The sequence below is a fragment of the Microchirus variegatus genome, assembly GCF_963457635.1.
Source record: "Microchirus variegatus genome assembly, chromosome: 14".
In the NCBI taxonomy this organism is placed as follows: domain Eukaryota; kingdom Metazoa; phylum Chordata; class Actinopteri; order Pleuronectiformes; family Soleidae; genus Microchirus; species Microchirus variegatus.
The window spans coordinates 22,489-166,667 of NC_139815.1; the positions used below are offsets into that span (position 1 = coordinate 22,489).

General features: G+C 40.2%; 6 protein-coding genes across 9 annotated transcripts in view; 2 read left to right on the forward strand and 4 right to left on the reverse strand.

Annotated features, from left to right (window-relative positions):
- The first annotated feature begins 14,568 nt into the window (after positions 1-14,568).
- On the forward strand, positions 14,569-27,205 carry cmtm3 (CKLF-like MARVEL transmembrane domain containing 3). The gene is made up of 5 exons (XM_083901116.1): positions 14,569-14,717; positions 21,376-21,531; positions 26,452-26,547; positions 26,658-26,775; positions 27,052-27,205. The coding sequence occupies exons 1-5, from the start codon at positions 14,601-14,603 to the stop codon at positions 27,078-27,080; spliced, it is 516 nt and encodes a 171-aa protein (XP_083757242.1). The 5' UTR covers positions 14,569-14,600; the 3' UTR covers positions 27,081-27,205.
- A 5,822-nt stretch (positions 27,206-33,027) lies between these two features.
- On the reverse strand, positions 33,028-57,074 carry cmtm4 (CKLF-like MARVEL transmembrane domain containing 4). Of its 3 annotated transcripts, none has more exons than XM_083900848.1 (5): positions 56,681-57,074; positions 44,262-44,438; positions 34,056-34,154; positions 33,700-33,912; positions 33,028-33,614 (listed from the first exon to the last, which is right to left on the reverse strand). In XM_083900848.1, the coding sequence occupies exons 1-4, from the start codon at positions 56,864-56,866 to the stop codon at positions 33,748-33,750; spliced, it is 627 nt and encodes a 208-aa protein (XP_083756974.1). In that variant the 5' UTR covers positions 56,867-57,074; the 3' UTR covers positions 33,028-33,614; positions 33,700-33,747. The 3 variants fall into 3 exon arrangements, with proteins under 3 accessions (XP_083756974.1, XP_083756973.1, XP_083756972.1); XM_083900847.1 differs by having other exon boundaries at positions 33,028-33,622; XM_083900846.1 differs by having other exon boundaries at positions 33,028-33,912.
- A 1,427-nt stretch (positions 57,075-58,501) lies between these two features.
- Positions 58,502-74,502, reverse strand: dync1li2 (dynein, cytoplasmic 1, light intermediate chain 2). 2 transcript variants are annotated; one of them, XM_083900799.1, is made up of 13 exons: positions 74,394-74,502; positions 73,557-73,630; positions 72,707-72,823; positions 72,378-72,608; positions 68,609-68,772; positions 65,938-66,031; positions 65,667-65,802; positions 65,410-65,521; positions 65,220-65,279; positions 64,424-64,468; positions 64,170-64,287; positions 62,791-62,919; positions 58,502-61,683 (listed from the first exon to the last, which is right to left on the reverse strand). In XM_083900799.1, exons 1-13 carry the CDS (start codon positions 74,477-74,479, stop codon positions 61,667-61,669), a joined length of 1,383 nt encoding a protein of 460 aa, XP_083756925.1. In that variant the 5' UTR covers positions 74,480-74,502; the 3' UTR covers positions 58,502-61,666. The 2 variants fall into 2 exon arrangements, with proteins under 2 accessions (XP_083756925.1, XP_083756924.1); XM_083900798.1 differs by having other exon boundaries at positions 58,502-61,688.
- A 4,058-nt stretch (positions 74,503-78,560) lies between these two features.
- LOC310936625 (uncharacterized protein) lies at positions 78,561-84,108 on the forward strand. The gene is made up of 2 exons (XM_083900708.1): positions 78,561-78,682; positions 81,469-84,108. Exon 2 carries the CDS (start codon positions 81,477-81,479, stop codon positions 83,598-83,600), a length of 2,124 nt encoding a protein of 707 aa, XP_083756834.1. The 5' UTR covers positions 78,561-78,682; positions 81,469-81,476; the 3' UTR covers positions 83,601-84,108.
- A 41,399-nt stretch (positions 84,109-125,507) lies between these two features.
- On the reverse strand, positions 125,508-137,323 carry nae1 (nedd8 activating enzyme E1 subunit 1). Its single transcript, XM_083900710.1, has 20 exons — positions 137,214-137,323; positions 136,582-136,685; positions 136,432-136,492; positions 136,297-136,327; positions 134,680-134,751; positions 134,398-134,477; positions 134,060-134,169; positions 133,651-133,760; positions 133,500-133,562; positions 133,362-133,422; positions 133,190-133,281; positions 132,785-132,844; positions 132,499-132,632; positions 132,158-132,233; positions 129,212-129,251; positions 128,297-128,383; positions 127,757-127,849; positions 127,452-127,566; positions 125,949-125,998; positions 125,508-125,836 (listed from the first exon to the last, which is right to left on the reverse strand). The coding sequence occupies exons 1-20, from the start codon at positions 137,261-137,263 to the stop codon at positions 125,727-125,729; spliced, it is 1,599 nt and encodes a 532-aa protein (XP_083756836.1). The 5' UTR covers positions 137,264-137,323; the 3' UTR covers positions 125,508-125,726.
- A 5,096-nt stretch (positions 137,324-142,419) lies between these two features.
- Positions 142,420-144,179, reverse strand: part of nhsb (Nance-Horan syndrome b (congenital cataracts and dental anomalies)) — a gene marked incomplete at both ends in the record, with an annotated part of 68,500 nt that continues 66,740 nt past the window's right edge. Inside the window, one exon of the mRNA XM_083900707.1 lies at positions 142,420-143,053. Coding sequence (XP_083756833.1) covers positions 142,420-143,053 — 634 coding nt within the window. The remainder of the gene's footprint in view (positions 143,054-144,179) is intronic.

Sequence of the window (144,179 nt, forward strand, 5' to 3'; positions counted from 1 at the left end):
AAGTAGTTCACCTTTTTATGCACAGCAGGAAAAACCTCACACCAAAATACAAACACTATACAGCGCAGTGGTATTTTTCCCCACTTTGTCCCATACCAGCGCCCTCTTGTGTTTAAAACTTTAAATACCACACATTTGACACTCAAACCAAAGCCCCTCAGTACGCCATGTAATCAAACACCAAAAGTAAGCAACCTTAAACCAAAATACCTTTGAGATGATAAATCCCATTGAGCAAAACGGCTTAAAGTTGTTTTTTTCTAAACCTTGTTTGTACAAACACCAAAAATAACCAAAGTACACCACACATATCAAACCTGTTTGAATGTTATCAAAACCATTTCATTCAGCTTTCAGCCATTTTAAGTTGGTTTACCCAGAGAAAAACCCAGAAAGTAAAAACACACCATTGACACCTTTTGTCTTGAAGACCAAAACCTGAGAGCTTTTAGATTTGATGAAACCACTTTGTAGTTGGAACCTTTTGATGCACAACAGTAAAAACCTCACACCAAACCAAAAAGACACAAACCTTTATATACAGCACAGTGCTAAGTCAAACACCACAGTTAAAAAAAACCTTTCAACTCTGGCAAAACCTTGTTTTCAACACCGCACATTTGACACTCACAGGACACCATACCACATGTTTTATGAAAGATGTTCAGAGTAAAAACCTTTGTAAACCTCGTTTGTACAAACACAAAAACAAAACCAAAGAACACAAATCAATGGACCCAAACCTGTTTGACTTGAGGGGCCCCTCTACACACACCTTTGAAATCCTTTCATTGTTTTTAAACCACACCAAACATTTCATTTCAAAAATGAAACAAACGTGAACCCTGAGTCTGTTTATATATCAAAAAACAACCTGTGTTTGAACCGTATTCAGTGCTTTGTGACTATATTCACATATACACACACACGTATATACACACACACACACACACACGTATGTAACATACATACATATAGAGACAGAGAGTATTATATCTATATATAGAGATTTTTGTACACTTACAAATAACCTAGAAACTGAGCTTTCTGTTGTACTTACAGCAGAAACCCAAATCCAATCCAGTCCCGTCCGTCCATGGAATCCGTTCCGGGTTTTGCAGCAAAGAGCAATAAGCCTGTTCTGGTAAACGGACGATAAGAATGAGAGCAGGAAATAAGCTGAAAAAAGAGCAAATGTGATATGATACCACAGCACACTGTAAAAATGTTTTTAAAAACCAAACATCAGTGAGCTAATGCTAACCTGAGCCTGTTTAGAGCAGTGTTTCCTGACCCCGGTCCTCAGGGAACTCTGTCATCCATGTTTTACATGTTGTCCTGCTCCAACACCTGATTCAGATCAACAGCTCGTTATCAGGCTTCTGCAGAGCTTCATGACCAGCTGAATTTACATGTTTTTACAACATGAAAAAAGTGCAAAACAACAATCTCTGTAGAGTCAAATTCTAAAATGTCACATAACTGGAGATTAGCACTTTAATAAGAGAAGAGAAAGAGCAGAGCAAACACTTCACTCACCATGTGCTGCCTCCTAGCTAGCGTTAGCTGCAGCAGGTGTGAGGGCTGCAAACATCAAAGGTTTTTCATTAATTGATCTCTAAATTAAGAACATTGTTACCAAATTGTTAATTATATTTAAACAAGCCAGTATCAACAGGCTAACTGAAAATGCTAACAAACTAAAAGCTAGTGAGCTAACATACAAATGCTAACATGCTAACTAATGCGAACTAACCATAGGCTGACATAAATGCTAATATACAACACAAAAAGTTAATGGGCTAATATACAAAAAGCTAATGGACTGACATACAATTCTAAAATACAAACAAAATGCTAATGGCTAACATACAAAAAACTACTGGGCTAAGATGCTAACAAACAAAAAGCTAATGGGCTAACACAAATGCTAACATGTGACAGTCAGGACTCAAAGTCAAGATCAAACAAACCTCCAAACTGGTGAACTGCTCCAGACTGAGTGAACTGAGTGGAGGCAATCACAGTAACATGCAGCAGGTGAGTTAGAGGGAAACCAGGGAAAGGGGTTTCTCTGGCCAACCTGCAGGGGCAAAGACAAGCTGACACACCCACCCACTGACAGACACACCCACAGAAAGACACACCCACTCATGCAGCCATTTAACAGGAGGGGAGGGGGCAAGCACCAACATGACTTTTAAATGCATTTAAATCTTTTATTTCATGTATAAATTCAGTGCACATCTGCTTTTTACTGCGTTCACTGACCACTGCTGTTATTTATGGTTGCCGTTCCCACTGGTGGACAAAATTAACATTACATATAATCTAACATTTACAGACAATTTGAGATTAAGTTCTTCCTATTTGATAAAGAAGTCTGTGACTATGTGAATTACAAGAAACACACTAATGATTCATATTGAACACTGCCCTCCTGTGGGCTAACCATGACATATCATGGTGACTTTCATCCACTTCTACTACAGTATTTAAACTGTGCTGCGTTGAACTACATTCACTGGAGAATGACAGAGTATTTAAAGTCCACTAAAGTCTTATCACTTATGGTGCTGGTAAAGAATTAAATGATAAAACTTGAATTATTACACAAATATGTATCACAAACTTTTTGACACTGTTTTACCATCTTTTGTCAAATGTTTCACAGTCAAAATGTGATTTATTTTAGACAAAATACACTGTTTTCTTCACTTTTAACTTTTCACAAAGCATTATGGGTAATGGATTGGTTCACATGGTGGAACAGCTTCCTGGTGAACCAATGTGTTTTTACAAGGAGGGTCACATTTGATTTATGGCTGCTGAATTATTCAGACTGCCCTCTGGTGGACAAACGTGTCATTACAAGAAAGGTTAAATGTGATTTATGGCTGTTAAATTCTTCAGACTGCCCTCTGGTGGCAAAGTTTGACATTACATTTAAGGTGAAACATGACTTGTGATCTGAAAGTATTTAAACAGCCCACTAGTGGAAAAGTATTAAATTGCATGAAAAATATATTTATGATTAATGTTAAACACTGCCATCCTCTGGGCAAACCATGACATATCATGGTGACTTTCATCCAATTCTGCTATAGTATTTAAACTGTGCTGTGTTCAACTATATTCACTGGAGAATGACAGAGTATTTAACGTCCACTAAAGTCTTATCACTTATGGTGCTGATAAAGAATTAAATGATAAAACTTGAATTATTACACAAATATGTATCACAAACTTTTTGACACTGTTTTACCATCTTTTGTCAAATGTTTCACAGTCAAAATGTGATTTATTTTAGACAAAATACACTGTTTTCTTCACTTTTAACTTTTCACAAAGCATTATGGGTAATGGATTGGTTCACATGGTGGAACAGCTTCCTGGTGAACCAATGTGTTTTTACAAGGAGGGTCACATTTGATTTATGGCTGCTGAATTATTCAGACTGCCCTCTGGTGGACAAACGTGTCATTACATGAAAGGTTAAATGTGATTTATGGCTGTTAAATTCTTCAGACTGCCCTCTAGTGGACAAGTTTGACATTACAAGTAAGGTCAAATCTGATTTATGGCTGCTGGATTGGTCAGACTGCCCACTAGTAGACAAAGGTGTCATTATATGTAAGGTCAAATCTGACTTTTGGCTACTGGATTGGTCAGACTGCCCTCTGTTGGACAAAGGTGTTATTACATGTAAGGTCAAATCTGATTTATGGTAGCTAAATTCTTCAGACTGCCCTCTAGTGGACAAAGGTGTAATTACATGTAAAGTCAAATCTGATTTATGGATACTTAATAATTTCAACTGCCCTCTGGTGGACAAGTTTGACATAACAAGTAAGGTCAAATCTGATTTATGGCTGCTGGATTGGTCAGACTGCCCTCTAGTGGACAAAGGTGTTATTACATGTGAGGTCAAATCTGATTTATGGATACTTAATTATTTAAACTGCCCTCTGGTGGACAAGTTTGACATAACAAGTAAGGTCAAATCTGATTTATGGCAGCTGGATTGGTCAGACTGCCCTCTGGTGGACAAAGGTGTTATTACATGTAAGCTCAAATTTGATGTATGGATATTTAATTATTTCAACTACCCTCTAGTGGACAAGTTTGACATTACATGTAAGGTCAAATCTGATTTATGGCTGCTAAATTCTTCAGACTGCCCTCAAGTGGACAAAGGTGTAATTACATGTCAGGTCAAATCTGACTTTTGGCTACTGGATTGTTAGACTGCCCTCTGGTGGACAAAGGTGTTATTACATGTGAGGTCAAATCTGATTCATGGCTGCTGGATTCTTCAGACTGCCCTCTAGTGGACAAACATGTCATTACATGTAACGTCAAATCTGATTTAGTGCTGCTAAATTCTTCAGACTGCCCTCTAGTGGACAAAGGTGTTATAACATGTAAGGTCAAATCTGATTTATGGATACTTAATTATTTCAACTGCCCTCTAGTGGACAAGTTTGACATTACAAGTAAGGTCAAATCTGATTTATGGCTGCTGGATTGGTCAGACTGCCCTCTGGTGGACAAAGGTGTTATTACATGTAAGGTCAAATCTGATTTATGGCTGCTAAATTCTTCAGACCGCCCTCTAGTGGACAAAGGTGTTTTTACATGTGAGGTAAAATCTGATTTATGGATACTTCATTATTTCAACGGCCCTCTGGTGGACAAGTTTGACATAACAAGTAAAGTCAAATCTGATTTATGGCTGCTGGATTGGTCAGACTGCCCTCTGGTGGACAAATGTGTTATTACATGTAAGGTCAACTCTGATTTATGGCTGCTGGGTTCTTCAAACTGCCCTCTAGTGGACCAACATGTCATTACATGTAAGCTCAAATTTGATGTATGGATATTTAATTATTTCAACTACCCTCTAGTGGACAAAGGTGTAATTACATGTAAGGTCAAATCTGACTTTTGGCTACTGGATTGGTTAGACTGCCCTCTGGTGGACTATGGTGTTATTACATGTGAGGTCAAATCTGATTCATGGCTGCTGGATTCTTCAGACTGCCCTCTAGTGGACAAACATGTCATTACATGTAACATCAAATCTGATTTAGTGCTGCTAAATTCTTCAGACTGCCCTCTAGTGGACAAAGGTGTTATAACGTGAGGTCAAATCTGATTTATGGATACTTAATTATTTCAACTGCCCTCGAGTGGACAAGTTTGACATTACAAGTAAGGTCAAATCTGATTTATGGCTGCAGGATTGGTCAGACTGCCCTCTGGTGGACAAAGGTGTTATTACATGTAAGGTCAAATCTGATTTATGGCTGCTAAATTCTTCAGACCGCCCTCTAGTGTACAAAGGTGTTTTTACATGTGAGGTAAAATTTGATTTATGCATACTTCATTATTTCAACTGCCCTCTGGTGGACAAGTTTGACATAACAAGTAAAGTCAAATCTGATTTATGGCTGCTGGATTGGTCAGACTGCCCTCTGGTGGACAAATGTGTTATTACACGTAAGGTCAAATCTGATTTATGGCTGCTGGGTTCTTCAAACTGCCCTCTAGTGGACAAACATGTCATTACATGTAAGCTGAAATTTGAAGTATGGATATTTAATTAGTTCAACTGCCCTCTAGTGGACAAGTTTGACATTACAAATAAGATCAAATCTGATTTATAGCTGTTGGATTCCTCAACTGCCCTCTGGTGGACAAACACATCATTACATGTTATGTCAAATCTGATTTATAGCTGTTTCATTATTTCAACTACCCCCTAGTGGCAAAGTTTGACATTACATTTAAGTTGAAACATGACTTGTGATCTGAAAGTATTTAAACAGCCCACTAGTGGAAAAGTATTGAATTGCATGAAAAATATATTTATAATTAATGTTGAACACTGCCCTCCTGTGGGCAAACCATGACATGACATGATGAATTTCATCCAGTGCTGCTACAGTATTCACACTGTACTGTGTTAAACAACATTGACTGGAGAATGACAGAGTATTTAACGTCCACTAAAGACTTATCACTTATGGTGCTGGTAAAGAATTAAATGATAAAACTTGAATTATTACACAAATATGTATCACAAACTTTTTGGCACTGTTTTACCATCTTTTGTCAAATGTTTCACAGTCAAAATGTGATTTATTTTAGACAAAATACACTGTTTTCTTCACTTTTAACTTTTCACAAAGCATTATGGGTAATGGATTGGTTCACATGGTGGAACAGCTTCCTGGTGAACCAATGTGTTTTTACAAGGAGGGTCACATTTGATTTATGGCTGCTGAATTATTCAGACTGCCCTCTGGTGGACAAACGTGTCATTACATGAAAGGTTAAATGTGATTTATGGCTGTTAAATTCTTCAGACTGCCCTCTAGTGGACAAGTTTGACATTACAAGTAAGGTCAAATCTGATTTATGGCTGCTGGATTGGTCAGACTGCCCACTAGTGGACAAAGGTGTCATTATATGTAAGGTCAAATCTGATTTATGGTTGCTAAATTCTTCAGACTGCCCTCTAGTGGACAAAGGTGTAATTACATGTAAAGTCAAATCTGATTTATGGATACTTAATTATTTCAACTGCCCTCTGGTGGACAAGTTTGACATAACAAGTAAGGTCAAATCTGATTTATGGCAGCTGGATTGGTCAGACTGCCCTCTGTTGGACAAAGGTGTTATTACATGTAAGGTCAAATCTGATTTATGGTTGCTAAATTCTTCAGACTGCCCTCTAGTGGACAAAGGTGTAATTACATGTAAAGTCAAATCTGATTTATGGATACTTAATTATTTCAACTGCCCTCTGGTGGACAAGTTTGACAAAACAAGTAAGGTCAAATCTGATTTATGGCTGCTGGATTGGTCAGACTGCCCTCTAGTGGACAAAGGTGTTATTACATGTGAGGTCAAATCTGATTTATGGATACTTAATTATTTAAACTGCCCTCTGGTGGACAAGTTTGACATAACAAGTAAGGTCAAATCTGATTTATGGCAGCTGGATTGGTCAGACTGCCCTCTGGTGGACAAAGGTGTTATTACATGTCAGGTCAAATCTGATTTATGGCTGCTGGGTTCTTCAAACTGCCCTCTAGTGGACAAACATGTCATTACATGTAAGCTCAAATTTGATGTATGGATATTTAATTATTTCAACTACCCTCTAGTGGACAAGTTTGACATTACATGTAAGGTCAAATCTGATTTATGGCTGCTAAATTCTTCAGACTGCCCTCAAGTGGACAAAGGTGTAATTACATGTCAGGTCAAATCTGACTTTTGGCTACTGGATTGGTTAGACTGCCCTCTGGTGGACAAAGGTGTTATTACATGTGAGGTCAAATCTGATTCATGGCTGCTGGATTCTTCAGACTGCCCTCTAGTGGACAAACATGTCATTACATGTAACGTCAAATCTGATTTAGTGCTGCTAAATTCTTCAGACTGCCCTCTAGTGGACAAAGGTGTTATAACATGTAAGGTCAAATCTGATTTATGGATACTTAATTATTTCAACTGCCCTCTAGTGGACAAGTTTGACATTACAAGTAAGGTCAAATCTGATTTATGGCTGCTGGATTGGTCAGACTGCCCTCTGGTGGACAAAGGTGTTATAACATGTAAGGTCAAATCTGATTTATGGCTGCTAAATTCTTCAGACCGCCCTCTAGTGGACAAAGGTGTTTTTACATGTGAGGTAAAATCTGATTTATGGATACTTCATTATTTCAACGGCCCTCTGGTGGACAAGTTTGACATAACAAGTAAGGTCAAATCTGATTTATGGCTGCTGGATTGGTCAGACTGCCCTCTGGTGGACAAATGTGTTATTACATGTAAGGTCAACTCTGATTTATGGATACTTAATTATTTCAACTGCCCTCTGGTGGACAAGTTTGACAAAACAAGTAAGGTCAAATCTGATTTATGGCTGCTGGATTGGTCAGACTGCCCTCTAGTGGACAAAGGTGTTATTACATGTGAGGTCAAATCTGATTTATGGATACTTAATTATTTAAACTGCCCTCTGGTGGACAAGTTTGACATAACAAGTAAGGTCAAATCTGATTTATGGCAGCTGGATTGGTCAGACTGCCCTCTGGTGGACAAAGGTGTTATTACATGTCAGGTCAAATCTGATTTATGGCTGCTGGGTTCTTCAAACTGCCCTCTAGTGGACAAACATGTCATTACATGTAAGCTCAAATTTGATGTATGGATATTTAATTATTTCAACTACCCTCTAGTGGACAAGTTTGACATTACATGTAAGGTCAAATCTGATTTATGGCTGCTAAATTCTTCAGACTGCCCTCAAGTGGACAAAGGTGTAATTACATGTCAGGTCAAATCTGACTTTTGGCTACTGGATTGGTTAGACTGCCCTCTGGTGGACAAAGGTGTTATTACATGTGAGGTCAAATCTGATTCATGGCTGCTGGATTCTTCAGACTGCCCTCTAGTGGACAAACATGTCATTACATGTAACGTCAAATCTGATTTAGTGCTGCTAAATTCTTCAGACTGCCCTCTAGTGGACAAAGGTGTTATAACATGTAAGGTCAAATCTGATTTATGGATACTTAATTATTTCAACTGCCCTCTAGTGGACAAGTTTGACATTACAAGTAAGGTCAAATCTGATTTATGGCTGCTGGATTGGTCAGACTGCCCTCTGGTGGACAAAGGTGTTATTACATGTAAGGTCAAATCTGATTTATGGCTGCTAAATTCTTCAGACCGCCCTCTAGTGGACAAAGGTGTTTTTACATGTGAGGTAAAATCTGATTTATGGATACTTCATTATTTCAACGGCCCTCTGGTGGACAAGTTTGACATAACAAGTAAGGTCAAATCTGATTTATGGCTGCTGGATTGGTCAGACTGCCCTCTGGTGGACAAATGTGTTATTACATGTAAGGTCAACTCTGATTTATGGCTGCTGGGTTCTTCAAACTGCCCTCTAGTGGACCAACATGTCATTACATGTAAGCTCAAATTTGATGTATGGATATTTAATTATTTCAACTACCCTCTAGTGGACAAAGGTGTAATTACATGTAAGGTCAAATCTGACTTTTGGCTACTGGATTGGTTAGACTGCCCTCTGGTGGACTATGGTGTTATTACATGTGAGGTCAAATCTGATTCATGGCTGCTGGATTCTTCAGACTGCCCTCTAGTGGACAAACATGTCATTACATGTAACATCAAATCTGATTTAGTGCTGCTAAATTCTTCAGACTGCCCTCTAGTGGACAAAGGTGTTATAACGTGAGGTCAAATCTGATTTATGGATACTTAATTATTTCAACTGCCCTCGAGTGGACAAGTTTGACATTACAAGTAAGGTCAAATCTGATTTATGGCTGCAGGATTGGTCAGACTGCCCTCTGGTGGACAAAGGTGTTATTACATGTAAGGTCAAATCTGATTTATGGCTGCTAAATTCTTCAGACCGCCCTCTAGTGTACAAAGGTGTTTTTACATGTGAGGTAAAATCTGATTTATGGATACTTCATTATTTCAACTGCCCTCTGGTGGACAAGTTTGACATAACAAGTAAAGTCAAATCTGATTTATGGCTGCTGGATTGGTCAGACTGCCCTCTGGTGGACAAATGTGTTATTACATGTAAGGTCAAATCTGATTTATGGCTGCTGGGTTCTTCAAACTGCCCTCTAGTGGACAAACATTTCATTACATGTAAGCTGAAATTTGATGTATGGATATTTAATTAGTTCAACTGCCCTCTAGTGGACAAGTTTGACATTACAAATAAGATCAAATCTGATTTATAGCTGTTGGATTCCTCAACTGCCCTCTGGTGGACAAACACATCATTACATGTTATGTCAAATCTGATTTATAGCTGTTTCATTATTTCAACTACCCCCTAGTGGCAAAGTTTGACATTACATTTAAGGTGAAACATGACTTGTGATCTGAAAGTATTTAAACAGCCCACTAGTGGAAAAGTATTGAATTGCATGAAAAATATATTTATAATTAATGTTGAACACTGCCCTCCTGTGGGCAAACCATGACATGACATGGTGAATTTCATCCAGTGCTGCTACAGTATTTACACTGTACTGTGTTAAACAACATTGACTGGAGAATGACAGAGTATTTAACGTCCACTAAAGTCTTATCACTTATGGTGCTGGTAAAGAATTAAATGATAAAACTTGAATTATTACACAAATATGTATCACAAACTTTTTGACACTGTTTTACCATCTTTTGTCAAATGTTTCACAGTCAAAATGTGATTTATTTTAGACAAAATACACTGTTTTCTTCACTTTTAACTTTTCACAAAGCATTATGGGTAATGGATTGGTTCACATGGTGGAACAGCTTCCTGGTGAACCAATGTGTTTTTACAAGGAGGGTCACATTTGATTTATGGCTGCTGAATTATTCAGACTGCCCTCTGGTGGACAAACGTGTCATTACATGAAAGGTTAAATGTGATTTATGGCTGTTAAATTCTTCAGACTGCCCTCTGGTGGATAAACGTGTCATTACATGTAAGTTTAAATCTGATTATTGGCTGAGAAATTATTCAAACTGCCCTCTAGTGGACAAACGTGTCATTAGAAGTAAGGTCAAATCAGGTTTATTGCTGCTTGATTCTTCAGACTTGCCCTCCGGTGGACAAAGGTGTTACTACATGTAAGGTGAAATTTGATTTATGGATGCTAAATTATTTAGACTCCCCTCCAGTGGACAAACATGTTACTACAAGTAAGGTCAAATTTGATTTATGGATGGTTAATTATTTAGACTGCCCTCTGGTGGGTGAACATGTAATTACATGTAAGGTTTAATCTGATTATTGGCTGAGAAATTATTCAACCTGCCCTCTAGTGGACAAACGTGTCATTAGAAGTAAGGTCAAATCAGGTTTATCGCTGCTGGATTCTTCAGACTGCCCTCCGGTGGACAAAAGTGTTATTACATGTAAAGTCAAATTTGATTTATGGATGGTAAATTATTTAGACTGCCCTCTAGTGGACAAACGTGTCATTAGAAGTAAGGTCAAATCAGGTTTATTGCTGCTGGATTCTTCTGACTGCCCTCCGGTGGACAAACGTGTTTTAACATGTAAGGTCAAATTTGATTCATGGATGGTGAATTATTTAGACTACCCTCCAGTGGACAAACATGTTCCTACATGTAAGGTCAAATCAGGTTTATCACTGCTTGATACTTCAGACTGCCCTCCGGTGGACAAAAGTGTTATTACATGTAAGGTCAAATTTGATTTATGGATGGTAAATTATTTAGACTGCCCTCTGGTGGATGAACATATAATTACATTTAAGGTTTAATCTGATTATTGGCTGAGAAATTATTCAAACTTCCCTCTAGTGGACAAGTAAGGTCAAATCTGATCTATTGATGTTGGGTTGTTTAGACTGCCCTCCGGTGGACAAAAGTCTTATTACACAAAAAATATAATTCACATATACACAATAATGTAGACTGCCCCCACTGGACAAGTATATCTGTGTCTTTGTCTGATCACACTTTTAGCTGTTTAAGATGGAGAGTTTATGCTTTTGTAAAGTCGTTTCTTGTTAGCCCTTAACCCTAACTCTTACCGAGTGTCTAAACCTAATATGAATCATTTTTACCCTAAAGCCAGGTCTTAACACTGAAAACCTCACAAAGATATAAAATACACACACACACGTACACACACGTACACACGTACACACGCACACACGCACACACGCACACACGCACACACGCACACACACACACACACACACACACACACACACACACACACACACACACACACACACACACACACACACACACACACACACACACACACGGAGACTTCCCCCAACCGCTTCCCCCGACATCCTCTAACCCCAACACTCAAATAAGGCTTTAACCTAAACCTTCACCTTAATTTCGACTTTAATTCAAATAATTTTCTCCCTGGAAAATGACCTATTGTCCCCCGACAGGAAGTCAGGCTCCTACAATGTAAGACATAAATATCCACAATTACTGCACATGTTGTCATGTGATTTAGTTATTAGGAGTGAAAGTACAATGATAACAATATATAATAATAATAGTAATAATAACGATAATACATGCAATGGCAGTGAGTAAACACTGCTAAATATTACCAAAATATGATAGTAATTAAAATAAATTAATATTATAGGCATTTACGTACATACACATACAAACATTAAATATGTTTATACATATTCTGCGTGTGTATATATTTACAGCATATGCATACACACATAGCAGTTGCTATGATTGTAAATTGACTCATCATCATTATATTCATTGTTCTTATGACTCCTATGATTATTATTGTTATTATTAGTAGTATTATTACCATAAATGTTATTAATGTTGCTCAGTGACACACACACACATTCTTGTACAGCAGGGGTCTCAAACTCGCGACCCGCGTCCACATGCGGCCACCCAGTCGATGTCCTGTGGCCTTACACTTATTTCTTTTTTATTTGTATAATATTATTATAATAATAATAGTTAGCATTAGCATGCATTAGGTTGGATTTATCACATTAATGTTCTTTACATATATATATATATATATATATATATAGTAAAATCTGTAACTCATAAACAGCCATGTTGTGACAGAAAGTGAAGAGCAGCCAAAATGTCCTCACTTCCTGTGTTTTTTTGGTCTTCACAAAGATACATGTCAAGATACATGTACACACAAACCCACAAAGACAGACACACAAAGACAGACACACACGCACACAAAGGATTGTATTACAGTCGTCTGCCTCTAATCTACGTCTAAAGTAGCCAGCAGCAGCAGCAGCAGCAGCAGCAGCAGCAGCAGCAGCAGCAGTTGTACTTGAACCTGCTGCTGAAGCCAAACATCTTCATTGTGAATCTGTCGTCTTGTGTTTGGTAACGAGCTGAGACTTTCACTTCCATCACCGATGTTCTGCTTTTGTATTTGTGTTTCAGTAAAGTTATTTTAGATGCATATCACTTTCCCGCAACACTTTTTTTTTTTTAAAGTTGTGGCAGCATTTGTAAAACATAATGTTTTTCAGATTAATTTTATTAAATGATGTAATTTAATGAATTTAATGTGAAAGCAATGTTTCAATGACTGTGTGAAGAGAATGTGACTCGAGTTTATTTTAGCATTAGCCACATATAAACACTTGTCTTTCTTTCTGCAGGTTTAAAAGGTCTCTGAATAATAAGAATAATGTTTTATAGATTCCTTTTTAATGAGAATAAATAAAAACATAAATATAGAAAAATAACACATTTCCTTTGCCTTGTGGTAGTGCAGCGACCTGTGGCTCCATGGCTGCAGGAGCCAGGACTTCTGTCTTCTTTTTGCTGTTTTCCAGTGGAGGGGTCATCTGCAGCAAGTCGCCCCTCTTTCAGCCACATCTCCCTGGGTAGGGAAGGAGAAAATTGAGAGAGAATATTCACATCAATGAGAATATGGTTCATGGAGACATTGTGACGCTTGAATTCATGGAATTCCTTGAGTATAACTATTGGAGCGGTTGCTGCCTGAATAGCGCCTTGAGTCTTGTGTATGTTGAGAAGTTTGTCATCTCCACACAGGACGTCCTCATCTTTATCACATTAGTTTGGCCAGTTTGACGGATTTAGAGCGGCTGCAGCAGAAATTATCCCATTGAAGTGAACATAGAGGGCGTGGCCAAAAGTGACGCGTGAGCTCCAAAATAGTTTTGGATTTCTGAGCCCTTGTCATATTTCTACTGCCCTCACAGCCCACGCAAAGTAACTAAGTAACTTTTACTTAAAGTACATTTCAAATGAACTACTTTTACTTCTGCTTGAGTAATATTTCATCAAAGTATTGGTACTTTTACTTGAGTACAATATTTTAGTACTTTTTCCACCTCTGTTGTTACGCTAGTGTGAGCGCTGGGCAGTGAAAGTCCATTCACGATTGTTTTTGTTGTTTACGTTACAGACTTAACTTTGCAGCATTTTATTTGATGTATTTTATTTACATGGTCTATAAAGCAGGGATACATAAAAAAAACCACATGCTGCAACACCATGGCTGCAGGAGCCACATCAAGATCTGTATGACGTAGAAATGACAGTAATACATTAATATGATTTAATTCACACCTTTTGTTCCCTCAGATGCTTAAAGGAGTGTTTGTTGATTGTGTGAAATGTTATTATTATATTGTACTTTATCTGCTTTACTGTTAAAAAAGTGCCTCAGTCATGTTGTTATTTTTGGCGCTAAACAGATAAAACTTGATGGTGTAAGTTGGGCCGTGATCGCATTTCACATCTGGACAAAGCAGCAGCAGATGTTGCGCTTTCTTGTGCTGCGTTTCCGCGCTGTCATTGTTTCCGTTTCCACCCACGAGAAAGAAGACGCCTCACGCCTCCACACACACACACACACACACACACACACTGTGGAACAGAGGAAGCCTGTATCTACTTTTCCTCTATTGTTTTATTTTATTTTTATTTTTTTTGTTGCCTTAAATCCGTGACGTGCAGTTTGGAGTCTCTGGAGCGATTTGAGGAGCTCGTCCGGTTGAAGAATGGGGGACATCGAGGCTCCCAGGTCTCAGCCGAGCCACACCGCCACACTGCTCTCTGTTCTCCCGAGCAAAGAGTTCGCTACGTCCAGGAAAGGAATGCTACTTATTTCTGAAGTGGTAAGAAATGAGCAGAGAGACTCTCTCCTCTCTCCTCTCTCCTCTCTCCTCTCTCCTCTCTCCTCATGTTCGTCTCTCAAACTGCAGAAACTCTCTCTGTTTGTGTCTGTGCGCACAGGGCGCGCTGCGTTCTGGACGCATTGATTTAAAAGTTTTTGCACAAGCGATTGCAGCTTCATGATGATGATGATGATGATGATGATGATGACCATGTGTTGCATTACTTCACATCCACTAACTGTTACTGTGAGTGTTACACAGCTGAATGTAGGTCAGGCACCGTCACAGGGTTTTCATTAGTGAAGAAGGGAGGAGCGGTGATGTTTCACAGCATCATGACATGAGGTCAACCCGTGAAATCTGCCAGTGAGCTAAAGTGTTATATGTTAGATTATCCGCAGTATCTCAGCAATATCAGTGCTGAAATAACACAAAAAGGACTTCCTGAGTGGTTTTATAGTAGATTTAAGAAAGGGTGTAAACGTCTAAAATGTTTCTTTAAAAAAAAAAAGATGAATTATGAAGTATTTTTGTTATGTTTGCCAACCTTTTTGCCTCAAACTTAACTTTATGTGATCTCTCAGTGTTGTCTCTCTCTCTCTCTCTCTCTCTCTATCTGTGTGTGCGTGTGTGTATGTGTGTGTGTGAACAATCAAAACAACAAAAGAAAGAACATGGAACTTTACTTTACTTTTCTTTGATGACTGTGCTATCGGATTTTCACCAAACCAGGAAGTGGAAGTTTGTGTATGGCCTGTGATGGGAGGAGGAGGAGGAGGAGGAGGAGGAGGAGGACTGACCATGTCAGCCGTAACCTTAGTGTCATGTGACATAGTCATCACATCCTCCCTAAGATGTAGCCTGGAGCTCAGTCGTCACCACTCTCCCTCTCTCCTGCTCTCTCTCTAACTTCCATTCATTTGGACAGCATTAAATCATTATCCCTAACTTAGACCATAACCTGTTAATCCCTAGTTCTGCCTCATTAGGACCAGGTTTTTCCCAGAAAATGTCCAAAAGAGACAACAAATACAAGTGTACACACACTCACAGCCTTTTTTTTACTGCTTCTTTACCAGCAACAGCCTTTGGCTAAAATTCCTCAGAAAGTGTATTGACCTCAGCTGACAGTGTGAAACACAACCATCTCCGTTTATACTCGACTTTAAGGATCCCAGTTGTAACGAGCAAGAGACTGAAGAGGCTCTGGGTCACGAGGACGACGATCGTCACCAAATACTCACAGACTCTTGTTCAAACTGTAGCTCACAGATTCACAGACGAGCCACGAATGGCAGTGGCCGAAACGGCTCCTGGTACAAACTTTAATTACAGTTGTCCACACTATTATTTATGTCATTTAAAATAAATATCTGTTTTTGATATTAATACATTAATTTTGCATCATAAATAATATTATTAAGTATACGTGTGATACCATGATGCAATATTGTCAACAGTTGGTTCCCCCCCCCCCACTTTTTCTCCTACTTAGGCTGGCCCCCTCTTGACCACAGTAGATGCATTGGCCCCCAGTTCATTTGAGTTTGAGAGCCCTTTGATTTAGAGAAATGTGGCCTCTAAAACTCGACTGCAGATTTTCTTCTTCTTTCTTCTTATGGCACAAATAGCACAGACAAACAGATAACATTGACTTTGAAAACATATTAAATATGTTTATTCAATATTCGTTGACAATTAATACTACATTTTAGTATTAATTGTCAATGAATAATCATGAATTAAAAATAGACTGTGACTACACGACCATGGCCACCACTGGAAAGCCTTATATTGTGTTTGCACAGAACCCTCATCATCAAAATGTGAATAAAACCAAATGAGAAATCATATTTTCCTAATTTAAAATGTTTTTTTTCCTCTCAGAACACAGAATATTTCAATAAATTTGGTAAACGAGATCATTTTAACAGCCCAGGCTTAGGTTTTCAGTTTGAGAAGAATAGAACATTATTATTATACTTTTTGCGATTATACCACTGACCTTATACATTAGCTTCTGCTGGAAGGGTCATTTTAAAGGCCATACTGTAGCTGGGGTTCATTATTATTAGTCTTAGTTCATGTTGCTGTAGTTGTAGTAGTGGTGTAAATAAAATAAATCAGTTAAATTTGTTGTTTGGCTAATCTCATTTTAGTTTGCTAGATCTGAACATGGTTAGGGTTAGATGCACGATGTAAGGTCAGGTCAGTCACCTTGGATTTAAAACTGCAGTATGTAACTTCAGTGGAAGCCTACTGCTTTTTCCTAAACAGAGGTAACAGGCATTTCTTGTCACCATCAACCCAAGCATTATTGCACTCTCTGTTGTGGAAGCATCTGCAGAGAAGAAACCAAGAGACGATGTGACGACTTCAGGCTCTAAAGTTTAACAGTGAAAATCAAACAAGACGACAGTTTCTTCTCTGCAGAGTTTCCAAGAGTGGAGTCTGGAGCATGGACGCTGGCAAGTACGTGATGTGGAGAATCTCAACGCTGATCGGGCTGTCAGCTCGTTAGCTTGTTAGCTCGTTAGCTCATCAGTTTGTTAGCTTGTCAGTTTGATAGCTTGTCAGTTCGTTAGCTCGTCAGTTTATTAGTTCGTCAGTTCGTTAGCTCGCCAGATCAGTTTTTCTCAAAAGTTGTAAACATTTGAACTTGAGCGTCAGATAAATCGCACGATAAATTTGCGTCGCAGCATTAGCATCAACTAAAATTGGACTTTCAACATACACGACTGATCAAAAGTTTGGGGTAAAAGGAAAAACACCTTTTTTCAATGAATATAACATTAAATGAATCATAAATACACTCTATACATTGTGGTAAACAACTATTCTAGCTGCAAACGTCTGGTTTTTAATGGACAATATGTACATAGGTGTATAGAGGCACATTTACAGTGTTCTAATGGTACATTGTGTTTGCTAATGGTGTTAAAAGGCTATTGGATGATTAGAAAACCATTGAAAACTCTTGTGCAATGTTGTTGGCACAGCTGAAAACAGTTTGGCTGGTTCTTTGACCAAAGGGCAAAATTATTATTTTGAATAAAAATCATTATTTCTAATCTTGTCAATGTCTTGACTATATTTTCTTTTCATTTTGAAACTCTTTTGATGAATAAAAGTGTGACTTTTAGTGGAAAACACCACCAAAAATTGTGTAGGTGACCCCAAACTTTTGAACGGTAGTGTACATGTAAACACAGAGTATTTCAAATGTACACAGTACAGCTGAACTGTCTTTGATAGAGAGCTGCAGTCTGTGTTGTATCACACGGACTGAACTCTTAGAGCTGTTGAGGCTCATGATACCTCACAATATCAGTGAGTACACACACACACACACACACATCCTGCTGAGTGTGCATTATCCCAGTGTGTTACACCACTGTGTTCCTCTCATTACAGTCAGCAATAAGTTCCATGAGGAATGTGCTTGTTTTTGTCGTTTTTTTCCCCTCTCTCTAATGTTAATGAAGGCCACATGGGGGCAGCAGTAAACGTGTGTGAAGTGTGCCTCCTCTTCCTTACATGGTGTGGACACAAAGACTAAAGAAGCACCAACACAATTCTTAGCTCACTGTGTAATCTTGTGTTTGTGGCCTCTGAGGGTTTTTTTCACTGTAAAAGTCCCTCATGTGCAAGTTTGTCTGTTTTCAAATGCCCACACGTGTGACTCATCACAAACCTGATCTTTTCCATGTGATTCTGCTCACAAAAATACAGCGTATCATTACGTCATCGGGGGTATAATCAATAACACGGATGCTGCAGCCTCTCCCACAATATACAATATTAAATAAACTTGTCTTTTTACTCTAGCCGTCAACTAGCTCCTTTTTATTCCACGCTGTGTTGTGGTTTATTTTTATTTGCTTTTTAGAATTTATTTTCCTTTTAAGAAAGCACTTGAATCACCTGGGGTTGCAATCATTGTATGAACGGTGCTACACAAATAAAGTTTATTATTATTATTAGTAGTAGTAGTATTAGTAGTAGTAGTAGTAGTAGTAGTAGTAGTAGTAGTAGTAGTAGTAGTAGTAGTAGTTATGGAAGCCCATTTCTGCCAGTGGGTTAGGGTGGGTTAGGGTAACCCATTTTGAGATAATATCTCAAGATAGTATCTCATTATTTTGAGATACTAAGTCAATATATTGAGATACTTAGTCATTATTTTGAGATACTAAGTCAATATATTGAGATACTAAGTCATTATTTAGAGATACTAAGCCAATATATTGAGATACTAAGTCAATATAATGAGATACTAAGTCATTATTTTGAGATACTAAGTCAATATAATGAGATACTAAGTCATTATTTTGAGATACTAAGTCAATATATTGAGATACTAAGTCAATATATTGAGATACTAAGTCAATATATTGAGATACTAAGTCATTATTTTGAGATAATATCTCAAGATAGTATCTCATTATTTTGAGATACTAAGTCAATATATTGAGATACTTAGTCATTATTTTGAGATACTAAGTCAATATATTGAGATACTAAGTCATTATTTAGAGATACTAAGTCAATATAATGAGATACTAAGTCATTATTTTGAGATACTAAGTCAATATAATGAGATACTAAGTCATTATTTTGAGATACTAAGTCAATATATTGAGATACTATCTTATTATTTTGAGATAGTGGGATCTTTTATTTTTTTTACACTGGCGGAAATGGACTTCCATAAGTAGTAGTAGTAGTATTACAAATAATAAAATATACAGTTTCTAGTGTCTGGATTTTTAATTTTTTTATTGTTAAACAAGAACATCTATTGGTTTAAGTGTTTGAAAAGTTATATGTTCACTGATTTAGGGAAAGTAACAGCATCAAAACGGCAAACTTTAAGTTTAAATCATTGTCGTTAAAATGTTAAGGATAATCTAAATTGGCAGAAACGTGTAAGATGAGATGAGTTTTTAGTTACTTTAATATGGAATGAATATTTGAATGAACATAACTAATATGATCTGGTTTCTTTAATTTACTGAAAATGCTCATAATTTAGTGCTTAATGATTTACTAACACAGTCACACAAGCCTCATATGGATGTTTTGCCTCAAATTTGCGTCCATTAAGACGTTTAAAACCACAATTGATTTCTTTCTTCAAGAGTTCAAACTCTTTTTCTCCCCAATTTCCACTGATGTTTTTGTCCACATTGCCCGAGCACTCATTTCATGTCATAAGGAAACTATTTTAAGGGAAACTGAAGATTCCTTTACTGTCTTTTTTGTCTCTTTATGTTTGTACTTATATAATTTAAAAATACAGTAAAGGAATCTTCAGTTTTGTATTTTACAGAAAATAAGTCAGCAAAATATTTCATGATTAAGTGAAAATGCCACTTTTTACCCTCAGGGTTTGTGTTTGTGTGGTTTGACTCAGACACTGAGACAAAGACAAGATGGCCGAGTCTGTCTGAGATTACAGCGCCTTCCTTAGGTTGCTATAACATGCTATACTCAATTTGTAAAAAAAAAAAAATTCAAATTTTGTATGACATAGTATAGTATGACGTTTTTGTCAAATTTTGGACCAAACATTTTGAAAAAATCAAATAAATCGAAAAGGTTTTCCAGCCCTTTTTGCTCTGGGGCTCTACCTGCAGACATTTTATGGTACTGCACCCAGTTTTTTATAGATGTAATTCATGAAGTAGATCTTTGTAATTGTGTTGATTTATAAAGTGGAAAGTGGGTCCTCACTTTGTCAGCACTTTTACCCGGTCCTCAGTATGCAGCAAGTACAAGAATATATGTGTGTGTGTGTGTGTGTGTGTGTGTGTGTGTGTGTGTGTGTGTGTGTGTGTGTGTGTGTGTGTGTGTGTGTGTGTGTGTGTCCAATCTCGTCTGACAGAAACTTTCCAAACACAAGTGAAAGCAGAGTCTCACTTTACGTTCATGATTGCAGCTTCGTGTTCGGGTGTTTTTTTTTTTTTTAACCACAGCTATGTTGCTGTTGCTGTGTGAAACATAATACAGTGAATAAATGTCAAAAAAAAAAATACTGCGTTTGTGGATAATCAGTGTATTTAAACAGATTTTTCTGTGTATCAGCCTGAGGCCGTAATCCACAGTAGATTACAGGTTTAGAACAGTGTAAATAAATCTCAGAGCAAGAGAAATAAATGTTTAGATGTTTACTGAATTAATCGTCGAATATTTTGATGATTCTGATTATTTCAGCTTCTTAAATTGTGAATATCTTCTTCATTTCTTTGCTCCACATAAAGAGAACATTTAAAGTTAATAATTTTTAGCCTTTTCTGACATTTTATGGACCAAACGATCACTCGATTAATCAAGAAAATAATCGACCGATTAATGGATTATGACAATAATCGTTAGTTGCAGATCTAGATGCAAGATACTGGACTCTTTGCTGATATTCCATATGCCGATATAGCAGGGATTCTTGGGCTGATAACTGACAAGTGATACCTGTTCATTCTACTGGTTTAATCATGAGTCATATTCAGAGATATTAAATCCTGTATCTTCCGATATGGATATTGTGCTGTAGATATTGTGTTTCCCTAAAATACACATTCAAGTTTCCTCTTCGTTGTCTCCAGTCATAAAAATGGAAACACTGTGGTTCTTTTGTCTTAAAATCTTTTTTGTTTTTTAGGCTCTGTCCTTCATTTCGTTCGTGTGCTTCGCCGCCTCCACGGCAGCCGCCTTCGTCACCATCCCACTGGTGGAGTTCCTGTCTGCTCTCTTCTTGTTGTTCGCCTACTCCACCAAGTTCTACGAAAGGTTTAAAAGCTTCTTCTGGCCTCTTATGGTAAGATAGACTTTCAGTCTTTGCTGTATATATATGTATGTATGTATATATATATATATATATATATATATATATATATATATATATATATATATATACACATATACACATACACACACAAAAAATTCTAATGTTAAATTTAGTATGTCGTCGAAAAAGTAAAAAAAAATAGTTCAAAAATCAAGGTCCTTGAAAATCTTTTCAAAAACTTTCAAGGACCTTGAAACTTAGTGTAGTTTCTCTGATTTTGCATTTGAGCCACAGTTGTAGAATTGACAGCTGCCACTTGAGTTGCAAAACTACTTCCTTTTCCTTTGATTCGAGCCTGTGAGACTTTGTTTCCAACGTTATGATTTGGTGATGAAATTGCTGCGTCCTGAATGTTTCCAAAAAGTGGATTAGAAACAATAGACACTTGTCTCTCAATGAATTCCACATCAGTTTGCATTAGGTCAGTGCGTTGATTTGATTCCTGTGTACATGGTGGGTTCCTGTGTGTGATGCACATGACACGGTTCCTGAAATCCTTGAGGCATAGTTGAGTTTGGATTCAGAACATAAGACCTTTGTTCACCATGTACAAAATGATCCTTGGGTCGTGTACCCATTGATACATCAGCTTTACTCCCTCCTAGAGGTGAATGATGAGACTGATGGTTTGAATACCTGAGCTGTGCCTCCATTGGCATTGCAGCTTTACTTCCTCCTAGTGGTGAATGATGAAACTGATGCTTTAAAGTTTGTGGAACAAATTCTATGGCTGAGGGTCTGAGAAATGATTTAAGTTTCGATCTTTTCAGATACGAATTCATTCCATCTGAATGGGCTCTTGAGCTCCGACCATCAGATCCTCTGTCCTTCAGCACAGCAACCTTTGCAGTATTAGCAGCGATTTTACTTTGCAGTTCCAGAAGCTCCTTTTTCCTTCTGATTTGCTCCTCCTGAGCTTCCAGTTCATGTTTTTCTTTGAGGCCAGCTGCCATTGCAAGAAGAGCAGCCCTTTCAGCCTCTGCCTTTAAACATGCAGAGGAAGTTGAAGACTGGTGGCTAGAGCGGCCAGTTGATGAGCACGTTTTACGACCAACAATAGAAACGCTGTCACCAGCAGCAATATCATCATTGACCACAGAACCAGCAGCATTGTCATTAAGCACATTTGTTACAGCAGCAGCATCATTGTCATTTTCATCATCATCATCATCATCATCATCATCATCATCATCATCATCATCTTGCTCCTTTTTATCAAGCAACCACTCTTCAATTTTGTGCATTATTTCTTTATTGCTTTGCATTCGGGTTTCATACCATTCTTCTTGCTTTAACATTTCATCCTCAGGTAATATTGATTTCAATGATTGATGCAACTCTTTGGTTTCCACACACAGCTTTAAGAACACTTCACACTTTGTTTGCACCTCAGACACATTTTCCTGTGCAGTCATTAGTTCCTGAACTTTCTTTGATCATTTATGGAGTTTCTTTATTCTGAGATTCCTTTCCTTTTGTTGTGATATTATTTTTGCTTCCAGTGCTTTCACAGTGAGTTTGGTTGATCTTTTATCACATTCACTTTCCATTTCACCTTGATTGACAGTTACAGCCACTTCATTCATTTTGACTGATTTAAAGGTCAGAGGCTTTATTTTGAATTGTAGCAGGATTTACCTATATCCCATTTGTGCGAAGGCCATTCTCTTCCACACGGCTTAACAATTCTTAATCAGTCCTACCGTGATTCTTCAGCGTTGTGGCTCAGCCTTTCTTTGTTTGCCTCCACTTGATTGGAATCAGCTGGCATGAAGTATGGTGGACTGCAGCAAGAAGCTCAGTTTTTCAACAAAATGTAGTGGCATTCTTGCTACCAAAAGGCCACTTGAGGGAATTTGAAGCCATTTCCAACGCGTGATGGTGTACAACAATGATGTCCTCCATTGGCTTGAGTTTGACACTGTTATTAGCTTGCAAATCTTTTAAAGTCAATTACAAAAGCTGGATCCCACAAGACTTAAAACCAGACTTGTGTATAAAAGACTAAAAATACTAATACTGTGACACAAAACAATTAAATTGCTGCACACACAGACACGGTTGAAAAACTGTGTGGCTTTCCTGATCCTAATTCCCTCCACCTCCTCAGCTGTGTCTCCCCTATCTAACTTTTGTGTGACTAATTACGCAACCCATGCTCACAGGTGTGCAAGTAACCCATAACAACCAGTGCTTCACCACTGACACACACACATTCACTCACACAAGCACACAGATCCAAATTGGCCACAACACATAGTATGACATTTTTAGAAAATAATTAAAAAATTAGTATGTCGTGCAAAAACAAAAACAAAAATCCAACATTTTCAAGGTCCTTGAAAAAATTTGCTAAAACTTTCAAGGTTCTTGAAACTTCAAAATTTAGTATCAAAACATTGTCTAAAATGAAAAAAATGTGTATGTCATGCAAAAAGATAGATAACCCTAACACTTTTTAATTTGGTATTTATTTACTTTTACTTTTTTTGGAAAAGTAAAAAAAAGTCCAAATTTAGTTTCCACCATCCCACTGGTGGAGTTCCTGTCTGCTCTCTTCTTGTTGTTCGTCTACTCCACCAAGTTCTACGAAAGGTTTAAAAGCTTCTTCTGGCCTCTTATGGTAAGATAGACTTTCAGTCTTTACACAAACACTACAAAACTTTCAAGGTCCTTGCTTACTTAATACTTTAAATTTTATTTTAAAACATTTTCAAAAAGTAAAAAAAATATATACTTTTTTGTAAAAGTAAAAAAAAAAATCAAAATTTAGTTTGTCGTCCTAAAAGGTTGAAAATAATAAAAAAAAATATCAAACTCTTTCAAGGTCCTTGAAAAAAATTCAAAAACTTTCAAGGTCCTTGAAACTTCAAAATTTAGTATGACAATTTAAAAAAATAATTAAAAATATGATATGTCTTGCAAAAACTAAAAAACAATCCAAAACGTTCAAGGTCCTTGACATTTTTTTCAAAAACTTTCAAGTTCCTTGAAAAAAAATTCAAAAATGTTCAAGTTCCTTAAAAAACTTTTAAGGTTCTTGAAACTTTCATTGAAAATTTAGTGTTAAAAAATTGTCTAAAATGAAAAAAATGAGTATGTCGTCCCTCTTCTGGCCTCTAATGGTGAGATACACTTTCAGTCTTTGCTGTTTATGTATACACACAAACACACACATGGTGAACATGGAAGTCTCAAAAGACACAGAAGTGTAACCAGTAGGGGGCGTCACACACTCTGTATTGTGTTGAGCAAAAAGAGGCCAAGGACACGCCACAAACTGTGTCTCCGTTTAATCTCTAAGAGAAAGTGCAACAAAAAAAGATAAGAACAAGGTAAATGATGGAAAAATGAGTTTACACGTGACAAGAAAACATCATAAAATGCATAATTAGTGAAGCTACAGCACAAAACACAAGGGATGAAGAAGTCACGTAGTTCCTCTTCCCTGGAGCATCGCAGCAGAGAGGGAAGAGATAACACGGGAGGACACACCCGTATACACAGGAGCAGCCACAAAAACAGACCCTAGGGAAACAAACCAACGAAAACTTAAAGTTCCACATGTCTGTGACGTCAAATACAAGTCAGCAAAAATAATAATTACATGTATAATACATGTGTCAACTTGATGGTGTTTGTTGCACCTTTGGCTAAATATTAAGGACGTGACTTGGTGGTTCCTGCATCTGCTTACAGTTTAGCAAAAGATCACAGTTTGTCCTGATAGCATCAACATCATTTCCAGAAAAAATAAACAGGTTTTAAACTCAAAGGTCTCAAACTTGTGGCTCGTACAACAGAATTCAAAAACACCAAGAAAGAGTTTTGACGCAGCTCAGTAAAAATAGCATGTCTGAGGTTGTGAGTTCAAATCCTACGATGAGATGAAGTTTTTTTAGTTCAAGATTTAATGTAAACAGTCAAAAGCTCAAAGGAAACACCTGAAGAACTGTTGGCAGCTCATTGGACAAGAACAGTGCTGTAAAGTTCTGATGTCATGGGTTCCATTCTTTCAACTTACAGTTCATCTAAAGTGAAGACTGAAAGGAGACGAAAAGTCCCACCATCACCAGGAATGGGTGGCGTCTGCAAGGTGATAGGTTCAATTCCACTTTTCGTCTCCTTTCAATCTTCATTTCGGATGTTGAAATTAAAATGTCTTGTTCTTTATAAGAATTGGTAAACTGAGACCTTTTTGTCACATTTTGGACGACATACTAAACTATGACTTTTTTGGACAACATACTAAATTTTGAAATTTTTGACAAATTTTGGACGACATACTAACCTATGACTTTTCTGTCAAATTTTGGACCAAAAAAATGTTTTTTAAAAAATGGACACATTTTGGACGACATAGTTTAGTATGGCGTTTTTGGCAAATTTTGGACAACATACTAAGCTATGACTATTCTGTCAAATTTTGGACAAAAAATGTTAAAAACAATTTTTTTGTCAAATCTTGGACGTCTTACTTAACTATGACTTTTTTGGACAATATACAAAATGTTGACATTTTTGTCAAATTTTGGACGACATAGTATAGTATGAAGTTTTTCTCAAATGTTGGACCAAAAAGAGTTTTTGTTTTGTTTGGTTTTTGTGTTTCTGACAGACCCAGACAGACACACACATATACGTAGACACATACCCTCCAGTGGGATTTGAACCCACAACGTTGTGAGTAGGGATGCAACGTCTTTGTCCACTGGATTTACATTCTTCATTTTGGACGTTGGATTAAAAATGTCTTGTTCTTGTCAAATTCATTATTATAAAATAACATATAATAATATATAATTGCACAGTGTCCTTTTATAGAAACGCATCGAGATGATGATAAAGTCAGATTTTCCTCTGAATCATTTGTGTTTCTCTTTCTCACAGGATTTCATGAGATGTGTCACTGCCTCCATCACCTTCTTCATCATCTCCATAATCGCGGTGTCCAAATATGTGGACGAGCCTTCTAAGGCTGCGGCGGTACCTAAAATATATACATACATATATATATGTAGTCAACATCATCATCATTGTAACTCTAATCCTACACTTTTGTTTCTCGTGTCATGTGACGTTCTCTCTTCCCTCAGGTGTTTGGATTCATCGCCACCATTGTGTTCGCTCTAGACTTTTACCTCATCTTTAATGAACTGGCTGATTTCCTCAAGCAAAGAGACGACCCACAGGATGAGCCGTCAAGACAGCAAGGTGAACGCTCATATGAGTCACAGTCACCAAATACATATACACATAACCATAGTTGACCATGATGAGAAATGAATGTGCTTACACTGCCGTTCAAAAGTTTGGGCTCACCTATACAATTTTTTTTGTGTTTTTCCGTTAAAAGTCACCAATGGCGGCCCGCAGAAACATTTCCGGAGGCCCGCAATGAATTACAGTTGATAGTTTTAATCTAGGAGCTACTAAGCTTGTTGAATGTTTATTGGACATTACTGGATACAGGTCACTTTTCTTTTCCAGATGATTCTTCAGACTCTGACTCAGACTGAGCCGTGGACGGATCGTCACCAGCCGACACGTCCCATCTTACACAAAGTGAACCTTTTGCTTTCGAAGCTGCTGTTTTTCTACCACTTTTCATCACACAGCAACGTTACATTAATACTGTCCACTGTGGGCAAACACGTTCAGGTCACACTGACTGTATTTAAAGCAACACTATGTAACTTTTTGCTGGATCTGCTGCATGTCATTGGAGCAAACAGACCTGAGTTCATCGTTACTCTCAAGCTTGCGAGGCCTCATTGCTAAGTCATCGCTAAGTTACACACTTTTTACAGGCAGTACTTATAATGTATTATTATGTTAGCAGACCTTTTAAATACATGTTAGTCCGACTGAAATTGTTGTGCATCAAAATTCTCAAAGTTAAACAAACGCCCCAGGAGTCGTAGCAGTTCCCGCCCCGAGCTGAGACACTGGTGACAAACAACAGTGACAAAAAACATTTATGTTTTATGTTCTATTGGCTTAAAGAACCGGAAATTTCAAAGTTCATGGATGGTAGGAAGACTTGTCATGGCACTCAACATGCTAACAGATATACTAGCTGCATGCTAGCCCCAGAATCAACCTAATGCTAACAAGCTAAAAACAAATAAAGGCAACTGACATACAATAAATCAGTGTGTCTACCCACTCAAGAACCGTACATCATTAACATTATTTTAAAGCTGTTATTTTAAGAGGAACATCTTGCATAGTGTTGCTTTAATTTGCTGCATTTTTCTGCTGGAGCCAAAATATGTTTTAACAGTGAGGAACTTGGATGTTTTCTTCTGCTGAACGTCCAAGGATTGAAATCTTTCACACATGAGAACAGGAGTTTAAAGCCATGTGACAAATATGCCTATTTTTATTTGTCTCTTTTTATTCTCATAGTCATTGTCTTAAGATGACTTTTTTTTTTACAGAGCTGTAAAACTATTGTGACCAAACCACAAAATCAATTGTGAAAGAAATCAGGGCCATGCACAACGTAGCCAATCAAATCAGTAACAAAAAAAGATGATTAGTTACAACTTCATTTGATGCACATTATTTAAAATGTACGCTTGCAAATCTTATCTGAAATTTTGGGAAAATTCAGCTAATTTTTGTGGCGGGGACCCAAAAAAAATCTCCTGCAATATAAATGCTATTGTCAACCTGGTAACTTAAAGGTTCAGTATGTAACATGTTAGAGGGTTTACATCTCATAAGTTTGACATTTTGAAGCTGAAGCTTCCTGTAATGAAGAAGAACAACATCCTTTGTGTATACCATGATACCCTGATGACCAGTGTCACCATCAGAGGTCCCTTATTCTCACACACTGGACCTTTAATTATCATTAAGCTGTGAAATTGTCTGTATCTCCGCGTGAGATCATTTGTAAATCTGACATAAAGACTAACAATGAACGACGCACTGTGACCTTCATTACAGACATAAGTGAAGACTAAATGAATAAATGTTGAGGATAAACACTCGTCAAGTTAAGATGTGTGACCAGGAAACATATGCTCATGTGGCAGTTTATTAGGTACAGTGTGCTCAAACTAGGACACAAATCTGATTGATTGATGATTTTGGCAACTGCATTGTATTTGTATAGTCGTCAAAATGACAGAAAACTCTATAAAGCAATATTACTGAGCCCTTTAAGTCTTAATCTTGTGAACACAATAGTTATTTTTATATCTGTGAGGATCTAAAGAGAGTGAATTTAATGTAAGGTTGATTGTAAGTGAGCACTCAAGGAAATTATCTTTATAACTTTTTTAAAAAGTCCACTTTCCAGGACTTTTGGGCTCCGTACAATAACAGCACATAGTCCAAAATCAATAAAACTCCACATTATCAGAGATCGAGATCTGATTTACTGCAGTTCTATTAATATAGTAGTTATTACACACACACACACACACAGTGTGTAATCATCATTTAAACATTGAAAGTATTACGATAAATGAATAATTATGTACAGAATCATTGTAGGTTGGCTGGTTACAACCTCTGTCCATCCATCTTACATGTGTGTGTGTGTGTGTGTGTTTCCTTATTAGGGCTGTCACTTTTTATTCCAAATTCCAAATATTATTTGGAAACACGGATGTTGGAATTGTAATTATGGGCTCAAAATCTAAAAACTGTACATCTCGTGGTTCATAAATATCTGTACTCATGTTATAATCCGAGGGTAATATTAATCTTGTGTTTCAGGCAAATAAGATGAGAAATTTATGTTAAAAGCTGCCGGAGCTTCCTCCTGTTGTCAGGGATTCCTGTTCAGAGAGATGTTTGTAAAAAGCGACAGCCCTATTGCGACTTTAAATTAGAAATTTGGGCGGACAGATTTCCCATAAAGTACGTGGGTTACGAGTACAAAGCAAGTTTTTCTGGGTCATTTCATTTTGAAATCATCAGTGTTTTTGGTTGAAAGCTTTGTGAAATATTACTCTTTTTTTTTTCAAACCAATTGAGTTAATCAAAAAGTGTGAGCGCATCGCTGTCTGTCTGCTGTGTGAATTAATGTCTCCAGTATTATAACTATTTTTGTTGGGTAAAATAATAAATATGTGAATCATTGTGTGTAATGAAAACCACGTTCTTGCTCGTTTCGGGGTCAGAAACGCCACAGCGACTGTAAATGTTTAAAAAAAAGAGTGAGTGAAAACTGGCCTCATTTTCATGTGGGATTTCAACTGCTGTGAGAAATTTACACAACAAAGTCACAATAAATACCATCATCATCATCATCATCATCATCATCACCGTGCCTTCAATTAGGCAGTTTTGTTAAAGTACCTTAAATAAAACAGCATTTGTATTAAATGGTAACAATATGGAAAAGGTGTGTATTAATAAATGGGGATTTAAACTGAAAAATGTTGCCAGATCAAAATATGTTTTTTTAGTAATGTTAAGGGATGTTTTTTACTGCAAAATAGATACAAATTTCACATCTTAAAGAGCATTTAAAGGTCCAGTATGTAACATTTAGAATCCTCTGTTTGTTACAATCTGCAGTCTCACCACTAGGTGTCACTAATTTTTACAGACCGGACCATTAATCTGTTTTATTCACAACATATTTCCAACACATTTGCTGTGCTTTTAAGTACGACAGTCAATATGAAATCATTGTGGTTGAATTATGATTTTCCACTGTTTTGTTTGTTATTAATTAAACACGTGTGCGGAAAAAAAGAGCAATTTTTCAAATTTCCAAATCACTTTATTCAGATTTTCAATATAAACCAACGTGAAGCCAAGTGAGGTTTTAAATACAAAAAAAACTAAATCAACCGAGCACTGACCACTCCGTGCTGTAGCACACATCATTGTTGGAATCATTTACAACGACAGCACACGCGATTCAAAGGAACGTCAAGAAGAAGAAGAAGAAGAAGAAGAAGAAGAAGAAGATGATCACCACTCATCTATAATTTCACCCTCACCGTCTACACTTTCCCTGGATCACAAGAACAAACCTCTACTTTCTTTCTTTCTTTCTTTCTCATAAATACACATTTTTTTTCCAACAATGTTCTGTTGCACGTGGAGAAAACAAATCTGTGGCATAAAAGCTTTAAAAGCAAAAAGGTTATATTCTCACTGTACACGTGCGTCAAGATTGTTATAGCATCAAGTTCATCCAAGTGGCAGATATAAATATACATGTGATTGTCTTTTCAGTCACTGAGCGACACACACAGCACTGGAACGCTTTATATATATATATATATATATATATATATACATGTGTATATATATATATACATATATATATGTGTGTGTATATATAGATATATCTATGTTTCTGCTGTTTAACAGTTGATGTCATGATGTCACCTCAGCACAGTCACTAGTCCAGTCACAGACACAGAATGCATTTCAGATAAAAAACAGGAGGTGGAGCCATTGAGTCGATTTTGGAATCTGCTCAATGTAAACAAAACAAAACAACAACAAAAACCATATAAGTGTTGATTCATCACATGAGCACAATGTAAATAACATTTAATTACACTTTTATTCTTTCAACCTAAAAACAACAACAACAACTGGAATGTGGGATTTTTATTTTAAAGGTGCGGTACGTAAAATTTAGGTTCAATAATTTGCAAACAAATTAGGAGGAATTCTGAGGATCTGCCACAGATCCTCAGAAGATGGATGGATGATACATGAATTACTTTTTAAAATAAGTGTACAATCACCTAGAGCTGAAACAATTACTTGATTAATGGAATATCAATCAATGAATTTGTGAACAAGTCTACAAACTATTTTGATAATTGATTAATGGGTTTGAAGCTTTTTTGTCATGATTAAAACAAGATTTCTGATTGTTTTAGCTTCTTAAATGTGAATATTTTCTTCATTTCTTTGCTCCACATAACAAAGAAATCATCAAAAGTGAATCATTGCAGCTCTATTTCTGCAAAACACGAGGAAGGTGAGGATGAGCTGAGGGTTAATCAGCTGCAACGTGCGATATGCGACAGTAGAAGTCGCTAAATTTCACACACTGCACCTTTAAATATATTTTCTGTTACTTCTGTTGTCTCGAGTTAGCCGCAAACTTTAGAACACCTGCAAAAGTGGAATGACAGAGTGTATAATACATGAAATGTGTGCAAACACACAGATATTACAGTTAAATAGTTACATGTGTGCTAAATGTACCATTACTTCAATCCCGCCGTCTCTGACTTCACCTGAATTTACTTCTTTTTCCTTTAATTTAATTTCCATTGAAAACATCATTCTCCATAATCACCGATCTAGTATCACTGAAGACATGAAGAAGGCGTCATACAGTTGTTCAGGCTGAGGCGCCCTGTGAGATCATGTATATCATTGTTAAGATAGTAGAGAAGGAGTGTGTCGATACTACGGACGTCTGATACAATACACAGGTTCAGTATCGATCCGATATGAGTCGAAAATCAGGATTATCAGATATGATTCAACAACAAAATAAACACACACATAACTGCTTTGATAAGCACAGACTGTAAATAAAAAGCATAGAAGCATGTTTTACATGTAGGCTGTGATGAGTCACTCCTGAGGTGCAGTACAGACTGAGAGCTTCCATCTCATGAGTGTTTCCTCATTTGTTTTCCAAAATGAGTCTCGTTTAACTAATAACTTCTCATTTACCTTCAAAAGCGTGTGATAAATATTATTCTATAACCTCCTCCTCCAAGTTCACAGTGTTGACTTCACACAAATATCCCTAAAATGTAGTATTTTTGATTGGTCACAAACAAGCTGTTAATAATACTAAAAAAAAAGAAAAAGAACCTTTGGTCTCATTAAAAACACATGTTATCAGGTTGTGTTGTAATTTATGTTGTACTTCCTGTATTTATAGCAGTCAATGACCCTGTTCTGTTGCTGATCTTAAAGGGACAGTTAAGTTTTTTTCAAGTGTGTCTGTATATGATATTTGACAAATTACTAACACCATTGGCGTCATATCACCACATTTCTTAACCTTTTCCAATAGGAAATAAAAAGTCTGTAAAGCGATCGCTCTGCACCAAAGTCCATAGGAAAAAAAAGGAGACAGGAGCTGTTGGTTCTGCTTCTGCCTCATTTTGTTAACTTTGTGTGAATTGGAACAAAGATTTCAAACACCGACGTCAGACGATAACATATTGTTACTTGTTACATTGTTATTGTAACAGTGGATCATCAAACTGTTGATTTTCTCTATGGAGTTTGGTGTGATGAGCAGTTTACAATCTCTTGTTTCCTGCTGGACGAGAAGACGGTGAGTTAGAGTGGTGAACATTAGTCTGCAGATCAGGTCAGCGTTGATTAGAGCTGAAACTGAATTCATCGTCAGTTATTTTGATAATCGATTCATCAGTTTGAAGATTTTTTCATGATTAAAACAAGATTTCTGCTTGTTTCAGCTTCTTAAATGTGAACATTGTCTTTGTTTCTTTGCAAAGAAATCATTAAAACTGAATCATTTTGGTTTGTGGACAAACAAGACATTCGAGAACATCGTCATTTCCAGGTTTGACGAACACTGATCAATGTTTCTTTTAACATTTTCTGACATTTTATGGACCAATCGATTAATGGATTCTTAAAATAATTGTTAGTTGCAGCTCTAGTGTTGATAAGACGTCAGTACCTCATACAAACACACCTCATGGTTTCTCATAGGGCACGAGAGGTCACGTTAAAGGCATGTGTAGAATAATAATTGGACTAAAATCTCAGCCTTGGTCACAGATAGAAGCAGAAGATAAAGGTGCATCCATGTTCCTGCTGGTTTGTTTCCGACTATACGACCATAGACTTGATAAAGAGCAGCGTGATAGAAGCCAACTGTACAAAAGCCTGATCCTCTGATTCTACTTTGCTGCATTCACAGTGAAACACAAAAACATCCACGGCCTCATCAGAGCAGCAGCTGATGCACGTGTCGGGGGGGAAAAGTCAACCTCTGCTGCTGGCTCTTTGTGGAAGAGTCATCCTGGTGTGTAAAGGATGAAGAGTTTACCAGAGCTCACCTGTGAGGCTATGAAATGAAAGATTTAGTCAGTGACTGAACAGCCAGAGTGGAGCGATGAGAAAGTCAAAAGTGTGTGGCGAGACCTGCGACGGCAGAGTTGTAGTGGTAGAGTCCGTCTCTGAAGTCTTTTCTCACGCCAGCTCAGGTCGCGCCTCCATTTCTCCACGAGACGCAGTGCGAGCTCTCATGTAGTCGTTGCTCTGCGGCGCTCGCTGAGAGCCGTTGCCCAGGCGCCATTTCCGCACGGCCAGGAAGGTGTTTACTGCGTACACAGCCGTCACCAGGAAGCCAAAGATCTGTGCACACAGGTGACGTACACAGGAAGACGTTTATATAAAGAGGCTAAAATAGGGATTCAAAAAATGCACGTCTCTTAGAAATTCCTCGATCGACTATAATATAAGGAAGAAAAACAAAGTGCTTGGATTTGACGACTCACCACTGCTGCTATTTCAGCTCCAGTGTTGTGGTTCATGCAGGCCAACACCAGAGATGACAGGACAAAAAAGAAAGTGCTGGCAGCCGTGTTGATCAGGTCCTACAGGAAGAAGACACACAGCGTTTATTATTATGTTCCACATCTGTAGCAGCAGAGGAGAAGAGTTTCAGTCCTAAAAACACAACATTCTGGCTTCTATTTAAGTCAGTTTATAATAAGGCTTCTTACTTAATCATTTACTTAAAGAATTGGCAACTATTTTTATAATCGACTGGAGGAGGAGGAGACTGTGTTGTAGTTGGGGCAAGTTACTTCTCAGTAAAGGGTTAGAACTATTAAAATAGACTTCCTGTTGAATTAACAGAAATGGCAAATTCTGTTTTTAAAACTAAACTTAAAATATGAGACTAAAATGAACCAAACTTGCAATCAAGAATAACTAACCTACCATATCTTTGTGCTGCTTCTTGATAAGACTATTGGAGATAGTACAGTAATTGTGTTATTATAGCATTCTAACACCTGTATTGTATTAATGTATTATTGTATGTATTGTTGACTCGTGGTACTCTGGTAGATCTGAGACGACGTTTTAGGGTTGAATTGGAAATGTTGATAAACTGTCCCTTTTTAAATAAATAAACTACAAATAAATAATACAATAATAATAATAATCCATCAAGTGTTATTACAATAATTATAACACGTTTTAAGATTTTCTCGCTTCTTATATGTGAATATTTTCAAGTTTACTTGCATCATTTAAACTGAAAAACACAGATCAATATTTCCCAACATTTTCTGGACCAAACCAATCTACTAATCCATTAATCAATTATGAAAGTAATCATTATTTGCAGCCCTTGTTCTCTGTTCACTCGGGTGTTTTCAGTGTTTGATGCAACAGAAAACTACAATTTAATCCTTTTAAACCTGCTTTTATTTTTTCCTCCAAACTGTCGAGCTGCAGGAAATTTGCTCACATTATCACAGAGTAAAAGAACGAGAATCATAAGATGTATAATATGTATAAGAAGTGTCATCACTTTTCATTTTATTATTATTATTATTTTTACAACACAGTTATTTCTTTGTCCAAAAACTGCTCATAATCAGTGCACAAATTCTTATTTGTTGCGAGTTATCGTTGACTCTAAATTCATGTTGTTTCCAGAGATGCAAGAAGGAGATTTTCCACAAAAACATTCAGATGCATGTAAGGTCAAAATGACCTTGTTTCACAGAATGTAGATAAAAATACTTTATTGATCCCAACGGGATATTAAGAAAATTTGCCCTTGAGCAGAGAGAGAGAGTCTGAGGCTCCAGTGAGGATTGACCTCACGACCGCTGCTTTACAAGAGCAGCGCTCTTATCACTGAGCTACAGAGCGCTTAATCTGAACACATCTATCTATATCAAACTGACAAGACATTCATGCATGAAAAACAAAAGCACATTAGCATCTCCTGGAGTTTATCAAGAAAATAGAGTTTATCAAAAACAAACACTGTGCCCTAAAGATTTTGTACAACCTTGAGGTTAACAGTTAACACTGGGATTAAAGTAAATTACCCCTATTTCAAATTAAAAATCATAAATAATCCAGATCAAAATGACAAGACACAAGGGACGAGACAAGATGGAGGCAGATGATCTTACTCTGGGTGATCAATAAAGGAAAGACAAAGAATCAAGATCAAAATAATTGTGATTTTGGCTGTAACTGAGAAGTGGTGCATCTACTATCACAAGGTGGCAGCAGCAGCAAGCATTTAGCCCTCATGAAATTTACCAGGGTCATTGAATGCACCTCATTGGCTGCTACTGTTAGCGTAACACGAGTAGCTCTCGTGCCCTGGAGTTTAGACTCCAGAAAACTCTCCATTTGTTTGCATAAACGTTCTATTAGAATTCAAAAAATCTCTATTAGAGTGCAACAACTATTATCAATAAGACTGCAAAACTCTGTTAGAGAGCAAAAACTATCAATCAGAGTGCAAAAACTTTCAATTATAGTGCAAAAACTATCAGAGTGTAAACACTTTCTATTATCGTACAAAAACTATCAATCAGAGTGCAAAAACTTTCTATTATCGTGCAAAAACTATCAGAGTGCAAACACTTTTTATTATAGTGAAAAACTATCAATCAGAGTGCTAAAACGTTTTATTATCGTGCAAAAACTACCAGTGTAAACACTTTCTATTATAGTGCAAAAACTATCAATCAGAGTGCCAAAACGTTCTATTATTGTGCAAAAACTATTATCAATAAGACTGCAAAACTCTGTTAGAGAGCGAAAACTATCAATCAGAGTGCAAAAACTTTTTATTAAAGTGCAAAAACTATCAATCAGAGTGCAAAAACGTTCTATTATTGTGCAAAAACTATTATCAATAAGACTGCAAAACTCTGTTAGAGAGCAAAAACTATCAATCAGAGTGCAAAAACTTTCAATTATAGTGCAAAAACTATCAATCAGAGTGCAAAAACTTTCAATTATAGTGCAAAAACTATTATCAATAAGACTGCAAAACTCTGTTAGAGAGCGAAAACGATCAATCAGAGTGCAAAAACTTTTTATTAAAGTGCAAAAACTATCAATCAGAGTGCAAAAACGTTCTATTATCATGCAAAAACTATTATCAATAAGACCGCAAAACTCTGTTAGAGAGCAAAAACGATCAATCAGAGTGCAAAAACTTTCTATTAGTTTGCATAAACTTTCTCTCAAAGCAAAACTGAGAATGAGACGGTAAAACAGAGGTATCTTGGATATGAAAACACTCTCACTGATCTGTTTACACAGAGAAAGAATGAAATACTTATCTTCAGTATTTGACTCAGCTTTTCCATTGGTTAGGAAAGGGTTAACAATGAAGTGAATGTCTGGGGCACGGCCCTCGTGATCGGATACGTGATCGTGATCATGGCAGACATGGGTCCCTTATTATGACACACGAGGCTCAAACACACACACACAGTGACAATATAACAGATCCTGTGGTTTAAACATTAACACATTACTACGGAACCATGACACCACATGGTCAATGTACACCTGCGTCATCATCCTCTCACCTTCAGGTGAAATCATCCATCACACTCTCACTCGCTCAACAGGCTCATTCAGTCATTCTTATGTACACGTGACACCACCTGCTGACACACACACACACACACACACACACACACACACACACACACACACACACACACACACACACACACACACACACAGACTGGTTGAACAGGTTAAACTGAATATTCACAACACTCTTCTGTCTGTCTGTCTGTCACATGCTTCTCATGAGCAGAAAGGTTTTCTTTCACATTCCCTCTTAGAGCTCCAGTCACTTCAGGTCTCTTTTTCTTGACTTTCCCACACATACCATGTTTTAACCAGGTCAGCACAAACATAAATTGCACACACGTACACTGGAACAAACCACTGTCTCTCTTGACGATTCTCTCTCTCCGTCTCTGGTGAACGACAGAGCTCTGAATAAAACTGGTCTTGCTATATGTAAGAAGACATGTAAGAAATAGCCATGATGTCATCATAGATTAAGGAAAATTGGCTTCACTGATTTAAAAAAAAAAGAAAAAGAAAAGTGCATCCAGGATGTAAAAAAAAAAAGAAGAATGTTGACTTGTGGGTAGCAAAGCCTTTTTATGTTTTGGTTTGGTGTTCTGGTCTGTTGCATCAATAACACAGCTGGTAACACTTGCCAGTACACAGCAGCTGCAACTCTGGGTCAGAAACGCTGAACGTTACCAAACCTAAAAAGCCCCAGGACCCCTGAAAAAAAGTCTCCACCAGAAGAGGAAAAGCGAGGGTCTGCAGTGGAGCAGCGTCAACAGGGAAGCAAAATGTCTCTCTCTGCCACATTATCAGAGGATATATCATGTTTTTTTGAAGGCCATTATTGTCACCATTGTCTCCTGTCATCAAGCAATAATTATTTAATGCCGCTCTAAAGCACACACTTTACCACTTGATGACAAATTAATCAAATCAGTTTAATGTTCAACATAAAAATAAAGCAGAAAGTTGTGTATTTGTATTTTGTGTACAAGCATGAACACATTAAAATTTAACATTAAACCATTATAAATAAATTAAAATCAATACTATATATATATTTTGATAATAAAAAAGATGAGTTATGCAGCCACATCCACTGAATCTTCAGACTTTACTGTACTGTATTTAAAAGGACAAAAGCTCCATGGATCTATGCACTTGTAATGTATTGTTTTTGACAGTAAACATTAGTTTCCTTTAATATCCAATAAAGACAATCAAAGGTGCATATCAATTATATCAATGGACACAATATTAAAGGAAACAACAGTCATTTATCGTCTTAAAACTTTAGCTTAAAAATATAGAAAGAGAGAAACAAATGTCATTGATATAAACAAAAACCTCAACTAACATAGAAAATAATACTATTACTATTACCGTTTTTCCAAAAACTTAAGTTCAAACAAATATATAAAGACTCATAATTTGTTAGCAAATAAAGCAAGTTACGGCTTGAAGCTGATACTCTTAGGGATTTATTAACAATGAAACTTTTACCCAAGGACAGTAGTTTGTGGTTTCTGTTACTTAGCAACTATAGTAACATTTTTCCTAGAAACATTTCTGCAGACGATTCCGTGTCAATGTGTTATTTGGTCATAACGGTCTACAGTGTATCACATGGCTGATTGTGGAGCTGCCGATGTGTGCACCTCCTATTTGGCATTTAATGAAATGTGTTTGAAATACACATCATTGAGGTGAAGTGCAACCAGATATAACTTGAGCATCACTAGCTCATCCCAAATACTCTACAAAATAAAATAGACAAGGAGTGCATATCTATTTTACAGCACCTGGGTCAGGGTGAGCACCATTACTTCATATCAAATACAAAATAAAACCGGGGGATGCCGGGGGGTTCCACTCGTTGGAACGTACTGTACTTGGTACAAGAGTTCTGGACCAGCAGCAACTACTTTATTTTGGTTTTCATTTCTTGCTTATGCACAGAAAGAGGAAGCTTGTTCTGCACTTCCTGTTGCTAGCATCCAAACAGTATTTCTGTGTGCTGCTCTAGATTGTTTTGCTCTCAAGAATAGACTACTAATCCTCATAGGGCTGCATCTATGGAAACCCTGGAGGATGCAGCACAACAACTATGAAGCCTATGCCCAGGACAGTTGTAGTGACTCACACGGGGGTCAGAAGGCTTCATGTGGCTCTACGTCTCTGTCTGACTCTTTTTGAAACACAAACAAAGGACGGTCATCGAGTATTTCAGGTCCTTTTATGTGCTTGGTTGATTCGTTTCATCTGTCAAACCCAAGAGGACTTTTATTGGATTCCAATAAGTATGTTCAGTAAATACAGGATGAGTAAAGTGGTTCCCAGTCTGAGCTGTTGATAGATTGATGTCAATGGCTAATAATAACCACAAGCCTCAGCTGTGTGTGAGCAGATTCAGAAAGAGAGATGTGGGCCATCACCAGCAGAATAAATGGACTCAAGCAGAATAAGAATGGATTCACGTACGCACAGACACAAACAGTACGAGAACATCCTTCTGTGTTAAAGCCTTGCCTTTTTTCTTGCTGTAATGGAATAGGGATGGCACAATACCACTATTTCATGTCTGACATATAGTATTTTTAGATTTTATCTGACTTTTTTTTATCTGTCCTGTTTATCTCTACATTTCTCTATATCCAAACCAGTGATATTGACCGGTATCTCGGTATCTGAGTATCGTATCGACTCATACCTACAATATCAGCGTACACACTGGTCCAAAACAGATGCTATTGTAGAGAATGTACACCTTTATTAGTTAGTAGTTAGGGATGAGTCAATTACACGATATTGTGAGAACAAGTGTCTTGATCCTGTTGTTGATAGGCGATACATAGTCCACGATACCAACAGTATCGCGATACAAAAATTCTGTGATAATCAATATATTGCAATGATATAGCCATACATCACGATGTCTGTGGAAATGAAGAAAACAAAGCGTCCGTGAAAAGTTAAAAGCACAGGATTCTAACAAAGTGCATAAAGTCTATGTATTCAACGTGGATGGAGCATCGCTTAACGTAGCTTTAGCGCTGTAAACTCCCTCTTTTGCAGCCAGGTTTTCATTTGAGCAGCGTCTCCACAAGGAGACATCATGAAGCGACGCCTGGTTAGTGATTCTGGCAGGTACTGTTTACTTTAGAGTGCCTTCATTTGTTAATAACATTTTGATATTTGCCCTGGCGGATCGAGCAAATTTTCTCGATGAATCGTTTGGTCCATAAAATGTCAGAAAATGTTAAAAAATGTTGATCAGTGTTTGTCAAATCTGGAAATGATGATGTTCTTGAATGTATTGTTTTGTCCACAAACCAAAATGATTCAGTTTTAATGATTTCTTTGTTATGTGGAGCAAAGAAAATTAAGAAATTTAAGAAGCTAAAACAATCAGAAATCTTGTTTTAATAATGAAAAAAAGCTTCAAACCAATTACTGATTATCAAAATAGTTGATGATTAATTTAGTAATCCAGGGTTTCCAGTGTATTATAAGCCTGGCAGCCCGCCAGGGTTTGTGTTGCTTGTTTATTTATTTAAAATGCATTATTTGCCATTAGCTGCCTTTTTCCATTACTATGTTAGAATGTACAGTTTATACAGAGGCTATAAGAATGTGCATTATAGTGTCTTGTATCCTTATTTTCAGCACAAACTATAGGCAATCTGATGAAAAAATGTATATATTTTCACCAACTATATAATCACACCTGAGCAAAAAGTACTCAATCTGTAGAAAATCGGATTGAATTTGTGAAATGTTGAAATACGTCACAGATCCATGCCACGTGAGCACTAAGGGTTAATATTATCTCATCAGTGTCAGTGAGCCAATAAGCATGCAGCATAACGATTGAACAGGAAGTTATGACAAGAGGGTGGTTTTCAAAAGGAGTAGCTTTTCTGGTATTAACACCAACACCTTACAAAACAAAATGTAAGTTAACATGATGTTAAGTTAAGTTGTTTGATGATAATGTTGATTGTGAGTAGGACGATAGTCCTGACTGGGGCCTCTGTCTGACTATTGCAGTTTGCGTGTTGTCCCATTTTTGCCCCAGAGCCTCCTGAGCGTAGCCAACAGCTCTTTGGCTGTGGTTAATCAGAGCAGTCTGTCCTCGTCTGTCTGTCCTCTCTGTTGTGGAAAACAAGCTCACTCGTTCAAATTAAACCCTAAAGTTGAACTAAATCACTGAAACCAAGCAGCTTAACAGCAGTGGGAGTTGGGGGGGGGGGGGGGGGTCAGGACCTGTGTTTCCCCTTCAGCGCCTGCCAAAGTCATCATAGATGATGAAGTGGAGCAGATGGAATCTCATAGCACATAGCTGTGCAATCACAACCTCCTTTTGAGACTGCATTATAAAACAGCTCGGTACAACAGTACAGTAGGTGGGAATAGAGGGAGACAGCAGAGGGCGCTAACAGCTGGTTAACACTGGTTGAAGTGCTTACTCATGCCGACATTCCCTGGAGGCCCCAGTTTGACGAGAGCAGCTTTGAACTTGACATAAACAGCATGAGGTAGAGCCTCCACTGTGGAGAGCAACCACTCTTCAGTGCGATACTACAGTTTAGGCCCGAGGAACAAATATGTCAACAAGCTTTTTCTTTTGTCGTCTTGAAAAAGTTATTCGTAAACACGGCGTTGGTTCAGTAAAATGTCTCAAAACACAAAACCCTGTTGATGTTTTACAACATGCACAATCACAGAAACAGAGACACGATGCAGAAAAGCCAAGGAGGAGGAAAGGAAATGTAAACTTAACGTGAAGCAAATGGACCAAACAATCTCCAAACACAAGAGGAGCGGAACAGTAACGAGCGAGATACACAACATCGTTTTCCCAAAACTTTCCAAAAAAAAACAGCATTTCAGGGCTCCAATACAATATGAAGCTTTTGCAGATTCACCTAGACTCGTTTTAACGTGGACAGCCTAAATCTCAATTTATACTTCTGCGTAAAGTGCTCTGCGTAGGTTACGCAGAGTCCTCTGCGTCGACGGAGAGTCCGTCGAAGAGCCTCTGCGTCGTCTCAGACTTCACGAAATATTTTTTAAGTGTCCATCACTCCGTCAAGGGACAACGGAGACGGCAAGAGCTGTGATTGGTCCTCAGGACAGGCCGATGAAGCTGCTCTGTGCCGGCTCACATTGAGCACCGAGCGTCCACAGAGGCGGAGCTGATCACCGCCGATAACGTCGCTGCCAAACTATAAATACGTCATATCTTAACACACACAGCACATGTTTAGACTCTAAATGGACAATTTCTCGCCTCAAATGATCTTAAAACTGCGTTCCGTGACACAGAAAAGTGACAAACGGCCACTGTTTCAACAACAACAGTCTTTCTCCCTCTTTCTCTCTCGGACGCCATTGCTCACTGTAGCCAGAAGCACAACAACCTTGCGCAGCGACCCCTACTGATCGGGCGGGAAATTGCAGCACGTATCCGTCACCACGGTCGGATAACGCATTATGCAGTCGGAGAAGTATAATGTGGCCTTTACAATCATGAACATGAGAACAGTTTTGTGTCATAAAAACTGAATTTGTATACAACAAATACAACATTCTTTTTCTTTTATACCAAATGTGAATATACTAATCTTCGGCCGCTTGGTGTTGCTGGAAACTACCGTCAACTTGAGCTTAAAGGTTCTTAAGACTCTTCTTGATCACAGGTATCTGGTATAGTAAGTTGTAGAAGAGAACATCTATGACACAGTTCATTTAAAATGCTCTCTCCATGTTTGAGCTGGAATACTGCACCAGTAATCTGATCTATGGTTGTGTTTGAACATTGTGGCTCAACATCTTCTGGGTTACTGTATGATCCATACTGTGAAGCTGTGCGGCTCCTGGAAATACAGTGGAAAACCATTTTTTCCACTTCTCAAAATACCAGTCGCTGTGTGTAATCACAACCAGTGTCTACTGGAGAACACCCACAAGCTAATTCGCTTCCAGCTGAAAATGCATTATCCTGGTGGTGAAGCTGACACTTTATGTTCAAACTCACACTGGGCCTCAAGAACATTTTTTTGTAATCTGCTCCAAAATTGTTTGTTAATTATTTATTTTGCGTACAAAAAAACATGCTGCGTCCAATACAGCAAATGTGAGCGTCTGTGGAGAGCAAATTAGCATAATGCCTCAGTATTATTATGGGAGGCTTCACTTCCTGCCCCATACCAGGAAGTGTTCATTCATGAAATTAAATATCCAGACTACAGACACACGAATTAACACTTCTGCTTTAGATGAACAACTGTTCTCTGAGTCAGATCAGGAAGATAAAGAGGAAGTGTTTTTGATATGAAAACAGTTTCAAAACAATGTCTCGCCTTACTGTGGCAAAGGGGAAGAGTCTGTCACTGAGATGGAGGAAAAACAGTTTAGCATTGTCAGATATTTCCATTACATTAGATGACGAGTGCATCGCTGTCGTATCGCTGTCGTATCACTGTCCAGTTACTCTCATATACTTCATGTCAAACTGAACCAACTGTAAAATAAGAGCTTGTGCAGTTCACTAAACACATACTATAGATGGTGCTGGGCACGTTAACGGCAGGGATCTCCGAGTGCTTTCAGTAATGTTGTTTTGTTTTTTTTGCTAAATGTACTTGCAGATACTTGAGGCTTAAACACTGAGCAAACACTCTAGATCAGTGATAGCTGTCAGAATACAGAGCTATTTAACACAGATATGAATAAGGTCGTTTACTTCCTGCACTGAACTGGGCTCAAAATTCAAAAGCTAATAGTTATAATTCTAAATTCTACGTAAATTCCAAAATCTACTTACAGTCCTAAAATATACTTTTAACTACAGTTATTGAAACTTATGACTAAAATTCAGTTTTGCAGTGTCGTGTGAATTCAAAAGACTTCAACAGTAATGTGGTCACTAACACCACTAAATACCACTTCCTGATGTTGGGGTCTTCAGTGTTGCAAGTTTGAAAGCCCTAAAAATCTAGAAGATACTTTTACAACTACGTCCTGTTTTTCCAAGAACTTCACAAGTCAAGGTAGGAAGCCGTCAAATCTCTAACGTGTGTGTTCTTGTCTCACGCGTTCGTCCCTGTACGTACCGTGAGGCTCCAGTTGACGTGGGGGACCTTGGTGTGCAGGTTGAGAGTGAAGATCAGGAGGAGGACTCCCGTCACCACGAAGGCACTGCAGCTGACAAACTCGAAGAAGTAGACTCCGCCGCAAGGAGAGCACATCATGATGGTCTCTATGCAGATGAACGCGATGAGTGACAGGACCTGAGGGGAGAGGGAAGAAGATCATTGAGGTATAGATGAAGTGACGGTCCAAAGAATGGACCAGATAGAGACTATATACAGGGAGCCAATCTCATGAGTCTCAGAACCAGTTTAAACACAGAAGGGAGTCATTTAGCATTTTGTATTAAAGGTGAAGTAAGTAGTTTATAGTGCCATCTAGAGGAGAGGCTGACATTTACAACAACAAACTGCTCCTCTGCTCACCCCCTCCCTTCCCTGAGCGCTACGGTATCCTCAGCTGGTCAAATGTCGTCCTCGTCGTCTTTCTCCGTGTCAGCAGATGAGGTTCGTGAGGTGAGGGAGAGGGCGGAGCTACCACGGCCGTAGCAGACGAAGTGGAGAGAGAGGAGGCGGGACTTCAGCTACAAGTAAAGAGACGCTTGTTTTGTTCTCTCGCGTTTGTCCTTACAGGCTCCTGTAGAAACATGGCGTCTCTCTGCTAACAGTGACTATGCAACCGCGGCCCGTGACCATGTTATTTTACATGACTTTTTGAAACACTACGAAAAATGAAACAAAAACTATTATACAGTGACTAGACAATGCAGGAGCACATAATATGTATAAAAAAGTGGATTTTGGGTTATATAAACCCATAAATACTACACAGTGTCCCTTTAAAAGTTCATACATTGCATAATGTTAGATTTGAATTGAAAGATGAAAGAATAAATTACAAGGTCAAAAAAAGTCATGGCCAAATTTCCTATGCTTTTTAGGGATGGGGCCGATCCGATCCAGTATCGGTATCGGGTTCCGATACAGACGTAATTGACGGATCGGAAATCTGTACAGATGGATCGGAAATTACCGATCCATCTGTGTGTGCGTGTCTGCTGAAATGTCTCCACAAGTGATTCACTGAATGCTCTGTTAGCTGGCTGCAAAAAGTGGAATGGCTTTCCTGAACTGAGGCGTGTCTCGATGAGACAGGAGTAATGATGCACGACTCCGTTCAGGAAATCCATTCCACAGTTTACAGCCAGCTAGCAGGCGAGCATGATTGACCAGTAGTTAACCAGGAAGTTCAGCTCCGCAACCAGCAGCCGAGCCAACGTAATCCCAGCCGTCACCGTTGTAAACACCTGCTCGCTGAGGAGAACAGTTCTGACAGCGGCATAAAAACAATGAAAATCACACTCCTCCAAGCCAGGGTTCACGTTAGCCGGTATATATGCCGTTTATGGCTGTTGTCACGTGAATTTAGCTGGCGAAAAAAAATATCCCCAGCCAAAATGTCCGGTGAAATCAATGATTAACACGGAGACGCTATTTATTTATTTAAAACGGCGGCATCGCGTTGTGTTTGGAGATTGAACATTCACGGCTCGTCTGTGACTCCGTTTATGTGTGCGCTGCTTTGAGTGTCGCCAGGGGTCTGTAAAGTCGCTGTAAACGTTGTAAAAGTGGTACATATCACGCTTGGCTGTATAAAGGAGTTTATTAAAGCCTTATAATCAAAATGATGACAAAAACAATGATAATAATATTAAAGCAAACAGAGCATCCATATCGGAATAGTATCGGAGTATCTGCAGCTATCTAAAGTCAGATATCGGGATCGGATCGGAAGTGAAAAAAGGTGGATCGGTGCATCCCTAATGCTTTTAACTTTTTTAACTCTTTGTCTGACTATGTACTTGGGCTTTAAAGCGCCATTCAATGTGTCTTTTCTTTGTTTCGCTCTCTATTCACGTCTTTGGTTGCATAAAATGTAAAAAATGTTCATGCAAACAGCAGAAGTTTGTCCTTTCTCTCTCTTTGCATTTGCAAACATTTTCTGAAGGTTCTTCTAACTCCTCTTCTTCTTCTTCTCTTCTAATTTCCAGCAGGATGTACACTGAGAAGTGTAATGATGCCCTGCACAGTTCAAAGTTCTTAATCACAGTTTGTTAAAGTACTTTACCACAGCTCGCAGGTTCAATGTCCCACCCGGACGTTCCTTGAAATCTAATATTCAGAGGCGTGAAGACACACAAAAACAAAGTGTGTGTCATCATAGTCTGTGTGTTAAAATATTATGCTGACAATGCACAATAGTGTATTTGTTAGTTTTCTGTGATACACTGCAATACTAACAACATTTAAAACAGTAAAAGGTGACTTAATGCTTCTAACACGCTGCATAAACAGGTGCTACTTCATTATCACCTCCACCTCCTCTCACTGATTCAAGTCGCTTTAATGACTTGAAATGTTGTTAAATGTTTGTGATAATAGAGAGAAATCAAGGTCACAGACGTTAACTGCATCGACAGAAACCATAAGAGAGCACATTTGTTCCATAACCCTCAATACTATTATTGTGTGATATAAATGCTGCGTGAAGGAGTCCTGGAGCTGGAGTAAGAGCTGTAAACCACTACGTTCGTGTCTTTGAATGAGTTCAATATAACCTTCATTCATTTAAGATGGAAGAGGCACAGTTTCAAAATGTCTACCTTGTATTTACAGGCAGGACAAGAAACACAAAAGCTTTGTTTCCACGAAGTGGAATGGTTCGGTTCGGTTCAGTACAGTATGCTTTTTATTTGGAAAAAAGTACCAAAATAACCTGCCCATACTGTTCCATTTTGGAAACCCTTCCCTTGAGGGTATCGGAGTGAAATGGTACGGTAAAGTCAGGGTGGAGATAGACCGACTCCATCCAAGTTGATTAGGCCACAATAAAACATCGGAGAAGAGGCCATTTGAAAGAGGACCACGAGGAAGAAGACGAAGACGCCAACAAACAGCCATTGTCTGTTTTATCGTGTTCAATGTTGTCGTTCATTGCCATTAAAGCGAGATGACGTCACACTATTGGTGAATTCCAATTCCTTGCTTAACCCTCAATCTTAATCCTCAATCTCAAAAATTCCCTCTGGTACAAGTTCTGTCCCGATTCTCAGAAAAATTAAGTTGAGGGTCAAGTTTAAGGGCTGTATCTCCCTCAATATTGAGATTTTCCGAGACCACCCTTGGGAGCAAGGGCTACCCAGAATGCATTGCGTGTTTTCACATAAGAAAGATGGCGTCGAAAGCAGAGTACGCTACAAATGAAGTATTTTCTTTGTTAATAGAGATATAAAAATGATCTTAGTTTAGGCCCATATTATGGATTACTGACGTCATTGTTGCCTAACATTTATTTTTATTTGACCATCTTTTGTCAATAGTCGGCCGGTGTGGTTTACTTTTCAATAAGTCGTGGTGTGTGGTAACTGTCAGCTGAATATTTGTATGAGTATCATCTTATAACTAACTGACAACCTAATAACTTGACTGACAAACGCATCAGAATAAATAATCCTGACGTAAATGTCTTCTTCTTCTTCTTCTTTTTTGGAGTTGACAGACTGGACGCAGCTTTCGCGTTATTCTGCCCCCTACAGTCTGAAGACGTATCTGCATTTAAGGGGTGTCCCATTTCTAAGTGACAAAATAACCCTCAACACTTGGTTTTGAGGCCAGTTAAGATTAAGGGTTGAGCTTGAGGGTTAAGATAGGAATTGGAATTGGTCCTATGGAGCTTGGACATCGGGTACAGTTCACACCCGGCCTACTAAAGATACTATTCTCAGTCAAACAGAGCTTTACCATTCCAAACTGTACTGTACCAAACCATTTCATGATGGAAACACAGTAGCAGACCATCTTTGGACAGGAAATGACAACTGTTGCCAATTAAGCTAATAATTGACAAATTAGTGTCCAACTATTTAAATAATCCATGAATCTACATGTTCCCTTCCCGAGACATTCGAGGTTTTGGGAAACGCCGATTTGAGAAAAGGATTGTTTGTTAAACCCAACATGAATATTCAGCTGATCTTAATCCAAATCCAGTCCAGTTGTATCTCATTTCTCTTGAGCAGCAGCTCAATAAGCAACTATATTTATCCTCAAAAGTACAGTGTTGTTTTATGTTGTTCTATGTCTGTGGAGAACTCTGATTGTCTCTTCTTCCTGCCTGAGGCAGCCTAAAGCTAACATATCTGCTGTGTGATCCAACAAAGTAATCAGATTGCCTGTGATAGGCTACAGCAAAGACATGACAAAGAAACAAATCCACTCCGTCTGACCATTGCTAAGACGAAAGCTTGGGTTTATGCAGCTGTTGCTGCCTCATTTGTTAAATATATAGCTGTTGGATGGAGAGCAGTCCATCTGTGCCTGTAACACAGCCAGAGCGGTTACACCCTAAACAATAGTAGAGGCTGATTGGGCTAATCAATGATGTCATGGCTCTTGAAGACAGAATATTGCTCTCTACCCCAAGTCCCTTTGTAGCAGGTGTCAGGGGAGGAGGCTGCGAAAAAAACATACGGCACTGCATTGAATAATGCTGCAATTAATGATTTCATGCTAACCTTCAACCAGACACAACATGCTTTCCCACGAATGCATAAGGACATGCACAAGGACATGCACTTCCACGTGAATAAGCATTCTTATCTTTGGGATTATGTCCATTATTAGTAGGGATGGCAGGATACCACTTTGTTGTGTCAACAGCAAATGTGTACTCGCCATTTCAAGAGATAAAGACACACAACTGTAACAAATAATAATAAAGAAGATAAACAGCCCTCAACATGACTCAGCTAAAACACTGTTGCTGATTTTTATTGATATTTATTGGATTGTAGGGGTGCGCCAAGAAATCGATTCACATAAGAATCACAATTATCATTGTTTACGATTGAGAATCGATATAAAATGTCCCATTTTAAATAAATAAATAGTAGTGCTGAGATGGCTGTGGGCAGCTGTCCAGGCACCGTTTACCAGTTAGCTCTGTTAGCGGCGTTAGCTCCTTTAGCCTTGTTAACATGCCTTCAGTCGAAATGGAGCGGTCTGTTTAATAAACGAAAAAGAGCAGCACAAAATAACCAGCGTGCCTGTGTACTGCGTATGTGCGCCTCTGTTTTTAAAGTTTAGCGTTACTTATTAACGTAAATTAATGCTAATTTTAGCGTAAAACATGACGTCACGCTCGACTTTTTCCAGTCAGATATTCAATCCAGTGATTTTTTTTTACCAGCTCAGTATTGTATCGGCTCATCCCTAATGACTTCCTCTCGGACTCAGTTACTCTCCTTATAGACCATCTGTTGCGTACAGACAATATAGGGTGACCTAACTGCAGAGACTAGACACCACAATGCGCTGCTCCACCCGTAGTTTGGGACTTCAAGAATAAAGAAATGACCAAAAGTGCTGAACATGCTTCAGCAGCAGCAGCCCACAGCATCTATGTGATGGAAAATGTGGCCAGAATTTCAGGTTATATTTCACCCCAGAGGGAATGAACAGGCAACAGCAACGGCATCCATGTCTCCCCACACACACTCATGTATGGACAACAGTCTTGTTGTCTTTGTGTCTCCCCACAAGCTCTGAATAAGTAATGTTCCAACCAGCGGAGGACGGAGCACACAGTGTCCCTCGGAGCAGGAAGTGCTCGCCGACATTCAGGAGCGTCTGGTAACTTCATTACAGAACAAAAAGCAGCTCATCATAATATTTTAACCACAACATGCTCTTACAGCAGCTCTTCCATGAGTGCACAGGCTGTTTTTGTGTTTGCTACGACCAAAATCTGTCATGGCAGCTTTTGTCTTTCAAATATATAATAAGGCTAATGACAGGCCTGAGAAATATATCAACATATCTGACTGGAAGTTCATTATGACTTCACTTCCAGTTTCAGTTTCACAATGTTATGGATAGTTTCAATGGGGAATTCTTAAGAACAATTCGTTAAAATGGTTTTGTTGATAGACATCGTGAGTAGGATTATCTTAATCCTGACTGAGCCAGTGTCTGACAGATGCAGCTTGTGTGCAGTCACATCAGAAGCTGCACTTCATGTCTTACTTCATGTCCACTGCTCACTCCCTCTGCTCGTTGAGCTGTAGCAGCGTCATGTCAACGTTTCTGCAATAAACATCAAACTGACCCGAATTCAACGCCGTCGTTTTGTGTAGGTACCAGCTGGATTTTTGCAGAGAAACAGAGGCGTAGAAATCCATGATCGTAAAACGTTTCACCCTCACAATAGCAGACTCCGTCTCGCCCGACTCCTAATGGCCGTCTTTCACACCTTGACTCAGGTGAAACTAGCCATCTGAAACTAGGTCAGAGTTGTTGGTTTAACTTAACAACTCTCTTGATAGGTTTCCAGTCGGCAGAGGGTAAATACCTGGATTTTTCCACCACTTATGCCGTGTTTCCACTGAGTGGAACAGTTCGTTTTTGGTACAGTATGGTACCTATTTTTTTGCGTTTCCATTAGCAATAGTACCAAAATAACTAGCACCAACCGTTCCATTCTTTGGCACCCTTCCCTTGGGGCACCAGAGCAAAATGGTTCCCCGTAGACTGGTGTTTGCTCGACGCCCGCAGATTGACGGTTCGTTGAGACAAACAGCCACAAACCGAGCAGGAATAAAGAGCTGCTGGATGTCCTCCTTTGTTGTCTGTTGTGTCAGGTTTGTTGTCATTGCATCGGTACAACTAGAGCGGAAACAATTAATCAATGAATCGATTATTAATCGTTTACTAAATTAATCTGCAATCATCGTATTTTCATAATTGATAATGAGTTTGAAGCATTTTTCATGATTAAAACAAGATTTCTGATTTTCTTCATTTCTTTGCTCCACATAAAGAAATCATTAAAACTGAATCATTTTAGTTTGCGGACAAGACATTCAAGAACAACGTAATTTCCAGGTTTGACAGACACTGATCGACGTTTTTGAACATTTTCTGACATTTAATGGACCAAACGACTCATCGATGAATCGAGAAAATAATCACCAGATTAATCGATAACCAAGTAAAGGTACTGTTCTCAGTCGTAAGGCAAGCCTGATTGTTGTTAACAATGGAGGTGTAGGACTTGTTGGGAAACCAGATCGCTTGATTGATGTTTTGTCAGGACCTAATGTATCAAATTCCTCACAGTGTAAAGCAGCATGAGGCGAAGGTCATTGTTGACCCAGGCACAGCAAGGAAAAACACAAACGCAAACCCACAGCCAGGGCGGACACACCTCTTGACAAAGCTCACATCCTACAGGAGGTTCTTGTTTGCCGAGTACAGGGTCAAACACCAACCTGTGCCTTCACTCATCCATGGAATGACAAACTGACTGCGTTTCCGTTCTCTGATGTCTCGACCATTCTGTTACAGTCGGACACACAAGAACCCTCGCATGCACAGACGAAAAACAAAGCTGTACTCGGTCAAAAAACCGAAAGGGGGGTCAATGAAAATGTTGTGACCTAATAAATTACCTCCCGAGTACAAACAGGGTCTGGGTGTGGAGATAATATTGAAAACACTTCCTCGTTGAGTTGTAAGGAAGTACGGACAAAGGAGAGGTAGGTGAGGCATTTATGTCGCCTTTACATGTAGCTGTATTTCATACAATAGATGATTGGATCATTTAAGAAGCATGTGCTGGACTGAACCAGTCTGTTCTGCATGGTCTCCACCTCCGTGCAACTGATTTGTGTGCACAGATGATTTATCAAGAACACATGACTCCTGCCCTTTCAGCCACAATAATGAACAACTCAGTGTTGTTGGTTATTCCTGTTTTCTTGTGATTCATAATGGCTTGTGACTCTTTTTTTTTAAACACTTTCTTCTTGTCATTTTTGCCATTTCAGCCGAGCAGTTGAAATACATTTCAAGCTGGAATTCAATGAATGTTGAAATGTGTGACATGTAAGAAAACTCTATGCATACCAAAGCCAATCGAGAAAATCCAGGAGTTGTTAATCCACTGCTGCCTCCATTGTTAAGTTCAAATGTGATTTTTTTTTTTGTGACTTTCAAGTTTGAAATCCTTTGGTCAAATGAGCCGAGCAGATCCTGTGTCTCTGCAAAATAAACACTAAATTGTTTGCCTATGGACTTCAATGTGGGACAGTAAGGGGTTTACAAACTTCAAATTTCCTCATGGGAAAGGCTGTCAAAAGGTGTGATGAAGCAGCAAACATAGATTAAACCAGTGATTTTTCTGAGATTTTGTGAGCTTCCTGTCAAGTGGCTATAGCCCCTTTTCCACTAGCGCAGCACGCTAATCCCTGCTGGCAGCCATGTAACTGGTGCTCAGGTCCCAAGTCGGTCAACGGAAATGACAAAAGCACATTTGATAATGTACATTTGATAATGTGTCCGTGACTCATCCAACCACAATTCATAAACTTAACAATCCCAATAAAACGATAACAAGCCAAGCTCCTCCTTAGCATGGAGGGATGTCCACGATATTGGATTTATCTAATATATCAGGATTGCTCGGGGCCGATTGCAGATACTGATAAAGACGTTTTCCTTGCACGCAGCTGCAGAGGGCATTTAGTCTCTTGTGTTGTGAAATCAAAATGATAATTTTGCATACTCGTATAGCAGTAAATGCAGATATAAATTATTGAATGAACAATATAAACTAGCATGAAAAATAATTGTTGGAGAGAGCAGAATTCAAGAGGGTACCAACCCATTCAGTCTACCGTATTAGTTATTAGTCATATCTGGCGTGTTTAAAGCCAATCTTTGTCGATACCGATGTTGTGCCGATAACATTGTGCATCGCTGATATTTACAGATTGAGATTCGCTTAATTCTAAAAAAAAAGTTCAACATTAAAATCTCAGCTGACACAGAGAGAAACGACTCGAGAGCCAGACGAGCGTGTTATAGTTATAGACACTAAATGTAAACAGGAATGACTTTCATTAGTCCTGTCCTTGTGCAGACTGTAAGTGTGAGATACCACTTGCTCAAACCGGAAAGTCGGAATAAAAGCTGCACCGACCATTTAAGTACATAGAAAAGGTAAACATTAGATTTGAAACAGTCGATAGGAAATGTTTTCCATTTTGTACATATCGGTGTTGTGTTTTTTAAATTTTTTTAAATAAACCTCCAAGTACAGAAATAAGTTCACACACACACATATAGACCATCATTGTTCTACAAAGTGTGCCTGTAAATTTGCATGATACTACAATCAGCATGTGATCGAGTGTGTTATTCCAGCATTTGCATTCAATTTGCATCAGTGCCTGAGTGATATTGTGTGCAGGTTTCATTTAGCATGTTCTGTGTGTGTGTGTGTGTGTGTGTGTGTGTGTGTGTGTGTGTGTGTGTGTGTGTGTGTGTGTGTGTGTGTGTGGGTGTGTGGGTGTGTGGGTGTGTGTGTGTGTGTGTGTGTGTGTGTGTGTGTGCAGATAAAACAATGCTGAACAAGTAGATTGGTAAAGCCTGAAAACAAGCACACATGAATATGGATGTTGTCAGTTATTACATACTCCTATATTACTCCCACACCAGTGACAGATGGCCTTCTCAAGATAACTTCCCACATACACTGACCGAGGTAAACATGACAGGTATGTGTTCACAGACTAAAGGCCACATTATACTTCTCAGACTGCGTATGCGTTATCCGTCTGCGTCACCACGGAGACGCCTCGAGCATTTATACTTCTGCGTCGTGGTGACGGACACTCGCTGCAATTTCCCGCCCGATCAGTAGGGATCGCTGCGCAAGGTTGTTGTGCTTCTGGCTACAGTGAGCAATGGCGTCCGAGAAAGAAAGAGAGAGAAAGACTGTTGTTGTTGAAAAAGTGGCCGTTTCTCACTTTTCTGTGTCACGGAACGCAGTTTTAAGATAATTTGAGGCGAGAAATTGGCCATTTAGAGTCTAAACATGTGCTGTGTGTGTTAAGATATGACGTATTTATAGTTCGGCAGCGGCGTTATCGGCGGGGATCAGCTCCGCCTCTGTCAGGACGCCCGGAGCGCACTGAGAGCCGGCACAGAGCAGCTTAGCTCGGCCTGTCCTGAGGACCAATCACAGCTCTTGCCGTCTCCGTAGTCCCTTGACGGAGTGATGGACACTTAAAAAATATTCCGTGCACCCGGAGACGACGCAGAGGCTCTTCGACAGGTTCTGCGTCGACGCAGAGGACTCTGCGTAGCTACGCAGAGCACTTTACGCAGGAGTATAAATTGGGCTTAACTGCTCGTCTCACAGAGAAACTCAGCAAAAAATATTCCTCAAAATGTAAGCATAAGAGAAGAGGACAAATACATCTGTACTTTTCTGTAAGTTCCATTGTGTGACCGACAAATGTTGTTGGAGGTAATTGCTGGTTTCCTCGACTAAATCCCTGAGCTTTGACTGTTGTGGACTCACTCCTTGGAGTGTTTGAGTGTGCAGGGCCTGTGTCTGACTATTTTGGCAGCAGAAGAAGAGAAATGGCTGTGGCTTGATAGATATTTCCTCCTCTGTTGAATCGTCAGAGCTTTTGGGAGCGCTCGCTTTGGCTTTATTGTTGCCTCTTCTCCCAGTTCAGACATCTGGTTTAGGTGCAGTGGTTCCACATAAACCCTGACAAGAAAAAACTGTGCCCTTTTTTTGTCCAAAAGTACTGACGTTTGCTAGAAGTCTAAAGATATTCTTCAAAATAATATTGGTAAATTGTGCATGGCTGATCTGAGAACAGTAGTTCTTGGATCTATAGTCACATGTGATTAAAACTGTCATAAATATTGCCTGTCACGCCACAATTATCAGAGGTACAAGAACGATGGAGCTTTTTATTAGTTAGGTCACCCTCTCTGAAACAACCTTTTTGAGGAAAAGTATTTGGCAATACTGCTTTAAAACCCCTTAAATCCCATTTTTACAAGAGTGCTTTTGCGGATTATGTGTCTGAATTTTATCTTTCTTCGTTTTTATTGGTGTTTTGGCATCTGTATCTATAGCTTTTCTGTCTTTGCAAGAAGTATCTATGCCTTTCAGTGAACTCAATCAGTTAAAGGTGCCATATGTAAGAATGTGGCCAAAAATGGTTACTACATTCAAATTCAAAATACCGAGGTCTTTTAGGTTACTTTTTCTGACGTAAATGGAAACCCGTGGTTTCTCTGCAGCTGAGACTCTACAATGATGCAACGATTGGTAGACGGCGGTAGGTGGCGCCACATGTCAAAACATGATTTCAAAACATAAACATGATTTGCAGTCTGTAAAATATTTTTTTAAAGCAAATATTTTGTCTGTACTGTTGTTGTTGGTGAGTTCAGTTTGTTATATGAACATTATTCCTGAGTCTCTGTGACATATTAGGAGGATTTTATCATTTATTACATAATGCACCTTTAATATTATCTGACCTTTTGTCAATATCCCCATATATTGGGAATAATAATAATATTTTGTATGCTCATGTCACAGCTGATGCAGATACATTTTCTTCCATGTAAAACAAATAAACAAAGGTTGGTGAGGGTTAGCATAAAAGTCAAGTAGGTATCAGACTATTCAGTCTATAAAAAACAATATCACACTGATTATATCAGCATCCCTAAAAATGAGCACCTTGAAACTTGATGATGAGCCGACTGTTAATGGCATCACTGTGGATAAAGCAGGATCTTTTCTGTTATCGTGTACTTTTTCATGTCATGTTCACTTCAGGGACACAAGTAAGAGAAAGGATCCTGTAATAGTTCATCTACTAACACATTGGTTCTCAAAGTGCAGCCCGGGGGCCAATGGCGGCCCGCAGAAACATTTCTGTCGGCCCGCAGTGAATAACAGTTGATAGTTTTAATCCAGGAGCTACTAAGCTTGTTAAATGTTTATTGGACATTACTGGATACAGACCAATAAGTGTAAACAAAAATACTGGGTATTTACCTGGTTTCTATATGGTGAATTTTAGTGTATTATTGTGTTATAAGCTGGTAATAAGCAGGTAGCTACAGCCCCCAATTACTAGCTATTTACCCAGTAAATATATGGTAACAGAAATGTGTTACTTGGTATTAACCTGTAATTAGAAGGTAAGAACAATGGCCAAAATACTGGGTAATTACCCAGTAAATTATAAAGCGTTATTACATTAACGCTTAAATTACTTTATATTAACGCTTATATTACTTAACGCTAAACTGTAGAACTGCAATCTGGTCATTAAAATGATTACAAATGGGATTTATTTCTGTAGTTTTTCCTTTGGCGACCCTCAGTCAATGTTGGGTTCCTAAATTGGCCTCAGGTATCAACACTTTGAGAACCACTGATCTAACAGCTTGGTGGCTGATGATGATGATGATGATGCGTCATCATCATCTTAAGTCACTTCAATGGTTGCCGCACATGTGTGAACATGACAGTAAACGCGTGCTCGCGGTCAAACACTCACCACTTCAACCACCTTCAGGATCCCAAAGTGAGACTTGAGATACTCCACGTCGCACCTTATCCCGCCGAACACGTTCCGCGAGTGCACGGGCTCGGTGGTGGGCTGGTATGGGCTGTTGGCCCCGGAGATCATGGACGTGTTGGAGGCCTCGCCGTCAAAGCCCTCGGTCTCCTCGCTGGACCTCATGATGATGATGGTTTCAGGGGTGAGAAGCTGTTACGACATACACAGCCTTTTACGCGGCTCCGCGCTCACGAAGCGCCCGGTTAATGTGTCAGAGATCACACTTTGTCCCATGGAAGTCTGGAAGCGGATGAAGAAGAACACAAACCGGACTGTCCACTTTTCATCGCCGCCCCGCGGGGGGAAACAGCCGCGGCGGTTTGTCCCTGTTTTCAGACGTTCAGCCGCAGGAAAATCCGCTTCGTATCCGTGTTAGCGCCACCCTGCGGTGTTCCCTCCTGCCGCCCTCACTTCCTACTATGTTAGGCGGGTCACTTGTTTCCGTGTCCCCGTGTGTCACTTTTTCGCAACGGTGTGCGGTTCTTCGTTAGTTCAGCGGTGCGGAAAAACAAACGCCCACCGAGCTGCGTGTGACCGAGAAACACGAAGCCATTGTGGGTTAGAAGAGCCGAGAGAGTGCGTTTGTGTTCGCTATTGTGGAGTCAATGAGGCTGAAGCTGCTGCTGCTGCTGCTGCTGCTGTTACTGCTGCTCTTCTGCTGCTGCTGTTACTGCTGCTGCTGCTCTCGCCATGGATGCGAGACACGGTCTTGTCTCCGCCCCTCTGAAAACAGCACATTCTTGTGAAGGTATCAAGTGTCCCCAAAGAGCTAAACGAAACCAACAGGAACCACGACGACGACGACAGCGTCGACCTTTGCCTCCTGCTCCTCAGACGGCTCTCGCTTCTTCTCAGGGGCGCTGCGAAGAAATGTGGAGCCAATAATTGGGGGGGGGGGGGGGTTGCGAGCTACACACCCACCTCCAACCAGGGTTATTATAGTTGACAAAAACTAAAAACTAAAACTGTGTTATACATAATTTAGTTAACTGAAATCAAAATAAAAACGACAAAATGAAAAAATGAAAAAAGAGCAATACATAAAAACTACCATGAACAAAGCAAAACTAACTGAATTGCAGATAAATTCAGCTGTCTATAGTGCGTAATCATGTGCTAATAAAGTAGACTGAGATATCAGACACAAGTGAGTGTGATTTATAATGAGGATAAGACTAATTGTGAGTGATTTAACTACACTTCCTGCACCTTATCGCCCTCATATGGTTTGTAGTGGTAATAAAAGGTTGCCATGGTGATGGCAGAGGGTCGGAATAACGTGATACCTGATTGTCACATCCAAACACGTTTTAGTTTCAGTTGTTTAATCTAGAAAAAAAATCTAGATTTTTAAAATGTGCAAAATGCCTCAGCCAGTGTGTGTAGGTATTACTAATGTTGTGGGGACCTACATCCGTTTACACAGTCACATAATGGGCATTTTAAGGTGTTTTATGGTTAGGGTTAGGGAAAATCAGCTATTTTATTTTACATCACGAAACAGAAGAGATGTTGACCCACAGATCATTAAATCATTAAGTTCTAGAATGTGATCTTTTGACTTTGCGGTTTGAAATCCTCTGTTCACACTGATTTACGTATATAAACGTATGCAATGAGGCAGTAAACCAGCAGCTCCCCTTTCCCCCCAAGAGCTAAAAATTATAATTTTGCCCAAGGCATTTGGTGCGGGAGATTGAGCTATCTGGAAAAATAATTTTTAAAAAATAGTCAAAACACCAAACATAGTTTGGATTCTTGGTTTTATTGAAGCCAGGGGGGTCTGATAAACATGTTCCTTATCTTTGTCAGCGTAAGAAGCTAGAATCCACATGGCAGCTTAGAGGCTACAGAGTTGTGTTAAAACGATACAATCAAACCTCCAAATTAGTTCAAGGACACACAAACGCAGCCAGCCATGTGTTTACAATATACAACCGTATCCTGAATACAAAAAAAGTACTGGAAGCAGAAGCTCGTAGTGTCGAATAGTGGTCGAAGGCAATTTAGTAAAGGACGCGAGGAGTATAAAAGTTACATGTGATCATTATTCAACGTTTGAAACGACATCCAATCGTCATGAAGAGCAAGTGCAACTTTGAAACAGAGCACTCATTTAAGTGTAGTCGTAATATAACGTTTCCTCAGGAGAAATCAGTACTTTAAGTAGTTTTGACATTTCAAAATTCAATTGTTTACAGGCAAAACCATCAAAAACAACTCCACGTCGGGTGGAAACAAACAAAGGGGGATGTTTCATGGACAAAAACCCTGTGGATATGTATTTGGTTTATCTACGTCAAGATGCTGCCCCCCCACAAAAACAAAAACAAAACAATACAATAATTCCTAAAGAATTGATATTAGACGTACAATATCTGAATAATTATTCCATAATTAACCACAAGGGGGCCCACTTGACAACGCAAATGCAGATAAACAATGCAGCTTTACGGTTGGGATCAACTTCTTCGGGTTGTTGCTAATCTAGAAAAAGAGACAAATATGCATCCTGTATCTTGAACTGTAGCAACAAGGAATTGATACAAGTGTCCCTGAAAAAGTGCTTCATTGAACATGTGGAGGAGCTGCTGCTCCGGCTGTTCTGAAAAATGTGCTTCATCCATTTTCGGCAACAGATCCTCGGGTGCTTTTTTTTCACCCGGTCGCAAAAACAATAATAAAACAAGAGCTTCAGTTTTGATCAAAAGTAAATCCATAACAGTTGTCGAATCAAAGTAGACGCAGACATGAATACGTGAGTATTGTTTTGGTGTCATTCCCTTACAGAATCTCAATTATCGTGTATATTTTTGCCATAAATCACCAGATGTGGTCGAGTACGGCATTTTCATGGAGGGGTTTTTCAAAGAAAACGGTCTGAAATGTAGGAATGAAAGAGCTCCATGCAAGATTTGTACAAAACAAAATGGCCACCAGTTAATCTCATGGATGACTAACAATAACAATAAAAAGAAAATAATCAGGTTTCTAATATGCATCTTTGGTTCTAGTCCCAATTCGCTCCAGTTGTGCCATTTTTGTTATTTTAAATAAATAACAGACGGCTGCGATCGTCCATTAAATCCATGTGAAGTACAGATGTACAGTATCCATAGGGTTAAGTGGGGCCTTGCATACAGACCCAACAATGATAATGTACACACTTTCAATAAGATCATGATGCCATGTGACCATAAATATTATTACAGATTGTTTGATGCGGTTAAAGTATATCGTTTTTACTTTAAAACAAAAAAAGAAGAAGTGACATAAGACAATTGTAAGCAACCCTTTAAAGACACAAATGAATTCGGAGCGTTTCTGTGAAGGCAGGGCGCCTCGTGTGCCGCTAACTGTGAGCTGTACATTAAAGGCAAAGATCGTCGTTCGAAACAAACGAAAATATAAATCTAAATCTGTTTTTTGGGAACACGAGGGAACGTTTCTACCAAATAGAAACTGGGAATGTTTTTGTTTTTTTTAACCAACATGCAAAGTACAGTGTGAATAAAACATGGAGCAGAGTGCCGTCAAACACTGAACACAAGATATCATTTGATCAAACCACAGTAAGTCATTGTATAAGTTTTTTTTGGCTGCAAAGCAAAATGGTTTCTACCACAGCAATTGTTCATCCGTGGGGAAAGAGAAGGGGAAGGTGGGGGGGGGGGGGGGGGGGCACCACAGCTCCATCATGTGGTTTTCTTCTTAATATCAGCAGCCTGTACAGTTTATATGAAGGCATTCAAACTATTGCTCTATTGAGTTCTATCAACTAGGCAACAGAAGTGTCGTTTCTGGAGGTGACCACAGGCTTGTTGTACATTACCAAAAATGTAAAATGCAATAAATTATTTGGATGACAACACAAAATGGACGAAAACCTTTAGAAAGCGGTGTCGGTGCTACAGTGCCTTTTCCTCTGATCCCCCCGTAGACGAGCACCTCTACTATGACACAAACCGCTAACTGTGCGAGGCACTTAGGCGTATATAGTAGGAAAGATGCTGCCCAACCCCCGCAAATATTATACACATCTGTAGTTAAAGAAGAGATTCTGTCTCAGCCTCTAAACCACTTTAATTTAGTCAAAGAAACCCCCTTTTTTTCCTGAATTAGGACAGAATTTCACTCTATACAAAATCAAAAGTTGACCTGAATACATTTGTGTTTGTTTTTATATTTACAGAATCCTTCAAGGTGATGTTGTCATATTAGTGACGTCTGTGACATTTTAAGGTTCTGGATCCGATGAGTGGTGGTCAAAATAAAATGAAGGAGGAGCTTTTGTATAAATATCAGTATCATAGCCATCTTTCTTTCCGTCTTTACATACTACACATGTTTGCAAGTTTTATTAAGTACTTATTTTCAATTAATATATATTTGTAGTTTAAATAACTTTCCAAATCACAAGTGAATTCCTTCCATCAGACAGGCTGAACCAGAGGCTACAGGTCCAGTGTATTTCCCTCTCTTTTAACCCATGAGAAGAGCAGGTTTTTGGGGTTCCTACAGCCCAGCAGGTCAGACTGGCTGCCAGGGAGTGTGCACACATTGCCTCAAAAAAAAACAACATTTAGAGTGGTCAGAGAGGAGGGGAAATGAAGCCAAGCCTTCAGCACTTATCTTAACACCACTCTCTCTCATCAGAAGCATCTAAAAACGCTGTGTGCTGCTCACTGATCTAGACATTGGGAATTTGGTCAATTCTTTTTTTTCAAGCTGATGTGTACATGTATTTTTCCAGAGTATTAATGCAGTCTTTTTTTCTTTATCTTTTTTTTTCAAAATTTGTGTTTGCTTCACGCTTCGTTCTCTGTCGGCGGCGGCTGCTGCTGCTGCGGCGGCGGCGGTACGTTGTTAGCTGAAACCACGGGGTCCTGTTTGCGAGTCATCCTGTCCAACTCTGCCTGGACATCAGTCAAACCCGGCTTCTGCCCTTGGGAAAAACAGGAGACAAAAAAGGCCAAAAAGTAATCTCCTGTAGCTTCTGTGTGCACTTACAAATTGCAAGTATTGTGGATTGATGCGGGGGGGGAGGTTTGGATGGAAGGAGATGCAGGGGTCGGTCCCATGCTGGAGTTTCATGGCTCGCCACCAAAGTGAACACACATGCAAAAGTCATCATCAGACAAAAAGGGATCACATGCATTACTCTTTCAGCTCACAGAGCTCTGGAAACAAAAAGTGCATGTCAGTGTTTCCTTTAACAGCGTTTCACTGGGAACATTCAGCAGTAACTTTGTTACATTTACCTGATATAACAAAGTCAATGCTGGAGCTAAAACAAAAAAACAAATGCACATGCACAAAACAGCTGGAGTTACCGGAATAAAACATTAGTTGAGCAAGTGAGATGTGACGACGTGACATGGAGTGAGCCGTATTAGTTTGATGAGGTTTGGTGCATACAGGCCTGTCACAGAGGTGCAGTCAGAGAGAACAACCTTGGTTTTCAGGCTGCAGAGATAAAACTCCAGACAGGGAAACGACAACAAGACCCTGTTTCTAACTCCTCTTGTTGTCATTATAGCAGAGCAGATTATTGCATTTTTGGAAAGAAGCACCGAAATTTGACTGATTGTACCTCTGGGGTCAATCTTTTCAAAATCCCATCAGCTACGTCAATTTAAAAACCGTCTTTTACGTCAGAATTTAATTTCCTGGGCTGATTTCAGTAATTTTGGTGTCACATGAGAACATGGCAGAAAGAGATATAAAAAGGATTTCTGATTTATAAATAAAAATTTTCACCAAATTTTCATTCGACATCAAAATCACTGAAATCGGCCCAGGAAATGAAATTGTGATGGAAAAGATCATTTGAAAAGGTGCCATTTTGAAATTTACTTGGCTAATGGGATTTTTCAAAAGAATGACCCAAGAGGAACATTCAGTCAAGTTTAGGTGCTTCTTTCCAGTTGTGAAAGATCTTTTTGCTGATCTGCTCTACCATGAGCGCTGCTATGAAACTGCTAAACTGTGAAGAAGAAGGAGACGGTTATTGCCAAGATTAGAGGGCGAGCATCTTTTTTTTTTACCTGTTTTCTTGGCAGACCCTTGCACTCCAGCTCCAACCGCTCCGCTCCCTGGACTTCCCGGGGACCCGGTCTTTTTACTCAACAGACTGTTGAAGAAGTTAGCCAGCACTCCCTCATTGGCAGCCCCCGCTGCAGGACAAACAGAGAAACTGCCCGTGTTAGTGGAAAAGAAAAGGCCTCCACTACTGCCTTTAGGCGCACATTCACTGTGGCACTGTTTCAATGTTGCTTATGCAACATTTATTTCAAACCAGCGTTGCGTTCATTTTTTTTTTATATGCCAAGACCTTGAATTAATAATACAAGAGCTGGGCTGGGTTAGTGGAGAAAATGGTAACTCGTGCTTCCCAATCCGTTCTTTCACAATTAACAAAAACACATTTATTAAACTTAGCAATGAATCCATCTTAAAACTTGGGTGAACGGCCAAAATACGCAAGAAAATCTTGACACATTCTTCACTATAGTAATACACACACTTTTCCCCCCAATCATCCATAAATGATCCATGATAAATAGATCATGACTATGTAGGACCAACTCAATGAACCTCTTTTGGAACCATCAACGACAGAAGAATGGAGAGGAGTGGCCAACAGGGGGAAAAAGGGGGGTTATCACTTATTGTGAAATCCCCTGAAGTTTCCCAGACCCTCATTCAGGACAAACATATACACTACCGTTCAAAAGTTTGGGGTCACTTAGAAATGTCCTTATTTTTGAAGGAAAAGCACTTTTTTCAATGAATATAACATTAAATGAATCATAAATACACTCTATACATTGTTAATGTGGTAAACGACTATTCTAGCTGCAAACGTCTGGTTTTTAATGGAATATGTACATAGGTGTATAGAGGCACATTTCCACTGTTCTAATGGTACATTGTGTTTGCTAATCACGTTAGAAGACTATTGGATGATGAGAAAACCCTTGAAAACTCTTGTGCAATGATGTTAGCACAGCTGAAAACAGTTTTGCTGGTTATTTGCGAAAGGAAAAAATTATTATTTTGAATAAAAATCATTATTTCTAATCTTGTCAATGTCTTGAATATTTTCTATTCATTTTGCAACTCTTTTGATGAATAAAAGTGTGACTTTTAATGGAAAACAAAAAAATCATTTAATAGGTGAGCCAAATCTTTTGAACGGTAGTGTATTCCAACAGAATTTCATAATTATCTGTTCATTAATCATTCAAGAACAGCCAGCACAGAAGGTGTGCTGTGAATTATTCGAGTTGTTGCCACTCGGGGGCAGTATTGCAGCACTTTCCTTAGTCTACGCAACAGTGGTTAAATCAAATATGACTGGAAACGATTGTTTCGGGCTCTGTAACAATCTACATAGTGCACAAGAGTGTAAATATTCTTCTACCTTTCATGTTAGGGTCAGGCTTTTTGACAGCAGCCATTGGCGAGCCGCTGCTCACCGTCTGTTGTCCAGGACGAACAGAAGGCCTGGGAGACGCCGAGGACGGTCGTCCTGGAGATTCCTGCAAACACAGAAGCACAAGAAGACTGTGACCACAAACACACGGCATAGTTTTTGTGTACAGTGGAAAAATTGATACAGTTCAGAGAAAACAGTAATAAATCTATGGATTACCAACTATATATTAAGACACTTACTGTTGCCCCTCTTGTTGGCGTGGCTGGCTGCTTTGCTAATAAAGACTGGAAAGAACAAAAGTTATTCAGCACAACATCAGATTTCTATGCAAACAACAAATCCTGAAATAAAACTTTAAGACAAATTTGTTTGGCCTTTTTTTTTTTTTTATGACATACAGTATATTTTTAATGAATTAGGGATATTGCCTTTAAATATCACAGACTAAAGCATTGGTTCTCAAAGTGCGGCCCGGGGGCCAATGGCGGCCCGCAGAAACATTTCTGGCAGCCCGCAGTGAATTACAGTTGATAGTTTTAATCCAGGAGCTACTAAGCTTGTTAAATGTTTATTGGACATTATTGGATACAGACCAATAAGTGTAAACAAAAATACTGGGTATTTACCTGGTTTCTATATGGTGAATTTTAGTGTATTATTGTGTTATAAGCTGGTAATAAGCAGGTAGCTACAGCCCCCAATTACTAGCTATTTACCCAGTAAATATATGGTAACATAAATGTGTTACTTGGTATTAACCTGTAATTAGAAGGTAAGAACAATGGCCAAAATACTGGGTAATTACCCAGTAAATTATAAAGCGTTATTATATTAACGCTTATATTACTTAACGCTAAACTGTAGAACTGCAATCTGGTCATTTAAATGATTACAAAAGGGATTTATTTCTGTTTTTTTTCCTTTGGCGGCCCTCAGTCCAATGTTGGGTTCCTAAATAGGCCTCAGGTATTAAAACTTTGAGAACCCCTGGACTAAAGAAACAAAACATGAAATATGCGGGACAGACAGACGTACCTGCTGCTTCATCAGGAATACCTGCTCATCCTCTGCATTTATTTCTTTCTCGTGAACCAGCTGGAGAGAAAGAGCAAAAGCAGTGAGCCAAGAATGTGAGGTGTAAATGGTAACAATCTCAGAAAGACTCATTGATGCATCAAAGCTCAGTCCACACACTTGGATTTTGTTTTTCTTTGCATTGTTATACCTTCCGAACTGGAGGCTTTGTGATAAAATCTTCAAAAGGATCTTCAGGTCTGACCGTTGTGAGGTTTTCATGCAAAATCCCAATTTTCTTCTCGTTATCCCATCCAGATGGACTGAAATACAGAAACAAACCATTTTTTTTTTTTTTTTTTTTTTAAAGTACATGTAGATAATTACACACTACATGAATTAAGCAGTGTTTCCTCAAGTATAAAATCAATTTTGACAGTAAACAAAATAATCTCTTGCTTGACATACATGAAAACTGCATCCTTCTCCACCACTAAGGCAGGTGTGGTGAACTGGAAGTCATAAATCTTATGTACTATATATTTGTAAAGCAGATCCAGGTTCTTCTCTTCTTTGACTGAAGTATAGAGCAGGCCAGCTCCATCTGTTACCATCAGTTAAGGCAGAAATAATCAGGCACTGATGAAGGTGCAAAAAGCTGATAATGCAGGGAAACTCACCCGTAAAATAATCTATGAAAGTACACACGTACTTAAGCTATAATGCATTGAAAGGATACACTGTAAGCAAAATCGTCTGATGTTGGACTGGATGAAATCAAAGTGCTCCTCTCTGTAGTCATGCTCCTTCTCTAGCACGCCGACTGCATCACACTGGAGAATTACACATTTAAAAAGGGGAGAGAAATGTATTTTAATGACAGAAATTAAAATGTCAGTATTCACAAATGAACAAGTGAATGATTCTGTTGTGTCGCAATAAACACAAAACAATAGATTTTACTCCCAATTAGAGAGGTCATCTTGAAGCATCTCGTTGATACTCTGATCCATGAATACTAAAAAATACTAGTTTTTAATACATTATACGTGGTTGTTCCTGGGGTGTGCCAAAAAGAAAATCGATTCTCATTTACGACAATTCGGAATTGATACAAAATCAATTTTGACAGCAAACAAAATAATATCTCGCTTGACATACATGAAAACAAACATGAAAAAATGTCCCAGAATCTTTTTTTTTTTTATAAAGAGTAGTGCTGGGCACTTTAACACATGGCGTGTTTCCACGACGACTGACCGGAAAAAGGTGTGTGACATCACGTTTACATGTGCTGCGGCATCGGAGTCCAAGCACTGTTTACCAGTTAGCTGCGTTAGCTCCTTTAGCACGCCTACAGTTGATCTGGGGCGGTCTGTTTATGAAACAAAAAGAGCAGTGTGTGCGCCTCTGTTTTTAAAGTTTAGCGTTACTTTAGAGACTCATTTCAACAAGAGGGAGTCACGTTAACATGACGTCACATGTGACATTTTCTGGTCAGTCATCAAGGAAACGTGTCATGCGTAAACGTTGACGCAGTTAGCGTGCCCAGCACTAATAAGTAACAAAAATACAGAGGCACTTTTATTATTGTTACTTATGCAGTATGTGAAATCAAATCGTTTTGCATCGAATCGTAGCCCCAAAAATCGGAATTGAATCGAATCGTGAGATAGTAAAAGATTCCCACTCCTAGTAGTTCCCATTATTCCTATTGTGCCATGATGCCACTCATATACAGCATTCACATCCTAAGATTTGGGTCCAGACATTCTCCGGAGTTTGAATCAGAATCACAATCAGAATACTTTTATTATCGTGGAGGAAATTGTTTTCTTTTGTACTAATATACTAATACTAATGACAAATACAGGACATTGTCTGGGTGAAAAGTGTTCACAACAACAGCAGGGGGATCTCTGGAAGTTCAGTAAGTGGGTGGCATCTGGCTAAAGCATATAGGAGACTGGACACTCGCCCATTCACTCTCTTTGGATTCTCCTCACATGAGCTCACTTAGACATTATATGAGGGAATGTTACCAACATGTGCCTCAAACCATCTCATTCAGACACATTTGGCATGTTCAAACCAGGACCACAAACACATGGACCATTTTATAGTCACAGCAAGGCTGCACTGACGTTTGCCTGAAAGACTACGAAGCACATAATAAAATGTTAGCTTTTTATTTGCAGATAACTGGATCAGCCTCACTCAGCATAACATTAATGTAAGAGCAAAGGTTAGCATAAAAGAATGTGGAGTGGGCAGACACTGTATATGGTGAGAGTACAAACATACGAACCAAGGAGGGCTATTCAGCAACTAGAGATGTACTGCAAGTCTCTGTTCTCCTCAAGTATAACAGTATAGTATATAATAGTTTCGGAACACAAATATAAAAAAAATAATTACTAGTACTGAAAATAACTATTAACGCGAGCGGTTCTGAACAGGTTCGAGCCGATAGTGACCTCACCAAGTTTGAAGGTGATCGCTCAAAAAATGTAGGACTAGATAGATTTTGTAGAATTGGTACAAATTCCCCAAAAAACGCCTCCGTTTTCACAGGACACTTGTCATCGACTTTTATTTACAGCACAACCTAATGAACATGTGTACCAAGTTTCGTTCATGTACGTTAAACCCGACAGGAGATGACCTACTAGCACTTTTTTGCGTCACTCTTTAGCGTCACTCACTTCCAATTTTCCACGCTTTTCACCGAACCTTTACGTAATACGCAAATTTTCACCAGGATTGATGCGGTCGCAAAAATCTTCGAGTTTTGGGGTATGTTCAGGCCCTCAAACGTGATTCATTTGGCGAAAAAAATAAAAAGAATAATAATAATAACAATTCCTTGCATTTCAAGAGGGTTCTTGCACAGTCGTGCTCAAACCCTAATAAATGACGAAATGCTGAGATTTTATATTCAGTGTATCAGGGTTAGCATATAAAAAAAAGTCTTGGTGACTTTGACCATCAAATTCAATCAACATTTGTTCCAGATGTTATTAAATGTCTTGTAATGGTTAGTGACACATCACATTCATAAGAATGGGACAGACATGAGGTCACAGTGAGCACAAAAACAGTTCATTCTTCAGTTCAAGTGAATAATTTTAGAACATTTGAACAAACTGCCAAAGAGATTTCATGTTAATGTGAATTTACTATGTGCCCATGGATGTAAACCCAGAGGACACGTTCAAGAAAGCAATTCGTAGGTAGCTGTTGATATAATAATTATATTAATGAAAACAAAACAGTCAAAGTCGCATCTGCAATTATGATCGCTTTGTGAAAAGGATAAGAAGTTGTCACAGAAAGTCACAGAAACAACCTTAAAACACAACCACTTGCAATACATAAAACAACCTTCAGCATATGCAGGAATTACTGACCTTTGTGCAAACTATTATCACTGGAATGCCCAGATTGTATGTGAGTGTGTTGTCCCCGAGTGGCAGCACAACAGCCTCGTCTTCCCCTGCTGTTGGAGCCCGTCGCTGTGGAGAGGACGAGACGGCGTCCTCTGGTTCTGTGTACTCCTGGAACGCTTTCACCACTAGTGGAAGAAAAAACCCCACAAAACACAAAGTCAGACCAGTAAGCCGCTTGGCCGAAGTTTTTAAGCATTGTGTGAAAATCAATTATTTAGATGTTATGATTGATGAAATTAACGATAGCGAGTGCTGTTTGAAGTTTTCACCCAGGTCTGCCTTTCCCACGGATGCCAATCAAAGCTGTGGCTGATAAAAACCTGGGAGTGAACGCCAATATAAACACATTTCCACTGATAAAAATACATTAAACAAATGATTTGACCAGTGGGAATAGTGCATTAGTGACAGTACAACTGATAAAAAAAACATTTTTTGTGAATATATTGATGGGAGCGCCAATCATGCATCTGCACCCGTGTAGAGAGATGCAGATCTGCACCTACGCCTGGTATCAAATAAAAATACTATTTTTGTCCAACTGGTTTGCACATTTGAATTTTTCTTTTCCATTTCAGCCATGCCTCAATAGGGCGTGATAGAGTAACACACAAACACACTTGCAGCAAAAAACAACAATACCTTTGAAGGTGTATTTGATAAAGCTATAGAGCTACTTTAGAGAACTTTGAACACATTTTCCCCCTCCTACAAGTCAAAAAGATAAATATACGACATCCTGCACTTTTATTTTGTTCTGCCAAAGCTTTCCAAGACTTTTATGAAGCTGTGGTGGAGGATGGTGGTGGTGATGAGGGGGTTATAGGCAGGAAGCTTTGGCCTACTTCCTCAGGAGCTTCAGGAATGCAAGAGGGGGACAGCTCACAAAAGCAGATAGACTTGCCGTTTAGAGACAAATCCTTTACTTTTAGACATAAGATTTAGTCATATAGGCGGAGAGGTGGTGTTACACACAGCTCAAAGTGGAGGCATGAATATGTAGAGTTTAAAATACTGATTCTACATCGACCAAAACTGAATATTGTGTGAGCATCTCTGGACTTTTGCCCAATGTCAGCTGGGATTGTTGGCTGCAGTGACCCTGGACCCTCATGTGAGAGGATAAAGCTGTAGATAATGACAATGGACAGATGAATTAAATAGGACATCTGAATTACAAAGATCTTAATAACTGCTTAAAATGCAACTTAATTCTTTCCAGTACAGAGACTTTAAGTCTTGGTGGGTCATGACATAGCACACGCCGTTGAGATAAGTTGAAAACACAGAAAAAATGTACTATGTTTACTCATATTTGTAGACTTCCATTAAAAATGTGTTGAGAAAAAATAGTTTTTTGTAAAGTGAATTATACTAAAAGGCATTGATTCCCAAACCAGGGTAAAGAAAACATGACTTGCAAAAAGCCTGATTTATTTAAAAGAATATATGGTGATGGTGGTGTGCTGGTGTTGCTCATTGAACATGCTGGTAATCTTAAATGGATCTTTTTGGTGAGAAATAATTGACTTGGAGAGATTTTATGTGGCGACTGCTGTGTGTAGAGACAGACCCAACTTTACAAGTGCACATGAGTAGGGGGGTACATGGCTGGATGTCAAATATCTGAAGGGGTACGGGACTGTGAAAAGTTTGGGAACCACTGTTCTAAGGAATGCTTTCGGTTGCTAAAATGAAGGTTTGTTACCTTATCGTTGCCATGAAAACCTCACTGTGATTTATCTCTTACAGACTGCGACTGTGTAATGCAGAGCAGATACTTTGGATGGCGTCGCACTTTTGAAGACAAAGTGAAAGAGACAGACAGACTTTGCCCCCACAAGACTTATCTGTTCCACACAAAAAGGTGAGGCGAAAATGCATCACAACACATTACCAAGGTTAGTACCAACTTCATGATGGGCTCAAATTATTCTTGTTCCGGCCCAAAAAACATGTTAAGAAGCAAATGCTGCCTCAGTAGCTCTCATCACTTCTAGAAAAGACAGTGTGGTCCTGGGGCTGAATGTGTAATTCGACTTGAGTCAACTCTACTTCAGTTACAGCAGCAGAGCACCCGTCAGCATGTCCGGCCCACCGACTGACTCAGTTTACGTCCCTTCCTTTTCCCCGACACTGCTGCGGTGGAAGGGGCGGGAACCATGATGCAAGATGACTGCAAGACTCACTGGACAAAACACACTTCCAGGCCAATGCTCAGCCTGCCCCACACACACACACAGACTCATATCCACAAATATAATCTGACTAAGTGTCACCAAAGTGTTGGTAGCATTACATAATCATGCCTGCACTGATAGACAGTGGGTGGGGTTACAAGCTAAAGAAGGGACACCAGTGAAATCTGACAGATCAGGTGTTGAGCCTCACAACTTGGAAAGAAGAAGAAAAAAATATTCTCTACAGACAAACACTGCAAGTGCAGATTGATAAATTACTGCACATAACCACAATCCACTAAATACAAACTCCAGATAGTATGTTACTCCTTATGATTTGTTTAAACTGATAAAAATCATGCTTAATTAACATTAATGTGAACACAGCCAGAAAAGCAAACTGTAAATGTGGACTCATAAATCATTAAAAAACAGTTTTAGCTTTAGTCATCACTTGGCTTACAGCCTCCCTGCCCTTTTCTTTTTCACATTAGCCTGCTTGTTGCCACTTGTCACAGCATTAGCATATTATATCATATGTGGAAAAGACTAGGCCTGTTCTGTCACAATTCATCTGCAATGATTGAACATGTGTACTTCTTTGCAATAAATCTGTCCAGACATTGAATCAACAGGAGTGTGCAAACTTTAGAGGCAGACACGGAGCTCGTTGTAAAACCCTATAGGCTGATACAACTCGGCTCACGGGCAACAATCTTTCCAATCATAAAAGAACTGTTCATAAGTTAGAAAGAAGCAATTCTAAAATTACCAGGAGAACATCACACACATTGATTTAGCAAATCATGCCCCGAGCCAGAGCACACAGCTGAGGATCATGGGCCTCTCTGGTAATAACACAGCCACCAGAATGTGCAATGTTGCACGACAGTGATCAATCTCTCCTTTTCCCGCAGTTGCCACTCAGCAAGGCATCTTTTTTTTTTTTTTTTCTCATCTTCTCATGTAATTAATTAATGAAACAATTCACTACAACACACACAAATCATTCACAAATTCTTGTAAATACAGTGAGAGAAACATGTAAATATAAAAAAAACAACTACACACCGAACCCATGGTATTGTCTACTTGTATTCAGTATGTGATCAACTGTCCAATCATGAATAAGTAATCACAACTTCTGTGATAAATCAGGCTAAATTAATTAACTTGAGATGGATATTAACCCTGAGATGAGACTGTGTGTCAGACAAAATGACAAGAAACGCAAGGTCTCAAACTCAAATTGCACATTTTTTACATCAATCCATTGTTAAACCTGGTGAAAAACTTAAAATCAAGATCAAATACACAGAGCAAAGAGAGAGAAATCCTTTCACAGATTGTTTTGTTTGTTAAGTGTACTGTGTCTACTTGTATTTATGTTTGTTAGGTCATGTGCATCAGCAAATACATGCAGGACACATTTTAGACATTTGCTTCACAATAAGCATATTTATCCATCCAAGACTGCACACAATCTCATACGGCGCCTGCCATCCACAATGCAAAACACATAAGAGCTGATAAAGTCAACTATGACTTACTTTGTTGCTCCATTTCTCTCATTTTCTCGCGAGGGATCTTGAGCTTGTCCACATGGTCACGTAGCACACTGGCCCACTTCTGTAGTGACTCCATGACGGTCCAGGGCCGTGACATGTCCGCAACAAATAGAGCTAGACTGTCGGGTAAGGACTGAGCTGAAACAGCAAACTTAAGAAGGCCTTTGTGGTATATGTCTCCATCCAGGATCCACACATTGCAGCGAGTAAGGTCTGCAAAAGGAGAAACAAAATATTTACATACATGCAACACAAAGACGTTTTCAAGATAGTAGTTAACCAACAGTAAAGGGTGCAGCAGATAGACTCACCATCTCTGTCCTCATCTTGAACATTTATGTACAGATACTCCAGTCCCCTCCCTTTCTTGTTGTGATCAGTTCCTTGAAGTTTGGCCATAAGTGTCGTCTTCCCTGACCCATGCTCACCTGCAAAAATGTGTGATTCATCAGTTTAGGCAGCATCTCTCAAAGACTTCATCTTCATAATCTTTCCCCCTCACAAACAATGACAAGTTACATTTTCTCATGGTGTTTCTTCTTCTCCAGGCTACAATGTCTCACAAAAATAATACATGTTCTCACATTTTATGAAAGCCACACCCAAAAGGCATGAGCTCATCTAAGACCAGTATGTATTTTAATGTTGTATATTACATACATGTAGAGCTGAAACGATTAATCGATTAATCGATTATTAATCGATTACTAAATTAATCACCAACTATTTTGATAATCTATTTGAAGCTTTTGTCATGATTAAAACAAGATTTCTGATTGTTTTAGCTTCTTAAATGTGAATATTTTCTTGGTTTCTTTACTCCACATAAAGAAATCATTAAAACTGAATCATTTTGGTTTGTGGACAAAACAAGACTTCCGAGAACATCATCATTTCCAGCTTTGACAAAAACCGATCAACGTTTTTTTAAACATTTTATGACATTTTATGGACCTAACGATTCATCGAGAAAATAATCGACAGATTAATCGATTACGAAAATAATCGTTAGTTGCAGCTCTACACACATGCATTCTGTTCAACAACAGTAGGGATGGTGAAGCATCTGAAAGTGTGGGCTGTGATTTTGCAGTCGCCCTCAGGGGTTGACCAGCGCAAGTGCATTGAAAAACCACATATAAATATAATATCAATACATACCGAATACCAGGATATTTTTTCCTGGTGGCAACTTTGAACTCGATCTAGTTGAAACTTCACTCAATATTGAGGACCTATAAAAAAAGAAAGAAAGAACAAGGCATATATTGTTAGGCATAAAATGAAGACATGTGACAGCTCCACAGAACATACTGGTTAGTTGCTACCATTACAAAACACACTCAGCTTGCCTTACACAACAATTACTTGTAATCTTAGATATGATTCTGCTTTGAGTTGGCCCAGTGATGTGACATTGTTTTTGAAAAAAGAGGGGAAAAAAACAGGAAATGTCATGTCCACTGTGAGGACTTAAAGCCAGATTACATACTAAAACAATGCAACGTGTCAAGATAGTGCACAGTAACAGTACGACAGGTCATTTGTAAGGACACACAACAAACTATCTCTACGTTTCTTCATACTTGTTATTCAGATTTGATATAAGCCACACAATATTATTGCTGTTCCTGTTAGCTTACTCCATCTACAGAAAGGAGAAGCCTGGTTGTCCGGACATTGTCAGAGTCCCCGTTACTGTGTGTGTTTCTCTGTCAAACGTGACTGATAATTCGGCAAAACTCACTTTGTGACAAACAACGTTCCGTTCACTCTAAAGCAGCTGAATCAGCCCAGTTAGCTGACGTTAGCACAGCAGCTAACACACAAGTAATGCTAGCACACTGGCCGCCCAGTTTCACTCAGTGCTAATGTTACTGCTAGCCGCGGCCGGTGTTTCAGAGGCACCGACCGGCGGTGACAAAGCAGAACCGTGGCTCTCTGTCACGAAAGGCCTCGGCTAACGTGGAGTAGTTTAGTAGAGAGAGCAGCTCTTACCACAGGTTTTGTCCTTCTTCGTCTTCGTTGTTGTCGTTGCCTGACCCGGCTGCGCCCGAGAGCTGTTTCTCCAAAACGGGAGCCATCTTCTCTTTCTGCAACCACAAAGGCAAGGCCCCGCTTGGCCACCGCTAGCACCGCCCTCGCGCTTAGTAGCCAAGGGTGCGTTGCATTCGCAGACCGGTACGTCGCGCGGAACCATGACTTATGGATTGGTTTGATAGAAATACAATAAATAAACAAACACTTATTGTTTATATATAATCATACACTAGTAGTAACATAAACATAGGAAGAGTTTTGGCGACATGTGTCGTTTTTCTTGTTGTTCAAGCGTGTTTTCATGGAACAATCAAGCAGTACCCTGTGCACGTGCCAATAAATGATGTCATCGTTAACAGCTGATTCCTATGTAAAAAATCATTTAATTTAGAAAACCCTTTTCAGGACAAAGTGATAAAACTACAGAGCAAAAACAATTGTTTCCCCCACAACATTAAGATAGATATAATATAAAAAGTGTACCTGATCACATTAAATTAAAGGTGTCATATGTAAGAATGTGGCCAAAAACAGTTACTACATTCAAATTCAAAATACAGAGGTGTTTTAGGTTTCGTTTTATGACGTAACTGGCAACCCATGGTTGCTCGGCAGCTGAGACTCTACTGACAGCAATGATTGGTAGAGGTAGGTAGGTGGCGCCACATGCCAAAACATGATTTCAAAACATAGACATGATTTGCAGCCTGCAAAATATTAAATATTTTGTCTGTACTGTTGTTGTTGGTGAGTTCAGTTTGTTATATGAACATTATTCCTGAGTCTCTGTGACATATTAGGAGGATTTTATGATTTATTACATAATGCACCTTTAATCGTGACTCTGTTCGGTTCATGTAAGTCAGCACAACCCTGAAACTGAGGAAGCTTAATGGAACACAGCCAGCATTCATTTGATTATTAACACCATATAGATGTGTCCATACAGTGGAACACAACTGTCACTGACTCAGAGGAATTCCTAAGACTAATGATTAGAAAAGTTGCCATTGATCATTTATATGTTTAAACCTGGTCATCAACCTTTTCTACTGTATGTCCTCAACTGTTGTCTATAGAACTCAACAGAGACAACTTTTACCCTCCTAAAATAAATGTCAATAATAACACATTTTATATATATATATATATATATATATATATATATATATTATAGTACTATATTAATCTTGCAAGGTGTTTGAATTGAAGTGGTGATAAACTGTATATATAGTCTATAAATTGAATATTACAGATTCCCTGTTATGATTTGCACATACAAGTCATGTCATTTTGTTTTGTATAAATGCATATTTGTAAGAAAACTCCAGTAGATGGTGCTGTTCCTAGCTGAAAAGGGAACAGGAAGAAAAACGGGATTAATACATGTGTATGACAACCCTTTGTTTTCATATGGGCTGTTATGAAAATAGAAAATAGCCAGTGATAATGGCAGCATTCCTTGTAGATAAACTCCTCCCACTGCTCTGGTATTATTTATAATCATTATAGTAATTATTGAGTGTACAATGAAAACTCTCTGTCAATCATGAAATATTACAATGTGATTGAACGTTATGTATCAGCAGACACAGTGTTTAGATGGTTTACCTGTGCATTTCAGTTGGCATCACTCTCATTTTTATAACAATATAACTAACATCACATGTCACTTTATTAGGTTATTTTTTTACATACATATCTAATCTCCCAATCAAGACAAGGTCAAGACAAAGTGCTGAAGTTCAAACTGAGCCTCAGAAATGAAGAAGAAAGGTGATTTAAGTGACTGATTGTGTCTCAGTTGTAAATCTTCCAGAAACTGCAGATACACCGGGATTTTCCCACTCAATTCCACTTAAAGGGGTTTATAAAGAATGGTAAATAAAAATAAAAAAGTGTAAATACCCAGTGAGCCACAGTTCTCAGGGAGAAAATTCTTTGAGAAAGGTCAGAGGTGAAACTCAAACAAGCACTCTTTCCAGATGAGCCACAGCAGCAGCAGAAGACCACACCAGGTGCTGCTTCATCAGCTGCCCTGCGTACCTAATAATGTGACCAGTGAGTTCATATCAATCTGCCCAGATTACTCCTATTACCGGGAATCCAAACACAAGCCAAACACGACGACACATTCCTGCACACACACACTCACTCACGGTGGCGCTGCTGGTTTTAATCCCAGCACCTGTTTCAGTGTTTCTCCGTCTCTGTGGCCTTTGTGTCAGAGCATCAGAAAAAACAACGAACACAGTGATAAACTCTGGAGGTTTTTCCAAGGCCTCTCTCTGTGTGTCTGTGTGGAGCAGACTGGACTGGACTGCTTTGGCTTTAACAGAGTTTAGACTCATGTGGGAATGCATTCCAGAGCTTTTGCATCATGTGAAACTCAGCCGTTGCCGCCCCCCCCCCCACCTCCTTTGTCACTGTTTAGCTGCACTGGCTGCCAAGAAAGGACAACAAACAAGACATGTTCCTCTTTTGTTTGTTTTCATTCACAGAGGTTCATTCAGTGTATTTTTCTAAAATACAAGACTTTAATCTGAACAGAATAATTCATCACCATCTTGTTGTCTTTCATGTGTAATAACATCTAATAATAATGGTTTTTTTTTGTTTTCAGTGAAGAGAGCACACATTATTTAAAGAACATCTCACAAATAAAGTAAATGTTAGCGTTCCAGTATCACGATAATACATTTGAACAGAAGAGGGTGCTGTCTCCTCAGTAATACTGTCTGTTGGACACCAATGTATGAAATAATGAGTTATAAATGTCATCATTCAAGATTGTACATGAATAGAAAAGACCTTAAAACCATTGGGATGTTTAAAGCCTTAAAACAGGAAAGCTCCTTTAACCAGTTTGGCTGCTTTTCATGTCCATATTGTAATCAGATATCAGGATGGTGGGTTGTGAGTGATGCAAACCTATCATTAGTCCATCAACTTGAACTGGTGTTTCCAGTGATTGTCTCCCAGTTTCACTGAGAGAACCTGTGTTTGAGTGACGTGTCAGGGAAACACAGCGTCTCAGCCTTTTCTCAGACGTTTCAAGTGGAAACCAGTTGAACGTGACCTGAAAATACCATTCAGGTGCTGTCGAGTTTGAATGAGAGACAAAAGTAAAATATGTAAAAGATAAATGAAAATGCTCACGACTGTTGGTATAAGTCAGGGGTTCTCAAAGTGTTGATACCTGAGGCCAATTTAGGAACCCAACATTGGACTGAGGGTCGCCAAAGGAAAAACAAAAGAAATAAATCCCATTTGTAATCATTTTAATGACCAGATTGCAGTTCTACAGTTTAGCGTTAAGTAATATAAGCGTTAATATAACGTCAATTAAGCATTAATATAACAACTCTTTATAATTTACTGTGTAATTACCCAGTATTTTGGCCATTGTTCTTACCTTCTAATTACAGGTTAATACCAAGTAACACATTTCTGTTACCATATATTTACTGGGTAAATAGCTAGTAATTGGGGCTGTAGCTACCTGCTTATTACCAGCTTATAACACAATAATACACTAAAATTCACCATATAGAAACCAGGTAAATACACAGTATTTTTGTTTACACTTATTGGTCTGTATCCAGTAATGTCCAATAAACATTTAACAAGATTAGTACCTCCACGATCAATTTCTATATGTGGACATTGTGTCCATGTTATTTTTTCCAAATGTTCAAACCAGTCAAATAAAAGGTGCGGTCACTCCCAGTTCCCACTTCCGATTTAATGGAATGCACTGAGAATTTAACAACATACCAATAAAACTGATTTGATTCTATTTGCTATTGCTATATTGTTGACAAACCAATCCACATTAATGTGATTTTTCTATGTAGATGGAGAATGTGTGTGTGCAGGGTCTTATCGTGGCTGTGCAGATAGAGGGTGTGTCCAGGGAGAGGAGGGGTTAACACACTGGGAGGGGAGAGAGAACTGCACTGGTGGGGAAGGCTGGACTGTGATACCAGCGACAGATGTCGAGAGAACTGTGAGGGGGCTTCACTCCAATCCGCTCCTCTCCTCGGTTGCAACAGCCTCCTCCTCCTCTTCGTCCTCCTCCTCCTCCTCCTCCTCGTCCTCCACCTCCTCCTCTTTCCAGACTGCACCTCTGAGAGCAGGGGTGGAATCTGCAGCTGTCACTCCATTATCACACATCCAGCCCCAGAGCCTGGAGGAGAACAAGAAGAGAAAGAAGAAGTAGAGTGACTGATAGCACAGAAATACAGGTCAGTATCTTATTTTTTTTTATTGAGTTATGCAAGAAAGAAAGAAAGTAAATGAGTGAGAGAAAAAAAAATCCATCTGAGTAGAAGATTAACTATTGTTCCCTCTCTCCTTTGGCCAAGTATGCAAATTGTATAACATTAGAGACAGGATTCTCTAAGATTTCCTCTCTCTCTCTCTCTCTCTCTCTCAGTGGGTGGATGTAGTGAAACCTGCTGCCTCTTCTCTGGTTTCATTTATATATATATATATATATATATATATATATAAAAAAGCATCATATTTGTGATAGAGACAAAAGCACAAATAAAAGTTATGGCATTAAAAAAACCCATTCATTATTAAAGAACACTACGAATGTCCTTGTCGGACAGTTTGAAAATGCTGGTGTAGAAGAAGGGAGAAAAAGAAAAGGGGGGCAGAGCAGCTGAGGGAGGCACAGCAGTGGGTGGGTTTTGAAATGAAATGGGGGATGGAGGCAGCTTTTATCTCAAGTGTCCGTGGCCAGTTTGTATAAGTGTGCAGGCCAGTGTAATCACCATGTATGGTAGCCTCGTGGCTTATTGTGTAGCTCCCACTGTGTCGTAGCTGTGGTTTGTGCTTAAACTTAACCAGGCCCCCATGTTACTTTAGTCAGTGAGCAGATGCTGGTGAGGAATCACCATCCTTTGTTAGCAACCGGTCACACACAGCACATGCTATACCGGTGAGTGTGTGTGTGTGTCCTCTTAAAATGAACTAAAAGCCTTGCATCTATGGTGCATATTGATCTCTCGTTAATTGAATATTGACCTGAAAATAGTCACTTTCAATCCGTTGAGATTAGATTCTTCGATAAAGATTTTAAAAAAGGGAAGGGAGGGGGTCTCCTCATGTATTCACTCTGCTGTATTCCAGCCACAATTCACAAGAACGACTATCCTATCAATCTTGAGTGAATTATTTAAGCAAAAATATGATATTTCTCTACATGCCTCATCATGCCTTTCTTTTTGACTGCATCCTCAAGATTCTCTCCTAAGACTGAAAGGACATGCAGGCATGAATATATGATCATTTTTTTCCCTCTTGATGATTACTCGATTTCCTCTGATATTTTTGCTAAACCAATGCAGCACTCTCTCTCTCTCTCTCTCTCTCTCTCTCTCTTTGCTTTGTCTGATGAGGAGGCCTCAGACATGTGGGGTTTTGGCAAAAAGAGGAAAAAAGGGGTGGGGGGTGGAGGAGGGTTGGTGGTGGTGTAACAAGTCAGCCACATAAAAAAGTCAGTATGATGAATTAGAACTGTAAGCAGAACCAGGAAGCACTCAGAGAGTGGAGTGCAAACCTCTGCCAAGGTTTAAGATGATTGTGTCTGGATCAAGATCGACACCAACAAAAATCATATAATTTCTTCCTTGGGCAATTGTCCACCAAAAAAAATCATCCAATATTAAGTGTAAATCTTAGCCTGGTATGTGGTGCATAGTGTCTTAATTGCTCCATTGCAGCACCATAAGGACATTCACCACATTGATGGCACCTGCACACACACACACACACACACACACACACACACACACACACACATGCTGCTCCCTCCCTCCATGTAATATTTTAAATATTTCTTTGTGGTTGCCTTGGCCACATTGAAACAACACACCAGTCAAATTAGCATATGATATGTGCAGGACCATCAGCTCTCACAGCTATAGTAAGATAAAGACAAACTTCCCAGTTCTCTAATGTCACTGAGGGGAAGTTGAAGTCTGTAGCAATCACTTGTCTTCCTCTACTGCCACAACATCATGTCGTGACATTAACACAAAGTACGACACGCAGCTCTTTGTCTCGTGAACACAATTTGTGCACATGCACATTTATCATACACTGATGTTGATGTTGAGCGACTCTCACTGAGATTGTTATATCTGTACGTCTATAGGTGTTTGGGTCTATTTGACACATACAGTTCCTAATTGAACTTCTGGTTTACAACAATAGATCTATCAAGTCTCCTTTCTGACAGAATCTCTTCTATGCTTTATGTAAACTTTGTTAGGTTCACATTTAGTAGATACTCTTCTACATGCCTTGGTTTTCTGATTTACTAGTGCCTGTCTATCTGGTCATTCCCTTCTCTGACCTCTGGCATCAACAAGATGTTTTTGCCTGTAGCTCACTGGATATATCTGCTTTTTTTTGGGTCCACTCTCTGTAAACCCTAGAGATTATTGTGCACGAAAATCCCAGCAGATCAGCAGTTTCTGAAATACTCAGACCAGCCTATCTGGCACCAACAACCATGCCACATTCAAAGCCACTTGCATTATTATGTTTCGTTTCCATTCCAGTGCATTTACACGAAGGTGGACAGATGTGACCTAATGAAGTGAAATGAATGTCTTCACATCACCTGAGAAAATTATATTTCGAGCCCGAGAACCTTCTCTGGACAAAAATAAATGCAGCAAAGACTCATTATGTGCACCTGACCAGTCATGTGACATCACTTGGTCAATAGTTAAGACTCTGACTGTACAAGTGAAATAACCGACTCAGTGGTGTATAGAGTAAGAGATTCATGCTAACAAACAGACAGAGAGGTAATTAAACATACATGAGTAAATTAAGAGTATCATCAGCAAACATGTGACACCATAGGTCAGTCTGGGGTCTTTTGACAAGGAGACACACTGGTCAGGAATTAAGAAAATGAAAGTGTTTGTCTGATGGTGTCCTAATGAGCATAATGCATTTCCTTGAAGAATGTTAAAATGTTAAATGACGTCTTCATTTACTTCTGCAGGAAACATCATGGGAGGAAAATTGAGCAGGAAGAGGAAGGGATACGACGTGACTGACCCAAAAGAAACGCAGGACGAGGTCACAGCAGTGGCTGCTTCTCCGGAGGAATCTGCTCTAGAGAAGGACGGAGTCCCACCTGCTGGAGCTGAGGCAGAGGTGACGGGTGAGGCGGACAATGTGGTGTCAGCTGTGGCAGAAGTAACAGAAGCTGTAAAAGCTCCAGAAGAGGCAAAAACCGCGCCTCCAGAAGAAGCAGCTGCTGCAGCAGCTCCAGAGGAGGCTGCTCCAGTACAGGCACTAATTGCAGCAGCTGAGGAAGCAGCTCAAGTCTCAACAAAAGAACCTACAGCAACATCTGAGGAAGCAGCTGCAGATGAGGCTCCTCCAGCAGCAGTAGAGGAAACAGCTCCAGTATCAGAAGAACCTGCTGCAGCAGCAAAGGAGGAAGCTCCAGTATCAGAAGAACCTGCTGCAGCAGCAAAGGAGGAAGCTCCAGTATCAGAAGAACCTGCTGCAGCTCCAGTAACAGAAGAACCTGCTGCAGCTCCAGTATCAGAAGAACCTGCCGCATCTCCCGTAACAGAAGAACCTGCTGCAGCTCCAGTATCAGAAGAACCTGCCGCATCTCCCGTAACAGAAGAACCTGCCGCATCTCCCGTAACAGAAGAACCTGCTGCAGCTCCAGTAACAGAAGAACCTGCTGCAGCTCCAGTATCAGAAGAACCTGCCGCATCTCCCTTAACAGAAGAACCTGCTGCAGCTCCAGTATCAGAAGAACCTGCCGCATCTCCCGTAACAGAAGAACCTGCTGCAGCTCCGGTAACAGAAGAACCTGCAACAGCAGCAGCAGTAGAGGAAGCGGCTCCGGTATCAGAAGAACCTGCCGCAGCAGAAATAGAGGCAACTCCATTTGCAGAAGAATTAGTTTTGGTGAAAGAGGAATCTGCACAAGTAGCAGCTGAACCACTAACAGCAGAAGACGCAGACCCAGTAGTTGAAGAAGATGTTGTAATAACAGAGGAATGTGTTCCAGTAGCAGAGCAACCAGTCGTGGCAACAGAGGTGTCAGCCCCAGTGGTGGAAGATCAAGCACCAGAACAGAGTCTTCCAGAGGAACTCTCAGAAGAACCTGTGCAAAATGAAGCAGAACCTGAGCTTGTAGCTGCATCTGAGGAGCACCCTATTGAAGAAGCTGCAGCAGCTTCTCCAAAAGTAGACGATGTTCCTGCCAGCACAGAGGAGGTACCTGAGGTCCAAGAGCCAGAGCCCATCTTAGAGACTGTTATTGAGCCTGAAGTAACTGTGGAAGAGACACTGGTGCCTGCTGCTGTCTGTGCACACGAGCCAGTGGCTGAACCAACTGTAGAGCCAGTACAGGAACAATCCCCAGAACCACAGCAAACCCTTGAGCCAGAGCCAGAGCAAAAACCAGTAACAGAGCAAGTAGCAGAGCAGATACAGCAGGTACCAGAGCCAGAGTTGGTGGAACCATTTGAGCCAGAGCCCAAACCAGAGCAAGCCCCTCAACTAGAGGAAGTACCAGAGCCCAAACTAGAGCAAGAACCAGAGAAAGTACCAGAGCCAGAGCCTGAGCAAGAGGTTCCTGCCGAGAAACAAGTAGAAGAAGCTGAGCCGGAGCCAGTCGTAGCTGCTGTTGACACTGCTGAACATGAGCCTGTGGAGGAAGAAGCCCCCAAGGCCTTGAAGACTGCAGTGGAGGAGATCCCCACTGCTGAGCCAGAAGCAGCAGAATCTGTCCCTGAGATTGTCATCTCAGAGTCTGTGTCCACCAACAGCTTTACCGCTGAAGCTTCTGCAGAAGAGGTGCCTTGTCCAGAGCCTGAGGTCAAAACCAAGATGGAAAATGGAGATTTAGAGAGTCCCTGTGCTGAGGTGGACGTGGCAGAAGAAGATGCACATCCAGCTGTGAATGGAGAGTGCACAGCTTCTGCTGTTTCACAGACACAGGGATGCGTGAATGGTAGCGACAAGCTGGAGGAGATGCCCATTAAGGAGCAGAGTGACTTTGAACTGAAAAAGGACGTGAGCCTGAGCGGGGGTGTCCAAGAAGTTCCTGACGCGGTCGCCGACATGGTGGAAGGCTTCGGCAAAGAGGTCACTCAGGCAGTCTGAAGAAGAAGCCACCTTTGAAAATCAATGTGAATACAGTTTAATCCTCTGACGGTGTGAAGAAGCCATGAAGGCATCACAGATACGGCTAGGCTTTTTTTTGAAATTGCTGTAACCACTGCAAGTTCTATGGTGGTAACTCGGGGGCAAAGGGATGTTTCCTTTGAGCAACCAAAAATGAAATGCAACCACTTTAGAGAGAGAGAAAGGTGAGCGAGAGGGAGCAGATGAGATTGAGGTGAAGAGAGTTTGGAATTTGAAGTGTGAGAGCAGAGTAGACTGCAAAACAGCAGAGAGCAATGATACTGGATAGTAAATGTGTGATGCTAATGAATGAAATGCGTAAATCTGTCAGTGTGCGAGCTCAGCGAATATTACAAAGTGGTTTATTGGAACAGCATCCATTATGTTATCTGATTTTGACTTTCATATATCCTTTCTATTACCACATGGAGATAGAGAGAAAAAAAAGAAGACACAAACTGTTTTGGCCTTTTCTAATAATGGTACCTGTGAGGACTGTTCATTTCAAACTGTTCAGAATAGAGAATAAACAGAGTTTGTTATTCGCTCCACAGTGATCCTACTTTCTTTCCGTGCACTCTTGCAGCAGCAGGTCATATGACACGACGTCGACTCTTCCTTTTGCATTAGCCTCTGTACTAAATTAGCCAGTGAATCTTACCTAACTGTCAATCACCCGCTGTGCAGTCGCAGGGGAAGCATTAGAGCAGAGTCGACACTGGCACCACTGTGTTCATATCAGCTCCAGAGGGTCAAAGTTTGGCTGATTATTCACATGTAAAGAGCAACGTCCTGTAGGTCAGCAAGTCACTTTATAAATATTTTAGTTGGGTAGAACGAGCTGTCACCGTTCTGTGTCGCCTGCACACGCCATGACTGGGTAAATAAACGGCTTCTTCCAGGGAAATCAATCATTCTTCTTCATATAGACTTAACCACGTCTCTCACCAATCCACAAAACTCTTGTTTTCATTTAATCCAAACTACAGACATTTGAAAACAATGTCACTGTGATAATCCTTTTATGACTGATTCTTATCAGCAACTCCATGAGAAACAACTACATAAAGAGAGAATCCAGTTTACTCTGGCATGAACACGACCCAGTGCACCTGAAAACTCACAGAATAGACATTTTCCAGGTGTGTTAGCGTGGATGTAAATCAAGGTAAATCAATGATTTTTTTTTTTTCAGTTTGCTTTTTTATTTCAGTTTAGTTTTAGTTCATTCAGCAAATGATTTATTCGTTTTAGTTTAGTTTTTATTTCAAAGAATTGACTACTTTCAGTTGAGTTTTTATTCCGTTTTAGTCTTAGTTTTTCAGGTATTAAGAGAAAGCCTTGACTTGTAGACGCTGAAAAGGATGAAAGAATGTGTGACATCACATATGGATGATCAAATCCTTTCATTTCAGTCTTTAACCTTTGACACCTGCAGGTAAATCAAAAGTAAAACACTTCAAATGGTCTGTATTCTAGTATGAAGTTCAGTACAATTCAGTTTAGTTAGTTTTGCTTTGTTCATTGTAGTTTTGTATATATATATATATATATATATATATATATTGTCCTTTTTATTTTAATTTCAGTGAAACTAAATTCTTTTTTCACTGCTAGTTTTAGTTTTAGACTACCGGTAGTCGTTTTTGTTAACTATAATAACCCTGGTGCAGATAACTTCTGATGAAATACTGATCTGAAAATGCTGTTTTCAATCAAAACACCATAGTAGTCGTATGGATGTAGCCTGAGCCTCAGAGCCTTAGCAGCCTTAGCAGCCTTAGCAGGGTTAGCAGCACTAGCAGCCCTTGCCAAAATTCTCTACCATCTCACAGATCCATCCTCAGCAGGGGGGTGGGATATGGTGCGGCTGGGGTAGGATTGCTTTGCGTTAGGAGAGGAAACGGAAAATGGGGTTTAAGTTGCACTTAGGAAGAAAAAAAGATGTCAAAGATCTGTTATCTCTTCTGGCAGTGGACACCGTGCTAGTATTTCATGGACTGAAATTAGACGATTAGAGCTGGATGTCAAAAAAGTCTTTCTGACGTGTTCTTGCAGAATGTGGCCGCGCCTGCTGCTCACACTAACACCAGAGGCCGCGGGGTCTTTGTCGTGCAGGTGCTAATGCACATGGTTCAGTTCAGCTCATGTTCCTGAGCAACTGTGTTCATGCTTATGTGGACAATGTGTGCGAGAAAGAGAAAAATATGATCAACCAACCTTGAAATACCTGCTGGACCATGGGTCTCGAGCACAGATGTGATATAGAGATAACAGAAGCATCCCACTGAAGTCGCTCCATAATAGGTCCATGCACATACCAGCTCTCTCTGGTTCCTTTAAGAAAAAAATACTCCAGCGCTGCACATTATATTTAAGGAATGCGGTGGAGAGGGTTTAAGGGGCCAGGAGGACGGACGTGCCTGCAAGTTTTTTCCTCCTTAATTCCTGAAAGGGTGTTTTTAAATTAAATAAAATGTTTTTTTTTCTGGCACAGGGTGATGAAAAAAGTGAGAAATCACATCCACAGTTTGAGTATACATACACTACTGTTCAAAAGTTTGGGGTCACCTATACACTTTGTTTGTGTTTTCCATTAAAAGTCACACTTTTATTCATCAAAAGAGCTGCAAAATGAATAGAAAATATAGTCATTGACAAGATTTTCAAGGGTTTTCTAACACTGGAAATGTGCCTCTATACACCTATGTACATATTCCATTAAAAACCAGACATTTACAGCTAGAATAGTCGTTTACCACATTAACAATGTATAGAGTGTATTTATGATTCATTTAATGTTATATTCATTGAAAAAAAGTGCTTTTCCTTCAAATATAAGGACATTTCTCAGTGACCCCAAACTTTTGAACGGTAGTGTATACGTTTTACACTGTGCTTGTCTGTTTCATCAGTGGAATGAAAGGTTGTTGGGTTTCTGAAAGTCGGCCAACTCCTGTGAATAAAAGGTAGAAGGGCATCCTGCGGACAAAAGGGAAGACGTCCAAACCGAGTTGAATGGCCATCGCAGTATACGGCCTGTTTTTTTATTTTATTTTAAACGTTTCATTCGACCTCGCCAAAGTCATCATTTCCATAGTCATTCTCCTGACGGTGTATTTTAAAGGCATGTCATGTCCACATTCCTCTGCCTCGCTGCCCTTCACTCGCTGTCCCCTTTTCTTGTGTTTTCAGTGTGTGGTAGAACAGGGTCCTTGTCTTTCAGGTTTTGATTTAAACACAGCGCTAATGTTGCATACTTGTGAAAACCCAGCTGCACTGCCTGGTTACCCCAACACTATGTGCTCTATATGCAAGACCCTTCTACACAAAGCTCAGACTGTGCCTCAGGCTCGCTTTTCTCCCCGTGTGTAGAGGCTTGGCCGCAGGCTTTAGCTGTCCGCAACTGATGCCTCAGAGAAGCAAAAAGAAAGAAAACACCGACCAAATCCAACGGCTATATCATGAGAAAATTCACGAGGCTCTGACATATTAGGTTTTCAATCCTCACCTCCTCCTTTCTGGTAGAGAATCAAAGACGCAGGTCCAGGAATCATTGCTCTGCCTTATTTAACAAACTCCTATACTGAGAAACTTCAATGGTTGATTCATTGGTAATGTGTAAGAGGAAAGTGAGGAAAGGAGTAAAACAAGTTGTACTGAGGGACGTGAAGTGATTCTATATCGCCCTTTGGTTTGTGGTGTAAGGTTTACTGAGTCACAGATAAATGTAGGAAGACGGTTGTATAGTTATTATATGTGAAACTTAACTCATGCAGCTAATCATTGATGATGTATAAGCACTTTCAAAATTCTGATCTTTTCCCTTTTCTGAATCTTTCTGCATTTATGAACTACTATCTGACACAATTTTACAAAGAAACCACTCAATAACGCACATTTAAGAAGGAAGTGAGGACCTTTTGATTTGACAGTGCTTTGTGCAAGGTTTGTAATTTACCGTGTTTCAAAGAAACACCTGTAGAGATGTCAGATAAATGAAAAGCAGTATAAAAGCTGCAGTGTTTTTCCACCAAAATGTGATTTAAATGCAAATATCTCCAACATAAGGCACACTAATAAAGTCAGTAATTTCTGTACTGATATTACAGTATGGGGATTTTGTGGAGACAAACATTTAAAATGACAATAAAACCAAAGAAACTGAATCTGGATCACCATCAAAATGGGCCATATTTTACATCTCCTGTAAATGCCATCAAAATGTGTACTTGAGTTACTTTTGAGTTATCCTTCTCACAAATAGAAACACATGGCTGAAACACACAGTAATAAGTAACAAACTAAGTTAAAGTTCAGGAAGTACAAATTGTTTCCTAGAGTTAAAGTCTCAAAAACACCACAGGGGTTCTCAGATTTAGATTTCAATTCTAAAGTAAATGTGAAACTTCTCTTCATGCCAATTATAGCAGACCTAGACCGGAAGTTCCAATTAACGCTGTTTTTTAGTGTGTATCTGCGTCATTACCTTGTTTATGAAGCCCTGAAGGTTCTAAACACACAGTTCAGTCACTGCAAGTGAGTTGAGTCTCAAATCTCGCGGCTGGGAAACACTGTCAGAAAAGAGGATTTCTAACGGCTCGTTTACATCAACTAGGAGGTTTTTGAGCATAAAAACAAGTTAATGTATGCAAGTAGACCTCCATAACTAACATGTGCAACAGGACCACTCTATGTGACCTTTAATATTCAAATGTAGAGGGGAAAACAAATCAGAAATAACTAATATTGACCTCATGGCTCATAAAAGCGGATTTAAAGGAAAGTTTCCTTCTCGCAGACTGAGGCATTTCACCCTTCACTGAACTTGCCTGATGCAATATTGAGCCTGAGCGTATTTACATGCCTTATCTAGAGGTCGGTCTTGTTAAACCACCGCAAAGCCCCCACGTGCTTCCACACAGGGAACCTTTAAGACGACGACTCAGGCCTGTGAAATGCTCTCCAATGTTATTAGATGTTCCAGTACCCCCCCCCCCCCCCAAACCCCCCCCCCCCCCTCCGTTCATTCAAACTGACTGAGTGGATAATAAGAGTCAAATGGTGGCCAAATTACAGCAACAGCTGATCACAATTTATTATTCAGGCAGGGACATACACAACACAACACAACACCCCGAAAAACAACTCAATTTCCACAGTCTAATCCCAGACTCGGAGACGTTCACTAATGTCTGGTGCTTTTATTGTGATTGCTGCTCAAAGGCTTCCTCTCTACCTAAAGTGCGGTCCGTCAAGAGACGACGCGCTAAGTAACTGACAAAGATGCATTAAGTAAAAGCAAGAGTCTGTTTTATGGATTCATCTTCTCTGTGTTCCTGCATCAGCAAACCATAACTTTACTATTTCTCTGTCAGTTCAGATCTCACTGAGTCTTTTCTCTCCAACAGATGTGAACGTCTTGTTTAGCCTCTTTATCACTCTCCCTTGTTTTTCCCCTCTTTATCACTCTCTCCATCTTTTTCTGGTTCCATCTGTGGCAGACCCTACCACCCTACCACCCCCCGCCGAATCCATCCATCTGGACGTGTGCACTAATGCTGTCATTGTATCAGGGCAAGCAGAAGCCTATTAGACAGAGCTTGGTGCTTGTAAGAATCAATATTGATCCATAGGGTTTGTCTAATGGATGCTGAGAGCAGCACTGATTCCCCTTTGTCTGCCCAGAGATCCCATCACCCTTAAGTCCTCACACACACACACACACACACACACACACACACACACACACACACACACACGCAGAACTGTGCTGATGCAGCTGTGGTGCTGAGCGAGCACTTTACAGTTTGCCATTTTCTGTGTGTGTGTTAGAGAGAGAGAGCGAGCGAGCGAGAGAGAGAGAGAGGGAGGAGTAAATGTGATGATCACTATTTGTGTGAAGTATTTACACACGATTTCCAGATGTACTTACTTTACATCTGTTTTTCTTAAAGGTCACATAGAGTGGTCCTGTTGCACATATATGTTAGTTATGGAGGTCTACTTACATACATTAACTTGTTTTTATGCTCAAAAACCTCCTAGTTGCTGTAAACGAGCCGATAGAATTCTCTCCTCACTGAAGCTCTCGTCAGCCGCGCTGTTTCAGACCATGGATGTATTATATGAACTGGATAGAGCTCACGTCGCTTTGCCTCCGTTCATTCCTATGGAGCTGCTCACCCGGGGCCCATGGGGCCCATAGAGCATGCGCAGTAGTGTCACTACCATAATGCCTCTCGACTATGTGAACGAGCCGTCCGCGTTATCGACTTGCTCGGCGCGTATATGAACAGCGAAAGGCATGATGGGAGTACGCTAATGACGTGCGCTAGCGGATTTCACGAATACCGACGCCACGTTAACTTCGGCAAGTACGGACAAGTATGGATATTGAGAAACGGCCCATGTTTCACCACCAGAAGACAGAGTGTGTTGTGATTGGCCAGCCAGCGTAGAGCCTTCCCAACTGTCTTGTGATTGGCCAATACCCGGAAGTGACGTATTCAGCACACCAGCTCTCAGAAGCACAGCTCCCCCCTCTGGAACGATGGATGCACTGCTCCTCATTATCAAAACATTGTTTTAACAATGTTTAAAAATAGCTTCTTCACGACTCCCCGCCTCAGTCCCTTTGACGACCTTTGACCCAGAGTCAGACCCAGAGTCGGAAGACACTGTCGCTCGTGAAACACCTCCACAACGGACGTTATTCTTCTTCTGTGGTTCAATGTACGCAACCGGATGTGCCCGGACTAGTGCCCGGAGCAGGAGGATCTGCTGTTCAGGAGAACCGCTGTTTACGTAACCGGACCGGGTTTTTTCAGAGATCTCTCTGAGCCTGAGATTACAATAAAACACAGTGTTCTCAGCAGTGACTGAACTGTTTGTTTAGAACCTTCAGGGCTCCATAAACAAGGTAATGACGCAGATACACACTAAAAAACAGCGTTAATTGGAACTTCCGGTCTAGGTCTGCTATAAAGCTCAACTATAAAACAGATTCATTCATTCATCGTCTACCGCTTTATCCTCCACATGGGTCGGGGTCGTGAGGCTGCTGGTGCCAATCCCAGCTGACAAAGGACTAAAAGGCAGGGTACAACCTAGGACAGGTTCACCAGTCCATCACAGGGCAAACGTTTAGAGACGCACAATCATTCACTCACACACTAATTAACCTCAGCATGTTTTCAGACAGTGGGAGAAACTGTAGAAACCAGTCGAGAATTGAAAACCAGACGCATGCAAAGCGCATGGTTCTATTGAGTCCATCATCACCTTTTTAGTAAAAAATGATTTGCTCCTCGTAGCCTTAGACAAAGGCTTTTTATATGTACTTACGGCGAGGGCCTTGCTTTACGGAGGCCATGTTTCTACAGCAGCCCAGGTGGACAAATGAGCCAGAGGCCATTTTGAAGTGGAAGCTTATTACACAAATGAAGAATAATGACTTCCTCTCTGGTATGTAAAGGCCATCATATTTCCCTGGTCCACTTGGGAAAGTTCTCTGTTTGTTATAATCTGCAGTCTCATCATTAAACCTCACTAATCCTTGCGAACTGGACCTTAAAAAATTGCATTGCTTTTCTTTGGGGACTGTTTGTTTTTTGTGTCCATTTTACAACACACTGTATATGTAATACTTAGACTGGTTACAATCTTCAGTTTGTTGTTGAAGGTCCAACATTAGTGGCATCTAATGGTGAGACTGCAGATTGCAAGAAACAGAAATGCTCCCTTACCTGAGTTTGTCAGGGAACTACGGTGGCCTTTGCAGACCAGAAAGGATGTGATCTGATTTAAAAATGCCAAATGTCCTTTCTGGTTCTGTTTGTTTGGTTTCTGCTGTAGAAACATTTTGGTCCTCAAGCAACGTCCCTGTCTAAAGTGCATACACTCACACAAACATACATATGTATTGAGGGTATATTCAATTTCTGCCCATATACCCTCCTAAACGTTACCCACTGGACCTTTAACTACAGGTGGCAGCAGGTAGCAGTGTGGACATTATCTCAGTTTTCATTTTGGCTCAACACCTGCTGAGATTTTTCTGAGCTCAGGCTGTTAAATCAGCAACTTCTCAATGTCACAGCGTTTGCTGGGTATAAGCTCCGAAGTGAAAGTGGAGACCAGTCTCCACTACTGCATCTACTACAGCACGACATCATCCATCACTCTTTGAAAATCCCTAAAGCCCAATTTATACTCCTGAGTAAAGTGCTCTGCGTAGGTTACGCAGAGTCCTCTGCGTTGACGGATAGCCTGTCGGAGAACTTCTGCGTCGTCTCCGACTGCACGAAATATTTTTGTCCTTCACTCCGTCAAGGGACAACGGAGACGGCAAAAGCTGTGATTGGTCCTCAGAACAGGCCGAGCTAAGCTGCTCTGTGCCGACTCACAGTGAGCACCGAGCGTCCACAGAGGCGGAGCTGATCACTGCCGACAACGTCGCTGCCAAACTATAAATACGTCATATCTTAACACACAAACCACATGTTTAGACTCTAAATGGCCAATTTCTCGCCTCAAATTATCTTAAAACTGCGTTCCGTGACACAGAAAAGTGAGAAATGGCCACTGTTTACAACAACAACAGTCTTTCTCTCTCGGACGCCATTGCTCACTGTAGCCAGAAGCACAACAACCTTGCGCAGCGACCCCTACTGATCGGGCGGGATCCGTGCAGCGCGTATCCGTCACCACGACGCAGAAGTATGAAGGCTCGAGGTGTCTCCGTGGTTACGCAGTCGGAGAAGTATAATGTGGCCTTAACCCTAACCCTGAGACACAACTCTGGACTGTGAAAAAGTGCGTCCCATCATTTATGGAACTTTCCAAAAGGGATTAATTGATGTGTGCAAACACCATCCAACATTAAAGTAGACATATTATAGCCTATTTCCCTGGTGTCCTAATGAACATGTCTGTGACATGCTTTGGTCAAAACACCTTAAGGATGAAGCACCACAGCAGTTCAATCACTCTGACAAAACAGCCCTGTTCAGAACGCTCTCTTTAGAGTGTCTGTCTCTTTAAATATGCAAATGAGACACAGGAAACTACGTCAGCGTCACTGAGGCTCCTGCAGCTAACAGCAGTTACACATTGCCGTCATATAGAACACTTCACAAACTTCCACTCTTCCAGACACTATTCCCCTCACCTGCACTCTCGCATTTTTTAGGGACAAAGTTGAACTCCACGAGACAACAATTCCAGGAATGTCTCATTGTGACGTAACAATGAGTGCGGAAGTCAACATTGTGTGTTTTATCTCCTGTACTTAGACTGAGATGGACCACAAAAACATGACATGGGTTAGGGTCATCTTTTTTCACACTTTGCCTACACATAGGAACTCAAGAGTCCCAAAGATAAGTATTAAAATGATTAAAAAGTTGATTTTGCGTAATATGTCTCCTTTAAGAATGGCTTCCAGGACTGAAAAGTTATCTTGTCTGCCTCTGAAGTGCAACAAATGGAAACAAATGGAAAGATTGGTTGTGTTGCCCTTTACACCTTCATTTAGTCGTGCTGGTTATTGAGAAGCATCTAAGTATATGTAATAAATCCACATACAACTGAACAACCACTCTTCTCTTTGTTGCCTCAGCAAAAGAGCAAACTCCCAGTGTGTGTGTGTGTGTGTGTGTGTGTGTTTTAGATTAGAGATGGAAACTGGTTGTGTGTGCAGTCACCTTGATCGAGCCTCCAGGCTCTGAACGTTCCAGAGAAATATGTGGCGAGAAAGTTTACTCCCCTCTTTGACCACTTTTCATGTGTGCACTCACTGCAGTGCTGTGTTGGAGATTATATTCTGATACTGTTGATGTTATTGAATCACGCACTGATGTTATTTGCGAAGTATAACCAAACTAAATGCACTGTTACGTCATTGGTTAGTCGCAAAAGGCGCGGCGCACCCTAGACAAGTCACGTCCCATTCACTTCTAATTGACTGTGGTGTCGCATGGTACAACTTTTATTCTACCACAGTCCAAACACATGCAGATTAGGTCAAACTGGACACTCTGAACTGACTGTAGGTGTGAGTACCAATGGTTGTTTTCATCTCTATCAGTGCGTTCACACACACCAGCTCCTTCTCAATCGAATCCTAGTGCGTTTGCTCGGAAAGTCTGGTTCGTTTGGGGGGAGGTGTGAATGTGCAACTGAACTCTGGTCCACACCAAAGAAGGGAACTCTGGTCCGCCTAAAAATCTACATGAATTTTAGTGAACTAAATGCAGGAAGCGGCCTTTAATGCAGAGAATTGTGGGTAAATATACGCACGTGAAGAACAATAGCCGTTTTGACGTAACTGGCAACCCGTGGTTGCTCGGCAGCTGAGACTCCACTGACTGCAATGATTGGTAGACAGCGGTAGGTGGCGCCACATGCCAAAACATGATTTCAAAACATTAACATGATTTGCAGACTGAAACCTTTTCTTTTTTTTTTTTTTTTTTATGCAAATGTACTATACTGTTGTTGTAACCAACAGAAGAGCATGTTTTCTTATCATTGTTTGTCTCGTCATCTCCTTCTGTAATTCTTGATGCAGCACCCCCCCCAGGCGAGGAGTGGAATAACGTTATTAAAATCTTCGGTTCATTTTAGAGCTGAAACAATTAATCGTCAACTATTTTGATAATCAATTCCTCGGTTTTAAACTTTTTCATGATTGAAACAAGATTTCTGATTGTTTTAGCTTCTTAAATGTGAATATTTTCTCTGTTTCTTTGCTCCACATAAACAAAGAAATCATTAAAACTGAATCATTTTGGTTTGTGGACAAAACAAGACGTTCGAGAACATCGTCATTTCCAGGTTTGACAAACACTGATCAATGCTTTAATTTGTTTTTTAACATTTTCTGACATTTTATGGACCAAACGATTAATCAATTAGAAATAATCGACAGATTAATTGATTACGGAAATAATCATAGTTGCAGCTTTAGTTCATTTCACTAAAGTAAGTGTAAGTCTACCTATTACATGGACTGATAAACTGTCCAGGGATGAATGAATGAATGAATGCATGAATGAATGAATGTCATGTCTTGTCTCAGGTGTTTGCTGATATGTTTTTATTCAGCAGAGAACAGCGTTCCTGCTGCTCCAACATGTGTAACTGAGGTCGAAACCACTGCTGTCACATCAAATCTAAAGCAGATTGCAAACAGCCAGCAGCCCCGGAGGGAAAGTGTGGAGCAGGATTACATAAGTGAAGAACTGAACTATGACCTAGACACCACCATTGTTTCTGTATGAAGAAGAGGAAGTGAATAGTTTCACATGCCCATATATGTAGTCTGGCCATACCACAGACTGTATGACAAATGGATGAAGTCTGGAGCCGGTTTCTTTCGAGAGGTCAAAATATACTGAATAGCACATACGAGTGTGATTGACAGCTGGAATCGTCTTGAACATGTCTAGATGCCTAAATAACAGATCTACCTAAAGTGGCTCTTTCTAAAGATTAATGGACACTGTTCAGGAAGTTTGAAGACCCATATGAGGGCTACAAGGTGAACAATAGAGATGTTCTATACACTTCAAACATTGCAGTATTCCATCTCCATCATCTGCTCTCCTCCTTACACCTTACAGAAAGTTGTCAAAACCATTTAGACGAGCGTTTAGGGCGTAAACACTAAAATAAGCCAAGCTTAGAAAAGCGACATCGAAAATCATGTCCTTAAGTCAAAAGCAGATTCAGACATTTGGACTCCACAGTCTAAGTGGCTGCTAAAGCTCTGTGAGGCAATTAACCTACATTTGTTTCACTGTATTGACACAAAAAACACTTTAAGCGTATCTATTTTATTTATTCAAGATAAAACACACTGAACTGTGTTTGTTCCCTGGTAATTGAATTCCACTTGTAAATACTTTTAGCCTCAGACATGATGGCTGCAGAGCAGTGTCCACCGGGGGCAGAAATGACCTTCACTGTGTCTCTAAATCAAAAGCTGCTGCTTGTTTAAGACGGCCACTGTGCGCTGTGTGGCCCCTGGTGAATTAGTCATTACAAAATGAAATGATCTCTGCCAGAGCAAGGACGAAAGAGATGGAGTCAAAGGTGAGAGGTCAGGAGCAGAGAAAGTAACAGGACAGGGAGGGGAGATAAGATAACATCTGTCAGGTTTGATGTCTTTACTAACCTGTAAGTCACTCTCTGTATGTGATCTAAAATGTCTGTCTACAAGGACTAATGTGACTTTTAGGCCTGGGAAGAGAAAGAGAAGATAATGTACAGGAGGTCAGGGACATATTAGCCACGCCTCACATCTTTGTCTGAAGGTCAAGACTTAAAGGGACACTGTGTAGTATTTATGGGTTTATATAACCCAAAATCCACCTTTTTATACATATTATGTGCTCCTGCATTGTCTAGTCGCTGTATAATAGTTTTTGTTTCATTTTCGTAGTGTTTCAAAAAGTCATGTAAAATAACATGGTCGCGGTTGCATAGCCACTGTTAGCAGAGAGACGCCATGTTTCTACTGGAGCCTGTAAGGACAAACGCCCTCTCCCTCACCTCACGAACCTCATCTGCTGACACGGAGAAAGACGACGAGGACGACATTTGACCTGCTGAGGATACCGTAGCGCTCAGGGAAGGGAGGGGGTGAGCAGAGGAGCAGTTCTTTGTTGTAAATTTCAGCCTCTCCTCTAGATGGCACTATAAACTACTTACTTCACCTTTAAGCCCAATTTATACTCCTGCGTAAAGTGCTCTGCGTAGGTTACGTAGAGCCTCTGGAACCTGTCGAAGAGCCTCTGCGTCGTCTCCGACTGCACAAAATATTTTTTAAGTGTCCGTCACTCCGTCAAAGGGACAACGGAGATGGCAAGAGCTGTGATTGGTCCTCAGGACAGGCTGAGCGAAGCTGCTCTGTGCCGGCTCACAGAGCGTCCACAGAGGCGGAGCTGATCACCGCCGACAACGTCGCTGCCAAACTATAAATACGTCATATCTTAACACACAAACCACATGTTTAGACTCTAAATGGACAATTTCTCGCACACAAGAGTGAGAAACAGCCACCGTTTCAACAACAACAGTCTTTCTCTGTCTTTCTCTCTCGGACGCCATTGCTCACTGTAGCCAAAAGCACAACAACCTTGCGCAGTGACCCCTACTGATCGGGCGGGAAATTGCAGCGCGTATCCGTCCACGAACGCAGGAGTATGAAGGCTTGAGGGGTCTCCGTGGTTACGCAGTCGGATAACGCATTACGCAGAAGAAAAATGTGGCCTTTAGGCCCAATCCCATTTTTCATTTTCACTGCTAACCTTTGCCCCTGTCGCCTTGGAACTGAGTTATAAGTAAAAGCTAATCGTTCAAATGTAGCCCAGGCGAAATGGGACACCCCTTCAAGTCAGCAGTCGTTGTCAGCTGTTGTTTAATTGCTATTGTGACGTCGTCAAAGCCTCAGAATACTGGTTTGTGTTCAACAGTGTGACTACACACAAGCTATGGTGTGTTTAACGCAGTGACACATCACGCTAAGCATTGTTGTCTTTATGGCGGTAACATTAAACGGTAAATGGTCTTTATTTATACATCGCTTTCAAAGTGTTGATGACCAACTCAAAACTGCTATTTACCCATTCACACCCATTCACTCTCACATTCATATAGCACATCTTTTATGCCAATTCACAGCCATCAGGAGCAATGTGGGGTGAAGTGTCTTACCCAAGGACATGTTAGCTTGTAGACTAGCAGAGCCAACAATCTATTTTAGCTATCTCAACAAGACTTGGGACTAAAGTAACGCTAAAGTTTTCTCCAGGCACTGTTTACCAGTTAGCGCCGTTAGTTGCGTTAGCTCCTTTAGCGCCATTAGCGCACTACAGTGGAACTGGAGGTTCCGATCTTCCGGTTTATTAAAGGAAAAGAGCAGCGCTACAAATAACCAGCGTACCTGTGATCTCCGTATGTGTGCCTCTGTTTTTTAAAGTTTAGCGTTACTTTAGAGACACATTTTAACAATCGGGAGTCACATAAACATGACGTCACGTGTGTCTTTTTACAGTCAGTCGTCATGGAAACGCACCATACGTTAATGTTGACGTTGTTAGCGGCCCAGCACTAGTTTAAAGTTACACATTACAGCTTTAAGTTAACTCTTGGGTGCAGTTTAAAGGGAGGAGTTGGGTAGAAAATGTATTACATCGTATTCTGTGTGCATAGCTTGAAAGAGGGAGTCGTCTAGAATTCCCATCCTCGATAACATCCACCTGAAAGTCACTCGAGCGAGATTTTCTGTTATGCAACGCGACCATGTACGAATTCCCATCAAGATGGACCAGTCCTGCCTGCTGTAAATTCTACTCACTCACATGCAACCATGCATTCATGACAAGTGTTGACTGTCATTGTTCAGTCAGCAGCAAGATTAAAAAAAAAAAAAAAAAAAAAGAAGAAATAAAACACTGGGTTAGATGAGAGCGGCATTAACAGACAGGTATGACAACCTGCAATGACACATTTTTCTTCAACACTCACCAGCACATTCATTAAGTCATTTTCTACAGCTTTGTCCTTCACATGAGGGTCATGGAGGGGGGGGGGGGGGGGCTGGAGCTAATCCTAGCTGACATAGGGCGAAAGGCAGACACCACGGACAGGTCACTACTGCAGGGCCAACATACATAGACGCACAACTATACACTCTCACATTCACACCAAGGGTCAATTTAGAGTGTCTCATTACCCTCTGCATGTTATTGGACTGTGGGAGGAAGTCAACTTCCCACACACAAGGGAAACATACGATCTGAACCATGTGACCCCTCACCATTTTTGTGGCTTAATTAAAGGTGCATTATGTAATAAACCATAAAATCCTCCTAATATGTCACAGAGACTCAGGAATAATGTTCATATAACAAACTGAACTCACCAACAACAACAGTACAGACAAAATATTTGCATTAAAAAATATATTTTGCAGACTGCAAATCATGTTTATGTTTTGAAATCATGTTTTGGCATGTGGCGCCACCTACTGCCGTCTACCAATCATTGCAGTCAGTAGATTCTCAGCTGCCAGGCAACCACGGGTTGCCAGTTACGTCAGAAAACCAAACCTAAAAGACCTCAGTATTTTGAATTTGAATGTAGTAACCGTTTTTGGCCACATTCTTACATATGGCACCTTTAAGGTTAAACAAATGCATATTTGCAATGGAAACATTTTCCACACACGGTCTAGTTTGGGTTATGGCGGATCTGTTAGACACTGATGATTGCTCTATGGCATGTAGATGTAAAAAAGTGGCCTGTCTTCACAGCCAAGTGGAAATGGCAGCACAAAGCATGTGTCACCTACTGTCCAGCTGCGACAGTCACATGATCACACACAGCTCTCAACTCAATACATGCATGTAGGTAAAGGTAAAGCAGACAGAATATGTTGTGTTACTGATCAATAAATACCTTTGCACCTCCTTTGTTTACAGACTTTCTGGAGTTTCCCCTAGATGTGCACTGACACGATGACAACAGAGAAGCAAAATCTAGCAACTTTTTGAATAGATCTAAAATGGCAGCTGATTGTTTCGACTGTTGCTTTCATTTTAAGCGAATTAGCGACTCCCATGGGACGTTACTTGATAGCCATAACTCCAAGAAAACGACAACAAGCTTGTTCATTGACACAATTTTTGCTGCTCTGCATACGTCTTTGGTTGGTTGAAGGTCTACCCAATTGCGCACAGAAACATTTTTGACCTATGTTGGTGCTCACGCCTCTTGGAGGTGACGACACCATTTACAGACGCACAAGCTCCTTCTAATTCTAATTCTATTTGGTGCGAATGCGCAGCTGAACTCTGATCCGCACCAAAGAAGCGAACTCTGGTCAGACAAAAACATAGGTTTAGGATTCGCTTCAAGTGAACCAAATGCAGGAAGTGGACTACAGCGCAGGGCATTGTGGGTAAACACAACCAGAACATATGCACGTGGAGAACGACAGCCGGGAGAAATGTCTGAGTCCATTGTTAGACGAAACAGAAGTTCAACCAAATGAGGGAGTTTTCTTGTTCATTTGTTGTCTCGTCTGCTCCTTCAGTAATTCTTGATGCAGCGCTGCCTCAGGCGAGGAGGGGAATAACGTCATTCAAAAGGTAGGATGCTGCAACCCCCAATTGAACCCCCAATCACACAGAGTCTAGCGAGACTATAAGGTGTAAATACGACTTTAAAGCGGACCAGCGGCTCAGCGAGATCTCTGAAAAAACCCGGTCCGGTTACGTAAACAGTGGTTCTCCTGAACAGCAGATCGTCCTGCTCCGGGCACTAGTCCGGGCACATCCAGTTGCGTACATTGAACCACAGAAGAAGAATAACGTCCGTTGTGGAGGTGTTTCACGAGCGACAGTGTCTTCTGACTCTGGGTCTGACTCTGGGTCAAAGGTATGGCGTCATTATAGTGCCATATTCCGCGAGCATAAAAACATAATCAGCGAGCAGAAAGAACTCTCTCCGCGCGCTCGCGAACACTCTCCGCGCGCTCGCGAACTCTCTCCGCGCGCTCGCGATCTCTCTCCGCACGCTCGCGGTCACTCTCTACGCTCTCGCTGTTTCTCTCTGTAACTTCTGCTCGCTCGACTTTGCTGACTTTTGGCACTGGGGGGCGGGTATTGAATAGACGCCCCGTAACACCCCTCCTTTCTGATTGGTCACTTAAACGCCTGGGTCAGAGCCAATCCGAGGCAGAGTAGGGCGGGTCATCATTGCAGTTGGTGGCAGAAGAATGTGATTTAGAACGGCGGACGGAGATGTCAGAGAAAAAAGTGAAAGAATGAGTAGTATAAATAAAATTGACTTTTTCAAAACTACTCATTCTTTCACTTAATTAAAATGAAAAAGAAAAGGACATTTTAATAAAAATGAAAAAGACAAGGAGATTTTAATAAAATAGGTTGATTGATTGATTTATTATTCTTAACATGAAATGCAAATGCATTTCAGTTTAAATGTTAGACACGCTTTGCTTCCATAGAAACTGTTGGAGCTATTTATTTATTGTTATTATTTAGTGCTGTTTAGTTTAGTATTTTTGTTTAGTGAGTAGTTAGTTTTGGTTATTCTGTGCAACAGTGGCCTTTTGATTCACATAATTTGAAGTTTGATTTGAAATCATTATTTGTTTGACAAACGGCCACTACAGAAACTATGGGAACTATGAAAGTCTAGTCTGTTTTGATAACCCATGTGCTTTGATTTCAAGGAGCCTCCATCCTCCCTTGAAGCAAGTTCTTAATTTAAATATCTGTCTGTTCCTCTACTTACTTATTTTTTCTCCGTTCTAAATCACATTCTTCTGCCACCAACTGCAATGATGACCCGCCCTACTCTGCCTCGGATTGGCTCTGACCCAGGCGTTTAAGTGACCAATCAGAAAGGGGGGGTGTTACGGGGCGTCTATTCAATACCCGCCCCCCAGTGCCAAAAGTCAGCAAAGTCGAGCGAGCAGAAGTTACAGAGAGAAACAGCGAGAGCGTAGAGAGTGACCGCGAGCGTGCGGAGAGAGATCGCGAGCGTGCGGAGAGAGAGCGCGAGCGCGCGGAGAGTGGTCTTTCTGCTCGCTGATTATGTTTTTATGCTCGCGGAATATGGCACTATAATGACGCCATACAAAGGTCGTCAAAGGGACTGAGGCGGGGAGTCGTGAAGAAGCTATTTTTAAACACTGTAAAAACACTGTGTTGATAATGAGGAGCAGTGCATCCACCGTTCCAGAGGGGGGAGCTGTGCTTCTGAGTGCGGGTGTACTGAATAGTACTGGCCAATCACAAGACTCTGTCTTCTGGGTGTGAAAGTTGAGTCTCAAATCTCGTGGCTGAGAAACCCTGTCAGAAAAGAGGATTTCTATCGGCTCGTTTACAGCCATTAGGAGGTTTTTGACCATAAAAACAAGTTAATGTATGTAAGTAGACCTCCATAACTAACATATATGTGCAACAGGACCACTCTATGTGACCTTTAAATACTCCAGCACCCGTAAAAACTGACTACGCAGCAAAGCAACCTAAAAAAGAGAAAATACTCGGAATGAATTGGACGATAATGCAATTAAACATGTGTCAGCAGAGTTTCATCTGTGTCAGTGTTTTAATAAACAATGTGGATGAAATGCAACAACACTCTGCCTCTTGCAGCTTTAACTGATTTTACCCTGTTGCACAATCTCTGCATGTAAAGGCTCCATACATGGATTCCAGGAATGTTTGCAATGAACTGGACAAAAAAAAAGTTTCCCCTCAACATCCCTGCATGTGTATATAACATAAGCATATTCTCATATTCTCCTGAACGCTAATATTGTTCATCATGGTGTGCTCCTTGCATTGCCTTTGTCTCGTCCTGTCACAGCTCGTTTGACGGTGTAGGACTTTAAAGAACTATGGCAGATCATCATCGCAGCTTTTCACATCCAGTTACATCAACAGAGAATGGGAGAGAGAGAGAGAGAGAGAGAGAGAGAGAGAGAGAGAGAGAGAGAGAGAGAGAGAGAGAGAGAGAGAGAGAGAGAGAAGGAGAGAGAGAGGGATCTTTTCCACTAAAATGCATTTATGACCAATAAAAAACCCCATTGACAATGTCTGCATTTTTGGAGAATTACATGTTTGCACCAACACACGAACAAGAACTCTGCAGACATTTTGTCCTCCTCATAGAAAACAATGATGGATTGTAAACTAACACTTGTACCCTTTATTCTTCAGGCTGCATGTGAATTATAGCACGTTAAAGTGATTACATCTCCCACACATGACCGTCTATTTAGCGTTAACTGCATTGTTGGCAGTGATGGGTGAGGTCTGTGTGAGGCCTGAGACTGAATTTCAGCTGATGCTTTCAGAATGAGGCAGGAAGGACTCATAAAGAAGGAATCCCTCCTGCTTGGATACACGGCTGAAAAACACCACCAACCCCCACCACACAAACACAACCAGATTAAAATCACAGTCTTTACCAGGCTCACAGTGCTCAGTTTAATTATTACTCACTAGTTTTGATCATAACTGTGTTTTTGCATGTGCATTTCAGCTGAAAGCGGAAAGTGGGGAAGTGGTGGTGCACAAAAGAGGTGATATAGGAAGTGTGGGTTACATAAAGAGTGGGTGTGGGGAAGAGGGGGTGGAGCTGGCTTTATTGTATTACAATGACAAGGCGTTCAAGCAAACAGGCCCCTCCCTCAAAATGTATGTATGGAGGAGTTAGAGTCATTGCAACACAGAGAGAGGGAGGAAGGTCTGCACAGCTATCCTGGTCAGGACTCTTTATTGACAGCCTAACCAAAACCATATTCCTCACCTTCACCATAAACCCTTAATGCCTAACCCTAAAGCACTTTAGCTCTAGCCTTAACTACAACCTCAGAAATGAGATTGGGCCTCATTAGAACCAGGCTTTGGTCCCCATGAGGACTATGGATCCAAACAAGACTATAGACCACGTATTCAACTTAAAATTAAAAAAAAAAAATTGTGAAAGAAAAGTCCCCATAATTTGACATAATGTGAACAAACACACACACGGGCACGCACACACACACACACACACACACACACACACACACACACACACACACACACACACACACACACACACACACACACACACACACACACACACACACACACACACACACACATTCTTGTACTTGCAGCATACTGAGGACCAGCATTTCCACTTTATAAATCAACACAATTACAAATATCTACTTCATGAATGACATCTATAACTACTAACTACTGGGTGCAGTACCACAAAATGTCCACAGGTGGAACTGGGTTTTGTACCAAATTGAGGACCTCTGTTTAAAAACAGACTATAGCATGTTTACGACCTAAGGAATTGATTTCAGTGAAAACCAGCCAAAATGTCCACACGTTGTAAAAATGACCTCACTTTGTTGGTTAAAAACCCTCACTGGTCCTCAGTATGCCACAAGTACAAGAACAAACACACACACACACACACACACACACACACACACTGCCCTGTGCTGCCACCCCCTGTGATGCCCATGGCTATGCCATATGTTCACCATGGCAGTTTTTTCTTTGTTCTCACCCACACACACACACATGCACACACACGCACACACACGCACACACACACACACACACACACACACACACACACACACACACACACACACACACACACACTCCATCGTAGAGCAACATGTGAAAAAGCACCTCCAGACTGAGGCTTCAGGCAGCAGATACTGTCCACCACCACCATCACCTCAGGCTTGAGTGAAAGATGGTGACAGAAACTAAAACTGGTACAAACAGACATCACCGACACAAATGTGACCAAATTCCAGTGAAAAGTCCAAAAATCTGCTTATTTTTTACCTCATTTGAATAATGGCATATGTCTGAACTCCATCCTAAAGATGGTGCCTTTCATTATGATACAGTTCACTGACATACTGTGAATTATAATACCTATCTATATATCTATATCTATATTTATATCTTCACAGTAACCTTGTTCTATTTAATTCCGTGTTCTTGTGATATTTCACAAATGATCGCGACGTGTCAAATTGGTGATATATTTCTTATGGACTCTTGAGCTGCACGTTGTAAATGTAGTCAAACTGGACTGAGTGTGTACAGCAGTGGTTAGTAAATGGTGGCTCGTGGGTCTAAACCGGCCCGACAGTGTCAACATCTGACCCGGCAAGATATGATCTTAAGTATCTGAGCTTTTATGCTGAAAAAATATGAACTGATTCAAATAGATTCTGTTGCCAGAAGTGACAGTTAACCTAAACTAAATATAACAAATATAAAAAAAACACTGCTTTTGTCATGGTGACAGGTTTTGGGGAGTAAATGTCCATAAAATAACTACTTGCATGTGTTAGGCTCAAAGAAACAGCAGTAATTGAAATTTAAATGATAAATATCTCATATTATAATTGTTAGTATAAGGCAGCAGAGTTTTTGTTTCTGAAGCTGTTTTAAGCTCCGCCCTCGGCTACATATACTTACTGATCCATAATAAACAGGATCAGGGCTGACAACTTTTCAGAAAACCTTGGAGTGAGACATCGTGGCATGTGGGGCTAATGTATATGGCTAGTTAACACCACACACCCTATATGTTTATTTATAGTAATATTTTATGCATCCAAGCTTAATTAATGCTTTATACAATATGATTTATGGATTATTAATGCTTAATACTCATAATGATTTATAGTTAATCAGATGCGTGAGTCTCGCGGCCAATGCGTGAGAGTTGGCAGCTATGCAGAATACTGATGATAATAATGTCGATTTTTTTTGGGTAGATAAGGAATTCTGGTGAACACGATAATAGAGAAACAATGATTGGTAGACGGCGGTAGGTGGCGCCACATGCCAAACCCTTATTTCAAAACATAAACATGATTTGCAGTCTGCAAAATATATTTTTAATGCAAATATTTTGTCTGTACTGTTGTTGTTGGTGAGTTCAGTTTGTTATATGAACATTATTCCTGAGTCTCTGTGACATATTAGGAGGATTTTATGATTTATTACATAATGCACCTTTAAGATGAACCTGCAAGTATTCTGGGTATAACCTGACAAATGTGTGTATGACAGACCTTGGTTCACTTGTAATCAGAAGCCTAGCATAGCACCTCATTTTTCACGTCTACAGATAAAAATTAAACAGTTCTACGTGTGCGACTGATTTACTGTGGAATAAATATGACAGACGTGGTGTTAATGATTTGAAAAAAGCAGTATTTTGTGGGTGTGTGAGTTTGCACCTAATATCTAAAGTTGGAAATCCGACTACAAATGGAATGCAGCCTCACTACAGGCAGTCACAGTACCTGTGAACGCTTAGTGTCAAAGAGGCTTGAGGTCTCTATTTGGTCTTTATGGTTTCTGAATGAAAACCAAGGCTCGAAACGCTGGGTTAGTGTGTGGACAACAGAGAATTTATGCATTTTTAAACAAAAGCAGAGCTGCGTAGCCTTAACTTTTTGGTGATGATAGGGAGAATGCAGAGAGCGAGGAGTAGAGTGTGTGTTGTGACCTCTTTAAAAGGTTCCCCCGTAAATGTATTCCCCAAAATAACAACAGTGAGTTATCCTTTCTAGTTTTGCTTTATAGACAGCAGGCACAAGCTGCTGACTTTCTCCTGACCCTCACTGCTCAGCGTGAGGGGAATAAGATCACACTCATACACAACAGCATACATCAATCTAACATGAGATTGTGGCTTACTAACCCTCTTAACTGCTAATAGGATCTTATTGTAGGAAAGGAAAAGTTTTTTTTTAACAGCGTCTCTGTGAGTGGAGGACGCAGCCTGCTGCAGAACATGGAATGTAAAACACTCCTTTGACATGAGAAGTCTGATGTTTTTCTTCAAAGGGCGACTGTGTCGTGGAAAGAGTCGGGGAGGAGGGAGGAAGATGGGGGGAGGGGGGAGGAGGGAGGAGGGAGGGGGGGGAGGGGGGGACTTGTAGCATGAGAAGGAGGGCAGACAGTTACATTAATCAGGAGACAACATTACCCTAACATGAAGCATTTATCTCTGTGATACCTAACCCCCGACAGGAATCCAACCTGAAAGGAACAGTTTTTGGGTGAAAGACTTGAGAAGGTTTGAATCCACATTCAAGGGTGTTTTACAGGTAATGAAACACTTACTGACACACTGAGAAACACAGTAGTCTATACTTTAAAGTGGACCTAGACAGGAAGTTCCAAATAAAGCTGTTTTTTATTGTGTATCTATGTCATTACCTTGTTTAAGAAGCCCTGAAGTTTCAAAACAAACCACTGCTGAGAACGCTGTGTTTTATTGTAATCTCGGGCTCAGCGAGATCTCTGAAAAAACCCGGTCCGGATACGTAAACAACGGTTCTCCAGTTGCGTACATTGAACCGCAGAAGAAGAATAACATCCGTTGTGGAGGTGTTTCACGAGCGACAGTGTCTTCTGACTCTGGGTCTGACTCTGGGTCAAAGGTCGTCAAAGGGACTGAGGCGGGGAGTCGTGAAGAAGCTATTTTTAAACACTGTTAAAACAATGTTTTGATAATGAGGAGCAGTGCATCCACCGTTCCAGAGGGGGGAGCTGTGCTTCTGAGAGCGGATGTGCTGAATATGTCACTTCCTGGTATTGGCCAATCACAAGACAGTTGGGAAGGCTCTACGCTGGCTGACCAATCACAACACACTCTGTCTTCTGGGGGTGAGAGTTGAGTCTGAAATATCGCGGCTGAGGAACAGCGTCAGAAAAGAGGATTTCTATCGGCTCGTTTACAGCAACTAGGAGGTTTTTGAGCATAAAAACAAGTTAATGTATGTAAGTAGACCTCCATAACTAACATATATGTGCAACAGGACCACTCTATGTGAGCTTTAACATGACACTAAAGCTTTAAAACTAGTTTCAGTATCACCACCAAAATCCAATCCTCTAATTCTCTTTCTTGGACCATCAACTAAATCCTTAGAAAATGTCATTAAAGTCTTTTGTTGACCCTGTGAGTCGTGCTGCTGACGGACAAACGTGACCACAAATACAACCTCCTCATTGATAGTAACAAAACTATATGAAGACATCGACACTTGACATGACAGGGATTCAGCCGCTCTAATCTGAGATAACAAACAACAAACGAGCGCGGGTGAAAACAGCAGAGTATTCAGGCCAAACTGAAGAAGAAATGATTTAAAGCTGTCGAGAATGAAGTTGTAATGTTACAAGAATAAAGTTGCAAAATCCCTGACGATGAGCTGCGATTGCGACGACATGAGGAACGTGCAGCACCTTGTTTAGTTATACTTTGGTTTGGTTCTTCACAAATAAGAAACAACATCACTTTGAAAAGATTGTGTAAGAAATAGAGTCGCTGTTCCTCTGAAGAAAGAATCAAACAAACTTGGACAAAATCCTCTCTTTTGTGGAGGAGGAAATGGCCGGACGTCTGGTTACTCCTGTGTGCGTAGAGGTTATGATAATATGAGGCGTACACCTCTTAAAATGTTTTAAAAAGTAATATCTTACGATTTTATTCTCAAAATCTTATAACGTCGTTCTCGAAATCTTAGGAGCTGTCCACACAAAAACAAGACCACTTTTTTTTTATCGTATCAGCATTTTATCCACACAGTAATGCCATTTTTGGGATGATGTCATAATCCCGCTTCTCTCTTGCACTGGTTTTCGCGGTTACTTATAGATAGATAGATAGATAGATAGATAGATAGATAGATAGATAGATAGATAGATAGATAGATAGATAGATAGATAGATAGAAAAACCTGTGTATATGTCGTATCACCATCCACTACAGTGCCACATACAGGCCTGGCATATGTACTACAGCGTTTAAAGACATTTTGGTAGGTTTGTGATACTCTCCATGGCAGAGGTAATAAGTGTTAAAGTCTCACTCTCAGTATTGGATCCTTTCCAAGGCTCCCATAATACCACTTCATCCAATCAGGAGCCAGAACTCCACAAAGAGGTGGCGAAGCACTGACTGTGCTCATGAGGTGATGTAGGGAGGAAGGAGGAAGGAGTTAGGAGGGGAACAGTATAAAGGACAGAGAGTCAGCCAAAAGATGACATCACTGACAGCAGCTTTAAAATAGAGCCTGGCAAAGTAATGAAAATGCGACCATTACCTGAAATAGAATCAGCTCATGTAAAAATAAAGTACAACGATTCGCATCTTATGTTATAAAATAGTATATTTAATATAGTATAGTATAAAAATATTAGTTTTTAGTATTTTTGAGGTGGAACGACAAACGTATGGAGTCAGGGAGCTGGAAAAAGATGAGAAAACATGGAGCGTCAGTATCAGCAGCACAGACTCATCTGAACCGCTGCACGTTTGTGGTTTTGTAACTGTGATGTTCTCCTGTGTGATATATTCACACACCATTTTAAACTGCTGTTGGTGTGTGTGTGTGTGTGTGTCTGCAGTAGATAATATTCTTTACAAACGCTCAGGCCTCAGACTCCACGCATGACATTTCAAAATGCATATAAATTCTGATGCAGAATCTGCTGCCTAATGTCCGATCTACACCGGTGTTTTTGTAGCCATGAGAACGAGGAAGCTTGAAAATGTTGCTGGCTTTGTTTGAAAACTTGGCTATGTTTAGAGACTTTTGAAAATGATGACGCAGTTCCTCGCTTTCTGTTTCAAGTCTTAGCAGCCAAGCATTGTTGAAAACTTACTTTTATGGCAATGAGGTCGTTGCTCTTACTTTTCATCATTGTTGTTTCTTGAGCAGTTTCCTCACGCTCTTGTTCAGTACACAAATCTTTCATACCCATTCACATGCATTAAGGGACACATCGACATGTAGGGCAATGGAGCCAGGAATATATCCCTCAACCTTCCTATCTATATATTTTCTTTTGACCCACCTATCTACCTCCCTACCTACCAACCAACTTACCTATCTACCTAGCAACTTACCTACCTGACAACTTACCTACCTACTCTAACCCTATCTACTAACTTACTTACCTACCTCGATACCTACTTACCTACCTCGATACCTACCTACCTACCCTAACCCTACCTACTAACTTACCTACCTACCTCGATACCTACCTACCCTAACCCTTTCTACTAACTTTCCTACCTACCTACCCTAACCCTACCTACTAACCTACCTACCTTCCCCAACCTTATCTACTAACCTACCTACCTTCCCTAACCCTATCTACTAACTTACCTACCTACCCCAACCTTATCTACTAACTTACCTACCTACCTCGATACCTACCTACCCTAGCTCTACCTACTAACTTACCTACCTACCCGAACTCTACCTACTAACTTACCTACCTACCTCAATACCTACCTACCCCAACCTTATCTACTAACTTACCTACCTACCCTAACCCTATCTACTAACTTTCCTACCTACCTACCTACCTACCCTAACCCTACCTACTAACTTACCTACCTACCTCGATACCTACCTACCCTAACCCTACCTACTAACCTACCTACCTACCCCAACCTTATCTACTAACTTACCTACCTACCTACCTACCTCGATACCTACCTACCCTAACCCTATCTACTAACTTACCTACCTACCCTAACCCTACCTACTAACTTACCTACCTACCTACCTCGATACCTACCTACCCTAACCCTATCTACTAACTTACCTACCTACCCTAACCCTACCTACTAACTTACCTACCTACCCCAACCTTATCTACTAACTTAACTACTTACCTCGATACCTACCTACCCTAACCCTATCTACTAACTTACCTACCTACCCCAACCTTATCTACTAACTTACCTACCTACCTCGATACCTACCTACCTACCCTAACTCTACCTACTAACTTACCTACCTACCTCGATACCTACCTACCCTAACCTTATCTACTAACTTACCTACCTACCCCAACCTTATCTACTAACTTACCTACCTACCTCGATACCTACCTACCCTAACTCTACCTACTAACTTACCTACCTCAATACCTACCTACCCCAACCTTATCTACTAACTTACCTACCTACCTCGATACCTACCTACCCTAACCCTACCTACTAACTTACCTACCTACCTCGATACCTACCTACCCTAACCCTACCTACTAACTTACCTACCTACCTCGATACCTACCTACCCTAACTCTACCTACTAACTTACCTGCCTACTGCGATAACTACCGACTCTAACCCTACCTACCTACCTACCTACCTACCTACCTACCTACCTACCTACCTACCTACCTACCTACCTACCTACCTACCTACCTACCTACCTCCAGTTGATCAATACTGCTCTCATATAAAAATGTAGTAGTAAGGTTGTAGCCTTGAATCTGTTTGTCACACCACCCCCTGCTGTCTAATGAGAGGATTAGACTCCACATATCTGTTGCAATCCCTTGTTGAGGTTACCATGTCCTCTCTTGTCAGAGTGCTGCATTTGTGGGTTTCTGTGGTTTAACACAACATATTCTGGCCTGCAAACACATGCAAACACACAGACACGCACTCACGCGCACACACACACACACACACACACACACACACACCCCGGCACATGTGGGCACATATGAACCAAGGCTACATAAAGCAGAGACGTGTGTGTGTGTGTATGAATGCTCAAAGTGCTGTGATTTGATGACTGTGGTGCAATAAATGGACGAGGGTGAGTCGTTTCATTCTCTGGAGCTGAACTGTTGTCGTCCGCTGTCATAAGTGGGTGTGAAAAATGTGACGAACAGCAGATTTGTACCATCCTGGCAGCCACTTTGTTAGGTACTCCTGTTCCACCACACATCTACAACTATTATGGTACATTTAATTTGTATAATTGGAATTTTCAGGGTCAAGGGGAGCCCCTAGCACTAGCCCTACCTACCTACCTACCTACCTACCTACCTACCTACCTACCTACCTACCTACCTACCTACCTACCCTAACCCATCCAGAACCTGGTGATCTACAACCATCTCCAGAGTTTACTGAGAATGGTCCAAAAAAAGAGGAATTTTCCTGTGAGCAGGAAAAAAATGCCTCGTTGATAGCAGAGGTCAGAGGTGAACGTCTAAGCTGGTTTCAAAATGATAAAACTCAGACTCATGTAAACACTCATTACAACCAAGGTACATATATACAGTTTAAGATGCACAACACCTTGAGCCTTGAAGGAGACGAGTTACTTTAACATGTGTCGTCCGTACCTGATAAAATGACCGACGAGTCAATCAGACCTGCCGGTATAATCACAGGCAGGAATCTGAAGAATGCTGTGATGTGAACTCAGTCTTACATCACGTATGAGGGTCACATGCAGCTGATTCTACACACTCACTCCCAGAGTACGTGAGACACTTTTATTCCCTGCAGCTTTGTCGTCCTGTCGTGGACTGAACAATAAAAGTGTTTATCATCATCAAGGTGATCGCTAGATAATTAGCTGCAAAAAAAACAAAAAACCTAATAACCTCAAGCTCTTGTGCTTGTGTTTCTGAGGTTTGCCAAACACTGTCCAGGACTGTGCTGCTCTCTCTGTCATCCAGAACAGAAAGAGGCCGTGCCACTTATCTGAGGAATTCACCCAGAACATCTCCTCTTCATAAACACTCCCCTGTGGAGCACATCTCTCTCTCTTCACACACACACACACATATATATATATATACACATTATGTGTATGTACAGTCCTCTGGATCAACACAGCGTGCCAAGAATTTGCTTTATACCAGAGCATAAACCAAAATGTACACACAGAGGTATAGTGTAACTCAAACAATATCCATCATGCACAATCCGACACGGTCCACAAGCGCCACCTGGAACGTCTACAAAGCGCTCACATCACTGACATAGTTCTGCGTCTTTGTGTTTTTTTTTCAGTGGCTCGGCGTCACAAAAAAAAAACAGGTGGTCCTCATTACAGCTCGCCTTTAAAAAAAAAAAAAAAAAAGTGGAGCGACGAGGGGTAACATATGCGAACATCTCTCACGATGTGTTTGTGTGGTTTATGGAGGCTTGAGTCATGAGGAAAAACATCACATCAGCAGATATTCCCTGCGGATCAGTCACAACCTCTCTTTCTTTCTTTCATTCTTTCTTTCTTTCCTCAGGATTCACAGGAAGTGACAAAAACGACCCCCCCCCCTCACCCCCGCCTCACCCCCCCCCTCCAAACCTCCTCACCTCAGTTTGCAGCAGATGTGTGATCTGACACAACAAACACGCCGGCGTTCAACTCTGGAACAGAAAAATTCCAGGCCGCCCGCTGATCATCGGTGACGAGGAGAATGTCCCAGAATGTTGTGAAGAATGTTCTGAACTGAAAAAAATATGACAAAACACGAACAATCAAGTCAAAGTAAAGGACCGTACTATTGCATCATGGGTAATGGTGAAGGGAACATAATGTCCAATTCAGGTTACTGCTGTTTTGAGTGGATTTATTTTTACAAAAGCAAGCAAACAAACAGAGGCTGAAATCCCCAAAGAACTGAGGAGAAAGTACAGGGGATGTAAGGCTGGACGTAAACAACGGGAAAAGAAGAGGAGATACAAACCTTCTCTCCCTTCCATCACCATGGGGAACGTGAGGTCGCTGGCTAATAAGATGGACGAGCTGGCGGGCCTGGTGAGGACTCAGCGGGTGTATCGTGAGAGCAGTGTGCTGTGTTTCACGGAGACATGGCTCCACGAGGACATCCCGGACTCGAATGCAACTGTGGACGGCTTTCAGACTGTTCGGGCGGACAGGAGTCACCGGGAGAGTGGCAAGAGTAAAGGTGGGGGACTTGCTATTCTTATTAACAACAAGTGGTGTCATCCTGGTCACGTTACTGTGAAGGAGCGTGTGTGCAGCCCGGACATTGAACTGCTTGCCGTGGGTCTGCGGCCATACTATCTGCCGAGGGAGTTCTCACACGTTATCGTCCTCGTTGTTTACATTCCTCCGACCGCAAACGCGGCGCGCGCGAGTGACGTCATACACACCGTCGTCGCGGATCTTCAGACACGGCACCCAGACGCATTCATTGCAATATCTGGGGACTTTAACCACATCACTCTAGCTGCCACACTGCCCACTTTCAAGCAGTTTGTGGACTGTCCCACCAGGGAAAACAAGACACTGGACTTGCTGTATGCCAATGTTAAGGAGGCTTACAGCTCCACTGCCCTTCCTCCTCTTGGAAGATCGGACCACAACCTCATCCACCTGCAGCCCCTGTATAAGCCCCAAGTCCAGCGGCTTCCTGTGACCACCAGGACTGTGAGGAGATGGTCACAGGAGACTGATGAAGCTTTACAGGGCTGCTTCGAACTAACAGACTGGGAGCTGCTCTGTGATTCACATGGAGAGGACCTTGATGATCTCACGGACTGCATAACGGGGTACATCAATTTCTGTGTGGACAGCGTTGTTCCTAAAGTGACTGTACGCTGTTTCCCCAACAACAAGCCGTGGGTCACCAGAGACATCAAGGTCCTGCTGAATGAGAAGAAGAGGGCCTTCAGAGATGGGGACAGAGAGCAGATGAGGCAGGTCCAGAGGGAGCTTAAGGAGAGGATTCAACAGGGCAAAGACAACTACAGGAGGAAGCTGGAGCACAAACTCCAGCAGAACAATGTTAAGGACGTGTGGAGCGGTATGAGGAGCATCACTGGCTACAAACCATCTGGTAGCCAGACAATAGGAGGTGGTACTGAACGAGCCAACGAGCTGAATCTGTTCTTCAACAGATTTGATGAAAGGGCTCCGGACTACCCCTCCCCCAGCTCCTCCACAACCATTCACCTCCAAACCTCCAGCCCTGCTGACACCCCTCCCCCTCAACTCCTTCCTGACTTTACCCTACCTGTCCCACCTACCCCCCCGCCATCACCTTCCCCCCCCACCCCCCCGCCATCACCTTTCCCACCCCCCCCCATCAACACACACAGCAGACAGACCTTCACTGCAGAGCAGGTGAGGAAGGAGCTCTGCAGACTCCGCCCGGGCAAGGCAGCTGGTCCCGACGGTGTCAGCCCGAGGGTCCTCAAAACATGTGCGACCCAGCTGAGCGGAGTCCTGCAGTACATCTTCAACCTCAGCATGAGTCTGGAGAGGGTCCCGGTGCTGTGGAAGACATCCTGCCTGGTACCAGTACCGAAGAAGGTGCGTCCCAGCACCTCCAAAGACTACAGACCGGTGGCGCTGACGTCACACTTGATGAAGTCCCTGGAGAGGCTGGTCCTGTCACTTCTTCGGCCCCTGGTCAGCTCATCACTAGACCCTCTACAGTTTGCCTACCAGCCGAGACTGGGTGTGGAGGACGCCATCATCTTCCTGCTCCACCGTGCCTGCGCCCACCTGGACAGACCGGGATGCACTGTGAGAATCATGTTCATGGACTTCTCCAGTGCGTTCAATACCATCCGGCCTGCTCTGCTGGGGAGTAAGCTGACGGCGATGCAGGTGGACCCTCCCCTGGTTTCCTGGATTACGGACTATTTGACGGGTCGACCACAGTATGTCAGACTGCAGGATGGTGTGTCTGACACTGTGGTCAGCAGCACTGGGGCTCCACAGGGAACTGTTCTTTCCCCCTTTCTGTTCACCCTGTACACCTCAGACTTTCAGTTCCTCTCTGAGTCCTGCCACCTGCAGAAGTTTGCTGATGACTCTGCAATTGTTGGCTGTGTCAGTGAGGGGAAGGAGGAGGAGTACAGGGGCGTCGTGGACTCCTTCGTCGACTGGTGTGGAGCTAATCATCTGATTCTCAACTCCACCAAGACTAAGGAGCTAGTGGTAGATTTCCGCAGGAGGAAATCTACCCCCACACCCATCTCCATCAACGGTGTGACTGTTGATGTTGTCCAGGATTACAAGTACCTTGGAGTATACCTGGACAATAAACTGGACTGGGCCAAGAACACTGAGGCTGTGTACAAGAAGGGCCAGAGTCGTCTCTATTTCCTGAGGAGGCTCCGGTCATTCAACGTATGTAACACCATGCTGAGGATGTTCTACCAGTCGATGGTAGCCAGTGCCATCTTCTTTGCTGTTGTGTGCTGGGGCAGCAGGCTGAGGGCAGCAGACGCCAACAAGATCAGCAGGATCATCAGGAAGGCTGGCTCCGTCCTGGGGGTCCAGCTGGATTCTTTGGTGGTGGTGTCTGAGAGGAGGATGCTGTGTAAACTGCACAGTATCCTGGACAACATCTCTCACCCTCTCCACCAGCTGCTGACTTCGAGCAGAAGCACCTTCAGCAACAGACTCATTCTCCCCCGGTGTAACACAGAACGCCAGAGGAAGTCTTTTCTTCCTGTGGCCATCAGGCTGTTTAATTTAGCTACTTCTGGCCGCATTAGGAACAGTGGAGACACTGTGTCCTGATCCAAATGTCACTTTACCCATATCACTTCATCACTTTACTTTGTTTGCACTATGCTGATATCATTAGTCACCTTATCACTGTTTATCACTTTCAACATGTGCTCACCATATTTAGTTGTACTTATTTTATTTCCGTGCGTACTGCTGTATATTATATATACCTACGTTGACTGTGATTCTTTTTTTGGATTCTTTTTTGTGGCATTGTTGCATTTAAGTTACTGTTGTAAGTTACTGTTTTTCCTTCTGTTTGGCACTTTGTTGCATTGTCTTATTTGTTTATTTTACTTTTATTTTTATTTTATTATTTTTTTTTTTTTTGTTTTATTTTTATTTTTATTTATTTTTTTTTTTTTATTATTATTTTTATTTTATTTTATTTTATTTAATGTTTCTTTTAACTCTTGTACATCTACACTTTTACCTCCCAATTGTTGCACAATAATTTCCCTCGGGATAAATAAAGCATCTTGAATCTTGAATCTTGAATCTTGAATTATGTCTCTCTAACAACAAATACTACTTTGCCCAAAACAATCACATTAAATAACAGTTAAATTGTTACAACTGTTAAATTGTCAATGTCTGCTCTGCCCCAAGCTACACACTGTAAATTAGGAGTGTGTAAAGTGCTGTGTCTGCTTTTCCCCCCAACACTGGACGACAGATTATCTTCAGGAACTGATAAGGAACTGGAATAAAAAAAGGAAGACCCTCATTTCCAGGACTGGGTGACTGAATTAGGTCAAGTACAGTAGCTGCATAATGAAAGGATGTGATAGAGGAGGCAGGGCCAAGTGAAAAGGTCAAGATATATTATATCATCATGTCCTGTCATACGTCTCCCTGATTCTATTTAGGATTTTGCTAAATATACATATATATATATATATATATATATATATATATATATATATATATATGTTTATATATATGTTTATATACATACATACATATATATGTATAGCCACTATATTAGTCAGATGACCCCCTCTTTGTTATGGGCGTGGTGGGAGGGGGAGTTTGTGTGAATGGAATGGTATTTTGTCTATTCTATGATGTCACTGATCTGTATATTACAAAATAAACACAAGTCATAAAAACATACACTGTATCATACACTGATAATCAAAAAGGTAATTGTAATGAAAACTAAAAATAACAATACCAATAGATCTAAATACCAAGGATAACAGCTCCAGACAGACGGAGACACTCGATATACAAGAATTCCTGAGGCTGCGTCTACAGTACGTGCACTAAGCCTCATGCATGTTGTGCATTTGTCGAGTGTAACGTGACACCTGAGGCTCGTGGGTGGGGGTTGGTGACGGTTAATGGTGGGGGTGGGGTTAAGTTAAGGGGAAGTGTTGGCTTGGATTTGAAGGTCTGACCCATCCATGGACGCAGACTTCCAGACACTCTGAGGTCCTGGCTGCTAATGGAACATGAATCCAAATGAATAATTAGGGGACGTGGCTCTAGGGGTCGCCACAGCGGATCATCTGCTTTTTCAGAGATCCGCTTATTTGATTTGGCAGAGATGTTTAAATGCCTTCTTGATGCAACCATCTTATCCATCATCATCATCCATTTTATCAAGTCTTGGGTACGGTGCTAGGCGTTCTCTGGCTCCTCTAGTGGCTGAGTGACTAATTATCTAATTGGGATTGGATACCTTGCTTAGACAGATAGAGCTCTGGTTCCCGTTACACTAGACCAATACTTGTTAAGCCCAATTTATACTCCTGCGTAAAGTGCTCTGCGTAGGTTACGCAGAGTCTGCTGCGTTGACGCAGAGCCTGTCGTAGAGCCTCTGCGTCGTCTCCGACTGCACTAAATGATTTTTAAGTGTCCGTCACTCCGTCAAGGGACAACGGAGACGGCAAGAGCTGTGATTGGTCCTCAGGACAGGCCGAGATAACGCTGCTCTGTGCCGGCTCACAGTGAGCACCGAGCGTCCACAGAGGCGGAGCTGATCACCGCACAACGTCGCTGCCAAACTATAAATACGTCATATTTTAACACACACAGCACATGTTTAGACTCTAAATGGCCAATTTCTCGCCTCAAATTATCTTAAAACTGCGTTCCGTGACACAGAAAAGTGAGAAACGGCCACTGTTTCAACAACAACAGTCTTTCTCCCTCGGACGCCATTGCTCACTGTAGCCAAAAGCACAACAACCCTGCGTAGCGACCCCACTGATCGGGCAGGAAATTGCAGCGCGTATCCGTTCACGACGCAGAAGTATGAAGGCTCGAGGCGTCTCCGTGGTTACGCAGTCGGAGAAGTATAATGTGGCCTTTAGATGTAACCCCGCCTCCACCAATGCAACCCAACTGGGTAGCTGGTGTTTGACCAGAGAGGCGGATACTCTGATGATCATCATAACAACCAAGTACCTCCTGAGAAGGATTGAGTTCTCTAAGTAACATCGTTATCACCAACGTTAAAATCCAGTGGTGTAAATCGGCCGAGCAAAGTCAGCTACAGACTTTTCACAGGAGGACAAATTGTTACAAAACATTACTAGATACCTGTATACACTGGTTTACACCTGAATAAACGTGGTTTAGTTACACACAGGTTTAACCTTGGAAGTAAGGTGGCATAAAGCCCGTGCTATACCGCCGCACACATGTCGCACACGACGCAGTCTGCGTCGAATGTCGCGTTCCCTGGTATATTTGTGCGTCAGGGTCCTGTATTGTCCCACTTCACCATTGTGTGCTGGTACAAGTCTGGACACAAGGCGTAAACCATGAAAAAAAGAGCGTCTGGTTCGAGCAGCTTGTGGGGCAGCGGGAGTCGGGAGGGTCAGACGTATCGAGGGTTGCCAGGTTGAGGCTCGGAGGACTTTCCTTGTCGATTACTTCTTCTGTTGTCTAAATGTTGTTTCTACTCTGTGAGCGTGGCGTATACTAAGTTTGGTTATAAAGTATAACAGCAGCTGAAGATGTCAGCCTCAGTGAAGCAAGTATGAAGTATTTATAAAAGGCCTATTCTAAGGCTGCAAAACCCCCATTTTAAAGCCATTCCACACGTATATAAACATACTGATGCATCGTATTCAACTTCTACTTAGTAAACCGTCCCAAATGTTACACATTGGACCTTTAATGTTAGATGAAATCAGACTGAAATACAACATAATATACAGATTAAAGTATTTTAGTATTAGTGGCATCTCTACAAAGCAATTCTCTGACAATGATTCCATCGTCGATGATCTTTAAAAAACACCATAGTTACTGCATAGTCCCTGCTAACTCTCATTGTAAACACTCAGTTGTTTACTGTAGAAACAGAATATAATCAATTAAAGCAGAACTAGACTGGAAGTTCCAATTAACGCTGTTTTTTAGTGTGTATCTGCATCATTACCTTGTTTAAGAAGCTCTGAAGGTTATAAACAAACAGTTCAGTCACTGCTGAGAACGCTGTGTTTTATTGTAATCTCAAGCTCAGTGAGATCTCTGAAAAAACCTGGTCCGGTTACGTAAACAGTGGTTCTCCTGAACAGCAGATCCTCCTGCTCCGGGCACTAGTCCGGGCACATCCGGTTGCGTACATTGAACCACAGAAGAAGAATAACGTCCGTTGTGGAGGTGTTTCACGAGCGACAGTGTCTTCTGACTCTGGGTCTGACTCTGGGTCAAAGGTCGTCAAAGGGACTGAGGCGGGGAGTCGTGAAGAAGCTATTTTTAAACACTGTTAAAACAATGTTTTGATAATGAGGAGCAGTGCATCCACCGTTCCAGAGGGGGGAGCTGTGCTGCTGAGAGCAGGTGTGCTGAATATACTGGCCAATCACAAGACTCTGTCTTCTGGGTGAGAGAGTTGAGTCTCAAATATCGCGGCTGGAAAACAGCGTCAGAAAAGAGGATTTCTATCGGCTCGTTTACATCAACTAGGAGGTTTTTGAGCATAAAAACAAGTTAATGTATGTAAGTAAACCTCCATAACTAACATATATGTGCAACAGGACCACTCTATGTGACCTTTAATGGTCAAATAGCTTTTCCAGTTTCAGCAGAGTTCCTCCTCCGCCCGTGGAAATGTATGTTATCTGTCATCTGTGTGTTGCATGAATTCATTAACAAATGCATCTGGAAAGCATAAAACTATTAAGGTCTCTCAGTTTTGGACAACTCCACCCTCACATACTCTGACTCCAGTGTTGTGTGAGTGCAGAAATCACAGATGCCGTTAACAAGCTGTGAAATATCTTGATTTGTCCGTGTACAGCACACAACAAGTTTGTGGTGTTTTTTTTATTATTGTTATTCACCAAACTGTTACTCTTTGCCGTCTCCTTTATTTCCACAAGCGTCTGTCTGCACTGTACAACAGCCATTCATCAGGCCTCGCTCCATCTGTTTGTAGAAAGAATAGAGAGGCCCTCCACGGACCCATGAGAGGTCTAAAGTATGCCGGCCTCCTGCAGTCTCCCCGGCACAAATACACTGAATAATCCACTCCTCTCTGGCAGGGCCGGCTTTAATTCAGCCTGGGCCTCATGTGGAGGTGAACTCGTTGGAGCGCGGCCACAGAACAGCGATCGGAAAGACACGAGACGTCTCCTGCACAGATTTGCCTTCGTCTTCAAACTGCACGTGTGTCGTTTTTCAGATTTAAGATTAAAAAGATACAATAATAAACGTTATCAGCAGCAGTGATTGTCACACAACTCTTATATCTGCTAAAAACAGAGCAGGTCAGAATTATTATTTATTTTCCCCAGAATTTTTCCCTAAAAACAGAGAGATTTTAGTCAAAATTCCAACTGTAATCTTGGAATTATGATTTATTTGCCTCAGAATTTAGTTTTCTACTCAAAATAGAGAGATTTTAGTCAAACCCCAACTTTAATCTTAGAATTATGACTTAGTTTCCACAGAATTTTGACTTTGTTCCTCAAAATACAGAGATTTTAGTCAAAATTCCAACTTTGATAGCTTCTTCAAATGTAATTCCTTTGTTCGCTCACATAAACACCAGACACACGCTGATCACATTTATCTTCCTTTTTTACAAAACAAAACACAGTCATTTCTCACTTATTGTGGTGTACAGATGAGAAACTCTAAAATTCACATACTGTATTATAGCCAAGAGATTGTCTTAATTAGAAATGTTGAAAAGTGTATTACTTTTGATTCATGATGTTAAATAAGGTTCTGTGTTCCTTTATTTGCTTTTGTTATTATTACAATTCATAGTTTTCATAACTGTGTATTGTGATATTTCTGTGGCTTCTTTTTCCCTTCTTGATTTTTACACTGTTTGTGTGTGTGTTAGTTCAACTTAATTAAAGTAAACACCTGTTTCAGCAGACAGATGTGGTCAAGACGACCTGCTGAAGATCAAACCCAGCATCGCAAATGAGGAAGGACGGTGATTTAAGTAGCACTGTTTCATCTCTCCTGTTGAAAACGGCCTCAGTGATGCTCGAGGTCAGAGAGAGAGAAGACTGAGAAGATCACGCGTGAAGAGCATCATCTGTGACGTGAACACATGTCCAACCATGAAGCAGAGGAGCAAACAGTGCACTGTCCACTGTGCCCAATAGAAACATACAGTGCTGTCCTACATCCAGTGGAGGGATTTCGGATTGTGTGTCACTTTTACTTTGCAGTATCTTTCATTTCCCTGAGCTGAGTCATGCACTCGCCTCCCTCCCCCTCCTCCTCTCTCTGCCTCCCCGTCTCTCTTTATCCTTTTTTTCTTCTTGCTGGAGGCTCTTGCAGAGCAGAGAGTATGGTGTCGTTGGCAGTGTGGCCTCCCTGCAGCCTCTGATTTAGTGATTGATTTGTGCATTAACAACCGGCTGCTCCTCCTCCTCCTCCTGACTCTGCCAAACAAACACACGCGTACACACACACACACACACACGCGTACACACACACGCGTACACACACACACACACACACACACACACACACACACACACACACACACACACACACACACAGCATACTGAGGACCAGAGTTTCCACTTTATAAATCAACACAATTACAAATATCTACTTCATGAATGACATCTATAAAGAACTACTGGTTGCAGTACCATAAAATGTCTGCAGGTGGAGCCCCAGAGCAAACAGTGTGTGAAACAATAGGGCTGGAAAACGGCTTTTTGTACCAAATTGAGGAACTATGTTAAAAACAGAGTATAACATGTTTACAACCTCAAGAAGTGATTTCAATGAAAACAAAACGAGGACCAGCCAAAATGTCCCCACTTCGTAAAAATGACCTCACTTTGTTGGTTCAAACCCCTCACTGGTCCTCAGTATGCTGCAAGTGCAAGAACGAACACACATACACACGCACACACGCGCACACACACATCCATTGTTGGGGCCTCTGGTGCTTTAAAGATAACACTGTGTCAAGCTGAGCTTGGACAGTGATAATACCAGGACACAACAGAGTGCAGATGTTTCTACAACATTACTGAGGATAAATCTCTCCTTTAAAAGGGATTATTTTTATATTTCACTATAAGAATATTAAAAAACAACAATGAGAAAACAAGAGACTAACCATAGAGTTACAGTGACATCGCTCAGCTGTTTTCAGCATTAAAGCTTTAAAGCTCTGTGTTACATGGTGATGAACCTCAGGCTGCAGTACCAATAAGTGACTGATGTTGTGCACGTTCACTTAAATTGTGATTTCTGTGACACCACTTTATTGTCACTGCCCCCAAGTGGCCAGAGTTGGTTGACTTTTTTCCTCAGAATGTTGACTTTTTTTTTTGTCAAAATTCCAACTTTAATCCCAGAATTACGAATAATTTTCCTCAGAATTTCGACTTATTTTCCTCAAAATAGAGAGATGTTAGTCAAAATTCCAACTTTAATCTCAGAATTACAAATTTTCCCCTCAGAATTCTGTTCACTGTAAGATTTTTTAAAGAAATATCCATTAATAATCGGGGGGGTCCTCATCTCCCATTTGTTACGCAATACTGTTTCACCACCCCCAGCTGCCACGCTGCAGTATTGACAGTATCTTCCCTGTCAGATGTGGGCTCGTGTCGCCCTTTTCCACAGCGCCATTTGGAAAGCAATTCATTAAAACATTAAAAATACACAATTAGAAATAAAATAATTGACATTTTGTCTGGTTAAAAAGGATAAGAAAGCATGCAAAGTGTATTATGTATGTAGATCATATATGTAAAACTGAAATTACAAAGATCTTTAGGAAAAAAACATGCTTTCCAATTACACTGCAACATGTTTAGACCCCCCTCAAATTTTGCATTGGAGGCTTTTAGGGGGGCTTGAATGTTAAACAGGGGTCTAACCCCTCCAGACCCCCCTGTATTTTGCACAGTGAACAGAATCATGCCATAACTGCCGTGGATTAAATAGCTTTTTGGTACTTTCATTTGAAAGCAATAAAAACAACACACGGCCGAGTGGAGAAAGCTCAGTGTCTCTACTCTGTGTCGTCCACTTTCACTTCACCACCAAACTCACTCCAATCACCACTTCCTTGAGGCCTAAACTTAGATCCTCAGAAGAGTAACTGAAAAAAACAATCCTTTATGAGTTCTGTCACTCACTAACAGACAAACTTAACAGGTTGCGTTTGTGGAAGCACAGATTTTAACTGTATTAAAGGTCACAGAGTGGTCCTGTTGCACATATATGTTAGTTATGGAGGTCTACTTACATACATTAACTTGTTTTTATGCTCAAAAACCTCCTAGTTGCTGTAAACGAGCTGATAGAAATCCTCTTTTCTGACGATGTTCTTCAGCCGCGATGTTTCAGAGTGAACTCTCTCACCCAGAAGACAGAGTCTTGTGATTGGCCAGTACCAGGAAGTGACATATTCAGCACACCCGCTCTCAGAAGCACAGCTCCCCCCTCTGGAACGGTGGATGCACTGCTCCTCATTATCAAAACATTGTTTTAACAGTGTTTAAAAATAGCTTCTTCACGACTCCCCGCCTCAGTCCCTTTGACGACCTTTGACCCAGAGTCAGACCCAGAGTCAGAAGACACTGTTGCTCGTGAAACACCTCCACAACGGACGTTATTCTTCTTCTGCGGTTCAATGTACGCAACCGGATGTGCCCGGACTAGTGCCCGGAGCAGGAGGATCTGCTGTTCAGGAGAACCGCTGTTTACGTAACCGGACCGGGTTTTTTCAGAGATCTCACTGAGCCTGAGATTACAATAAAACACAGTGTTCTCAGCAGTGACTGAACTGTTTGTTTAGAACCTTCAGGGCTTCATAAACAAGGTAATGACGCAGATACACACTAAAAAACAGAGTTAATTGGAACTTCCGGTCGAGTTCCGCTTTAAGCCTCTGGTGACCAACAACTGTCTGGTTTTGACCATAAACAAGCGCTGACGTAGGATAATCTGATGGACACATGATCATCTTTAAGAAGCTGTGGACAAGACATTCAATTTGGGAAATGTCCAGACTTCTTGTTGAAAATCTGCTCTATCCTCCTCAGACAGACACAGAGAGACATGCTGTGTGTGTGTGTGTGTGTGTGTGTGTGTGTGTGTGTGTGACAGAGAGCTGTGGGGGGGTGGATATAGAGTCTTACAAGGAAAACATCTGCCGAGGGTAAATTTCCATTGTGCTGCGAGTGGCTGGGAAGAAACAACCAAATGAAAACCTTCACTGTGAACCCGATGGTTACATCACCATGACCTTCATGAGATTACACACTCACAGTGAGAACATGTGTCCAACTCAACATTATAGGCAACAGGTAAATCATTAAAAGTGTAAGTTAAAACTCTAAAATGGAGTCTGCGTCCAAACACTTAGTATTCAGGAATCGGTGACTGAACAGGTTTTGCAAAAACTTGGACCCGATGCACAAGTTAACCCATGAATGGCAAAAAAAAAAAGAAAAAGCACACAGGGAGGAGTGCAGTGCCCTCTAGTGTTGGATGGAGTTATGTCATGAATCACCAGTCCAGCCAGAGGGGACACATTACTACAAAATGGCTATTAGAAGCTAACATGCATGTCAGCTAACATCGACTCCAACTTAAAGGTGCAGTGTGTACATTTAAGAAATATTTAAATATTTAAATAAATATTTAAAGCTAAATGTTCATCAAAACCAAAACTATAAAACCTTCAGTTATCATTAAAACTAAAAAGATGTTCACCGAAGGACGCTCCGTTATACAGTTAAAGCAAAGCTCGGGTCGACTCGTTTTTTTTTTTTTGGTTTCAATTAGCAATAGAACCTGATTATTGGTGCCCAACTGTAGATCAGTAAAAAAAAAAGACTTAAAAATCCTGAAAACATGCGTTAATCGCCAACATTTAGGAAAGGAAATGTCTGAAATCTCATTATTTAACAGAGGAGTTTGGTGTATTTTGCGATCGTAAGCCGAATCACAACCTGTTCATTTGTATATCAGTTCAGTGACTGTGTCCTGCAGGAAGTACTGAACGATTCAGCCAACAAATCTTTTAAATGAACTGATTCTAATGATTCAGTTCACTGAAAAAAACTGCTCTGCCCATCACTTGTATGTGTTGTGTATAAAACAACATGAAGGCTCCGTGCTTGAAGACTCCACCCACATTTAGGAAGTACTATAATAATAGAAAACTGTGTCTGATACCAAACTGAGTGGAGTCACATAGAGCTGGACAAAAATATATAAGTCTCATTCTGGGGGAAAAACTTCATACTTCATAAAATCAGGTGATCGTACTCAATTTCTGCCAAATGAAAATAATTACACCTTACGTTTACACACACAGAGCCTTTAAATAAATAACTGTGTTGCTACAATTACTTAAGTTGATAATTTGCCATATTTATTGGTCAGATTTAATCTGAACATGCTGGAGTAAATGCATCAGAGAACAGTATTGTGTTATAATAGCAACAGTGAAGGATAGAATTCATAAACACTCCTGCAAGTTTCACAGATGAAAACATGACCCAGGTTTGTTTGTTTTCTTTGTTTTTTTTTAAAACACAAAAATGTACAAAGAATGGATGAAACACTGTTAATTTATGTCTTTCATGATAAACAGAAGAATCACTCTGACAAGTCTTAATATCCATGAGAAATATGTTTAGCTTGAAGTGAACGCATTCATTATTTTAGTTTTGATTGGATTTATTTAAACTTACTTTTTTTTGAATGATCATTATTATTTTGAATCACAAGTGTAAGGTGGCAGACGTCTGTGACATGGCGTTGTAAATGAAGGTGTTGCAGAACGGCACAAACTGGTGGCTGATGATCTTGATCGCCTCCTGAGCTGCTGACCCTGAACAAACATAATAATGGATAGTTTTCATTATTTAACACAGGGTTTTTTTGGGGGGCAGAATCACAGATGAACTGATGTCTGGAAGTAAAAAGTTAAAAAAAAAGTTTACCTCCTAAAAACGCTGCGACCGTGTGCGGCTCTGCGGCGCCGTTTCGACAGCTGCACGTGTGGAGAAAAAGAATTAGGAGTAAGAACATACTGGACATATTGGGGCTTTTTAACTGATCTAGAGTTTGGCATTTTTTCTTCCTGTGATGCAGCCAGTTACGTATTTTCCCTAGTTACGACATCACATGTTGGGATAGTGGAAACAAGCCATAATGTCACTTCAGCCACTATAATAACAACTAGAGCTCAAACGATTCATCAATTATTTATCGATTACTAAATGAATCGTCAACTATTTTGATAATCGATTAATCGGTTTGAAGCTTTTCTCAAGATTTCTGATTGATTAGATTCAGATTAGATTAGATTAAGAATACATTTATTTGTCATTGCACAGGAATATAACGAAATTCAATGCAATTCACGTACTGGACTCGTTAAAGAAGCATAATAAACACATAGATTAAAAAATACATTTGCTCTCATTCACTCACGCATTCATGTCGTCATACACTGTACTATATTAAAAACAGTAGTGCAAAATATATACTGAGGAGCATTGCATTGGTGTGTGTGGCCCTGCTTAGTGCGTCAGTCCGGTGGGTTTGTTTTCAGATTTGAGTTGAGTATGGTGATAACTTTGGGATAGAAGCTGTTCATGAATCTTTTGGTGCGTGATTAGCTTCTTAAATGTGAATAGTTTCTTTGCTCCACATAACAAAGAAATTTATCATTTTGGTTTGTGGACAAAACCAAAGACATTCGAGAATATCGTCATTTCCAGGTTTGACAAATACTGATTTACATTTTTTTACATTTTTCTGACATTTTATGGACCAAACTACACATCGTGAAAATAAGTTAGTGAGTTAGTTGCAGCTCGAATAACAATTATGAAGAAATCACACTGTGTAGCACTTTACTTGAATACCTAATTGAATGTTTCCAATCATTTGTTCAATAAACATTACAATCATGCCAGAGAATCGTGATCTCATTTCTAAGCAAAAAACAAAACAAAAACGTGATTCACAGTTTTTAGAGTTGTAACAATCCCTTTACACCAGGGGTGACAAACTCGTTTTCTCTGAGGGTCACATCAGCATCATGGTTACCCTCAAAGGGTCAGATGTAACCGTCAAACAGAATAAATATAACCAAATATAATGTCAAATAAAGGTAACTATATTTAACATATTGCTAAATAACGCTCTGTATATATTACTTATTCAAGTTACAAATATGATGCATTATAGATGAAACCTGGTCCACGATGTTGATGCCGTCATTTTGCGGGTAACACAATCGCCATGCATTGTGGGAAATGTAGTTTATGGTAAACGCACGCCTTAAAGTAGCACAGACCTATTCTAACACAGATTTTTAAGACCAATTAACCACTTGCAGGCCACATAAAATGACGTGGCGGGCCACATCTGGCCCCCGGGCCTTGAGTTTGACACATGTGCTTTACACGGTGAATTGAGCAGAAACAGTTACTTACAACTCGTGGATGTAGTCGTCTTTGATGTTGACGTTGAGGCCGTACTCCTGTAGTAAACTGTTCACACACAGCTTCAGTTTGCTGATGTCCTCCTCCACCTGGTAGTTATAAACTCCTGAATGGACGGGGATGATGTCGTGTTAGACAATACTGTAACATAGTACAGTGTTGAATCATATGTAAAACATGTCAAACGTTCAGGCTGACAAGTGACACACGACAGCTTTAAGTTGGTTCCATGTAAGTCTTTCACGTCTTCTTGTGTCTTTTGAAGAAAAGCACACATGCACAAAGTCTGTCTGTACCTGGGTAGCGGGAGTGCTGCAGATAGAATCGATCGACGGCGCGGAGCATGAGGTAGAAGACCATGTGACCGTCTGGACTGTCCATGCACGAGGCTGAGAAGACACAGTGACATCGTGAGTACGCTGACCAGAGGAGGAAACAACACCACAGCTTAGGCCTGAGAAATGTGTTGTTGTTTTAAATCAAAATCACAAGTTAAAACAACACAATTAGTGCAATTCAATCAGAAAGGTTGCAATTTAATCTAATATCACTTTACCAGTGTGTGAAGTATATGTGAGGAAGAGGAGGATGATGAGAGAGCAAATTAAAAATGATATTACTGGTTGAAAAAGTTTGAGAATCACTGATCTGAACCAATTTAAAAGTACAAAACATTATGTTGGAAGTGATTCATACATTCAAGTTCAAAGTCGACGTTGCACAGAAGCTTGTTTCAGAAAATGACATGACACAGGGTTTAACTTAAGGCATGCAAATCAACAAAGAACAGTGTCATTAGGAAGAATATTGCTTTGTTTGTTTAAAAAACAAATTACCAATTTCATCTCTATTTACAGAATCTACACTGTATTCTTCAGCCAGAGATCTGCAGCGCACGACCCTCAGGAAGGCAGCATTCTTACCTACACGACAAAACAGGTAAAAACAGCTTATGTTAGAATATGCAGAGTGACCAGTGAGGTCATTAGAAGCAAACGGAAGACTCCTCCCTTTCCAAAGTGTGTCAGGGAGCGACAGTGGTCCTCACATACCAGAGAGGATGTAAACACTCGTGTTTTTCTTTTCCTGATTCCACTTCCTGCCACAGGTAACGGACATCTATGCCAACAAGGCTCTACACATCCTTCAGGACTCTGAGCCTCTCACCCTGCACACACACAACCTCTGTTCTCATACTGGAACTCCCCTCAGGGAAATGTCTATAGATTTATTTATTGGATATTTGTTTTTACTTATACGTTATTGACCATTTATATTATTTTTGTGATACGAGGGATGAGAAGGTGTCTGTCTGGCAAAATGACTGTACTTTTAATGTATATGAAACATGAAACAATATAAAAATACAATACAACAATTCCTCCTTTTCCTTTTTCACATGGACGGTGACGTTTTTTAATTTACAGGAGAAAATCCCACTTCAAAACACAGGAAACACATGACAGATCACGCTGCTGCAGAAACATGGCAGCGCAAAATGGCAAACTCCATTAATATAACCAACTATAACTAAACTACATAGGCTCATTTTTAAGGCTACAAAAAACAAACTATATTTATATGGTAACACTTGATTACACATATTCACCATTAACTAGGTGCTTACTAACATGCATGTCGCATAAATGGACAAAGAAAAAAAACATTCTGCCGCTTTTATGGTTAAAATAATAAGAAAAAAAGTTCAGAGATTGACAAAACATTAAACGGTTAAAAAATAGTTTACTCACAGAACAGTTTGATGTCTTTTTCAGGGATGCTCTCAGGTGACTATGAGAAAGTAAAAGTCAAATTAACCTTCTTTAAATCAAATCCATTTAAGGTAAGGCAGTGTGTTTAAAAACATGAATAAAGCACAAAATCCTTATAATAGTTTGTATATCCATGCATTGGGAACACTGCACATTATATTCTTAATCATGACATAAACAAAAATGTATACATTTTTTAACAAATTTAGAGAAAATTAAGAAAAAAATTATTTTGGGCTGTTCAATAAAACAGCAGTGTCATTTTCCTTTACAAACTCAAATACTTACTGTACAAATTAAAAACTCTTTAGGATTCATCATCCCTGTGAATCAACTAAACCAATATTTAGAATAGATAAACTGTTTGTGAGAACTGCTTCACACCTGTGAACAGGTATTCCAACACATGCATTTCTTGGTTTTGCCTCAGAAAGTTTTCTATCGGATTCAAGTCCGGAGATTGTGCTGGCCACTCCATAACTTTAATTTTATTGGTCTGGAACCAAGATGCTGGTGTGTTTGTGGTCGTTGTGGTGTTGAAACACCCATTTAATTGGCATTTCCTCTTCAGCATAGGGCAACATGACCTCTTCAAGTATTTTGATATGTGCAAACTGATCCATGATCCTTGGTATGCGATAAATAGTAGAGCTGCAACTAACGATTATTTTCATAATCGATTAATCTGTCGATTATTTTCTCGATTAATCGATTGGTCCAGAAAATGTCAGAAAATGTTAAAAAACGTTGATCAGTGTTCGTCAAACCTGGAAATGACGATGTTCTTGAATGTCTTGTTTTGTCCACAAACCAAAATGATTCAGTTTTAATGATTTCTTTGTTATGTGGAGCAAAGAAAATACTTCATTTAAGAAGCTAAAACAATCAGAAATCTTGTTTTAATCATGAAAAAAGCTTCAAACCGATTAACGATTATCAAAATAGTTGCCGATGAATTTAGTAATCGATTAATAATCGATTCATCGATTAATCGTTTCAGCTCTAATAAATAGTAAGAGAAACATCCCCATATCATGATGCTTGCACCAACATGCTTCACTGTCTTCAGAGTGTACTGTGGCTTCAGTGTTTGGTGTCGTCTGACACACTGTCAATGGCCCTTTTTAACAATCTTACTTTCATCAGTCCACAAAATGTTTCTTTCTCTTTAGGCCAGTCGACGTGTTCTTTGGCAAACTGTAACCTCTTCAGCACGTCTTTTTTTAAAAGAGGGTAACTTCATCTTTGATGACCCTGGAGCTGATTCTTTACCATTCTGCCTATTCTTCCATCCATTTGAACGATAGTCTTCAGTTTCCTTCCATGTCTCTGGTTTTGCTTTCCATTTAAAGCAATGGAGATAATTTGAGCCAAGCAGCCTTTAATTTTCTGCAATTTTTTTATACCTTTTCCCCTCTCCAATCAAGTTTTCGTCAAAGTCTGCAGTTCTTATAGCCTAGAAATCTAGACGCCCCTAGTGGCAGCAAATGTAATTTGGCTGGCGGGGCAGTCTAGCTACGCTCCATTGAGCTTAGGAGCTGAGAAATCGAGAAAAGGACGACCCAATCACATCGCGGTAGGCGGGGCTTAACGTTATGACGACCATAACAGCTTAGGTTAGAGCGTATGAAAACAGGGGTAGTACAAGTAAACCATGTTATCAAATGATGTTGCTGCCGGCAAAACTAGTTGGAAACATGTCTGTAATGAAAACCAGGCTATTGTACACTGTCACATGATATTACAATGTATGTAACAATACAGCTCAAGGTCTCTTTTATCTGCACGACCTTCTGCTGCGGAGGCTTCCGCGTCCTTTTCGTCCTCCACCCATTTCCAGTACACCGGCAAGTCACGCTCTAGTCTCGACAAAACGGTGAGAAATTTGAAGGACAAGCGTTTATCAGGCTACAGTTCTTATAAACGATGTCTGCAACGATCCATTTTGTCAGTTTTTCAGTGCTGGCTTCACCCTTAAATAAGGGCCACCTGATTTACACTTGTTTTTTCACAGAATTAATTTCCTCACTAATTGAACTCCACACTGCTATTATTTTGAACACGTCCCTTTCAATGAATTATTCAACTACACAGACTCAGGAGCATGCAGACCTTGAATGTTGGGTCGATTGGTTTTCTACTACATCCACTGGTAAATGATTTGCCATGTGGTATAATTTCTACCAAAAACAGTGATTGATCTGGTTAGACATGTTGGACTGCTATTCTTTTGAACACACTTGTATGTATATGTATATGTATATATATATATATATATATATATATATATACACACACATGTATACGGAGTCCCCCTGATGGAAGTCTGTGCTTTGTCTTTTTTCTTTTTTAATGTACCAGTCATTTTCTCCACCAATCTCGACTAAATCAACCTTGTAAGTGGCAAACTGTGAGTGTATATTGTGCAACATATAATTTAACATAACATAGTCACAGCCACACACTCTAGATCACCCTCTGGTGGCTGGATTCAGTGTAGGTCATAATCCCACCACCATGTTCATTCATAGGACAAATACTTCTTGTATGTAATAAGAAATTACATACCAGGCTTTAATAGTCATAATTTTAAATTTCCTGTGAACTTTTAATTTTTTTTTTACAAAAACACAGTGGGCTGCCTCAGAGGTCCTACCACCGGGCTTAGCAGGTTTTCTGGGGGAAACCCTGATTTTAGTTAGTAATTTGTTATAACAATACAATCTAAAGAGAGTGAGACATCTCGAAATGACATCAGTGCAAGATGGCAGAACCCATATCTGACATATTTTGTCTTAATATTTCTAAGAACAGTTTTGTCCTCTCCACCTTAATACAGAGTCAATGGTCATTCCTCTGAAACAGTAACTAAGAAAGGAATCATTACACACGACCACAGCTGAGTACAAAGCTTTGAACACGTACCTTTCCGACAGACTGCAACAGACTTTCCACATGCCTAGAAACCGTTGCTGCATCCTCCATGGCTTTTTCCCTGTAACTGAAATAAAAGACAAAAACAAAAATCATCTCTCTGTGGTGTCAACAATCACATTTGGAGATGTCCTAACAGTTTTTTTCGAACTTCAAAGTCTTTTCCGGGAAATTCATGATCGAGGGACCAACGAATAAGGCCAGAAATTGTAATCAATTAAAACCGAGTAAGAAATTCCATCAAGTGGTTAGTGAGTCAGCCACAGCAACACAATCACACAACCAAATTATAAACTGCTGTCATGCACACACCACACGATCCACACACTTACACATTCTGAAGGTTGATGAACTTCTGAGAGTCTGCGAACATGTCCGGGATGGTTCCTCGCACAGGAAGGCTTCCGTTGCCTTCATTGTGAACAAACTCCTTGAGAGCGCGCAGCACCACCCAAAAGGCTGAAGACTGGCAGACAGAATACATTCATTTTTTAGGATACATGAAGTTTCAGTGCAACTGATAAATGAGCCTAAAATGTGTAATACCACATATGAGCAGCAGAGCCTGCAGACACATTTGATTAAATGATCTGAGAAAAAAAAAAAAAAAGTCCAGACCTGTGAAGTGATGCTGCTACACTGCTCACTGTTGAAGAGGTCGTCAAGAGGACTCGGAATCTGCAGAAACAGGAGATATAACACAAAAGTCTTGGTGCAAATCATATGTTGTACGTCTACAGCTACCACTGATCTAGAGTGTTGCTCAGTGACCAGTTTCTGAGAGTAAATCTAGAGCCGCTTTCACACTGATGTTAGTGGGTAAACGCAGGCTTTTTGAGGTACAAGATGCTTTAAAAAAAAAAAGGCAATTAACAACATTCCCATCATCATTGGTTGGCCTACACTGTGGTTTCTTTCCCACATTGAAATGTGTCACAAACACGCCAGATACAAACAACAACAACAACAACAACAACAACACACTGGACAAGATAACTCTTAAAAACCAAAAAGATTTGTTACCTTGGTTGGATTTAAAGCAGTATTCACATTCTTGATCGCTTCCTCAAAGTTTTCTTCATTTTCTGGGACACCATTATCATTCGTCAGCATCCCTGAAAAATGAAGAAAAGTGAAGATAAAACACTGACAAATTCAAAGCCACAGCGTTCAGCCACAATGAAACCACAGATACCTTCTCGAATAAACTGTCTGAATGCCTCTTTCTCCCTGTAATTCTTTGGTGGCTGATCGTGCTGCAATGAAGAGGAAACCAGAGCTTTAAATGTACAGCAACAACCACAAAACACCACAACCTGTCAAAGCGTCGTACCTCATTGAGCCACTTCTCCAGATATTTAGCAACAACGATGATCCACGGAGTGTGACTGTGATCCTACACATTCAATAGGGAAGGATTTCAGTTGTGTCGAGTTGGTATAAAGTTGGTTAAATTGCTAATGAGCGCAAGACAAAGTACAAACCTTTTTGTTCATGTTGTCGAGGTCATAGGACTGAATGTGGTTGGTGAATTCACTAAAAGGCTGATCTAACCTCAGGTCCTCCAAGGCATTGTCTGGGTGAGACTCGATCACTGAGGGGAGAGGGGGGAAGATTATCTACAAATGCACTTCATGATGGATATACTAAAATAATAATATAAGAAATAATAAGAACAAGAAATTGCATGTAAGAATTAGAAGCTAGAGTAAAGTAGTAAGCATGTACCAAAAAAAGGTAACACAAAAAACACATTATCATTGTGTTTAACATCAACAATAATTTTATTACATAAGCGATGTAAAAAATCTCACATAAATGACAAAATGAGAATCTATGATTTCAGTCGACGATAAAATAAATGTTCATTTCAAGTATCATGTGGAAACTGACCTGTATGCTCCTGCACCACCAGTCTCATGTAGCCAATGAGGCCGTAGGTTTTACACACCAGAAAAGGAACCGAAGCTCTCCACAGAACCGAGCCGAGCCTCAAACATGTGCTGCAAAGGTTCACACAATCATGCGATAATTAAAATGTGACAGAAAATAAACACTGTCTAAATCAAGCCTCTGGATTAATTTAATTAATATTAAAATGTGACAGAAACACAAAAACAAAAAACTTGAGATTGAACAGATACAGAACATTCCAATTCCGCAAACTAGAGGCTAATATTTAGTTCTCTTAACCCTGTTGTTATAATAAATCAATGTCAAATGTCTCATACCTTTCTGGTAAATGAACACCGATGACTACAGTAAACCTGTGGAAAAACTCTGGGTCATTGTCGAGAAGTTGGTCTGGACTCTGCAGGGAAACAGAAACACGTGTGAATAAAATCCAGAATTTCAAAGAAACCTAGCATTTTTAACCTCCTTTGAACCAGGAAGATATGATTAATAAAAAAGTTATAATAACTGTAACAGAAATATAAAAATATGTGTGTTTAGTTTCTTACTGGAACACAATATCCTTTGTGACAACATGTCAATGCTTTAACTAAACCAACCTCTTCAACAAAGTTTCCACAGACGTCTGTGTTGAGCTCTTGTAGCAGCTCAGTGGCAGCCAGTGCTCTGTTCTGCAACACAAACACCAAGATCAGGGCCCATAAAAAAATAAATAATCCCACATTTATATGTCAAATGCTCAAGAATGTGTTAAAAGGAACCCCAGCTATAAGACTTGTAGGTGTTAAAAGATAAATGTTAGTATCAGTTATAATAAATTGATATAAAAAACCTTCTTGATGTCTTCGTTTTTATAAAATTTGTAAAAATAGTTTAACTCGTAGGTCACCATTGTTGTTTACGTCGCAATGCACTCTGAGTAGTGACGTATAAAGGTTGTACTGGGGGCTTCGGGACCCTGTTGTGACTGTTCAGCATAAACATGTCATCTGTTCAGCCTTTTCAATTTGAACCTGAGCGAAACATACAGGAGGAGGACAGCACTGACAATGTTTCACAAAACGAGCATCAAAATGAAGAGCAAGAAAGACGGGATGAGGCGAGAGTGGGACAAAACCTGTGGTGTGTGTGCGGCAACTGCGTCTCCATGGTAACCGAGAGGGAGTGAAGCCGCGACTGCAGAAGTGGGTTGTCTGCTCAGGAGAGCATCCAGCTTCTCTTGTCTCTGCGTTTAGGCTCCTTATGTGGGAGAATTGTCGGACAGGCATTTGGTTTACGTCTCCGTTTGTATCCACCCGCTCCGGTGAGGTCTTTTAGCAGCTGTGGTCGACTTTCGATTGGCTTTTATCGAAAGGCAACAAGGGAAGTGTTGTGAGTTTACGCAGCTTTCCCACTGACAAGAAGAGGAGAAAGGAGTGTGAAGATGCCTGTGGAAGGACACAACTTCCTAAAGATCCGCGGCTGTGTTCTCAACATTTTTTGCCAGAAGCATTTGAGGCTTTTAGTCGCCCACAGCTGCTAAAAGACCTCACCGGAGCGGGTGGATACAAACGGAGACTTAAACCAAATGCCTGTCCGACAATTCTCCCACATAAGGAGCCTAAACGCCCGCGTGAAGCGAGTGAAATTCGCGTTAAAAAGCGGCAGAGACGAGAGACGCTGGATGTTCTCCTGAGCAGACAACCCGCGTCTGCAGTCGCCGCTTCACTGTATATCATATATTGAGACACAGTTGCCGCACACACACCACAGGTTTTGTCCCACTCTCGCCTCATCCCGTCTTTCTTGCTCTTCATTTTGATGCTCGTTTTGTGAAACATTGTCAGTCTGTTCTCCTCCTGTATGTTTCGCTCAGGTTCAAATTGAAAAGGCTGAACAGATGACATGTTTATGCTGAACAGTCACAACAGGGTCCCGAAGCCCCCAGTACAACCTTTTTTCGTCACTACCCAGAGTGCATTGCGACGTTAACAATGGCGACCTACGAGTTAAACTATTTTTAACAAATTTTATAAAAACGAAGACCTCAAGAAGTTTTTTTATATCAATTTATTATAACTGATACTAACATTTATCTTTTAAGAACTACAAGTCTTATAGCCGGGGTTCCTTTTAATAAACAACCACAAAGAGATCAGTGATGCCACTTGCAAGATGATGGTGGTTTGTGTGCTCTTGTAAAATAATAATAATAAAAAAAATAGCATAATGCCTACCTTCCCAATGCTATTGTTGCTGAGGAAAAAGCTGCAAGACAGTGTCAAGTGGTCCATGAGATAAGTGAAACTATTATTTGTGGGGGGTTTTATAATTAAAAAAACATTCAAAGCAAAAGAAAGCTGCAGTCTTACTTATTCCCAACATCTTCTCCAGAAACTGTGTGTCCATCAACTACGGTGAATGCTCCAATACCTGATAAACGGATCAATTCATTGAAATCAAAGAGAGGTTTAAACCACCATCAGCACCTTTTCAACGACGGGAGTCAAGTGTTTATTCACCTGGAAGAACAAGGTTCTTCAGTATCTCTGTTCCAGTTGCAGAGGCGTTGATGAGGCAGACGTGAGCATTTTCCAGAGTTTCTTGCCCGTGGTCGCCCCACAGTCTGTGTACGCACACACACACACACACACACACACACACACACACACACACACACACACACACACACACACACACACACACACACACACACACACACACACACACACACACACACACACACACACACACACACACACACACACACACACACACACACACACACAATCTTAGCATACAACTCATCCTAAACACCTGTTTGCAACTGACAGTCTCTTCGCCAGTGGTCTGACAGCTTTGTTACAGTTGTCACACTCGTTTGACCATCAAATACAGTCATATATCTATATATATATATATATAGATCGATATACACACACACACACACACACACATATATATTAGTTGATAGGATAGACATAGAGAGCTACCGCATTAACCTGTGTACATAGCACGCTAACGCTAGCTAACAATAGCATCCCTGTCTGGCGAACAGTTGTGCCGTGACTGCTCAAATTAAATACATACAGACTTATACTACATGATAAATGTGTCGTATATAAATAAAGCCAAGGTTTTATTTACTACATACCGGAGCTGTCTGTCGTATTTCTGCTCTTTGGAGGCTTTGGTGGCTGCCATGGTTTCTCTACGAGGCAACTGATTCTTCTTCGCTGGTTTTTCACGGCAGCAGTCGTCGAATGTGACGCATGACTGCCACCCCCAGGTTCTCCGCGCCACTCTTTATCCTATGATTAAAGTGTGAGTTGAGGGCCCCTGGTGGGAAAAGTAGGTACTGCGGTAAGAAATAAACACATTTTTTTTATTGATTTAGTGAGTAATTATTTGTAAATTAGTTAGATTATTTTTTTTTTTACTTTTATTAGCTTCAGTTCAATCAGTTCAAGAAAAATATACTTCAATTGCAGCTGATACTGAAAGTAGACGTCACAATTCAGCCATCTAGTGGAGTGTTTGTGTCATTGCATTAGGTTCTGCTTCAGAGGAAATGAAGGGTCAGACAATAGGTTTTCTTTTCAATGCAATCACATTTATTGGCTTTTTTTCTATGCACAGTTACTAAGCAGCCTGATGAGCCGTTAAAATGAATTAGATATAGAATGATGGAACTTTCACAATGTTGTAACCCGCCAAATTAAATACAAGACTGAAGGTGTTGCACAGCTCCAAAATATACAAAGGCTTGGAAATCATCATGTAAACTTTGAGAAAAAGAAAAAAAAAACTTTTTATTTTTATTTTTTATTGATTTATTTTACAAAAGAAAGAATTTGCAAGATTTTTTTTTTTCTTTAAAAACTTATTTACAGGTTTATACAAAAATACAAAAGTGATTCAAATCTCTTTAAGTCCTAGCTAGTTTTTAACATGGAGCTTTTCTTTTTAAATTTTAAATAGTTACACATTTTCTGCATCATCTGCATTTTTTTTTCTCTGTTCTCTGTCCCATATGTTTAAGACTGTTAGTGTTATTCCATACTGTACACCTTTGAAAAAAATATCAAGTGGTTGTTGTCACACTTTTCCCTTTTGGGCAAAATTGTGTGCAGACATTGGAAAGCAGTTTTGGGGAAAGAATTCATATCTATCCAAGCTTATAGAGTCTTATATTTTTTAAATATTCCCAAGCTACTAAGAGCTGAGTGTTAAAAAACCACACTTTGTTTATCTGATAAAACCGTGTCAGTCATTCATTTTCCACTGCTTTTGTGACTAAGAGGAAACAGTCTTGGAGAACCTTCATAGCATCAACGCTGGCACAGGTACAGTACGGAAAAAACAAACTCTCAAATACATATTTGAGTATTTCAGTTTTTAAAAGGTTTTTTTAAAATGCCATTTCAGAGTCACATTGTATTTTTTCATACATATATATATATATATATATATATATATATATATATATATATATATATATATATATATATATATATATATATATATAATACCGTATCAACTCTACAGATATGTTTATTTCAGTTGTTGTTAGTTGTAAGGTTTCGTGGGGAATAAAACAATTCAGTTATGAGTCAAAAGTAAATAGAATGAATTTATCTGAATTTTCCTCATCCTCATGTTTGATCCAAAGCGGCTCGTCCAGATACTCTAACATCACTCGCACTCCCAAACATCCACAGCTCCAGCATTAGGACCCAGCACCGAGAGTGTTGGGGATTCTTCGTCCCAACAGATTCAATATCAATTTGTCTTTACAGTCTCTTACATTTATGATTGTCCAGTGAGTAAGATATACAGTACAAGATAAACCCCTGTTTGTGATCACGACTATACAGAACAGAATTAGCCAGACAGTTTGTACATCTATAGAACACACTATTGAACTTGACAGTTGGATGGAAAATACAAAATCCTTTTTTTTCCCCCACGTGGTATGGAGACATCCCTTAGATAAAAAATAATGATATGGTGGTAACCTTTTCTTTACTTCACTTATTGCATGCGATAGGAGAAAAAAAACAAAAAACAGAAAAAAACACAACAAATGCTGAGGAACAAGTGCGTTTTCGGCAATAATGAGCATATGATGAATGTGAAATTCTTATCAGTTCACAGCTTTGCACTCTCTCCAACTTACACAGTGTCAGTTCTGCAATTCAGATTCGCTGAGTATCGAACAGTTGTCTATCTATCTATCTATCTATCTATCTATCTATCTATCTATCTATCTATCTATCTATCTATCTATCTATCTATCTATCTATCTATCTATCTATCTATCTATCTATCTATCTATCTATCTATCTATCTATCCCTCTGTATCATTTACAATAAAACAGTAATATGCTTGCTGAGGTATTCACAGAATACAGTGAATAGTTTCTATTGAAGTACAGTATATATGTATGTAACAGTATGTGGTAACGCTTTACATTACAGTTTGGTCAACAACATAGCAATAGTATATAATAGTACTATTACATTTGTAATAGGGCAGTAATATTACGGTAATACCGTCTCGTTTATATGATGCATTTTCCAACTTGGTAATAACGAGAGAAAAAGAGAGAATATTACAATAATGTTATTTCTTCATTTCTCACACCTTTTCCATTGTTATTACAGAGTCAGACGGTAATTACACTAATGTTACTAGAACCAAGCTGTCATGTAAAGTGTTGGCTATGGAAGTAAATCTGTGCCACCTGAGTTGGAACACTGAATTTTTTTGCATCGAAATTAGACTTTGAATTTTAAAATCCATCAAATTTCAAGCACTGTTTTTTTTTTTGCCATTTATTTTTTTTTCAACATTGAAATAAATTCCGTTTAAAAAAATTTAATGTCTCAAAAAATTCAGTTGCAAAAAAATTGACGTCTCAAAAAATTCACTTGCAAAAGTTAATATCCGTGTCACCAGACAGAAGCAATCGATCCCTGTCTCAATTCATCCAACACCAAGCCAATCAATTTACGCTCCATTGGCCATACATGAATTACAGTTTAATACTAAACCTCATAACTTGATTTATGGCGCCACCACTGGCTGCTCCTTGTTGTCTATCAGACGAACTGAGTAAATGCAATAAGCGCCTGGCAAACTGCAAAATGTCATCATGCTGACGACCCTGTCATCACAAACAGCACAGAAAAATAAGGATATTACAAACCAGTAGCAAAAAGATGATGTTTTAAACAGATAAAAGTTACTGGACTTTAATTAGGACGACCATATTTAGAAAGGAGACTTGGCTCTGCTTCGAGATACTTAAATTATACTGGGATGAATTGAGACAGGGATCGATTGCTTCTGTCTGGTGACCCGGATATTAACTGACGTTTTTGCAAGTGAACTTTTTGCGACTGATTTTTTTGAGACATCAAATTTTTGCAACTGAATTTATTTCAACGTTGAATAAAAATCAATGGCAAAAAAAAAACAGTGCTTGAAATTTGATGGTTTTTAAAATTCAAAGTCTAATTTCGATGCAAAAAAAATTCAGTGTTAGAAATTTGAATTCAAACTCAGATGGCACAGATTGACTTCCACAGTTAGCTTACATGTGTTGTGTTTGCTGTGGTAGGCAGGTGAGAGTTCAAACTTTACTTCTGATATTTATTAGCTGTTTTTACTAAACAGGTGGTTCACTGTGTCGGCTTTGTTGTGATAAAGTCAGACGAGGGTAAGACAAAAAGGCAAATACCTGCCACTGGGTTGAGCTTTCACCTGTCTAATGCTACTGGGTCAGTGCAAATGAAGGAGAGGCAACAAGGAGAGAACAGTGTCTATTGTGTCTGGTGAAGTGATTAGTTAGTAAAACCTGTTCTTCTTTTGCTACACACTCAGGTTTCGTTTCCTATAAAATTCTGCTCGTTTGTTTTATATAGATCATTTTTGTTCTTCTTTTTTTTTTAATATTCAGTACAAATATACATATACAATTTCATTTTAATATATATTTATATATATATATATATTTTTTTTTTTAAAGGAATACTCTTGAAGAATTGAGTGCAAACGCGAGGTCGATTCTTGGACAGCTTTGCCAAATATTTCACCTCTTTAGTCAAACCGATTGAGGACCTTCTAAAGCATTTTCACCGTTCTCCGCTCAAAACTGCTTTGAAATGCACCTTTATTTTTGTGAGCACAGCGAGACTTAAAGACTTAAATCAGTCTCCTTCTTCTTTTTTAAAAAATAAGTATGTGATTGAATTCTGGTGGAACATGGCGAGGGTCCTCGTGTATGCGCAGAGAGGTATAAATGCTCTGCTTACGACATACTCTGGTAGAGAAAGGCCACTGTGCGATTGTCCAAAATTAGCCATGTATCTTCGAGAAAATGGGCCCCGTCTGATTTACAAGCCCTTGCTCCATCACATTTTGAAATTCACGTCCAAAACGAATCAATTTAGATCAATGAAACCGCCAAAAAAAAAAAACCTTTCACAGTGAAAGATTCATTCATCTTATTATTAATATTATTGTTATTATTATTATTATACAAATGAACCACAAAATGTTAAAACCAGGATCTGGGGATGTTTCCATATAAGGTCATGCGACATGGTGAGACTTAATCATCATGTTCTGAGGCTGGGTTTTTTATAAAAATACATGCATCGTGTTTTCTTTTTGGATATAATTTTATGAGAAGAAATATATGATTGGCTCTGTGTGATATACTCTCTCTATGCCACGTCTGCAGATGTGAAATATGATCCATGTGTTGGTGTTATAAGTAACTTCCACGTCAAAAAAACAACAACAACAAAAACAAACCCCCTTTTTTTTTCTGTTGGCAGGAATATTGAGTATGGACTCTGGGAATTCAGGCAGATGCTTTGGGCACCAAAAGTTTACATTTTCATAAGAAAGCAGTTTCTCTCTCTCTCTCTCTCTCTCTCTCTCTCTCTCTCTCTCTCTCACACACACACACACACACACACCTTTCAAAACACAAGATGTAGAAACACGCTTCTTCACGCACACTTTTATCGTCATTATTTACCAATCATTTGGGAGCTTTTTTCTTTCTTTGTTTTTTAGTAACGTCAATCAAAATAGATCTTAAACGTTTAAACTGTGAGGAAGCCATTGTTTTGATTATACAGTATTAATGTATAAGACGTCATAATCATCCGTTAGTAAGTCAGTATCTCATAAAACACTGTCTGGCACCCTTATATATACATATATATATATATGTATATATATATAGTTTTTCAGACTGAAGTACAATATTGGCCTTGATGAAAACCCCCTATCCTATAGAAGAAAAGTATGCGGGACACAGCGATGTGTCATTGTGTTGTTTTTAGGATGATCTGTCATCGTGGGGGCTCCCATCGGAATTCTCTGTTTCCCCTTCAGAAATGGCTTGCATGGGCGCCGTGTAGAGGCGGCTGCGTGTACTGTAGCGACTGCTGTTGGCCACAGGCGGGATCCGCGAGCGACCCTGTCGAGATGCCGCTGACAAAGGTAGGGTTTTTGGGGTAAAACTCTCAGAAATGGCCCTAGGAAAAAGACCCGGTATCTGGATTGAGTCCATACCGGAAATAGTAGGTTCTTGGAGCGTGGAGGGCGTCTCCTCCAGTCTCATGGGCCCCTCTTGAAGGGACTCTCCGGGGATTTTAGGGGTGATAGGGCTCTTGAGAATCTCCGTCGCTGACATGCGGTAGCTGGAGTCTGACCGGCTGCCTTTCTTTAGCAACAGGAGTTTGAACTCCTCGTTGGACGTGGTGGATTTCTTGGCGCTGCGGTAGATTGGCACGGGGGCTCGTTGTGACCCAGCAGCAGTGGCTAAGTTGGCTGGAACAATAAGAGGCGGAGCTGGTGGGATAATGATGGTGGCGACGACGTTTCCGGGGGTAACTGTTGCTGCGGGGCAAAGACGAGACTTTGCGTTCATGTCCCCTGAATCTTTACGGCCAAGGACCTTTCTTTTGGATCTGATTGAGAAAATAACAGAACAATCATAATTTAAACAGCAGAACATAACACTTAAAGTGGACATATCATACCTTATTTCTACAAGTACTGGTGTCCTAACTGTCTGTGACATTGTTCATTGTTCAGGATGAAGCACCACAGCAGTTCAATCACTCTGACAAAACAGCCCTGTTCAGAACGCTCGCTTTTGAGTGTCTGTCTCTTTAAATATGCAAATGAGACACAGGAAACTACGTCAGCATCACTGAGGCTCTGGCAGCTAACAGCAGTTAGCATTTGGAAAAGCCATCATTTGCTGACTCTCGCCGGCACTTTGCTGTTATATAGAACACTTCGCGGACTTCCTGTCTTCCAGACACTATTCCCCTCGCCTGCACTCTCGCGTTTTTTTTAGGGACAAAGCGGAGCTTAGGGCTGTAAAGTCAAAGTCGACTGGTCGACTAATTGGTCGACACGCTCTGGCTCAACCAAAATTGTGATTGGTCGACTACATTTTTTTTTTTTATGGTGAATTTCATTAGGAGGAAAGTACCACATGCTAATAGGGGTGTTTTACAGCACCCATGCTTCACAGATAACAGCCTGTCATCAGAGAACGCCCCCCTTGTTTTCCACTATTTTGGTTTAGTCCAGCCCAGTGAGTTGTTGTCGCTCTGTGGCTCATGAGGACAGTCAGACAGATTAGCGTTGTCATTAATTAGACGTGAATTTTGAGCTTTCCATGTGAGGCTTCAGTCTCAGTCCTCCTGTCACATCCATGTCAAAGACATCATCAGTGTGGCAGCATTTTTCAAAAGTAGAAAAAAGTGAAATGCAATTTTTGGGTTAGGGTTAGTTTGCTTTTCACAGTGCTACTACAAACATGACATATAATTTAAAAACGCTAAACTAAGGTTGCTCTGTCCGTTTTGAGTATGAATATATCATAATTATTAGCATATTTCCATGTTTTAGTCTAATAATCATTCATTGGTTTTATAACTGCAGACGCACCTGCTCGTAACAGCGGCAGCGTCCAGCTGTCTATTTGTGTCTCAGCCGCGAAGCTGCGCTGTTCAGTCTCGCTCTTCAGTCTCGCTCTGTATTCATCAACAGTTATTGTGCTGATATTACTAATTATTTTCG

Coding starts and splice junctions, on each gene's coding strand:
- cmtm3 (XM_083901116.1), top strand. CDS start 14,601: ATGGGGGACATCGAGGCTCCCAGGTCTCAGCCGAGCCACACCGCCACA. Junction 21,532..26,451: donor GCTTCTTCTGGCCTCTTATG/GTAAGATAGACT, acceptor TCTTTCTCACAG/GATTTCATGAGATGTGTCAC. Junction 26,548..26,657: donor AGCCTTCTAAGGCTGCGGCG/GTACCTAAAATA, acceptor CTCTTCCCTCAG/GTGTTTGGATTCATCGCCAC.
- cmtm4 (XM_083900848.1), bottom strand. CDS start 56,866: ATGAGGTCCAGCGAGGAGACCGAGGGCTTTGACGGCGAGGCCTCCAAC. Junction 44,439..56,680: donor TCCTGAAGGTGGTTGAAGTG/GTGAGTGTTTGA, acceptor CTCTCCCCTCAG/GTCCTGTCACTCATCGCGTT. Junction 34,155..44,261: donor ACGTCAACTGGAGCCTCACG/GTACGTACAGGG, acceptor TTCTTCCTGTAG/GACCTGATCAACACGGCTGC.
- dync1li2 (XM_083900798.1), bottom strand. CDS start 74,479: ATGGCTCCCGTTTTGGAGAAACAGCTCTCGGGCGCAGCCGGGTCAGGC. Junction 65,522..65,666: donor GAGAAGGATGCAGTTTTCAT/GTATGTCAAGCA, acceptor TCTGTATTTCAG/TCCATCTGGATGGGATAACG. Junction 64,288..64,423: donor CGCCAACAAGAGGGGCAACA/GTAAGTGTCTTA, acceptor CTGTGTTTGCAG/GAATCTCCAGGACGACCGTC.
- LOC310936625 (XM_083900708.1), top strand. CDS start 81,477: ATGGGAGGAAAATTGAGCAGGAAGAGGAAGGGATACGACGTGACTGAC.
- nae1 (XM_083900710.1), bottom strand. CDS start 137,263: ATGGCAGCCACCAAAGCCTCCAAAGAGCAGAAATACGACAGACAGCTC. Junction 129,252..132,157: donor TGTTGCAGTCTGTCGGAAAG/GTACGTGTTCAA, acceptor ACTTTCTCATAG/TCACCTGAGAGCATCCCTGA. Junction 125,837..125,948: donor GGTCGCAGCGTTTTTAGGAG/GTAAACTTTTTT, acceptor ATGTTTGTTCAG/GGTCAGCAGCTCAGGAGGCG.